Source organism: Chenopodium album, chromosome 5 (assembly GCF_948465745.1).
Source record: "Chenopodium album chromosome 5, dcCheAlbu1.1, whole genome shotgun sequence".
Lineage (NCBI taxonomy): Eukaryota > Viridiplantae > Streptophyta > Magnoliopsida > Caryophyllales > Amaranthaceae > Chenopodium > Chenopodium album.
In genome coordinates, this window is record NC_137838.1 from 3,010,910 (window position 1) to 3,133,067 (window position 122,158).

The window sequence follows — 122,158 nt, forward strand, 5'->3', positions numbered from 1 at the left end:
TTAAAAGTCTCCTAAGAAATAATCACTTCCTAGAAAACAAGCAACAATAATAAATTAATACTTAACCAAATTTCCAGCAATATAATTTAGATTAAAACTCCTTAAAACTTCATTAAAAACATGTTTTTATGGTTAATTATGCATTAGAAATACAATAGGAACAAAAGCCCCAATTTAATTAGTCATAAGAACCCTAAAATCCCAATTTAAATAAATTGAAACCCTAGGTTTTTAAAATTATAAAATCTGAAAATTATAACAACAATTATAATCTGAAATTATTAGTTTAAAACATAAAAACATGTTTTTGATACTAAAAATATAAACTTTATACTATAAAATCAAAACCCAAAACCAATTATAAACATTAAGCATAAAAAAAAACTTCGTTAAAAATCAAAAACTGCCCGAAAATCATATTTAGAGGCTGAATTTGGCCACGACAGGGTGGTGCTCACTACGAAAGGTAGTGAGTCTTTCTTAAAACATTGTTTCCACATGGAAAACACTACTTTTTGTCAAAATCGGATGAGTTCAGAACCTGATCGGGATTAAAACGGGATTAATATTAACGAACCAAAATCTAAACATTAAAACACGAATTTACGTGTTCAAAATAATCTGGAATTAAGTTAAACTAATTAGTAGTATAATCACCAAAATTTCAAAACATCATTACTATAAAAGCCCTAAATCGGTTGTTCATAAAAACCCTAAAATCATGATTTTCAATGATTTAAAACCCTAGGTTATTAAATTTACAAAATCTGAAAATTATAACATTTATAAAATCTGAAATTATAAAGTTTAATCATCAAAATACAATTTGATACTAATTAAATTAATTTCAAACAATAAAATCAAAACTCATAATCAATAATTATAATTACACAAATTAATAAAACAAAGGAGAAAGAAAATAAGAGTAACATTTGTGTGAGGAAATTTTTGGGGATGTATGGGGTATTTATAGGAGAGAGGGTAGTAGGGTAAGTAGGGATATTGGGCCTCATTAAATTAATGGGTCAATTAAGAAAGTAAACTGGGTTTGGTTTGTTTGTTGGACATAAATTATAGAAGGAAGGTTCATAAAAAGTTCTTTGTAATAAAATCGTTTATCAACCCCAAAAATAATTTGAAACTTTTGAAATTAAATTCCGGAAAAATACAAGTAAATATTATAAATAATATATAATTTCATTTATAATATATTTTAAAATATGGGGGATTACATTGGAATATTTTATATTTCACAAATAATACTCCAAAGTTGCACATAAAAAAAAAATCAGAGGTAGTATAATATTTGCATATTAGAAGTTGTATGGTATGATTATATTTTTATGTTAATATTTGACATATCACAATTATTTTACAATAATTATTTTAATATTAAAGGGTCAAAATAGTTTTCTCAAGTTTTATTTTTTTTATCTAAAATTAATTTTTATTCACCCACCCGTTTACCACCCGGCCCATCCGTTTCACCCACGAATGATGGATGGATGGATTTCGGGTGATGTATTATGCGAGTGACGGATGGATCGAGAGAAACGGATGGATGCGGGTGGAGCTCCACCCGATTCATTTCCATCCCTAGTATCACTAAGCTTGACTCGAGCTCGAAAACTTGCGAGCTCATATATAATAAAATCGAACTTGACTCGAAGATACAAAAACAATGCTCGGCTCGAACTCGAGCTCGACTTAAGCTTGACTCAGAACTCGGCTTGATACTCGACTCAAACTCGTTTCGAGCTAGATTCATTGCTAATTGTATCATATTTTAGGTTAATTATTAATAAATAAATAAAAAATCAAGTTTCAAGTCTCGTAAAACAGTACATCACAATGCTTGAACAAACCAACAAACTAACAATACATCGGTTTACATTGTGTGTGTATATACCGAGCTTTGACCAAGTCGGTCTTGAGTAGCTCGCGAGTAGTGTTGTATCATAATCACCCCTATCACTTTAAAAAATAATATTAAGTAAAAATAATTTCAGTTCAGTAAAAATAAGTTTAGTTAAGTAAAAATAATTTCAGTTAAGTAAAAATAATTTCAGTTCAGTAAAAATAAGTTAAATTCTATAAAATTCAGTTTTCTTAAAGAAGAATTATAAAAGAAAATCAGTAAAAATAATTTCAGTTCAGCAAATATAATTTCAGTTGAATAAAATTAATTTAAATTCAGTAAAAATAATTTCAGTTCAGTAAAAATAATGTCAGATCAGCAAAAATAAAGTGAAGAGAACGGACCTTAATTTATATTTTATTTCAATACGGAGTACAATTTTGATTTATTTAATTTTGTATATACCCCTGGCCCTGGTGATGTTTGGCAAAACTAACAAGTTGGGAATCCCTCTCCCTCTCCCTCTCCCTCTCCCTCTCCCTCCGTCCAAACCAGAAAAAGAGAAAGAAAAACCCAACTCTCTCTCTCTCTCTCTCTTCTCTAGTCCTCGCTCAAATCACAATTCGGATCGAAGAAAATTAACAATGGAATTAGACTGTATCACGGACTTTTGTTGGGTTCCCGTATCTTCTCTCCCTGAAGATCAAGTTTATGATTCCCCGTAAGTAATTTAAATTTCAGTCTGTTTTGTTTGTTGTTGTTAGAATTAATTGTCTCTTTTGTGGTTGATTGAAGATTAATTGTCTCTTTCTTCTTCTTTTATCAATGATTTTTGTAGAGTTATTGGTTGATTATTTTGCTCATCTACTTGTTTTGAAACAACTGTATGTATGTATGTATGTATGATATTGATTAAAATATTGCCTTTAGATTATTATCATACACATATTAATTAATTGATAAATAAATAAATACTTGTTTGTTATTTGTGCCTGATTTAGGGTTAAGTACTAACAGACTCTATAATTAATTAATTAATGTTTGTTTAGCCAACAAGGGACAAGGAGGCTGGTTCGCTCCACCAAAGCTGACGACATTTACAAGCTGACGAGCCGGTAATCTGTCTCTTATCTGCTCTTGTTTCTTCTCCTCTCTTTGATTGATTGTATTGATTTGTGGTTCAGTTATATATATATAGTATGCTTTCTGGCCGAAACCACCACGGTCTCATTAATGCTAGTAGTAGTATGCAGGGAGAATTTTGAGGAGTTGGGGTGAGTTGGTATGAGATTTTTTACCCCATCCATGAGCAATTTTAAAAAAATCTCATCCACCTCTTCTATACATTTTTCTCACTCTTACAATAATATATGAATTGTGTAATAATATGTCAATGTGGTTGTCTATGTAAAGCTTTTAAAAAAAAATATGAATATTGATGTAATTTATATATATTTTTCAATGTATAATTTATTCTAAAAAGTGTTATTTAATATATAAATAATGATTTGGAATAAAGACTAGACCCACTTTTTTTCATTGTTGTGGGGCATGAGATAAAAAAAAACTCATGACTTTCTCACACCATGAGACAAAAAAATCTCATGGTTGGAGATGCTCTTAAGGACATTAAAATTCAAATGGTGAAAATGTGAAATATTGACAAAATCAATCTACAATATTAATAAAATATTAATTAAGGGCTTAAAATAGAGGCACACCTAAGAAGGTGCAATAAGTCTGAATATAAAAGGTTTCCAAAAAGGAGTAAATTTCCTCTCATGTTTTTTTTTTTTTTTTTTTTTTTTTGACAAGTATTTCCTCTCATGTTATCTGTCACCTAAAGATATTTAATAACAAACAAAAAAAAATATTTTTTTTATAAAATACTCATGATAAAAGGGGAAAAAAAGATAAAATAAATTGGCAAAATAGGAGGAGCATACAAAAGAGGATTTCTTGGTCTCTAGCTACTTAAGACCAAAATGGTCTCAACCAAATAAAAAAAAAACATGATTGCTAAACGCAACCTCTAGTTACTACTATACACCCCTCCTAAATACCATAAATACCCTTCTAAGCTAAAATCATCTTCACGACATTTTTGCCTGCTTTCCTTTCCACCTTCTTCCACACCTAATTTCCAGAAATTTATATTTTTGTTTATTCGAATTACTTACATAATCAATTAGCGAACAATATTCCGAGATCTAATGAATATGAACACGAATCGAATGAAGTTGGGTGACACACGAAATAGGCTCAATCATTTCATACAAGTTGAACGAAATATAAAAAAAGTGGTTTTATTATTATTTTTTTTTTTTTGAAGGATGAAAAGTGGTTTTATTGATTCTACACAGAATAGATTCGTATGATTCTTATCAAATTCGAAGAGGCTAATGTAAAAATCATTACCCATTGCAAATTCAATGTATTTTAAGTTAAATTAATGCACTCTTGTTATCAGAGATTACTTGAGAGGAAAAAATATAAAATGGTTATTTTTTCCCTACATCTAATAAATGAGTGGAATAGAGGTTGCGCTAAGTAAAGTCAGGTTGCGTTTAGCACTCCCAAAAAAAAAAATAGCTGGAATTGAAAAAGCTGTAATGCAAACAAAATAGCTGAATGAAAGAAAAGAAAAGGACAACTCTCTCTCTCTCTCTCTCTCTTCGAAAATCAACAATGGAAATAGACTGTATCACGGACTTTTGTTGGGTTCCCGTATCTTCTCTCCCTAAAGATCAAGTTTATGATTCCCCGTCAGTAATTTAAATTTCAGTCTCTTTTGTTTGTTGTTGTTAGAATTATTTATCTCTTTTGTGGTTGATTGAAGATTAATTGTCTCTTTCTTCTTCTTTTATCATTGATTTTTGTAGAGTTATTGGTTGATTATTTTGCTCATCTACTTGTTTTGAAACAACTGTATGTATGTATGATATTGATTAAAATATTGCCTTTAGATTATTATCATACACATATTAATTAATTAATTAATTAATAAATACTTGTTTATTATTTGTGCCTGATTTAGGGTTAAGTACTAACAGACTCAATAATTAATTAATTAATTAATGTTTACTAATACTTCCCCCATCATATTATCCGCTTGTCTCCCTCGGTCCCTCCCCTTCCCTTCAATAGAGAGATTAAATTGTAGGAAAATGATCCCTCCAACAATGGAAGGAAAACTCACCAATCTTCTCTCCCCTCCTCTTCTCCTCCCTCCCCTTCTTTTCCTTCCTCTAATGTTATCCAAACACACTGTTAGTTTACTAATACTTCCCCCATCATATTATCCGCTTGTCTCCCTCGGTCCCTCCCCTTCCCTTCCCTTCCCCCTCATTTTATGCTATCCAAACAAAGTGTAATACTCAAGTTTAGTCATCCTTACTGTCATGTCAATTGTCATTCCAGCTTGGGAGTCAATGACAATCCAGATGTTGATGATGAGGAGGAATCTGAGGATAGCTTCAAAAACTATGCAGCCTTGGCCTTAAATAGGTATGGTGAAAACCATGAGCTTGTGGAGATTGGCCCTGTAGCTGTTGGAGAAATCGCACAAGGCCGTGTTTTGCATTTCAACATCAAGGCTAAGGCTCAGAACCAGGATGAACCACCTAATGCTGTAGAGAAGACTTTTTTCTGTGAACTGATCAAAACTAACGCGAAAGATGTCAATCTTGTTTCTTTGAGGTGCTTGGGAGAAAGCAGCCAACTACCAGGTTACTTTTTCTACATTTAAAAATTGATTTCTTAATTATCTTTTCCACTTCGCAGTATTATCTTTATGTAGGTGTTCTTATTTAGACTTTTGCACTCTCCATTATTATTGTGGTAATCCTTTTGGTGCTTATTTTCAGAGAAAGCCAAGACTTTTGGATGCATTTATTGTTCTGACAAGAATATTCATCATCCGGATGAGAACTATTCGCACTCTTACCATACTGGTAGGGAAAAACATCGAGAATTCGTGTTCTCCAAAATCATATCGTTGCGTAAACAAATACGGGATTGGTATGTTGAGGCTTCTTGTTTTTGTTGTTGTTGTTGTTGTTGTTACCAATTCTCTAGTATCACTCATTTTCATTTTGACGGACTTAATTGTGCTGTTCATACTCTGTTGTTCTACATTCTATTGAGTTTGATTATAAAGTATGGCAATGGCCCTTTTATGTAGCAGTAGGCACTTGCTATCATGTTTACTTAGCACAATTCTTGATTTGTATTTATTTTTCATATTGCTATTCTTATTGTGATTACTACCTTTGTCCGGAATAATTAAACAGTGAAGAAAGCCAGGTGAAGCCTAGTTTTACACATCCTGGAGTTATGTACTTTGGGTCACCCTTCTCAAACTCACCATCGCAATATGCAACTGCTGCCTTACGCCTGTTTAATAGCAACAAGGTGTGTTTTCTTTACACTGGTTCCTCTTCTTTCTAATAATGACTATGTGAATGCTATTGTGCAGTAATGTCTTTTTTCTAGTCATATGGTCATTCCTTTTTGTCTTCATTGGTTGCAAATTACAGAATGCAAACTGGGAGTTTGTGAAGCATCGCTGCTGGGGACACTCAGCTCCAATATTTATAGGTTTGATTACACACATAAACTTCGATGCTAAAAACTTAGATGACCCTGATGCTGGAGTGTCCACATTTTTTGCTGAAGTTATCCGTAATCGGACTTTTCTCTTTGCTGCTTCTTGTGAACGCTTGGAACCAGGTATATTTCTATAACGTGTTTTCTTTCCTACAATTAGTTTGTTGGTACGAGTGTGTCTTTTGACGATCGTGATGCCTACATATATTTCAGAGAAAGCTGAGCATCATGGTTGCAGTCATTGCCCACATCGTGTTCTTCATCCTCCTGGTCCAGGGTATATGAATGGCCGGGGATATGTTGATTACAAGGCCTAATACCATTATCCTGATTCTAATCTACTTTCATTTGTGTATGCGCCCTCTTAAAACCTCTATGAAGCTTATGTGGGAGTGTATTGACTTAGCATATCTGTGTATACAGTTGCTCCATACGTTGCAATTTCGGGTTTCCATTTTCTTGCAGCTTTGTCTGTGATTAGGCTCTCTGGCCTTTTCTTGTTAAGGAAAAGTTAATAGTAATAGTGAACTGCTAAACCCTTAAGGCCTTAACTCTGTTGCCTTTAGTAAGAGTAGTCTCTCCTAGGTAAACATTTTTTTTATGAATGTTGTTAATGTTATATGTTTATCATCTATCTATCTATGCAAATCCATTTCTGCCAAAGTTACAAGGCTCTGGGGAAAGGTATCCATACAAACACGTTCATAATTTAAATTGACCTAATTGTTATTTAATCTGACCTAACTTAAAGCCGAGATATAACATGACCATCTTTTTATTTATTTTTTCATATAACTTGGATTCAAATTTATGTATTTGTATGTTAAGAGTAGTTGTTACTAGTATTTATCCAAATTCTTAATTTACCATCAACCAATTTCTCTCATGTATTTCTGCAAACATAAATCAAGAATACTTATTTTTAACTTCACTTGTTTTCGTATACTACTTATAATCATTTTTTGTTATTGCTTAGGTGAACTTATGTTTATGAACTTGATAAAAACTTTGACTAAACGAAATGTCAATTTTTGAATAATTTTAAACTTGAATAAGATTATTTTTACTAAAACAAAAGGATTGAAATTCCCAAATACTGAATATGAGATATTAAGGGTTCGTTTGGCATCGTTGTGGTTTTCTGTTTTTTGGTTTTTTGTTTTTTAAAAGTGTATTAAATATGTCACATAATGAAACAAAAATTATATAGAATTATTAAAATCATGATAATTTTGAAAACTGACAACAGAAAAGTGGAAACACCATTTGGTTTTTTTTAAATAATAATAATAATAATAATGATAAGCTAAAAATCAATGGTCTAACTAGTAACAGTTGCAAGATTAATAGAGGCCTAATAATTGGTTACAACTTACAATTGTCGAAAAAAGATTAAAAAAAAAAAAACAGTGAAATTTGGATAAAATAAATTTAGTGCAGATTACAAACAAACTCGGCTATACAAATTAAATTTTGCTATATATACTCAATCTCATATTAATAAACTATCCACAGACCCACTAGGTAACTATAGCAAGGTTTAAAGATAAGTAAAAGGTGAACCCTACACCCTGGTCTAAATTACAATTTAAGTCACAGAAGATGTAAGCTCCATTTCCTTCCCCTGCTCCAAGCTGGTGCAGAAATAGTGTTCACAACAATCATCACTTTGATCTTCTCAGTAAAGGCCAACTTCTGTAAAACTTCAAATATCCACTTAGTCTCAGCACAACCAAAAATGCAACAGAATGATTGAGCTAACATTCATTGAATTTCAAGTGCCTGTGTAAGCAACTTAGCAACCTCATGTCACTGCAGGAGGGATTATTTTGCAGACTTCTGCAGTGAAACCACAATCCATCAATGTAAGCAACCATGCTCGCTGTTGTTCAGAGAGTCGATCTCTAGGGCCTTTGACTTCAACAAGTTTCGCTTCACCCTTGTACTCTCCATGAAAGCGCCATAACAGTAGATCAGGCATTCCACTAGTCCAACTATGGTAATCCTGAGCCAAAAGCCGGCAAAGATTTGCTAGGCAAGGCCCACCAATGCATGTAACAGCTGCACGAAGCTCGGAAAGTGAATTCCTTTCCCAATTAACACCCCTGCAAAGAGTTCCAAAATGCAACTCCCACGACATTATGAGGATACCCTCAGCCATACCCTCATGAATCTTTTGCAAGTGAAGTTCAATAATACTCTTTCTGGCAACATAGAAATTGTCACTGTCCATATCTAAAGGTGCATTCTGCAAACAAATAAAACTTATTTAATCAAGCACCTTTATACTTTCAAAATGTGGCAGATCAAGGGAAAAAAAAATGTTGTAAAGCGGTCAATTTTTGTAAGAAAAAATTTAAAATTTCCAGATTTCATAAGATATTAAGATGTAATTCCAAAACTCAAATTTATGCCCCATAACTCGCAATTTGGCTCTACTCCTTTCAATTACAACTAAAAACAAGAGTATGAATTTGTTATACCTGAAATTTAGTGCGGAAGGTATTTGGTACATCTGAAAAAATTACATCCCACATAAGAAGACCATAAATAGTCAGCCAAATGCCACTCTCTGTATGGACACCCTGCCAGCCACCACCTTCTCCAGCATAGAACTGTAAAGCAAGCTCTTCTACTCCACATTGCTCACCATCTTTGCCATAAAATCTGCTCTTCATTCCTACTTTTCCAGTCAGTGGTCTTCCTTGGATATGGACCTATGTAGATAGATAATGCTTCAAGTTCAAATTCTTTTAATTTCAAGCTCTTAAAATAACAACTATTAAAATCTCTATACAGCTACCTCAGTGATCTTTCTTTTGACAGAAGCAGCATAGCCGGGGACTTTCCACCACCTTGGTGGCTTACTCAAGCGTATGACCCGCCTCTGCAATGCCATTCTTGAGCCAGCACGAACCCAAGGGTCCAGTATCCCATCTTCTGCAACACAGAGACTCTCTTCAATACAGCCCATGTGCTCTAAATCAACTGACAATCTTAACGTCCAGTATCCCCTTCTTCCATCAGAAGCACAACTGTTGAGCAACAGCTTCAATAATTTGATGGCGTCTTGGTACCTATAAATAAAATTCAATTCAGCTATATCACCTTCTAAAAGCATCACAAAACATCACAACTGGCATACAACTGTCTACCTTGGACATTATGTCATACAGATATATCATAGAAGAGCTGATTGCAGCACTAAATTTCTACTCAGCAAATTAAGAAAGTACAACATGCAGAAAAAATCCAAAGGACTTGCATATAACTGAATGAGTAAAATTAAACGGAAAAAAATAAAGGAAAAATTGACATTTGCTACCAGCAAAAGAAATGTGTGTCACATTTGCTACCTGTTAATTTTTTTTTATTTTATTTTGCTACCACCCAAATCTCTAAAATATTTACTACCTCCGGTTCAATTTAGTCGCAACAAAGGACATGTTTGCGGAAACCAAGGCAAAAGATTGAAAACATGATTATGGAAAAATAAGGGTATATGCTTAACTATTAATCCAACCCAAAAAAAAGAAAAAACAAATTTAACCTTAATTAAATTAAATAACCCACCACCATCAACACCACCAAGCATCACCCAAACCACCCACCACCACCACCCAGCATCACCGAAACTACCCACCACCACCCAGTACCGAACCCTGCACCGCCGACGCAACACCACCACCCCACTCACCCATCAACCCGTCGACCCACCACCATCACCCCACGCACCCAGCAACCCACGAACCCAGCCACCCCACACTACCACCACCCCACGAACCAAACCGCCAATCTGCAACCCACGAATCAAACCCACGAAACCAAACCCACTTTTGTCGCTGATCTGAAACCCACGAAACCAAACCACCGATTGCAACCCACGAATCAAACCACCGATCTGCAACCCACGAAACCAAACCACCGATCTGCAACCCACGAATCAAACCCACTACCGCCACCCGATCTAAAACCCGCAAATCAAACCCACGAAACCAAACCGCCGATCTGCAACCCACGAATCAAACCGACGAAACCAAACCCACGACGCCGCCGATCTACAACCCTCGCTGCTCGTAACACCATGAAGCCACCATGAAAATGGGGTTGGAGGAGGAGAGAGAAAATTAAATGGGATGAGAGTTTAATTAATTAAGATTGGTGTTTAATCTAATAAAATCAGATTTATAATTTGATAAGGGTGTTAAAAAAAAAAGTAAGGGTATGTTGGTCATTTACCATCCAAAAATATACTAAAAAAATGAAAGAAACAAGTTTGTTGCGAGTAAATTGAACCACCCAAAAAAGGAAATTGTTGCGAGTAAATTGAACCGGAGGTAGTATTTCACTACCAAATGACTTACGCCGTTACTATTTTCGTTAATTGGGTTTAGCAACCGTTCAACCACCCCTCCACCTCCATGCCACCCCCTCCCCACGCCGGCACGAACCTACCCCCTTCCTACGCAGCCAACCTCCTTCCCTTTCCCCGTTCTTGCTGCCTGACCCCCACCCCAAACCAAAACCAACCCATTTTCCCCACCGGGATCGCCCCCCAGCCCCGTTCCCCCCCCCCCCGAAATCAACCCCCCTCCCCTTCCCTTACCCTTTTCGGCCATCCCTAACTAAACCACCACCACAAAATGAATTTTAGGGTTTCGCTTATGGTGGTTTTGGGGTGGTGGTTTAGGGTTAGGGATGGCCGAAAAGGGTAGGGGAAAGGGAGAGGGTCGATTTCGGTGAGGGGAACGGGGCTGGGGTGCTGATTCCGGTGGGGGGAAGGAGAAAAGGGGGTGGTTTTGGTTCGGGGTAGGGGTCGGGAACGCAAGAACGGGGAAAAGGAAGGGGGTTGGCTGCGTAGGGTGGGGGAAAGGGAGGGCGGTGAGTTCGCGTTGGCGCCGGCCGAAGCTCTGGGCGTCAGCCGCCGGTAGGGGGGAGGGGATGCAGTGAGGTGGAGGGGTGGTTGGGTTACTTTTTTTTTGGAATAAACTTAACGGAACCTTAATGGATTCCGTTAAGTGGTAGTGAAATTTTAATTATTTGATTTTAGGTGATAACAAAATAAAATAAAAAATTAAACGGGTAGCAAATGTAACACAAGGTACTTCCGCTGGTAGTAAATGTCAATTTTTCCAAAAATAAAATAAAATCTGAATCTTAAGTTCATGAATGGAAGTCTTCTTCACCCTTCAACAATTTAAATAAATATTCCCTACACACTATGTTACCCGGACTCTTCATTTCACCTCACGTACCAGTGTCGGACCCTCGGCACTCGGACATGGGTATGACACCCAGACACTTCACTTTTAGTTCAAAATCATGGAATTTTTTCACAAAATAGCCGAGTTGGACGCTTAGACACGTACCCATGTTGGACATGGGTACCCGAGTCCAAGTAAAAGAGACAGTATCATCACAATTTACATAAATACTGTAAAATCCTCATGATCTGAAACAGCTAAGGGTTTGGTCTAGATATCTAGCTTAAGTCTTCAGTTGAATGCCAAAGCATTCCTTGTCAGGATTTTCATCTTCATGTTGAAATTAAAAATAATAAATCAATGGTTAGGTTCTCTCTGAACACCAACCAACCACTAATTAATTATCTTTCGTTTTACTTGGGTGTAAAATACAACAAATATAAAATCGACTTTGCTCTAGGAAATTCTAGCTTAATAATACAAATACTCACCAGCCAATTACTACAGCTCACAGGGGTAGGAAGGGTCTTCCAAATCATGACATGAAGTAGCCACCTTTTTCTTTCTTGAATGGAAGCTCAAAATGCTAGAAATACTATATTAAGAAACTACCCTTGCAACACATCAAGAGGATGCAATAATAGATCTAGGTCAACCAAAAAATTATTAAATCTAGTCTTTGAATGTTTGGCTCGTATCTGTCCACACAGCATATCTCTTACAATGTAGTCATCAGAAGTCAAATAGCTTTAGGAGCATTCATCGGGAAATCATCCAATCTTTAGAAAGATTCATCAATCATGCTCCAACATCTATACCTTGCCTCTACACTTGAGGAGAGTATTAACATAATGAACATTTATGGAGCACACATCTATGCATTTACATGATAGTAATATAATAACACAATTCATCAGACAATATAGTGTAATAGACTAACTTGGAGGGGTAGTATAGGTATTCTAGTTTCATTAGTTTATTAGGGTTAATAGTCCTTAGTATAAATAGAAAGGTAAGAGAAAGAAATAGATAGGCAGAATGTTATTATTTTAGAGAGTTCTTGGAGAGTGATGGCCTAAAGCCATTAATGAGTGTACGCAAGCTTTAAGCTTTTCTATCCAAAACAACCTTCCGTCCATTTTATTTAATCGCACCACACTAGTTCGTTGCAGATAGCAGGCCAAAAATAACACTGGACTATCATCACAGGCCTAGAATAATTTTGCATTGAAATGACAAAAATAGAACCCACCTTATTTTATCCAGATAACAAAGGAAGCTATTCTTCTTGTAATTCTTTTTCATAAGCAATGACAGAATAGAATATAGAAAAAATTGTGATTATGACAATGTGAATGTTAATGATAAGTATCATCCACTAAAACTATGGGATTAACCAGGATAAGGAGAATAACTATTAAATCAGCAGGCATCAAAGCAAATATTTTCAAAAAATTTTAATAAATAGAAGGAAACAATGAGTACCTTTTTGAGTATTTTCAAGATCTCACACAGCTCATTCACTGTAAGAATGTGCAAAAGTTCTTCCAGAACATTGTCAATAACTTCACTCTTATAGCCAAAAGAACAAACATAGGATGCTTCTGTTGGACAATATCATACAACAGATCCACCATTCAATCTTGATAGCCAGAAATACACATCTCACAAGCACATGCTGACACGAAAATTTACCTGACAACTCATTAACTGCTTGTTGGTAATCCAATATTTCTGGATATGTAAGACTAGATATGCGAAACCATGGTCCTGAAAGAAAAATTATATTAAAAATTCCATATAGGAATAACTAGTTTGCACTTTGCAGAATGTCATTTATTCATGCATCACAACTGCATCTCCCAATGTCAATTAAGTATTCTTTTGAAGCATTAAAAGTAAGCCAAGGGAGTGATGCGGAAAAAAGAAAAAAAGAAAAAAACACCTTTTATTCTTTGTATGTTTTATCATTATCTGATTATTTGAAGATAAGAAAAATAACCTAAGAGTTAGCCCCAGAACGCAGTAGAGGGAACTTTATAAAAATATGATACAAGAAAAACACCAATGCAACTGAAAACACAATATTCAACTACTTTCAGAAAATTTTTTGGCTCTGGCAATCTTCAATGCAACAGACATAAACATAACAGAAACCACAGAAGATAAAATAATATGTATACAATCAAAATAAGATGTATCAAAACATCTCCATCAAAGCACACATTGACACTATCAGTTTGTTTCACTAGGAGTCTGCTTTCCAACATGTATGTATGAACATATGGTAAAACCTGGTTTTGACAGCAACTTCCATACTATCCAAAGGTTATATGTATGTGGTGGAGAATTTCACCAAACATGCATATGCAATTATTTGTTTACATTTTGTGAATTCTATGAAATTTGAAAGATGCCAAGATGGTGACATGAATGGAACCTTTTCTTGTGTAGAGTCATACAAAAAGTCTTTGGCTGTCATCTGACATTGAGCTGAAAGAATCTGGTAACAATGAACCATTATTTCAAAACGATCAAGTGATACAAATATGAAATAGCTGTTAAATATGGAGGTTGAGCTGAGTGTAAAAGGGAATAGCCTACCTAAGAATAACTTCTCAGCATCTGTGAAAAGACAAAGGTTTCCCCTTAAAGCCTTTTCAATCATAAGCCTAAAATTCTGCTGGTACTTTATGGGGCTCTGTGGACATATCTCACCAGACTTCATCAGACGAAAAATATTTATACATGATGAATTCAACATAGGTATGTCATCCTTTGACACTTCGTTACAAGATGGTGTATTTAGGCACATCATCTCAATGGGCACAATATCCAGGGAATTTTTCGGGACTAAAGTGATGGCTCCCTGCAGCATTACATATGACAAACACAGTAGTTATCATATTGAGACCAAGAAACAATTAAAAGATACTGCCAAGTGCCAACAATGGAATTAGAAAAAACTTCAGTTTATCATAGGCATTTCTAGTACATAACAAGCTTCTAAACAGTGTTTGCACAAGACCAACAACATCTTTTGCTTAGAACTTTGGCAAAAAAAAAAATACACACTACCTAGAAAATGTCCCCATTTGCGAAATTTCCACCATTCTTATCTTCCTTCTTAAGATCATATTAATCACGGCGTTATTGATGATTTTTAAATTTGAGCAAATTTAGTGACAGAAATTGGTGTTCAGGGCAAAAGAATGCAATTTTTGTCTAGGCCAAAAACATGACCATTGAAATCAAGAACAGCACTTGGGAGCAATCTTCAATGAAGATACATTTTGAAAAGTTAGATGCTAAACTTGAAAAAAAATAAATAAATAAAAAAAAAAAGAACTTAATGTAAAAGAAAAAAGGTTTATACAGCAATAGCCAAAATGAATGAAAAATAAAAAAAGCCAACTTAGCAAGCAAGATATTAAATTCATGGTATAAGCAAAGAAGATGATTGTTTGTGTCCCTGAAAAGGAGGAGGGTAGGATTGGGAAACATAAGAAAATAAAGAAGAAAAACATTTGATAGATTAGTAACAAACTACCTTGAAATTGATCTGATACTTGTCAATCAAAGGAGACATATGCTGAGCTAATTCCCGAGGAAGAAAACCTAGGACTGTTCCACTGCCGGAATCTGGAGAAACAACCTGGCCTCAGTGGACCATACAGTCTATACCAAAATTAGCAACATAACAAGCTTAACAAAGAAGAAAACTGAGATAGTAGGTATAAACCATGATAGCATTAGGATCTTTAATGTTGGTAGGGTCTCTGAGAAAATAAATGCTAGCTCCAGAAATAATTTCTGTTGCATCTACATACTTACGACCCACAATGCATGTCTTAAAAACCATCCCAGATAGCTCACTAAGAATTCCTTCCATATCGAAGTTTGATGCTCCAGATTCAAGGTCCACAGAATAAGTATCAACCATGTCATTTATACTATCATCAACAATGTTTAAACTATCTTCCTGTTGTGAAATAGAATCTAAAGCTAACGATGACTTCAATGAGGTTCCATCATCAGGTCCACTGATTTCACATTGACTTATGGCACAAGTTGCTTTATCATTGCTAATGCTGGCCAACTGGGGAATATCATTCTTCATGGGTTCACTGTCTTGAATCACATTAGTTTCAGCAAGAACCCCCTCATCCACACACTTATTATCTTTGAGTTTCGAGCAGAAGCTGAACTGAAGAAGAGTGCTTTGACTCAGCTTTCGCTTTGTGCCTCTGACAAGACACATATCTGAAGTGATCAATGAAAAGTTAGAACGGATTGCACTATTACAAACAAGTCTAAGCCAAATGAAGTACTAGAAACTACATATCTATTAAGAAGAATTACGGTACTTTTGTGAAAAAGAAAGAAAAAAGATTTGAGCCATACTATGTATCTAATAACTCATTAGTCATGACAAAGCAATACTACCAACATATATGTTAGGAGAGCAAATGACACAACTCTATTCTTACCAGTGCATGGTGTGAATGTATTTGACTACTTCAATGAAGAACAGACAGAATAATAATTGACTTTAGTGGTTATTGTAGACAAAGAATAGCATTGAATATAATAAGTAAGATTGCACGTGTATTAGCGATAATAGCAGCAGGATCAAAATGCAAAGATGGATTCAATACAAGAAGTAGAGCTCATTAAGGATGTCATCCTCTTAATCACAGTGACATTGGGTATTTGGATTATAGATATTATCATTTGACTTCTTTATCATGCCCATACATTGATCTTCACTACTAGCATTCAAATTTGAAGGAAAAGACAAGCGAAAAAGCTTGTTTCCACTTGTAATCTTTCAACCTTTTAGGAAACCGCCGCTCCAAGACCTTACACTAATCAATTGTCAAGATGAATTCGGCAACCTCAACAAAAGTTGCATCTTTGCCAATGCCAACTAAAACTAGTAAACATATCAACCAACTCAACAACAGCTCAATTGTATTAAGTTTGTAACTATATTCCATCAAATTCAAATCTGACAACACCAATTAGTTGCAACAAAATCCTATAAACAACATTTTCTAACCAATAACAAATCAAATAAACCAAACTTTCAGCCAAATTACAAATCATAAACTTCAATGTTCAACAAATAATGAGATAATTAAGTAAAAATTGAAACTCAAATTAGACTAACCAAGATGTGAATTAACAGAGCGATCGTCGCCGCGAATCTGAATGCTACAAACTGGACAAGTAACGAATTCATTACCAGAAGTTACGGCTTCTGAATCATCGTCGATTTTCTTCAATTCCGCCTTTGTTATTGCAGAATCATTAATTATGAACTTTTCATCATTTTCAACTTTCAGAGAATTCGACGATGATGAGGAAGAAGAAGAGAGGATGCGAGAGAGGTTAGGGAGGAATTTCCTTCGTTTTCCGATGATTCTTTTCAGGCTTTCTCTTCCTCTTAGCATTTTTTTCCCAGAAATTTGGGGAAATGTGATTAGCGTAGGATTAGGGTTTTAGAAAATTTGCCCAAATTTTGAAATGGGAATAAATATTGGGGACGAATCGCACCGTACCTTTGGATATTCACCCTCTTCCCGCCATTTTTTGAGGGGATTTAAGTATTTAACTCCTCATTTCCAATAATAGCCTCCTCTTCTCCCAAATAAACCCTTTCATCTTTCCTCAATTTCACTACTTGTATTTTTTCAAAAAAAAAAAAAAAAATTCACTACTTGTAAGTTGTAACAAACTTATAAACTTATAATTTTACAAATTTGATTAGGATTGTTATTTGATGATTGGATAATGGGAGGAAAAGAAAAAGGTTGCACCCTGCTATTCCGGTATAATATTACACCCGAATGTATAATAGAAATTGTATGAGACAAGTTTTGTCAATTGTAATTAGTATTGCACAAAAAACTTGTTTGTAGAAGTTTAAATAAAGTAAGTTGATACCGAAATATTAGTCAAAGATTCATAACTATGTTGAGATGAGTGAAATACGTATGAGTCATGGGTTAAAAGTGCCAAGAAGGTGGGTATTGGGGACATGGGCATTGGTGATATGGATGTAGGCAAGCCATACTCTAGTATAGGCTCTAAAATTCCGGTATCTTGTCTTCTTTGGAAGAGGTGGTAGGTTTATCCACCAGTACAAGGAATCCAAGGAGGGCTATTAGCATCTTGCCTAAGGGCTTGTTCTCATTGACTGAACTGAATTGAACTGAACTGAACTGAGCTGAACTGAACTGAGCTGAGCTAAACTAAACTGAATATTTTATAAGAGAAGGAAATTAGGAGCTGAACTGAACTGAACTGAATTTCAACGTATGAGAACAGGCCCTAACTCACTTCTCTAGGTTGCTCAAGGGAAAGGAAGAAGCACAGCCGCAAAGGAAGGCACCTCTGGAAGAGACGTGGACCTTGAGTACCACAAATGTGGCTATGTTGCTAATTTGCTATTTACACATACTCAAGTCCTAAAATGTAGTCACCCATTTGTGTATATTATATATTGTCTACATTTCATACTCCTTCCCGTTAAAGAAAAAGGCCAACATCACAGCCTCTGAATTTAGTCATTACAAATTTACAGTTAGATCTTAAGGTGGATATGATGTCGCCTGTCGGCCTTGTGACGGCTTTGGCTGCTGGAAATTTGTCTCATTCACCGCAGCCAGCACTTTTGCACCTGGTAAGGTTACTTTCATACAAGTGGAATATATGAAAAATGGTTCCATTAGTGCATCATTAATATGCTTGATGTGATTGTACTTATTAGAAAGAGATGTTTATCTGGCTGGTAACTTGTTATTATAGGTTTATTGATTCATGTTTCTGATTATGTGATGTTTTATTTAGCTTATTATATTAATTAATTATGGAGTTCCTATACGTTACAATATTACATTACGTCATTACATCACTGTATCAAAAATATTCTATTTGCTGATTTGGTATGCTTAAGGGTGATATATGTATGGTTGCGAACTTGCACATTGTAGTCTCTCTATAGGAATTAGAAAATTTGATAAGTAGTTTGGCATTCATTAGAAATTAAAATAATCATCTTCTCCCGAAGAGAGAAGGCTGTGGGTGTGGGGAGAGGTTCCTCAACCTTATAATGTCAAAATGAGGCTGCGATGGATTGAAATATTTCTTGACATTATGCTGTCAAAGTATGAAACTGCTCTTTTGCATATTTCCTCTTTACCTAGGAATATACAGATGTGGTAGTTATCACAATTCAGTGAAATCACTTTTGAAGATTCAAGAGTGTAGTAGTAGTGGTTGTTGCTGACGCTAAGTTGAAAACTTTTCAACTTTAGGGTATATACTTCAAGGCAACTTATACGATGTATGTGCCTTTTTACTAGCACTCGATTCTGATTTGAAATTCTCTTTTTTTGTTGATGCAGGTCCCTTCAACATTAGGTCCTATAATTGTAATCTCTTGGCTCAGAAATGAGCTGCTAGAGCTGTGGGAAGGTTCACTACCAAATTTGAATGAAAAACTTCATTCAGTTGAAGTATGATTACGAGTACTTGAATCCATTTCAGAGTATATACGATTATTCAGATTAAGGGCTTGGTAAATGTAAAGATACTTTTGGCACTGAGTAATGCTTCTGTTTTAGCTTCTTAGAAACACCGCCTGTTGTATGGAAAGAGATAGATTACCTCTTATCAATGAAATTGTTGAATTAATTCTTCATTAAGTCCACTATTATCCTTGTAATTCATGGTTTCTGAAATTCTGCATAATGTTTGATTATTAAACACTTAAGAACATTGACTTTTATTTATTTATTTTTTTAATTTATGGGTCATTTGGGTCGTGCCATATGTTGATGTTGAACCCAATCCCCGCTCTTCAAATTATCCCTTCCATCTATCAAAGATTAAGATCCCCATATACTCCTCCATGAGGACTGAAGAGCTACAATTAGGTGACTGAGAAGCATCAAGGAAATCACGGTTATATTTGGCCTTCATTACCTTCCTCAACATAGACTCCTTTGCACGAACAAGGTGCCACGCTTGGGGATGGATGGAGGAAAAACAAAAACCAAAATGTAAAGTTTTCTTTACTTGGGGAAGGAGGGAATACATAAATGGTACAATAGGAATCAAGGAATTATAAAATACTTATTTAAAAAAAATCCATTGGAATAAACTGAATTCCCAGCATTTAACTTTTGAGAAGACATTAGAGATCATAAACATTACGTCAGAATATGCAACCAATGTCTACATAATTTTAGAACATGACAGTTGAATCAGATTTACATAAGCCAATTACAAGCAGCAATTGTTGAGACTGCAGAATTCAGCGAGCACGACCCGGGCGAGGACGTAAAGAGCTGAGACGAAAGATACGTTCAGAAAGAAATCCATGGGATGGATGCTTAATGGTTTCGCATGACGAACATCCAGCGAATTCACTACCTGTTTGAGGAGCAAAAACAGGCTGTAAATAATTGAGGGTAGAAATTCTGAAGTTGTGATTGTCAATAAATTATTTGCGAGGCTTACTTAAAAGAGCACACATACTAGAAACAACTTACAAGAAGCAATGTAGCAGGAGGCTAGGGTCTTTTTATACCTTTTAAGATTCGACAATTAGTTACTAAATTATACGGTGGATCTTTGATACCACGAAGCTCGGCAAAGAAGAGCTTGGTTGGAGAATCCTCATCGCCATCAGAAGTCCTTAATTCCTTAGCAGTGAAGTTGCAGTGGATCCAAATTCTATCGTATAACATGGCATTGCTAGCCAAGGCATCTACAAGCTGATAGTTTTTCCGCTGCAGATTACAAAATGCAAGTGCAGAAATTAAAGAGTGTACGTACAGTAACATGACTTGAAGCAGAAAAGAAAGAGAAAGAATATACTTCTGGTAAATAAAGTATACAAGTACATACGTATTTCTTATTGTAGAATTCCAAAGCATGTTCAGCAGCCTCAACATTTTGACGTTTAAGCTCCTCTGTGAAGTCTCTTTTTGGATAACTTTTTTTTTTTTGAAAGAACACAAAGGAGCAGAAGTATTAATATGTGGCATCCAACTCCGCAAGTTAAACATTAGTTTCCAAAATTATTAAAAAAAAAAAGTTAAACAATAAATCTTCTTCATTATATCTAATTTTATATGGGAAAAGGGAGCTATTTACAAGTTACAAGGTCGATTGAGTATTTGTGTTATTGAAAAAAAAGGTACAAGTCCAAAAAAAACCCACATATTGTACTTGCACATCAATGCTTGTGACAAGGCAGAATGGTGAAATGAATAGCCAAACAACTACAATGGTCGGGGGGTGTGTTCGTGTATAAAAAAGATTGAGGATAGCTAATTACAAGTTATAAGGTCGGTTCTTGCTCTTGGTAAGGCGGAATGGTGAAATGCAAAAAAACACAACTAGAATGCTAGCAAAATTATTATGAAGAGCTGGATAACATAACCAATAAGGATAACTAATTGTCTGTGTTACAGTCAATAATGAATTCAGTCTAAACTAAACAATTTGCAAGATTTCTCATAACAAAGAGGGTTAGATGTTAAAATAGAGACAAGTATGGCGCACTATGAATTCCCAAAATTACTGCAGCACAGAAGATGAATACATCAATTGATACCATATTAATTGCTCAATTTGTTAATAAATTCTCTCTAAATTCATAAACATCCAAACCCTAAATTCTCTCTATCTCAATTGAAATTCTTCAAAATCAAACAACAACAAAACAAATAAGGAGTTGCGGGTCAGAAAACCTACGTGTATTCAATTTCCCCTCTAATTGGAGACTGGGGACCTTCCCACGCATCGTAGTCGTCCTCAGAATTTCTGACAATTGTAACCAATTTCAATGTGTTAATCATCTAATTGACAAATTCATATATATATATATATGGTTCTAAATTTTTCCAAAATTAAAAAGCAGGAAAATAAATTACTCTTGTTCATTCAAAGATTTGAATTTCTTAGTTGTTTCCTGCAAATCAGAAAGTGCAGAAGCTCTCTTCATTCTCAGCGTCTCCTTGATTATGTTGTAGGAAGAGAGAGATTGATCAACAGTTAATTCAAAATCAAAAACCCTAAAACGTAAATCAAAATAACACACACCATTCAATTGAGATACTGAAAATTGAAGAGAATTCAAAGAAACAATTTGAAGAAAATCGACATACCCAAAATTCCTTTCCAAGTTCTAACCCTAACTAATCTTCCAGATTTCCCTCAATAAAAAAAAAAAAACCTTCCAGATATCCTGAATAATACAATACATACGGTAAATAACTAAATATAATGTCCGTAAGTCGGTTCGTGGTGCCTTGTACGGTTGTACCAGTATTTCTTAGTTCTTACAATATGGGCTCCGAAATTGGGCTGGACTATTTGTCAACCTTTCATTATGCCATCAAATGTACACAAACTTTTAAATAAAATGGATGTTCAATAAATTACTGAACATTCGTTATAAAGTGACAATAAAAGGCGCAAAAGTTACACTAAAACGCACAAAAGTTACTCTGACATATATAAGAGTTATATATGCTTCATTGATAAATTTGACAAAAGTGATACTAAAATTGACAAAAGTGACACTAAATTTGACAAAAGTGAATTCGATGTACAGTAAGGCCCTGTTCTGAAATTCAGTTCAGTATAGTTCAGTTCAGTTCAATTCAGCTCAACTCCTAATTTCCTTCTCTTATAAAATATTCAGTTCAGTTCAGTTTAGTTCAGCTAAGTTCAGTCAATGAGAACGAACCCTAAATTACTGAAAACCGGGTGTATACAAAAGTGATTGTAATCTATAACCACGGAGTACGGAGTATATATACTTCGTACTCCGTATTTTTTATTGGCAATAACTTACGAGTGTCACGAGACGTTGTATAAGCTAACAAAAATTAAAAATAAATATTAATTACACCGATCGATGAGTGATTTGGGCATACATTTCAAGTTTCTTTTTAGTTAATACGTTTCTTTAGTCACGTTTGTCAATGCACAACTTCAATCCTTAATATCTTTAATTACCGAAAAACAAAAGTTATAAAAAGTTGACATTTTGAAAATGTATCCCACGACAAATCTAACAAGATCCCACATGATTATATTTTTCATTACGTATAAATCACAAAGCACGATCAAAGAGAGGTGTGTGAATAGTGATAAGGAACTGTACACTCTATTCATTATTTCATTAGAAGCACCAGTATCTGAAACCCAACAATGATACATGGACTTCAAATTTCAATTGAATTACAATCAATTACAAGACCAAGCTCTATAATTGTGCATCACTCCAATAGTCCAATATAAGCAATGTTTCATGATCGACATAAATTAAAGCATTTAAACAGAGGTTGGAAACTCAAAATACAATTACTCCAATTTCATAATCACTATTTGAATCATCAATTCATATACTAATCCAATAAATCATCTGAAAACTTTAAAGGAGTGATTCACGACTGTGAACCCTCCATCAACCACAAGATTATCCCCACTTATATACTTTGCCTCGTCGCTTGCCAAAAATAGCACGCAATTAGCAACATCATCAACTGTTAGCTCCACCCCATGCAGATTGGCGTTTTTTGCACTGAAGGCACGGACACCAGCAAAAACATCTTCAGTCCTCTCATCCTCAGGCAAATGAGCCACGGACAAGTTTGTAGGAATCGCATAGGGAGAAACACAGTTAACACGTATCCCATGCAGTCCTAGTTCAGCTGCCACACTCTTTGTTAGTCCCAAAACAGCATGTTTAGACCCTGTGTATGCATGTGGACCACAACCTGCCAAAACGCTTGAAACACTAGAGATTGAAATAATGGACCCTTTTTTAGATGGGATCATTACTCGAGCAGCATGCTTCATCCCTAGAAAGACACCCTTCACATTTATGTCGAATGTCCTCTCAAAATCAGATAGGTCTACATTACGAATGTCACTGCTAGGAGGACCTGAAATCCCTGCATTGTTCACTATAATATCAAGAGCGCCAAACTTTTCAACTGTAAAGTCAACAGCATGCCGGACATCATCTTCTTTACTAACATCACAGTGGGTAAAACAGATGTTCGAGTCACCACCAAGGGAATTAAAGAGGCGTTGGCCATCATCATCATTTATATCTACAAAACATACTTTTGCACCATTATTGTGGAATAAACGCACAATGCTCTCTCCTATTCCATTGGCTCCTCCGGTTACCAAGGCCACTTTTCCTGATAACCTGGAGATCAAACACAAGAGTGACATAGTATGAAACAGTTAAAATATACTAGTATTATACAACCATGTCAAGATCAGATTTTCTAAGGTACTATATCTTTTCTGTTTCACATACTTTAAACTCGAGTAATAACCAATATTTGGTAAGCAAATAAAAAGTCCTACACATTATGACATGCTACGTGTTACAAGAATATTATACTCGTCATTACCAAGGCTTGCTGCTAGTTGGTGGAAACAATGATCGTCATTCTTACTCTAATACGAGTATGCTGCTTCACTTTGTAGCTACCACTACATAAATGCTAAAATGTTATAACACATCACAAGCAGTAGCAGGACATGAAGCACATCTAACTGACCCCTGCAACATGTTAGTGAAACTAATGGATATAATACGGAGTATCATCTAAAAGTCATCTGCAGCCTGCATAGCCGAAATATATAAACAGCCCTGTCACTGAAGACTATTCACAGTTAACTCATCAGAATGTAGATCTCATGTAAAATCCTGAAAATGTAGAATTAAATCACACTAGACAGCTTCTCAACGATTATTTACTACAAAGTCTACAATATTACCCCGAATACTTCTAAAGAAGTTCCAGTCCTGGCTGAGTTAAAGGGGACCAGATGTACGTACGTAGCCTTTCCCTTGCAATATTATAAGGAGGGTGTTTCCCATAAAACCTCAATCCAATATTCGAATAATGTAAGTCACTTCTCATAAATCATTTCACATGGCTTAATAGACAGGATCCACAATTAACTAAAGCTGAGGATAGTTACTTATTACAAGTCATTTCTCTATCATGTAGCTAACTAGTTATAATAACCATTAAAAATGACTTAGGGCAAGTTCTAATAGACTGAAATCAGTTGAACTGAACTGAAAATAAACGTATGAGAACAGGCCCTTACTTGTACGGGTATATATTTATATACTTCCTGTGGATATATCACATTACTACTCGTGGATCAAATTACACTATGAACATGACTATTAATTTTGGAAGGAAGGAGCAGAATATCTTAGTATATGTTTTCAATTATATGATCATAAACCCAATTTGATACAATTTAGTTAACACTAACAAGAACAAACAAGAATACAAGAATCATCCAATCCTTTAAACACTGATTACAAAGCCCGAATTTGGTCCAACCCGGCCTATTTTTATTTTGGATTGAATTCTAGTTTAAATTAAAGATTAATCAAAAGCATACTATTATCCGATGATGTTACTTTTTAGCAAACATCACTCCACCTAACATTGTGAATTATCTGGCCCACTATTCCAACTGCAAATATATTCCACCTTAATTAATATAGTAACTTTATTAATTAAAGTGAAATTCTTCTAACAATCAAAACCAGCATAAAAGGAATCAAATGAATTAAGATTAAGAACCCAGAAAAAATTGAGCATTAGAAACAAGTAGATATAACATTCAAAATCCAATCAACAAACCCAGATCAAATCAAGCAAATTAGCAAAATAAATAAACAGAAAAAGTGATAAAATAAAGGTAACAAAAACTATATATATAAAAAAAAAAAAAAAAAAAAAAAAAAAGCATAGTAATTGATAAAGAACAAACCTTTGAAATGGAGATTGAGAAGTGACAGAGTTGGTGTTTGAAGTTTCCATTGATTATTCTGTAAATTGTGTGTTTTGAGTTGGAATATGCAAGTGTTTAGAGTTTGGAGCAGAGTAAGCAGCATTTATTACACGAAAAAACAAAAAGATAAAACACATGACAGCATGTTGTACATGTGGCCGATGTGGGTGGGTTATTTGGTGTTTTTATTTATCTTCATTCATTTTTTTTTTTTAATTGAAAGCTACTTTTCTGGATGCATATTGCAAATTGTACTCAATTGTTAGTTAACTGTTCAACAAAACTTAGTAAGAGTTGTTATTGTGTACAAAGACTGGATGGTACTTACATCTTTGGGCCTGTGGTAGTGTGTTACCCGTTTAATTGTCACATAGTACTCCATATTATTTTTGAAATAAGTGGCTTATTTTGACTGCTAAATATGTTAATGTGGAGATTCTTGTTTGATTACTATTATTAAGAGTCTGTTTTAATAACTATACTGATTGGAGTTGAACTAAACTGAATGTTTTATAAAAGAATTAAGAATTAAAATGAACAGATTGGAGTCGAACTAAACTGAAATTAAGCTGAAGAGAACAAATTTAATATAACAAGTTGATGGTCGAAAACTATGTTGAGACAATGAGACGAACTCACCTGTTGTAGCGAAAGAAGTACTCTGTATCTTGTATGAAGTTTCTCCTTTCATTTTAATTTACTTGTTTTATGTGGGTTCTCATATACTAGCTACAAAAACCCTATTTACAACTAAAATATACATTTGTCAATAAGCTCTAATAAAAATGTAAATAAGGTGAATAGAAAGAACCATGAGTTAGACTAAAGTGAAAGTTTGAATCCAGGTTATAGTGAAAGTTTGCTCAATGAAAGGTTTTAACTTTCACTATTGAGATAGACTTGATCCATTTGTTTAACCGACGTGCGACCATTAAGAGTCTCATTAGTTTAACTATAAGTGATCTTAGGCCCCATTTTATTCACCTTATTTTGCTCGAACTTAACTTATTTTTATTAAAATGAAATTATTTTTGTTGAACTGAAATTATTTTTACTAAACTGAAATTATTTTCTATACTAATAATCTATTACTAGATTAGTACCCGTGCGATGCACGGTTAAACATTTTATATCTAACATGTAATTAAATTAATTGTGAGAGTGAGGCGTGATTAAAACTTCATTTTCGATTTAAGGGATCATAACATTGTTTTTTTTTTTTTTTTAATCACCGGTTCTTATATATCTCTAAACATTAATAATAAAAAAAAAAAATTGTTGGTTAATAAATTACTATAAAAATATTACTAAAAGAATTAAGATGCAACCTCTAAGTAAAATAAAGGAAAAAAAATCAAGATGTAACTCTAGGTAGTAAAATAAAGGAAAAAGAATTAAGATGCAACTCCCACCAAGTAAATTAGGAAAAGCAAACCCATTTACCATTATTCTGAGTTCTGACATATCTTCTACCAAATAAAATAAAAAATAAACACTTAAAAAAAAAAAAAAAAGACCCCAAACAAAATAAAACCAACTTCCTAAAAGTTTATCCTTCTTGAGTCAAATGATATGATCATGGTAGAACAATAAACAATCTTAATTCAAAATTAGATATAGTGATACGAACAATGAAATTTCAGATATATCATCAATTACTCGGATTTGAACTTTGAACCTGGTTTAAAATTTGTATGAGGTTATTATTATATCAAATTCCATCATTGATAAATTGAAATGAATAATTATATTGTGTAATATATCTATATACATATATACCAACCTTGGAATTACATCTTCAGCAACAATCGATTTGTTGCATTTTTTGCAGAAGAAAGTAGTGGCTGACTTTTCACCATCATTGTCTAATATTTTTTCATCGTCTTCAGTTACTTTCTTGTTGCATTTTTTGCATGCTAAATAACACCATCCATGTTCCAATTGGAGACTTACAATTGTGGCCAATGCAATACAGTATATTGGTTTGTCAATTTCAGGTATCTCATCTAATGTTTTTCTGTCATGCAATTGAAGAAATTCATCACTCATAGAGATTGAGCTTTGGGTAGGTTGTGTGAGCCTACGAACAGAAGCATTCTCTGCATTTTGGCCAAGTCTGAAAGAATACAAATTACATTAACGAAAGCCAATATTGGACTATATCTAATTAAAAATAGTAAAGGGAAGCATCATATGATAACTTTATGCATGAACTAACCTTTGTTTGAATAAAGCAACATCATCAATGTCATCCGCGTTTAAAAATATTCGTGTAGAAAATAATGTGTTTGACAACATCATTTCACCTATGAATTACCACATGACATAAGTTTATTTAGATAATTATATATGTAATCATTTTGTGAATAATAATTGAATATTTTTTCGATACCTCTCCATTCCTTAATTTTTCCAAATTGGAGGATAAGAATAGCAAGCATTGGATCATTATTTTCAAAAAAGTTGAAGACATCTTCTGCATATTGATCCCATAAAGTGCATGTCAGTTTTGTAGCCCTGCAATATTCATGAAATCATACATGTTATATAAATCGTCAAAAAATGTAGTTTGATAGAATATATTAAGTGTCAAAGTCAAGAAAATATACCTTATATCATTCAATTCTATAGTAAGCCTCTTAGTTTCCTTTCCATTTCGTTCAATAGTTTCAATGGAACCAACTACCACAACTTGAGCAATAATGTCTATCAATAAAAAAATCCCATGATTATAAAATTGATTTTATAATACTAGTATATTCATAGTATATAGAATATTTTAAATATTAGTAAATAGATTGAGTTATATATATAGCTGAGTAGCTTACCTATCAGGAACTTATCATCCAATTTTTTTGATAATATATCATCAAATGATACTAAGTTAAACACATGTATAGGGATGGATAAGTTTTCTTCACAAACATTAACAATTGTTGAGTAGAAAAAATTAATCTTGTAGAGATGATGTGTTGCCCTAAAATCTCCAGTATTTTCCCCAACACCAAAATTACTAATGATACGTAACTGGCCTTCTGCAAGCATTTCTGAAAATTTTCTAATCAAAGACTTCTTAACTGTAGCTTGAATTCTACCACCCTATACATGCAAACAAAAAATCGGATAAGATGATTAGAGTATATTAAAAACATGATGTATGAGTTATTTAGTATTAGATATTTGGTTACCTTTTCATCTAAAAACACCATTTCAATACTGCCATCTTTATTTGGATTTTCAAAACTTGAAGGTTTCCACAACCGTACAATTCTTATTTTAATAGTCATGATCCCCATCAGTGGTGTAATTTCTTCCACGTAATTGGTTACTTCTGCCATGTTAATACTTGATTGTCAACCTTGCAAAATCAAATGTAAACAATGTAAGTAATGGTAGATACTCCGTAAAAGTTTTTTTTTTTTTTTTTTTTTTTTTTTTTTTTTTTTTTTTTTTTTTAAAAAAAATCAAGTGTATGATAAAAGGAATTTATTTTCATTTAATTAAGAAAATAAAGAATAGAAGAGATGCATACTTATGTTTGCGAAACAGAGGTAATACGTATTTTCATTAAATGGATAAGTTATGATTTCGTAAGATGCCCATCTATTTATAGTAAAAATTAATTGATTTAAATTTTAAATTATGATGTTGATAAAATTAATTGATTTAAGTTTTAAATTTTAAATTATGATGTTGAGAACTATACTCAATCTGATAAGATTAGTACCTGTGCTCAGGATAAAGAATATCATGTGCACCTCAATTTTAGGAAAAGTAGCTTATTATTATAGATTAAGTTTTTATTTTTTATTTTTTTTATAGGTATAAAAATAATAATGATAATTAATGTGTATCAAGATAAAGAACATCATGTACCCCTCAATTTTAGGAAAAGTAGTTTATTATTAATAATCTGTATCAAGAGTTATCAAGTGATAATAATTTCTTTTATTTTTTATTATATAATATTTTCATAGCATGCAAGACAGTTTTGGGCGGGAAAACTTTTTATAATAAGTTGCCACGTGTCCAGGTTTGGGGAAAAATGACGTCAGCGGTTTCTACTTTAGTTATAGTTATAGATATAATATTTATTCTTTAAAATTACTGATTTAATTTCAATTGTCATATTTTTCGGGGAATAAAAAAAAGGGTTTTTCTAAGTTATGCTCCCAAACTTCTTCGGTTTCTAAACTGTGCCCATCCTTTTTCAAACGTCTCAACTTCGCTAATTTTTATTAACAATAACCTTTAACGTTAACAATAACCTTTTTTTTTTATTATCTTATTTTCAAATTTTCAATTTTTTTTTAAAGTGTTAAACTAATTAGAACGGGACATGTGTTACATTAATAACGCCACAATACCATTGTTGATAAAATAACTTAACTTTCGTTAACGGATATGGATTTTAAAAGGTATTATTGATAAAATATCGTGAGCTGGAGGGTACAACTTATACTGTAATTTTGATAAAGCATGGGTACAAGTGTACAACTTAGAAACCGAAAAACTTGGAGGACATAGCTTAGAAAAACCCAAAAAAAAAAAAAAAAAAAAAAATCAAAACGACGTCGTTGGAAGTTCTCTTGCTAAAACCCTCTGAAATCCCCTTGTTCCCTTGTTCTGAATTCTGAAAACGCAAAAACTTCCCTCGCTCCTCTCTCCAATTCTTCTCCCTTTAAACACAAACACAGTCTTCTTCACCAAAGAGGAGAGAGAATAATGGGGACATCTGTTCAGGTAACACCTTTGTGCGGTGTTTACAACGAGAACCCACTTTCGTATTTGGTCTCCATTGATGGCTTCAACTTCCTCATTGATTGCGGTTGGAATGACCATTTTGACCCCTCCCTACTTCTACCCCTCTCTAGGTTTTGTATCCCTCTTCTTTCCTTTCAATTTTGCTTCATTTTATATTGTAATTTCTATCTATGTCAATTTTGTAGTCAAGAAATAGTTACATGATACTGTATTGTGTTTTTGTTTTTAAATGATTGGTTTCTGTATCCTTAATTAGTTTCAGAAATTAATTTTGCTTGTGAATTGAGTTGAATTTACTTAACCCATGTAAAAATGGTTTAATTTAGGGTATTTAAAACGGTTTTAATGCTGTTTTGCTTGCTGTAAGGTCTTGGTGTTAGTGGGGTTGAGCTAGATGGAGAAATTTAATTTGTGCTATAATTTGGAGTGAGAAAATGGATTAATGTAATTCTCGTATTCGATCAGGAAATCGATTCGATAAAGGGTCATTCTTTCGTCTAAATGTATAAAAGGTTTATGTTTTGTGGGTTCTGGGGTTTATATGTTAATATTGTTCCTTTGAAATGTATATGTTATATTGAATCGCGGGTAGTTTTTATGTTTGGTATTTGGAGATGACCTTGGTGATTATGAAACGTTGGGTATTGACATTTTTGTTTGGAGCACATTGGTATGAACTATGAAGCTATGAGTCCCTCTACACAGATAAAAGCACTTGGTATAATTTATTTTGGGATGCTAAATGAAGTGATTGCTTTCGATCAATAATTTTAGAGACTGTGATTGGGCAATTAAGATGCTTAAGGATTTAATTATGGAGTATAGAGTACTTTGGGGATTTACACTTAGCCTTAATTGTGAGGGGGTAGATATGGCTATAATGTAGCGGATTGTTTTTCAGCAAAGCCTCTTGACCATGCTCTTATTGTTTACAAGCTTATAACCCTCCTTTTACTAGGCTTGAGCTTGATAATAGCTCTGGATTTAACTTAAAAGACGTAGTTGAGCATCCGGGCATTAATAATTATTATGGATCTGATTTAAGCATGAGTAAAATATATTCAGCCGAGTTGAGATCTGCCAAGGGATTAACTTAGCATCTGCAGGATTGTGTGAATGAATGAATGATACTTGTTGTGGCTAAATGCATCATCATGTCATTATGGATGCTTTTCTTTTCCTACTATACATCTGTTGCAATTCTTGCAAAATACGAGTAATTATTTTTTCCTCCTTTTTTTTGGGTGTGAGATCTTGGGTTGAGGGAAGGGGGAGAATCTGGTTAGTAGAGGCTCATAACTAGGCAAAATAATTATTTTCGTCACGTGATATTGATCACAGACAGAACAGTAGAGCATCCATTCACCAAATTTATTATTCCTGTGTGTAATGCAGGGTAGCTTCTACTGTAGATGCTGTTCTTCTATCATACCCTGATACACTTCATCTTGGTGCTTTGCCATATGCAATGAAGCAGTTTGGGCTCTCCGCACCAGTTTATGCAACAGAGCCAGTCTACAGACTAGGTCTTCTGACTATGTATGATCACTATCTTTCACGCAAGGTAATTTAACTCTTTGAGATTTGTATGCTCTATATCTCTCATTCGCTCTTTCAATCTCTTAAAAGCTGTACATATTTGATCAATGTTAAGGCTGAGCAAATTGAGCTTGTGTGTTCTAAGGAACCGCTGTTATGAGTTTCCATACTATTGACTGATCTAATTTTATGCGATTGAATGATGAAAAAAATTCGGCATTATGACCAAACTTTAGCAAATACTGTTTTTTTTTTTTTTTTTTTTTTTTTTTTTTTTTTTTTAATTAATTTATTTATTTATTTTATTTATTTATTTATTTATTTATTTATTTTTTTTTTTTTAAAATGACTTCCTAGAGCTAGCATCCATCTTTGCCTATGCTTCAGATTTACTTGGTGTTGATAGAAGGCTGTAGGTGATAAGTGGAGTAAGAGAATGATTAGTGTTTTTGATGAAACTACAATAGTACACCTTAGGTTTCTTGTTGAAACTTTGACTAAAAACAGATCAACGTGCTGTTAGTGTGATATCTGCTTTCTAGATTTTGCAATCTTTATCCAATGTGAAATTGCTATTTTTTCTTGATCTATTTGCAGCAAGTGTCAGATTTTGACTTGTTTACACTGGATGACATTGATGCTGCTTTCCAGAATGTGACACGACTGACTTATTCCCAGAATCATCATCTGTCTGGTTAGTGCCATATCATTGCATCTTTTTACATCACAAAGGAGAGAAATTTATGATAATAAATTAGTGAAGTTGGAGATAATTTCCTGAGAATGTACTAGTGAACTTGGCATATGTGAATATGATGTTGGTGGCAAACTGGTTATGAAAATCTGATTCACCTATATTTCCTCGGTTAAATTTTCTTTTTGATAAACTATTATAGCTTTTGGCTCATTGTTGGCTTTCTACTTGTTATTATATATGGGTTCAAACTATCTAGTTGTCCAAGTCAATGATGAATCAGAATGAATGAGTTGGAAATGATCTATATATATTTTTTAGATGTAATCTTGTATGGCTCATTTGGTTTTGATTTTGATATCGCTATTCATTATAGACAAAGGCGAAGGAATTGTTATTGCTCCACATGTGTCTGGACATCTACTTGGAGGTACCGTGTGGAAGATAACCAAGGATGGGGAGGATGTTATATATGCTGTAGACTTTAATCATCGCAAGGAAAGGTTTGCTGTCTACCGCTGAGCTTCATCTGAATATGTTTTACTGTGTGATTGTGGAATCTTCTTATAATTAGACTATTGACTTATTTAACTGGATATCAGGCATTTAAATGGAACAGTTCTTGAATCATTTGTCCGGCCAGCTGTGCTGATAACAGATGCTTACAATGCATTGAACAATCAACCTCCAAGACGCCAAAGGGATCATGAATTCTTAGGTCGATTTCTTTCTTTCTCCCCCTTTTGCCCCCTTTACTTCTTTTTGCATATATGTGATATAATGTACATGCATACAAATAGAAGTTTATATATATTTCTGCCATATTGAATTGCACTGCCATAGACAAGGCTAGTGAATCAAATTACTAAGCTTCCACATATTTCCTCATTAACTAGTTGCAAACTCCTAACCATACAAAGAACAGTGTATTTTGATTTTTTTGGCATTACTGAATGTTATATCATATATACGCTCTTCCTTCCTCTGCATGTTGTTAAGTTTCATTGAGACTTTTTATTAAACAATGCAGTCTTTATACATCCCCTCATGCATGTAACGAAATCATAATTCTAATATGGCATACAGCTGAAACAATTTCTTACTTATCCCACTTCACTTGTGTAGATGCTATAGTGAAAACACTCAGAGCTGATGGAAAGGTATTACTTCCTGTCGATACTGCCGGACGAGTACTGGAACTTCTTTTGATACTGGAACAGGTATGTCCAAGTGTTGTAGTCTTTTCCTATATTGATTGATGTCATCCGTAAAGCAACTGATGCCTATGATCATATTGGAAATTGCAGCACTGGGCACAGCACCATTTGACTTTTCCAATCTTCTTTCTCACATATGTTTCCTCAAGTACAATAGACTATGTGAAAAGTTTTTTAGAGTGGATGAATGATTCAATAGCAAAGTCCTTTGAACACACACGTGATAATGCTTTTCTTCTGAGGTATATAGTTTTGCTTTCCTTTATGCTACTCATATTTGTATATTCTTATGGACATCATCAATATAATTCTTTTGTATATGATCTTGCTAATGAAGCATAACAATTTTTTTCAAGGATGTACTGATTTTCTTTAACTGCTATATGCCTATATCTGATTTCTTTTATTTTCAAAATCAAGTCTGTAGTTGGCCTGTGTTAAAATAAAAATTATTTATGTATGGATAATCGCTTACTAGGCATTTCTACAAACACTTGAAGGCACGTCTCGCTTTTGATCAATAAGAGTGAACTGGAGAAAGTTCCTGAAGGTCCAAAGGTAGGTTATATGAAAAGTTTTTATATGTTCGTTTATCACTTTTCTTACTTTGTATCTAATATATTGTTCCCATTGTGCAGATTGTTTTGGCATCAATGGCCAGTCTTGAAGCAGGTTTCTCTCATGACATATTTGCTGAGTGGGCTACTGATCCCAAGAATCTTGTTCTTTTCACAGAAAGAGGGCAGGTAATCTTTTGTTTTGTCTGATATTATGACACTGCTAAACAATAAAGCTGAAGTTGCTTGAAATTTCTTGCTGAGCATTTTTAACCAACAAATACCCTTGTATTCTTACTTTTTTTCTTAATTTTTGCAAGCTCTAGGTTGAGCTCTTTTACCTTGCGAGTTTGGTGATGATGAACCAATATAAGGGGCCGTTTGGTTCACACGGGGTAAATGGAATGGAATGAATAAAGGGATTAAAAGAGAATGGAATAAAAAACCATTCCATGTAATATGTTGTTTGTTTTAAAATAACAACAAAGGGAATCACCACTACCTCAGCACCACCACCACACAACCCCTTTTCATTCACTTTCCCACTCCTCCAGCCATCCCACCGTCCATTCACCACCTTGTCGGAATCCTCCCGATCCCGTCGCACCTCCCCCATCCCTCCCCTCCCTGGAATACCTTCTCCTAATCCCTTTCAATTCGAACCCCAGAAAACCCATATAAGAACCCTAAACCCCAGAAAACCCCTATTAAGAAATCCAACAATTTCACGTTTTTCTTTCAATTCTAACTTCGCTGAATCGAACAAAAAAAAAAAATTCGCTTGTTTTTCTTCAATCGAACTTTGCTCGTTTTTCTTCAATTCAAACTTCGCTTGTTGATGGGGGACGGTTTTCCGGGGAGTGGAGATATTTTTCGGGGAAGGGGAGGGATGGGGGAGGTGCGATGACCTCCGGCGAGGGGTAGGAGAGGTGCAAACAAGGGCAACGAGTTCCGACGAGGGGTCGGGGAAGGTTTTCGAGGGAGCTGCGAGATTTCCGGGGGTCGGCGAGTGGCGGGGGAGGGGTGACGAGGTTGATGGGGGTCGGCGATGGCCGGTGGAGGGACGTCGAGGTTGCTGAGTGGTGGCTGTGCGTTGTGGGTAGGGTAGAAGGGTGGTGGCTGATGTGGGCATGGTGGTGGCTAAGGAAAGGGAATGGAAAAGTCTTGGGGGGGGGGTGGGTGGGGAATCAATTTAGAGTGATTTTGGGTAAACTCAAAAATAAAAATGGGTAAAGAGAATGATTAAAAGTGATAAACAAACAGCAACAAAGGGAATGAGGCTGGTTCATTCCCTTTCCCTTTGTTTATTAACCCCTACCAAACGGCCCCTAAAATATTTGATTCCCTTTAATGTTCTAGATCAAGAATTTAGATATAAATATAAATATTGATTTGTGACTTGTTTTTGTTTGGCATTCGGAATAGTTTCAGACATACGGAGTAACAATATCTATCTGATGACTGCCCCTGCATGCTGATATATTTTTTTTTTGTATGCAGTTCGGCACATTAGCTCGAATGCTGCAGGCAGACCCCCCTCCAAAAGCTGTTAAAGTCACATTATCGAATAGAGTGCCTTTGGTAGGAGAGGAGTTAGCAGCATATGAAGAAGAGCAAAACCGGAAAAAGGAAGAAGCTTTAAAAGCCAGTCAAATCAAAGAGGAAGAAGTGAAAATATCACATGGATCTGATCCTAATTTGGGTGATCCAATGGTGACTGATTCTCGTGAGATACATGCCCCATCAGAAGGTATGTCAATTTTTTTTGTGATGACATCTGATACACTATCAATTTCCTCAGAGAGGATACAATAAGGAAATTTTGATGGTGAATCTGTGAACATGTTCTGTGATGTTGTGGAACTTCTACTAAAGCACTTTATTTCAATGAGGTCACTGACTATGTCATTGAAATTGCCAGGCCTTTTCAATCAACTATTTTGGCGAACTTATTGATTCATGCTCTTGGGGAAGGTTATGCATGTTTTATCTGTTATGCACTTACGCTTGCAGTCATCTGTTGGACTCACATGTGTTGTTGACATGCTCGCTGCATTAATATATTATTTTAATACTTGTTTCCTTAAGATTGTGTTTCTATTTTTAATTTTGACGTTGTTTGAAGAATTGAAGGTAATAGCACTACGACATATTTAAAGATATGAAAGGACATAATTCTATACCTAAAGCCATTTTCATTTTTTCCTTTCCTTGAAAAATGAAGCCTTTTGTCCCTCACTCCTCCTTTTGAGATTTACTATGTTCATTAGTACATTTGCCGTGACAAAATATGCACAGTGTATGTTTCTCAGCCTAATTGTTGGGGGGAGAGAGAGGGAGGGGGGGGGGGGGTGTTCACAATATGCAATTGCTAAATGTTGGTTTGGTTCTATCTTGTACCTTTTCTCAGGTGGAACATCTGTTGGTGGGCATAAGGACATTTTGATCGATGGATTTGTTTCACCTTCAACTAGTGTAGCCCCAATGTTTCCCTTCTTTGAAAATTCTGCTCCATGGGATGATTTTGGTGAAGTCATCAACCCTGATGATTATATGATCAAGGAAGATAATATGGATTTCTTACAGGTTGAGTTTTCTAATCAAAGTACTGTAATTGGATCTATTTGTTGTATCAAATGGTTGCTGATTTGTTCTAAATTTGTTTGTGGCATCGTTGTTCTTATAGAAATTCATAGCTGATGACCAATTACCTTTTTGTCTTTCTGTGAGCTGCAAGAATCTTATCATATTAAGTTGATAATAAATTTGCCACACTGCTTGTATTTTGTGCAGGGTGGTGGAGATCTCAATGGAAAACTTGACGAAGGCTCCGCTGGCCTAATGCTTGATACTACTCCTTCCAAAGTTGTATCCACTGAATTGACCGTAAGTTTCTTTTATTTTTCCTCCCTTACTCTCTAATGTTTTTTGTATATTCATTCAATGTGGACAACACCTAACTTTTGTACATTTTCTTTTCCGCCTACTGGTGCATAATTTTTAATCTTGTTAGCTTTATAATAATTGTTGTAAGACCTTGATAAGGTGCTTATATTCAGGATACTTTTTACCCAATCACTTTTGAACAAAGTATTCAAGGTTGAATTAATTATGTATCTAATTTGATATCAGTGCAAACTCTTATGTTTGTTTCAGTTGTGCTTGTGCATTTCACCTTTTGGCCTATGTTTCCATAATTGGGACATTTTGTTGCTATAGTTACTGGTATATGTTTTGGCTTTCTTTGAAGAAGTTTGGGGCCATATAGAGGCAAATTTATTGGCCTACTCTTGACCCTCAACCTGAGTCAGAACGGAGAGGAAAGTGGACATTGCATGCAAACGTAACCATAGCAGAAGTTACTTGTACTTTGTGAATGGCTGTGTATATTTCACTGATCTCTGTGCTGTGAGAATTGTAGTTAATGTTGATATTATTTGTAATGTTTCAGGTGCAAGTAAAGTGTTCATTGGTCTACATGGATTTTGAGGGCCGCTCTGATGGCCGATCAATTAAGTCAATTCTTGCTCATGTGGCTCCTTTAAAGCTTGTAAGAATGATTTTTATTACCTTTTCTTATAAATCTCCATTCTAATTATGTCTCAAACTATACATATGTGATGTGTATGTTAGAATGATGGCACATAGCTTGCATTACTTGTTCCTCCTCCCCCCTCCCTCCTCCAGATTCCTCTGTTTTGGAAATTGAAATAAACCCTTTTATTTTTTTTTTCTTTCAGGTTTTGGTGCATGGATCAGCTGAGGCTACCGAGCACTTGAAGCAACATTGCTCTAAGAATGTTTGTCCACATGTTTATGCACCTCAAATTGAAGAAACAATTGATGTCACTTCTGATCTTTGCGCTTACAAGGTATAGACTGCAGGACGTAGTTTTTTAAAGATTTTTATGTTTTAGGTTTGCATTTTTATCTGAGCATCTGGTCTCTCTGCAGGTGCAACTCTCGGAAAAGTTGATGAGCAATGTTCTGTTCAAGAAAGTAAGTCATTGAAGTATCACGTGATTGATGTTAAACTGTGAGATGGGCATGAACTGCTTTTACTTTACTTTGACCACTAATAATCTTTTCACCAAATCTCAAGATATGATGCATAACTCAATTATCTATCCTCTCTATTTTGGTATGTTCAGAATGTAGGGCTTGGTGTCTTGAAGTAGTGTCAGACCCAATCAAGTTGTCTAGCTATAGCAAATATCTATTATTGCCTCTGTTTCTGAATAGTAGGCCATTATTTGTTGTCATTGTTTAAGAATAGAGCTGGAATATCATAAGTTTTGATTTCCATCAGAGTTGTACATCCCCATCTCATGTACAACATGATCTTCTTGAAGATTTTACTAGGTATCATTAGGGGTAGTATCTAAAATGGGCAAGTAGCAAGTTGGAAGTTTACATTACTATATTTAGAAAGTAGCATATATGCCAGTATGTGAATTAAGTAGGAGCTCAATGGTTGATCTCGTCCATGGGAGTTTCAACTTCATGGTTGAATATTGAGATCGTTATTGCCTGGGGTGAGATTTGCCTCAATGTATATTTTCCATTAATAAACTTTAATATTTTCTTCTTATTGATTGTTGAACATGTTGATGTTTGAAATTATGTGTTGGCATTCTTGGCAACCTAAAAACAAATTGTCAACTAAAGTTTAACGGAAAAGTATACTACTAATACTAGCATCAACATTGATTTTTCTAATTCATCTATATGTCCTTTTGCTCTTGTTATGTGCCTAAACCAAATCTGGCAGCTTGGAGATTATGAAATTGCTTGGATTGATTCTGAAGTTGGCCAAACTGAAGGTGGGACGCTTTCATTGCTCCCTCTGTCAAATCAAGCTCCAACTCACAAATCAGTTCTGGTTGGTGACATTAAAATGGCAGATTTCAAACAGTTTTTAGCTAGTAAAGGCATCCAGGTAATGATCTCTCATGACTAACTTCGTGGATGTTGATCGACATGTAAGTCTTACAAGAGTCTACTCAATTTTCAGGCAGAATTTTCTGGGGGAGCCTTGCGGTGTGGAGAGTTTGTCACCTTGCGTAAAGTTGGAGACCCTACCCAAAAGGTTAGTACTCATTTTCCAATCAAATATGGCTTTAGTATCATCTGGGTGTATAATTAAACCATGTGAGCTGATTCTTTTCATTTAATCTATGATGTAGGGTGGTGTAGCCGGGAGTCAGCAAATTGTCATTGAAGGCCCTCTATCAGAGGAATACTATAAGATTAGGGATTATCTTTATTCTCAATTCTATTTGCTCTAAATTTACCAATGTACACTTAGTCGGAACTTCTACTCTAGTTATTTTTATTTCCTTACCTTTGGCGGAACAAATTTCTTTTACTGTGTACTATAACTAATATCATTTTGTATCAGAGCATTACAGAGCAAGCTGTTAAATTTCAGATTCCTTGCTCTAAGAGTCTAAGGTGTGTTTGACATGTAATTACAGCTAGTTTAACGAATTTGTTGGTCAATTTTGGCATCTATATAGACTACTAAAAGTATATTACTTTAAAAAGGTGTTGAAATTATTTAGGTTATTGAAATTGAGTTGATTGATCAAGGTTTCAAGTAAATCTTAGTTAAGCTTGTATAGTTTCTACAAGTACACAGGAACCTTTTAATTTATACCCATCCTTTTAAAGCTGCACTTTTTTCTACACACAGCATATGTGTTTGCTTGATAATCTTAATTTTCAGAGTATTATAGCTCAGTATGTACTATTGGATCCAATTAAAGCTTAAGCTTTACTCAATATAATTTTAGATTAGGTGATTAAGTATATATTTTTAATAGGTAAAAACTAAAAAGTTTGTAATCCATGTCAAAGTTACGCATGGTATGGTGTCATATATTTCTTTTGTTTCGCTATAAATCACTTTATTTACTTGTTTCACTATAAAGTACAGGTAGTTCATTTACTTGTTTCACTCTTAAACATATTTGACAATGGTATTTAATTATTAAAAAAATTTAATTATCAACACATGTAAAAATTGTAAAAGTTGATGTTTAATAAATATACATTGAAATGATTTTGACAGTCTTACACAAGATTTTGTTGATCACTAATAATTGTAAAACCATGAGAAGTGATATCTATTAGAATTTTCTTCTCCTTATCATAAATTTTCTAAAAAAATTATGTGATTAGTTAATAAGTCATATTGGTCATCTAAAAGAAAAACCAGATAATCAAATTGTTAATTTGGTACCATTCTTACTTGAGTCACCTAAGTAGAAAAAATTTCGAGAACCTCTATCATACACCCAGGTATACCTAGAGTTAGGTGTATATATATGTATATGTATATGTAAGAATTTTACTTCGTATACTAATACGATTAATTGATTTTTTTGCTACATAATCTTCACCTATGCAAAAATAACCATTTTGAATTTTGATGTATGTTAGTTTTTATTTTCAAATGTAGTCTTATTATTATCTTCCATAAGATTAAAAAAAAAAAAAAACCAATTCACCTTAGATAAATATAGAAAGTAGAAGTAGATAACATTGTAGGATGATCACATCACCATTTTCGTCCTCTCTTCAGTACTCAACTTTCTAACAACAACCCCTCAATTTTCAGAATATCACTATACTTCTTCTATCACTTTCGAACATCTTCTTCTTTTTCAAGTGCCAAAATAAAGTCTTCCACCAAACAATCCCTCAACAAATTTACACAAATTTCCCCTTTTCATTTTCTGGGTAATTTTCTTTTTTATTTTATTTTCTGGGTTTAATTTTCTGGGATTTCTGAAATGAGTTTACTAACAACACCATCACCAAGAACAACATGGTGTTATCAGCTTCAATTCAATTTCAAGTTCAGGAAATCTCAGACGCCATTGTTGTTAATCAAAGCTCGGGGCTCGAACCCTGGTAATTTCCGCCGCCATAATCTTCGAGTTCATTGTGTTGCACAAGATGAAGCTAAGAGTGGTAGTGATGAATCAGAACGGCGTCGTTCTGGGGATTCTTGGATTAATTTGAATGCTTCTTCTGTTGATGCTGCTTTGTCTGATTGGTTTGGAAATTCTGACCCTGATGATTCTGGCCAGAAAAATGGAATTGGAGGTGAAATTTTTGTTCTTTCTACTTTTAGATTATGGGGTTTATTGGGTTTAAGGGTTTTTTTTGTTATTGTGAGTTTTATTGGTTCTTTTTAATTATTAATTGTTCTTAAGCTCTTTGGGTTTAATTGGATTATAAAGGTTATTTGGGTGTTGTAAATTTGGTTGATTGAATTATACTTAGTAAGAATTGGTGTTTAGTAAAATGTTGAAAACATTGAATTATAATAATTGTACTTAATTTAATCTGTGATTGTGCATGATATGTGTTTCAGAACTTGGTATAGCTTAATTGTTATAGTCTGTTAGTTTTGGTTCTAATTGAGAATATGTAGCTACATATGTAGGAATTTTGGAGGAAATGGTAGGTTTACACGATTATCAATTATGCTGTTTTGTTTAGAAATGTGATAATTTATTCTTTTGCTTGATAAGAACTTGTAACAAATGTCAAATGTATCCACATATATATAAATATATATGTGTATATATATATATATATATATATATATATATATATATATATATATATATATATATATATATATATATATATATATATATATATATATATATTTTGAACTATTGGCAATTGAGTTAATTCTATATTTCTATAAGAAGGAGAGAAGGGTTTAGGATCAGTGTTAATATAGTGGCTTCAGAGAACTTCGTTTACTTATCTTTGAAAAAGGATCGATTTAAAGCAGTTTGGGGATTCAAAGGGAATGTTTTGTTAAGTTAGTGGAACCTTTTCATTTTGGAAACAATTTGTGAGTTTCTAACTGGGATTTTGACCATTAAAATAAGGATGTTGATTCACTAAAGAAATGTCTGAAGCTGCATCTCATTATAGGAATTGTCATTTCCTTTTCAGTTATTGGCTGCTCTATCTTGTTTTTATTGATTCTTTTTTCAAGTCACTGTAATGATCTTGAAGTAGCTGAATTTCAGGAATTCTGGGAGTAGGGCTTGCTGGTGTTTTACTTTTTGCTGGAATCACCTCTGCTGCAATATCAATGGGCAAGAGGAGCAGCTCAAGTGAGTAGCACTGTCCTTTGTTATAGTAGTGTTTAAGTTATGTATCTATTAAAACTAGCTATTGAGTAACAAAACCCTTATATTGCTCCATCAGTGTTCCAAAATTTCCAATGATGCCCCACTACATATTCTTTTTGAGTTTATATGTTGGTTTGAAATTACATTTTTAAAAAAAAAAACCTAGGTCATTATACCGCTGTACTTGTTTTTTCAGGGTCAGTGCAAGAGATGAAGCCGTTGGTGGAACAGCAAGAAGTATTGTTGTCTTCTGAAGAGGAGGTTTACGGGGACAAAGAGAATGTATATCAATCAATCAATCAATCAATCAAAGCCTTAATCCCAAAAGTGGGGTCGGCTAACATGAACCAAATTTGATTATTCCGTGTAGTCATCAACATAAATCTTTCTCCTCCATCCCTTACGATCCAAAACTTCATCCTCACGTAAATCCATGCACTTCATATCCTTCCTCACTCCTTCCAACCAAGTCATCTTTGGTCTCCCTCTTCCTCGTTTAACCCCTCCATGGTCCCACTCTTCCACTCTTCGCACCGGTGCACCCTCGGGTCTCCGTCTTACATGTCCAAACCAACGCAGACGATTTTCCCTTAATTTATCTACAATGCCCGCCACACCTACTTTCTTGCGAATAACCTCATTTCTGATTCTATCTCTTAAAGTGTTTCCACACATCCACCTTAACATGCGCATTTCCGTAACCTCCATCTTTTTAATATGCTCTTTCTTAGAAGCCCAACATTCTGTACCATAGAGCAACACTGGTCTTATGGCAGTCCTGTAGAATTTTCCCTTCAACTTTAAGGGAATGCTGCGGTCGCATAACACTCCCGTGGCCGCTCTCCATTTAAGCCACCCTGACTTAATCCTGTGGGTCACGTCTTGATCAATGTCACCATTCTTCTGGATGATCGACCCTAGGTACTTAAAACATTCACTCATGGTCAAATCCTTTCCATCCAAACTCACCACTTCATTGCTTGTCCCCCTCTGAGTGCCAAAACGACATACCAAATATTCAGTCTTACTCCGACTTAGCTTAAACCCTCTAGATTCCAACCTTTGCCTCCATTGCTCCAACTTGACATTAACCCCATCCTTAGTCTCATCCACCAAAACGATATCATCTGCGAACAGCATACACCATGGAACCTCATCTTGAATTGGTCTAGTTAATTCGTCTAGAACCGTTGCAAAAAGAAAAGGGCTTAATGCAGACCCTTGATGCAATCCGATTGTAATAGGGAAATCTTTTGTCAACCCTCCGCATGTCCTCACATTTGTTGACACATCCCGATACATATCCTTAACTAGGTCTACATACCTTCGTGGGATACCTTTCTTCAACATTGCCCACCAAAGTATCTCTCTTGGCACCTTGTCATATGCCTTCTCTAAATCAATAAAGACCATATGAAGATCTTTCTTCTTTACCCTATAAAACTCCATCATTTGTCTTATCAAATGGATTGCCTCCATAGTAGATCTCCCAGGCATAAAACCAAATTGGTTATCTGAAATGCTTGTGCATGCCCTCAACCTTTGTTCAATCACCCTTTCCCACAACTTCATAGTATGGCTCATAAGCTTAATTCCTCGATAGTTAGAACAATCTTGAGCGTCTCCTTTGTTTTTATAAACCGGGACCAAGGTGCTCTTCCTCCAATCTTGTGGGATCCTTGTAGCCGTCCATATCTTGTTGAAAAGGTTTGTTAACCAATCAATACCAATCTTACCCAAACACCTCCACACCTCTATCGGTACCCCATCAGGGCCAACCGCCTTCTTAGGTTTCATCTTCCTCAGTGCAATCTCCACCTCTACTCTCCTAATCCTTCGCACATACTCCATGTTGATTTCTTCATCACTCATAGAGGTATCTCCTATCACAACTCCATTACTTCCATTAAATAATTCATCAAAGTACCCCTTCCACCTGTCCTTGATGCCCTCCTCTTGCACTAGGACCATTTGGTTCTTATCTTTGACACACTTCACCATGCCAATATCCTTCCTTGCCTCTTGTCTTCTCTTTGCCATCTTATAAATGATCCTTTCTCCCTCCTTGGAATCAAGCTTTTCATAAACCTCCTGATATGCCTTTTCTTTTGCTTGGCGAACAGCTGCCTTTGCCTTACTCTTAGCCTCCTTATACGCTGCAAAGGTTTCATCACTCCTACATTTTCCTAAGGCTTGATAGCATTCCCTTTTTTGCTTAATTACTGCTTTCACCTCTTCATTCCACCACGAAGTATCTCTCTGTACCGAAGTTCTTCCCCTTACTTCCCCTAAGACCTCTTTGGCCACTCTTAGGAAACAGTTCTTCATTCGTAACCAGGTCATGTCCGGATCCACCTCTCCATCCCAATCCGCTTCTTCAATTACCTTTTCTGTAAAAACCTTAGCTTTTGCATCCCTTAGGGTCCACCATCTTATCCTTGGTTCTTCTTGTCTAACTTTTTTCTTCGCCTTCTCTTTCAGACGAATAGTCATTACCAATAGCCGGTGTTGGGTGACCACACTCTCCCCTGGGATAACCTTACAGTTTATGCAACTTTGTCTATCTATGCTCCTTGTGAGCAGGAAGTCTATTTGAGTTGCATTTGCTCCATTCCGAAAAGTTATCAAGTGTGAATCCCTCTTCATAAACCAAGTATTAGCCAAAATTAAATCATATGATTGGGCAAAATCCATAATAGCTTCACCACCGGCGTCCCTCTGCCCATACCCAAAGCCTCCATGGACACTCTCATAGCCATCTCGGCTCGCCCCAACGTGCCCATTTAGATCCCCTCCAATATATAACTTCTCTGAGTGGTGGACAAAGAGAATGTAAATGATGATAAATTTAATGTGCAGGGTGAAAGTAACGGACCTACTGAATTTGTTGATCAAGGGGAACTTGTTGATGATACCAATGTAGAGTCATTATTTGTTAGTGAAAATCCCACATTGAATGACCTTGATGCTTCTGCTGAAGATAATTTACAAACTGGTTCCACATTATCTGATGTAAACAGTCCTGATATGGTTCCAAACTCAGCCGAAATTTCTCAATTAGAAAGTGGAGATGGCTCCTACATGACATCTACTTCCATAGATAGGCAGAACACCATTGTGGTGAGTGAAACAGAAGATCGCCTTGATGCTGGGTTAAATGATGCTCAAGCTGGTGCTGTGCTCCTTGGCACATATGAGCAGCAAGAAACCTTCACAGCAATCCAGACCGATGCTTCCAATGCTGCAGTTGAACCATCGACTAGTGTAGTTGTGCCTATCGATATTCAAAATGTAGATCATTCAGCCACTGCTAATGCAGCGCTAGGAACTGACAGTGTTCCTGGTGGTGATAAGCCAGTAATTGCATCAGTTACAAGCAAGGAAGACAACGAGGTGAAGAAACCATCTATCTTTGATTCACAATCTTTGAGAAACGTCTCTGCCTCTCGTGGAATCCCTGCACCATCATTACTTTCTGCTGCACTTATGGCGCCTCCTGGAAAGGTTTTGGTTCCTGCAGTCGCTGATCAAACTCAATCGCAAGCTTTGACGGCATTGCAAGTATTGAAGGTATTCTTCTATTATATTTTTTTTGAGTTGTGATCTTCATATGTCTGCTGACCTCTTCTATGGTATCAGATACTGTTATGGCCTAGACCGTCCTATGAAATACTCAGTAACTTGTTTTAACAACAAAGAAAGTGTTGGGTTGCTGTTACTCTGTAAGCATTGCTATCATTTAGTGTGTGACTATTTAGGATGTTTGTGATCTGAGGAGACTTAGAAGTGTGGATCTCTTATATTTAGGCATTTACAATTAAACAAATATCGGAATAATATCTAAAGTACTGCCTAGTAAAAAGTGCCATAAGCCCATAGAGGTGGTTTCAATTGTTCATTGATCATTTCAGTTCCATTTAACCTCTAGCCGTTCAACGATAGCATTATTCCATCATATGTGAGGCTGTGAGAAAGTAGTTTTGCAATCTTAAGATAAGCCTCCTGCCATCTAATAATAGCATTACCTGTGAGAAATCTTAACAATAAATTATAAACCTGTGGGACTTTGGCTATCGACAATCTTATTTGTCAATATCCCTAAAGTGGACAATTGTATATGAATATACGCGGGGCACTTAAATTATATATTTTGTTCATTTGTTGTCTCTTAGGATGATTGCTTCCATTACTGACTAGACATCATAAGAATAAAAAGTGCACCGGAAGTGCTGTCGTTTATTTTGGGCAATTTATGTAACAGAATTACATATAGATAAGACCACCTTACTGGCCATGATTGCCATTTTGCAGACTTGCTTGACTTACATTTGATGGAATGCAAACATCAATTCCAAAACTTAATTAAGGATACCAAGAAGTATAGATCTAGTTTCCATCGTGGTATGATAAGGATTTTTCAACCCCTGTTCAGAGTTACCCACTATCATTATTTTTCTATAGACATTGTCCCTCGCTGTCCGTAGGCCATTATACCATTCATAGAATTGTGCATGAAAAGATCACCAATAAATTCTTATCTCCTTCTCCAACATGCTGCCATTGTCATTCAGCCTGGCCATTACTGCCGTTCTTCCTCCTTTCTATACATATTTCTGTTTCATCAACCATTTAACAAGCCTATTCTCCTGGGCTACCCTTTACTTGACATGTCACCTTTGCTTTCTGGACGTCCCACTCATAAGAATTGCATTAGGAGTGCCATTTTATTGTACTTCCAAACACTTGACATGACACCTATGCTCTCAAGATGCCCCACTCATAAAAATTGCACTAGGAGTGCCATGTAATTGTACTTCCAAAACAATGTATGAAGTTTAAGTTGGGACCTGTGTCACATTTGACTACTTGAGGCAACAAAGGGTCATTTGTTATGCGAATTTAGCATGTGGTTGTTTTGAGTACGTAGGTTTCATAGTGGGAATGTGTCAATATCTGCCTCACAAGGCTGAATTTGACGCACTAAGTTTATCTACCATCCTCCCCCCCCCCCCCCCCCCAACTCTTTCAAACTAAAGCTGGCAGCAGCGTAGTATAGTCAATATTCTCGACATATGAGCTCTATATTTGGCATAAAACACTAGAAACATCATTAAAAGACAATAGGCTAGTTACGGTAAATTATTATAGATGGTTGAAAAGAATGTACGTCCTGATTTAAAAATTTTATTTATAGACTGGAGTAAGGTTCGTTACTTTTTTATTTATTTATTTTTCATTTTGGCCTGTGCATTTTGTACTTCATCTAGTTTTAAATCTACTCACAAACTTTTGTATCCTAATTGACAATATAGCTTTGACCGCTGTGCATTTCTATCTTGTCTGGTTTTTTCCCTTAAATCCCTGAGTAGATGAATTTATGCTTTGAAATCTAGAATTTGATGTAAATCAAAGTAGAGCTGTCAATTCTGGTAAACGGGTCGGGTAAGAGTGGGTCGGGTCAATTCGGATTAATTCCATAACTTATACGGGTCAGGTTTGGGTTGGGTCATGCTTGAGTCAGGTCACGTCGGGTCATACTTCTTATCGGGTTTGGGTCGGGTTAATAACAGGTCGGGTTACATTCGGGTCGGGAGAACAATAGGTCGGGTTTAATTCAGGCTTTCACGCGTTAAAATTGGTTAGGGTAATTCTCGGATTCGAGTCGGGTTCGGTTCAAAGTCAATAATTTGCAAGTTAGAATCAGGTCAGGTCATCCCAGGTTTGAGTCGGGTTCGGTTCAAGTCAATAATTTGCGGATTATAATCAGGTCGGGTCATTCTCGGGTTCATGTCGGGTTCGATTCAAGTCAATAATTTGCGGGTTATAATCAGGTTGGGTCATTTCCAAGTCGGGTCATTTTCGGGTTCAAGTCGGGTTATGTTCAAGTCCATAATTTGCGGGTTACAATCAAGTCGGGTCATTTCCAAGTCAGGTCATATTCGGGTTCAACTAACTATAAATAGATAATTATCATTTTTATTAAGCTAATTATTTCCTTTGTCTAATACATATGGCAATATACTAGGGAACTATAGTCTATAATTTAGGAAGATAATTATATCTTTCACCCTACAACAAATATATACTATATTTAACTCTTAAATTTGAGGATGATACTCCTTTCTTTTGCTGGCGTGGACCGACTTGGTCTCCCTAGACAAAATGCTTTGATCAACAATAATAAGGTGGTCTGAATTGCATTTAAGGTGCTTTGAAATCGGGTCAGGAATAATTTGGGTTGAATTTAGGTCGGGTCAATAACAACTTGTTAATTTCGAGTCGAGTTAGTAACAGATTTGGTTGAATTTTTTGGTCAGGTTAGTAATAGGTATAGGTCTGGTAAAATTTGGGTAGGGTATATAAAAAGTCGAGTTTAATTTGGGTCAGGTGAATAACAAGTTGGGTTGATTTCGGGTAGGGTTTGTAATAGGTTGGGTTAAATTCGGGTCAGGTTAGGAACGTGTCGGGTTGAATTCAGGTCAGGTTAGTAACAAGTCGGGTTAAATACGAGTTTTGACGAGTTAAAACGAGTTTGGATCAACTTCGGTTCAAGTCGGGTTCGGTGCAAGTTAATTAAATTGGCCGTTGTAATTCGATAAATTGGTCATTTAAAGGCAAATTGGATGGTTTCACCCATCCAATTGGACTCTCAGAGCGTGTTAAGGATCATGATAAACATTTCGGCAATTTTTATTATGGGCGAAAAAAAGTAAAAAATTTACAAAATTGAAGGCTAATGTCCACGCTTTTTGAGAAATTTTGGAGGTTTCGGCCCGGTGTCGCAAAGTCTTTAGATTTTAGGGAATACATCTGGGGTCATATAATACCAATTGGAAACATATATGATCATTATATGTTGTCATTGATGTTCGTGGTAGGCTTGAGTTAATGACATCAGTGCAAGTTGTAAACCGGTAAATTGGCTGTTTAAAGGCAAATTGTATGGTTCCACCCACCCAATTGGGCTCCCGGAGGATATAAGGGACCGTGGTAAATATTTCGGCAATTTTTATTTTCGGGTGATAAAAAGTCAAAAAATACCAAAATTAGAGGCTAAGATCTACGCTATTTGAGAAATTTTGGAGGTTTCGGAGCCTGGTGTCGAAAAGTATTGAAATTCTAGGGGATATATCTCGGGGTCATATAATGCCGTTTGGAACCATTATGGTCATTATTTGTTGTCATAAATTTTCGTGGTAGGCTTGAGTTAATGAAAGCGGTGCAAGTTGTAAACGGTAAATTGGCCGTTTAAAGGAAAATTGGATGGTTCCACCCACCCAATTGGACTTCCGGAGAGTATTAGGAACCATGGTAAACATTTCGGCAATTTTAATTTCCGGGTTAAAAAAAGTAAAAAATTTCCAAAATTGAATGTTAATATCCTTGCTTTTTATGAAAATTTTGGAGGTTTCGAGGCCCGTTTTTGAAAAGCCATGAGATTTTAGGGGACACATCTCGGGGTAATATAATGTAGTTTGGAATCATATATGATCATCATATGTTATCGTAAGTGTTCGTAGTAGGCTTGAGTTAATTAAATCGGTGCAAGTTGTAAACCGATAAATTGGTCGTTTAAAGGCAATAGGATGGTTCCACCCACCCAATTAGACTCTCGGAGTGTATTAAGGATCATGGTAAACATTTCGGTAATTTTTATTTTCGGGCGACAAAAAGTAAAAAAAAATCCGAAATTGAAGCCTAATATCCACGCTTTTTGAAAATTAATGGAGGTTTCAGAGCCTGGAGTCGAAAAGCCTTTAGATTTTAGGGGATACATCTCGGGTTCATATAATGCCTTTTGGAACCATACATTACCATTATTTGTTGTCATAAATGTTTGTGGTAGGTTTGATTTAATAAAATTAGCGCTAGTTGTAAACTTGTAAATTGGCCGTTTATTCAATTTGCATGGTTCCACCCACCCAATTGGACTCCGATAGGGTATTAGAAACCATGGTAAACATTTCAGCAAATTTTATTTTATTTTCGGGCGAAAAAAAGTCAAAAAATTCAAAAATTAAAAGCTATATCCACGTTTTTTGAGAATTTTTGGAGTATTCGGGGCCCAATGTCGAAAAATCTTGAAATTCTAGGGAATACCTCTCGGGGTCATATAATGTCGTTTGGAACCATATATGATCATTATTTGTTGTCATAAATGTTCGTGGTAGGCTTGAATTAATGAAATCAGTGCAAGTTGTAAACCGGTAATTGGTCGCTTAATGGCAAATTGGATGGTTTCACCCACCCAATTGGACTCCCGGAGGGTAATAGGGACCACAGTAAACGTTTCGGCAATTTTTATATTCAGGCGAAAAAAAGTACAAAAATTCAAAAATTAAAGGCTAATATCCACGCTTTTTGAGAAATTTTTGAATGTTTCAGGGCCCGGTGTCGAAAATCATTGAGATTTTTGGGGATAAATCTCAGGGTCATATAATGCCGTTTGAAACCATATATGATCATTATATGTTGTCATAAATGTTCGTGGTATGCTTGAGTTAATGAAATTGGTGCAAGTTGTAAATCAGTAAATTGGCGGTTTAAAGGATAATTGGATGGTTCCACCCACCCAATTTGACTCCCGGATACCAGTGACCATGGTAAACATTTTGAACTCCAATATCCACGCTTTTTAAGACATTTTTGAGGTTTTGGGGCCCCGGTGTCGAAAAGATTTGTAATTTTATGGAATATATTTCGGGGTCATTAAATGTCGTTTGGAACCATATATGATCATTATTTGATGTCATAAATGTCCGTGGTAGACTTGAATTAATGAAATCGCGTCGGTGCAAGTTGTAAATTGATAAATCGGCTGTTTAAAGGTAAATTGGATGGTTGCACCCAGGTTGACTCCAAATGGTTTTAGGGACCATTGGAAACATTACGACAATTTTTATTTGCGGGCTAAAAAAGTCGAAAAAAATCGCAAAATTGAAGTGTAATATCCACGCATTTTGCGAAATTTTGAAGGTTTCAGGGACTGATGTCGAAAATTCATGAAATGCTAGGTAATACATCTTGGGGTCATATAATGCCGTTTGGAACCTTATATGATCATTATATGTTGTCATAAATGTTCGTGGTAGCCTTGAGTTAATGAAATCAGTGCAAGTTATAAACCGGTAAATTTGTCGTTTAAAGGCAAGGTGGATGGTTTCACCCACCCAATGGAACTCTTAGAGGGTATAAGGGACCATGGTTAACATTTCGGCAATTTTTATTTCCGGGCGAAAAAAGTCGAAAAAATTCAAAAATTGAATGTAATATCCATGCTTTTTGAGAAATTTTGGAGGTTTCGAGGCCCGTTGTCTAAAAGTTATGAGATTTTAGGGGATACATCTCGGGGTCATATAATGCCGTTTGGAACCATATATGATCATTATAAGTTGTCATAAATGTTCGTGGTAGGCTTGAGTTATGAAATCGGTGCAAGCTGTAAACTGGTAAATTGGCCATTTAAAGGCAAATTGGATGGTTCCACCCTCCAATGGGACTCCCGGAAGGTATTAGGTATCATTGTAAACATTTCGGCAATTTATATTTACGGGCAAAAAAAAGTAAAAAAATTCCAAAATTAAAGGCTATATCCATGCTTTTTGAGAAATTTTAGAGGTTTCAGGGCCCGTTGTTGAAAAGTCTTGAAATTTTTGGGGATACATCAGTCATATAATGCCGTTTGGAATCATATATTATCATTATATGTTTTCATAAATGTTCGTGGTAGGCTAGAATTAATGAAATCGGTGAGAGTTGTAAATTGATAAATTGGCCATTTAAAGGCAACTTGGATGGTTCCACCTATCCAATTGGACTCCCGGGGGGTATTAGAGACCATAGTAAACATTTCGACAATTTTTGTATCTGGGCGAAAAAAATTCAAAAATTGAAGCCTAATATCCACGAGGTAGTCTTTGGGGACCGGTGTTTAAAAGTCTTTAAATTCTAAAGGAATACATCTCGGGGTTATATAATGTCGTTTGAAACCATATATGATAATTATTTGTTGTTATAAATGTTCGTAGTATGCTTAAGTTAATGAAATCGGTGCAAGTTGTAAACGATAAATTGGTCGTTTAAAAGCAAATTGGATGGTTTCTCCCACCCAATTGGACTCCGTGGGGGTATTAGAGAACATGGTAAACATTTCGGCAATTTTTATTTCCGTACAAAAAAAGTCAAAAAAAATTCCAAAAATGAAGGCTAATTATTCATGTTTTTTTGAGAAATTTCAAAGGTTTCGGGGCCCGGTGTCAACAAGAAATGAGATTTTAGGGGATTCATCTCGGGGTTCATATAATGTCATTTGGAACTATTAATGATATTATATGTTGTCATAAATGTTCGTGGTAGGTTTGTGTTAATGAAATTAGTGCAAGTTGTAAACCGATAAATTGGCCGTTTAAAGGCAAATTGGATGGTTCCAACAACCCAATCGGACACCCGGAGGGTAATAGTGACCATGGTAAACATTTCGGCAATTTTTATTTTCAGGCGAAAAAAAAAAGGCTAAAAATTCCAAAATTGAAGGCTAATATCCACGCTTTTTTGAGAAATTTTTGAGGTTTCGGACCCTGGTGTCGAAAAGGTTTGAGATTTTAGGTCATACATCTCGGGGTCATATAATGTCGTTTGGAACCATATTTGATCATTAGATGTTGTCATAAATTTTCGTGATAGGCTTGAATTAGTGAAATCGATGCAAGTTGCAAATCGGTAAATTGGTTGTTTAAAGAGAAATTGAATGGTTCCACCCACCCAATTGGACTCTCAAAGGGTATTAAGGACCATGGTAAACATTTCGACAATTTTTATTTTGGGCGAAGTAAAGTAAAAAAAATCCAAAATTGAAGGCTAATATCCATTTTTTTTTTTTGTAATTTTGGAGGTTTCAGGCCTGGTGTCGAAAAGTATTGAAATTATAGGGGATATATATCGGGGTCATATAATGTCGTTTGGAACCATATATGGTCATTATTTGTTGTCATAAATGTTCGTGGTAGGCTTGAGTTAATGAAAGCAATGGAAGTTGTAAACCGGTAAATTGGTCGTTTAAAGGCAAATTGGATGGTTCTACCCACCTAATTGGACTTCCGGAAGGTAGTAGGAAACATGTTAAACATTTCTGCCATTTTTTATTTCCGGGTAAAAAAAAAAGTCAAAAAATTTCAAAAGGCTTATATTCATGATTTTTATGAAATTTTGGAGGTTTCGGGGCCCATTGTCGAAAAGCCTTGAGATTTTAGGGGATACATCTCTTGGTCATATAATGTCTTTTAGAACCATATATGATCATTATATGTTGTCGTAAATGTTCGTAATAGGCTTGAGTTTATTAAATCGGTGCAGGTTATAATCCGGTAAATCGGCCGTTTAAAGGCAAATAGGATGGTTTCACCCACCCAAATAGACTCTCGGAGGGTATTAGGGATCGTAGTAAACATTTCGGCAATTTTTATTACCGGGCGAAACAAAGTAAAAAATTCCAAAATTGAAAACTAATATCCTTGTTTTTTTGAGAAATTTTATAGGTTTCAGAGCCCTAGGTCGAAAAACCTTCAGATTTTTAAGGATACATCTCGGGTTCATATCATGCTTTTTGGAACCATATATGATCATTATTTGTTGTCATTAATGTTTGTGGTAGGCTTGAGTTAATGTAATCGACGCTAGTTATAAACCGGTAAATTGGCCGTTTAAAGGCAAATTGGATGGTTTAACCCAATTGGACTACCAGAGGGTATTAGAGACCATGGTAAACATTTCAGCAATTTTTATTTCCGGGCGAAAAGGAGTAAAAAAATTCAAAAATTAAAGACTATATCCACGCTTTTTTAGAATTTTTGGACTATTCGGGCCCGTTGTCGAAAAGTCTTGAACTTCTAGGTAATACATTTCGGGGTCATATAATGTCGTTTGGAACCATATATTATCATTATTTGTTATCATAAATGTTCTTAGTAGAATTGAGTTAATGAAATCCATGCAAGTTGTAAACCGGTAATTAAATTGGCCGTTTAAAGGCAAATTGGATGGTTCTTCCCACCCAATTGGTTTCCCGGAGGGTATTAGGGACCATGATAAATATTTCGGCAATTTTTATATCCGGGCAAAAAAAAGTCAAAAAATTCCAAAATTAAAGGTTAATATCCACGCTTTTTGAGAAATTTCGAATGTTCAGGGCCTGGTGGCGAAAAGCATTGATATTTTAGGGGATACATCTCGAGGTCATATAATGTTGTTTAGAACCATATATGATCATTATATGTTGTTACAAATGTTCGTGGTAGGCTTGAGTTAAAGAAATCGGTGCAAGTTTTAAAGCGGTAAATTGGCCGTTTAAAAGCAAATTGGATGGTTCCACACACCGAATTGGACTCCCAAAGGGTATTAGTGACCATGGTAAACATTTCGGCAATTTTTATTTCCAAGCGAAAAAAAGTTAAAAAATTCAAAAATTAAAGGCTAATATCCTCGCTTTTTAAGGGCCCCGGTTTTGACAAGTCTTGTAATTTTATGGAATACATTTCGGGGTCATATAATGTCATTTAGAACCATATGTGATCATTATTTGTTGTCATAAATGTTCATGGTGGGCTTGAGTTGAAATCGATGCAAGTTGTAAACTAGTAAGTTGGTAGTATAAAGGCAAATTGGATGGTTGCACCCAGGTGGACTCCCGGAGGGTATTTTGGGTCATGGTAAACATTTCGGCAATTTTTATTTTCGGATGAAAAATTGTCAAAAAAATAAAGGCTTTCAATTCGGGTAAACGGGTCGGGTTTGGGTCAGTAAGAGTGGGTCAGGTTAATTCGGATTAATTCCATAACCAATGCTGGTCGGGTTTGGGTTGGGGCATGTTTGAGTCGGTTACGTCGGGTCATACTTTTTATCGGGTTTTGGTTGGTTTAATAATAGGTTGAGTTACATTTGGGTTGTGTGAACAATAGGTCGGGTTTAATTTGAGTTTTCACGGGTTAAAACGGGTTAGGCTAATTCTCGGTTTCGAGTCGGGTTCCGTTCAATTCAATAATTTGCGGGTTAGAATCAGGTGGGGTCATCTTTGCATTTGAGTCGGGTCCGATTCAAGTCAATAATTTGCAGGTTATAATCAATTCGGGTCATTCTTGGGTTCAAGTCAAGTTCAAATCGGGTTCGGTTCAAGTCAATAATTTGCGGGTTATAATCAGGTAAGTCATTTCCAAGTCGGGTCATTCTCGAAATCAAGTTGAGTTATGTTCTAGCCAATAATTTGCAGGTTACAATCAGGTCGGGTCATTTCCAAGTCAGGTTATGTTCGGGTTTAACTAATTATAAATAGATAATTATCATTTTTATCTAGCTAATTATTTCCTTTGACTATAATATATATGGTAATATATTAAGGTACTATAGTCTATAATTTAGGAAGATAATTATCTCCTTTGACCATACAACAAATATAAACTATATTTAACTCTTAAATTTGAGGATGTACTCCTTTTGCTGGCGTAGACCGACTTGGTCTCCCTAGACAAAATGCTTTGATCAACAATAGGTGGTCTAAATTGCATTTAAGCTGGTTTGAAATCGAGTTAGGAACAATTTGGGTTGAATTTAGGACGGGTCAATAACAAGTCGTGTTAATTTTGAGTCGGGTTAGTAACAGATGGGGCTATATTTTTTGGTCGGGTTAGTAATAGGTCTGGTAAAATTCGGGTCGGGTCAATAACAAGTCGGGCTGAATTTGGGTCAGGTTAATAACAAGTTGGGCTGATTTCGGGTCGGGTTTGTAACAGGTTGGGTTAAATTCGGGTCGGGTTAGGAACGAGTCGGGTTGAATTCAGGTCGAGTTAGTAACCAGTCGGGTTAAATTCGGGTTTTGAAGGGTTAAAACGGGTTTGGGTCAATTTATGTTTCAATCGGGTTTGGTTCAGGTCAATAATTTAAGGGTTACATTCCGGTCGGGTCATCTCCAGGTCAGTCATGTTTGGGTCTGGGTCTCACATACTCGGGTCTAGGGTTGGTTTCAGGTCGGGTTTGGGTCACCATTTTTTCGGGTTAAGATTGTTCGGTTAATAATCGGGTTTGAGTCGGTATTTCGGGTCGGGTCAACTTTTGACAGCTCTAGATCAAAGTCTTCAACACTTGAACAGTGTACATTTTTGTGACATTGATGCTCTTGCGGGGAAGACTCTCATTTATGAAGCCTTATATTTTAAGAAGGTTTTTAAATTTAATTTTTGTTTACTCCTACCTATGAAATATTGTTTAACATAATGCTTTCTTCTTTCTTTTCTGCTTTTTCGTTTGTTATTATCTGTTGGTTGTACTAACCTCTATCATGTTCTGAAGTTTTCTGTCTCTTGATATATTCCTTCGTTAATCTCAGGTGATTGAGAGTGATGCTCAACCTGGTGATCTATGCACTCGTCGTGAGTATGCCCGTTGGTTAGTTTCTGCAAGTAGTGCTCTTTCACGGTATGTGTGGGTATATAAATTCATTACTTTGTTTTACACTAATGTGCTTATGTGTGGTAATTGAGTTTTGGTTTTCCATTTTCAGAAACTTGATCTTGAAGGTCTATCCAGCTATGTATATAGAAAATGTTACCGAGCTTGCATTTGATGACATCACACCTGAAGATCCCGACTTCTCATTTATCCAAGGTATAATACTGTTTTGTCAGTAAAAGATTTGAGCTATTGGGTTAATGTGCCATATTAGAGATTACTAATAAATCCTGTGTTCCAGGTTTGGCAGAAGCTGGACTTATATCGAGCAAGCTTTCTAGACATGATATGCTTTCTTCTCCTGATGAAGATATAGGTTCCTTCTACTTCCATCCTGATAGGTGAATCTTCCATTTTCTACTAATAGGCAAGCTTTTGAGAGTCAAATGTGGTTTGCTCATTGTTAATACATGATTGATTAAGTCCTTGAACCTTTGCTATTAATAGAGCCTATAGTGGTAGAGGTGGACCTACAAAGCATTTGAGGGCAGTGATTAGGCAAGAGTGGACACATCTAGAACTTGGTGAGAATAGATACCTTGACAGAAATCTGTGTTTGTGACTTTACTATTGATGTACTTATTAAGCTTTTAGAGCTGTGTGTGGTATCTAGAATGATGTTAACATTCTGTGCAAAGGGGTACGGCAATTTAAGGACTAATGTATATCTTTCTCTAATTCACTAGGCCAACTTTTTGGCACTTTTAATTCCTTAGAATGTTTGACAGCTTTTAAGTATATTTTACTTGTGCTGACAGGTTAGAATGGGATATTATGCTGGGTAGTAGTGGTGTATCATGTGGACATTCTACCTCTGTTCTGTTTGGCCATAGTTGCTTTGAACTTAATGTGCATGATGTCAAAGCATAGTATACTTCAAATGACTTAAATGGCATGTTTCTCGATTTCTTTCTACAGCCCTTTATCTCGTCAGGATCTTGTGACTTGGAAGATGGCCTTGGAAAAGAGGCAGCTACCAGAAGCTGATAGAAAGGTTAGGATTTAAGATAACTATGTACTCCGTATATCTAATCATTTGCAAAATATTAATTCTAACGAAACAACTAATGCCTTGTGCATTTTTCAATAGGACCTGCACCAACTTTCTGGTTTCATAGACATTGACAGAATTGACCCAGATGCATGTCCTGCACTTGTGGCTGACTTATCTGCATCAGAGCAGGGGATTGTGGCACTTGCATTTGGTCGGTCTAATTCCTGTATTAATAGCGTAGTTGTTTATGTTTCTCCCAATGTTCCCTTAGCTTGGTGTTTTATGGACCACTAACGTTAAATTGCAGGCTACACGAGACTTTTCCAGCCAGATAAGCCAGTCACAAAAGGCCAAGCTGCAATTGCTCTTGCAAATGGAGAGGCGGCTGATTTAGTCAGTGAAGAGCTCGCTCGTATTGAAGCAGAATCTATTGCTGACAAAGCAGTTGCTACCCATAATGCATTGATGGCAGAAGTGGAAAAGGATATAAATGCGAATTTTGAGATGGAGCTTCTGATGGAAAAAGAAAAAATAGATGCTGTGCAGAAAATGGCTGAAGAAGCAATGCAAGAAGTGGAAAGGCTAAGAGAAGAGAGAGAAGAAAAAAATATTGCCCTAATGAAGGAACGGGCTACTGTGGATTCAGAGATGGAAGTTCTTTCAAAATTGAGACATGAGCTAGAGGAGCAATTGCAAAGTGTCATGAGTAACAAGGTTGAGATATCTTTTGAGAAGGAACGGATTGAAAAACTCAAGAAAGAGACTGAAGATGAAAACCAAGCAATTGTTCGATTGCAATATGAGCTGGAAGTCGAGCGAAAGGCACTTTCCATGGCCCGGTAAGTATGTTTTGCTTGAATTGCTGCTGTTGATGCTGTCATCTTCATTATCTAACCGTCTTTGTTGCCCCTTTCCATCACCACCCCCCACCCCCCAAAAAAAAAAAAACAAAAAACAAAAAACAAAACAAAACAATAAAACTAAAATATAAGAAATCCTTTAGCTCTGTGGTTAAATTTCCCATAAACACGTTTTCTACATCTCTGGCTAATGACATTCTATTTTCATTTCAGGACTTGGGCAGAGGATGAAGCTAGAAGAGTGCAAGAACATGCTAAAGCACTGGAGGAGGCTAGAGACCGCTGGGAGAGAAAAGGCCTCAAAATTATGGTTGATGAGGATCTTCGTGAGGAGGCCTCAGCTGATATTACATGGACCAATGTGGGGAAAAAGCTATCAGTAGAGGAAACCACCGAGAGGGCTGATAATTTATTAGACAAACTCAAGGTAATGGCAGGTGAAGTTGGTGGAAAATCTAAAGAGATTATTAACAGCATTATCCAAAGGATTCAGTCACTAATCTCAGCCATCAAGGAATGGATTGCCGGGGCAGGCAAGCAAACGACAGAATTCAGAGATGTTGCTGTTGCCAAAGTAGGTGGATCTGTACAAGAATTGCAACAAAATGCAGCAGGATTTGGTACAACTGTGAAGGAAGGAGCTAAGCGCGTTGTTGGAGACTGTAGAGAAGGTGTTGAGAAACTAACACAAAGGTTTAAGACCTGATGTCTCCCCTCTATATTTGCTTAGAGACCAACTGATTTTTGGCAAGCTTGGAGTTTTTTGTAATGCTCATATAATTATTTCTACACTGGAATTTCACCGGAATTTTCACATTAACGTATGTACACCCCAAATTGTACATGAAAGAGACTATATTTGTAATAATGACAGAGATCAGGATACTCGAATAGCAAGATTAACAACATAGCTGATACCAGCATATGTGCTGAATTTGAATAAAAGAAGCTATTCGTAGTATGATCTAGTTTTGTAACTACAAAAGGTCATTAAATTAGATCAGACGCAGAACCATGCATAACAGCATAAGAGACTTCTACAAATTTCCGACTTATAGAATAAAATTTCACTTTTATTGATTCACAAGTTGTGTCCGGATAGTTAAATTTGGAATTTTAGGACACTTTTTTACCTTTAAGACAAATATTAACCTGTATAGTGATACAATCATATTTTACAAGGCACAAAGTAAGATATTTCAACATACTATAGTATCTTTTACGTAGTAACATTTCTATAGAAATATAATCCGTATTTGATGACATCCACATTATTTTCAATTCATCCGCTACTCAAGAATTAATTACAGCATATTACATGTTAATGATATAATTATTATACTTCGTACTAAATTTAATTTCCCAGATGTGTATGTGCACTCATGCATTAATCACCTACAATGTAATATCACAAATACTTCTTTGTTGCTCAGCGGAGTCCTACAAAAATTGAAGTGTTTTACTAAATGAAAATGGATGATGTATATTGCTACCTAAATTTCAAGCAGTTAAGCACTAGAGCTATAAAGAGAAGATACAAAATGAGAGACAATAAGGCACAGTAATAATTTAATATCAAACCTACATTGACCAATGTTACTGTCTCACTGATTACAACTTACAAGCATAAGAAAAAAGTTTAGACTAGTTTCCCAATACTGCGATGCAGCATTGCCAAGCAAAATTGGATGCAAGTAAAACATTTTAAACAGAAGTTACTTCAACTTTTAAGTAATCAAAACATCTTAAGAGTTCCTACAAGATATGGATCACAGAACGTCCGAGCATCACTTCTTCTTCTCTGTTCCTCCAGCAGATCTGTCCAAAAGCAGTCCACCAGTTAGAAACATGAAAAGTGAAACTAGAAATCAACTAAAGATCATAGCCTACAAAATTCAGAGATAAAAAGATTAACAGATAACAAACCTCATCTTCCTCAGCACATTGGACATCTCCTCACGCTTCCTCTTTGCCCTCTTGTGGGTACCCAACTTTCTCTTAGCCAATTTCAAAGCACGCTTGTCTTTCCCAACCTTCAAGAGCTCAGTGATTCTCTTTTCATAGGGAGCAAATCCAGCAACTTCCCTAATAATACTCCTCACAAAGAGAACCCTCTTGCTGGTTTTCTGTCAATTGTCATAAACAAAATATAAATGGTATGCAGAATCAAAACCACTTACTTCCACTTATTAATACTTTCAATGTTTAGACTTTTAACAATAAAAAAACACAATTGCATTCATTAATCACTAATAACACAGAAAAATCTACTTTTCAACATAATGAACAGCCTACATTGTCAGCATCAGAATGCAATACGATATCCAAGGTACAATACATACATCTCATTTTGAATTGATTTTAATCAGTCCAATGTTCCAATGAATATGGATAATAATAAATAAAAAAATTAAAAAAAAAAGAAAAGAAAAAGAGATCAATGCACACCATCACATAACAATACAGGTCCACTTGTCTCAGAAGCAAAAGAACGATAAATTTCCACATATGAGTAAACATTGTTTCATGGTGTCAAGAGACTCAACACTATCAACTCATACACTACTATTCATTCAAACAAACAGGAACTATTATCATCAAATAAACATGAACTTTTATTATTAAATTTGAACTTAACATGGAGATCAACAAAATCCACTTCCTTTCACACACAAAAGTTTTATCACCTAAACCATCTTAAGTTATAAACAACATAGAAAATTAACACATATTTAAGCCATATAGTATATTACTTTTTGCAATGATATCATATGCAATCAGCAAATGAGTCCAGCATTCCAAAATAAATCCATCAAAAGCACAAATGAAACTTCAATAGATAGCATTTATCAGCAACTACTCATTTCATGCAGCTTAAATCAATCAATGGTGTGCATATCCTTTCATACGTTCAAATCAAACGATACGGAATTCAAACACATGGTAAGTTGTGTGAATAACTAAGCGCCTAAGCCATAGAATTCAAACAAAGTGTAACATCCTTTCATACGTTCAAAGTAAACGATACACATTCACATATTTCATTAACATTGCCATAAACAACTCAGAGAACTTCATATTCATTTTAACAGAAATATGATCCTGGGGTAAGTAATCAGACTCGAATCATCAGAAAATAGTAAGAATAAACAATTTACCCCTGTGCGGTCGGAGGGTCGTGGTGCCAACTCCTTCTTGGTTACAATGTGACCCTTGTTCAAACCCACGAAAAGACCAGTACTTGGCTGTTTTGGAGCCATCTTCTGCTTTCAAATTAACCAAACAAGTAACAATTAAATTCTAGGTACTATACCTTAAACTTAGTATGAGCAACTAATAGTGTAATTAAAAAAAAAAAAAAAAAAAGGGAACTTTCAAAATCAATGCATTCAACAATTAGCCTTTTTCTGGGAATAATTTAAATATACAAAATTAAGAGCATGATGAAACATACCCAGCATAAAGTTCATGATTACAAAACCCTAAGATCAATTTTAATCAATTTCAAGCAACCAACATTTGGGATTTTTAGTACGAATTAATGGGTTTATTGTAAAAACCTAGAAAAAAAATTGCAATATCCCCATTGACGAAAATTAAACAACCCTAATTCGAGCTCCTTAAACCCTAAACTAGCATTACAGAGTTCAATCATATGGTACAGAGCTAAAACAACATAAAGACAGATCGATTGAGTAAAATCAAATGCGAATCAAAACGGGTTTAGCTTCATTTCTCAAATCAAACAAAAATGGAAGACGAATCAAAGAAGGAAGAGAAGAGGGGCTTACGATTTATGCGACTGAATGAGAAACCCTAAAAACCTTGAATAGCTTCTCGGCTCACTAATGTAAAAAATGGGATTTTTATAGCGTTTATTTTGGTGATATGATTGATTGGGCCTTCATTTAAAAGAGTTCAGGCCCGTATTATGTAAACTACACCAAATAGCCTTAAGGGCCTAAGTTGGTCAATTCAATTTCTCAAATTGACTTGCTAATTAAACTCAAGTTGATTAATTTAAAAAAATTTAGGTTGTTAAAAAAAATTTGCACTGAACTTCTCAATAAGGGTATGTTCACATTTACTGAACTAAACTGATTAGAGCTGAACTGAAATTAACTGAACTGAACTGAGCTGAAATGAATACTTTATGAGAGAGGAAAATTAAAAGCTGAACAAAACTGAAATTAAGTAAATGTCAACAGGCCCTTAATGCCTCAATCTTAAGTTGTAGATTGCTTAATGGTATGCAAAAATTGCTCTTTTTCATCCCGTTAAAAAAAATGCTCTTTTTCATAAAAGATTAGTCTTAAGTCTTAGAGCACTCACATCAGTGAGCATTTTTTTGCTCATGAGCAAAAATGGTGAGCAAATTTGTTAAAAATGGTTCCCCATCAATGAGAATATTGAAAAATGCTCATGAGCAATTCCGATTTTGCTCATCCTATGAGCAAATTTGAGGATGAACAGTAACTACGTGGGGCCCAGCAACTCTCCAATGTCCCTGTCAGCTTCTTCCTCCAATAAGCAAATATTACCGTTTTTAAACGGTAATTAATTTAAAACGGCTATTTTGGCTGATTTATAATTAAAAAAAAAAATCATCAACGGTTATAACTTTTTTTTCCCTACAAATAGAGATCCATTTTGACATATTTTGGTATAATTTCAAAAATCATAAAAACACTCTATATTATTCTTACTCCCATTTCTAGTGAGATTTATAATTTATAATTGTTTAACGATTAAAATTTCAATATTATTTATTAATATTTAATAATTGTAATAAGTTAAATAATAGTATAATTGTAATTAGTAGCACTAAAACTTTGTTTAACCAAAACATAATTAATAATAATATGGTGATGTGTAAGAGAGAGAAATGTTGGTGAGGTATGAGAAAAAGTAAAAGAGAGATTGATGAGCATTTTTTTTTTGCTCACTAGTGGGATAAAATTTGCTCACAAAAAATGCTCATGGTTGGAAAGAGAGAGAAAGTGGCTAGAGAGAGAATGAGCAAATTTTTTTTTGCTCACTAGTGTGAGTGCTCTTAGAAGTCACTACACTAGTATTGTGCACTTTTACATTATATATACTTGAATATGTTGAAAGGAAGTATAGTGTAAGACTGTAAATTATGGTGCATGTGTGTGTATGACGTGTTCCTGTAAGGACAGTCAATTATTGAGTCACGTTTCACGTATGTGAAACGCGAGTAGTGATAGACCACTACCAGGTGTGGACTCATTGGGTCCATACCAGGGGCAAATATGTAATTTTGCGCAATATTTCCATGGCAAGTCATCAGATTGTACTATGGTGTAAAAAAAATACTCTCTCCTCTTACAATTCTACAATAACAGTATTCAACTCTATGATAACTGTATTAAAATTAACCATAACAGTATACAATTCAATAATAACAGTATACAAGTCAATAATAATGGAGCACCGACAACCAACCTCTACCCCCTCATATCCAAAATCTTTCGATCTGAACCCACCGTTTTTCATGGCTGCAATTGTAAGTATAGACCTTGAACATTCTTCGTCAACCTTCGACTATCATCTTTCATCAACCAACCTTGGAATAACTCCTTTAATTTGAATCAGCCACAAAATTCTCACTTTCAGTACATCGAGCACCGCTCCTTGAAGGGAAGATTCCTGCAACTTTGATGGGGTTTTTGTGGGACTGATTTTCCGACCATCGGAGCTTTTTCTCGTGAGTAGTAGTTTTTTGAGTTCCTGTTTTTTTCACCCTCTAATCCTTCTTCCTTTTCCATTTTGTTTTAGCTTTTTAAATTTTACAATTTTTTTTACATATTTTTTTATTGTGGTATGGACTCCAACTATCCATACCTGGTAGTGGTCTATACTTACTCGTGAAACGCAAAGGATGTAATGTGCCATTCAATTGTATGTGCACTTGAGAGTTGAGACACACTCCTTTGAGAAATAAGATTTAAATTGGAGCATATAAATATAATGAGTTAAAAATTTAAAATTATGAGAAAACCTATTAAAAGTAGTATCACATTAATTGGAAACCTCCAATATGTTTCTCATATTCAACACATATAAGTAGGGCTGTCAATTCGGGTAAACGGATCGGGTTTGGGTCAGGTAAGAGTAGGTCGGGTCAATTCAGATTAATTCCATAACCTATGCGGGTCGGGTTTGAATTGGGTCATGCTTGAGTCGGGTCACGTCGGGCCATAGTTCTTATCAGGTTTGGGCCGGGTTAATAACAGGTCGGGTTACATTTGGGTCGGGTGAACAATAGGTCGAGTTTAATTCGGGTTTTCACGGGTTAGGGTAATTTTTGGGTTCGAGTCGGGTTCGGTTCAAGTCAATAATTTGCGGGTTAGAACCAGGTCGGGTCATTCTCGGGTTTGAGTCGGGTTCGGCTCAAGTCAATAACTTGCAGATTATAATCAGATCGGGTCATTTTCAAGTTGGGTCATTCTCGGGTTCAAGTTGGGTTCGATTCAAGTCAATAATTTGCGGGTAATAATCAGGTTGGGTCATTTCCAAGTCGGGTCATTCTCAAATTCAAGTCGGGTTATGTTCAAGTAAATAATAAGCAGGTTACAATCAGGTCGGGTCATTCCAAGTTAGGTTATATTCGGGTTTAACTGATTATAAATACATAATTATCATTCTTATCAAGCTAATTATTTCCTTTGACTATAACATATATGACAATATACTAAAAAAATATAGTCTATAATTTAGGAAGATAATTAACTCATTTGATCATACAACAAATATATACTATATTTAACTCTTAAATTTGAGGATGATGCTCCTTTCTTTTGTTGGCCTGGACCGACTTGGTCTCCCTAGACAAAATGCTTTGATCAACAATAATTGCGTGGTCTAAATTGCATTTAAGGTGATTTGAAATCGGGTAAGGAACAATTTGGGTTGAATTTACGTCGGGTCAATAACAAGTCTTGTTAATTTCAAGTCGGGTTAGTAATTGATCGGGTTCAATTTTTGGGTCGGGTTAGTAATAGGTCTGGTAAAATTCGGGTCGGGTCAATAAATAGTCGGGTTGAATTTGGGTCAGGTCAATAACAAGTCGGATTGATTTTGGGTCAGGTTTGTAACAAGTGAGGTTAAATTTGGGTCGATTAAGGAACAAGTCGGGTTGATTTTGGGTCGGGTTTGTAACAGGTAGGGTTAAATTTGGGTCGAGTAAGGAAAGAGTCAGGTTGAATTCAGGTTAGGTTAGTAACAAGTCGGGTTAAATTCAGGTTTTGACGGGTTAAAACGGGTTTGGGTCAATTTAGTTCAAATCGGGTTCGGTGCAAGTTAATTAAATTGGCTATTGTAAACCGGTAAATCGGTGCAAGTTGTAAACCGATAAATTGGCCGTTTAAAAGCAAATTGGATGGTTCCACACACCCAATTGGACTCCCATAGGGTATTAGAGACCATGGTAAACATTTCGGCAATTTTTATTTCCGGGCGAAATAAATTCAAAAAATTCCAAAATTGAAGACTAATATCCACTCTTTTTGAGAAATTTTAAAGGTTTGAGGGCTCGGTGTCGAAAAGTCTTGAAATTCTATGGGATACATCTCGGGGTCATATAATGTCATTCGGAACCATATATGATCATTATTTGTTGTCATAAATGTTCGTGGTAGGCTTGAATTAATGAAATCAGTACAAATTGTAAACTGGTAAATTGGTCATTTAAAGGCAAACTGGATGGTTCCACCCACCCAATTAAACTCTCGGAAGGTATTAGGGACCATGGTAAACGTATCGGCAATTTTTATTTCCAGGCGAAAAAAAGTCAAAAAATTTCAAAATCGAAGGCTAATATCCACGTTTTTTGAAAATTTTTGGAGATTTCAGGGCCCAGTGTAGAAAAATCTTGATATTTTAGGGAATAAATCTCGAGGTTATATAATGCCGTTTGGAACAATATATGATCATTATATGTTGTCATAAATGTTCGCAGTATGCTTGATTTAATGAAATACGTGCAAGTTGTAAACCGGTAAATTGGCCGTTTAAAGGCAAATTGGATGGTTCCACCAACCCAATTGGACTCCCAAAGGGTATTAGAGACCATGGTAAACATTTCGGCCATTTTTATATCGGGACGAAAAAAAATCAAAAATTCCAAAATTGAAGACTAATATCCATGTTTTTTGAGAAATTTAGGAGGTTTCGGGGCCCAATGTCGAAAAGTCTTGAAATTCTAGGGGATACATCTCGGGGTCATATAATGCCGTTTGGAACCATTTATGATCATTATTTGTTGTCATAAATGTTCGGGGTAGGCTTGAGTTAATGAAATCGATGCAAGTTGTAAATCGATAAATTGGTCATTTAAAGGCAAATTGGATGTTTTCCACCCACCCAATGGAACTCCTGGACAGTATAAGGGATCATGGTAAACATTTCAGCAGCGAAAAAAATTCAAAATTTCAAAATTGAAAGCTAATATCCGCGCTTCTTGAGAAATTTAGGAGGATTCAGGGCCGGTGTCGAAAAGTCTTGAAATTCTAGGGGATGCATCTCGGGGTCACATAATGCCGTTTGGAACCATATTTGATCATTATTTTTTGTCATAAATGTTCGTGGTAGGCTTGATTTAATGAAATCAGTGCAAGTTATAAACCGGTAAATAGGTCGTTTAAAGGCAAATTGGATGGTTCCACCCACCCAAATGGACTCCCAAAGGGTATTAGAGACCATATTAAATATTTCGTCAATTATTATTTATGGGAGAAAAAAGTTTAAAAATTCCAAAAATAAAGGCTAATATCCACGCTTTTTGAGAATTTTTGGAGGCTTTTGGACCCGGTATCGAAAAGCCTTGAGATTCTAGAGCATACATCTCGAGGTCATATAATGTCGTTTGGAACCATATATGATCATTATTTGTTGTCATAAATGTTCGTGGTAGGCTTCAGTTAATGAAATCGGTGCAAGTTGTAAACCGATAAATTGGTCGTTTAAAGGAAAATTGGATGGTTCCACCCACCCAATTGGACTATCGGAGGGTATAACCGTATAAGGGACCATGGTAAACATTTCGGCAATTTTTATTTTGGAACCCAAAAAAAGTTAAAAAAAATTCTAAAATTGTATGCTAATGTCCACGTTTTTTGAGAAATTTTGGAGGTTTCGGGGCCCAGTGTCGCAAAGTCTTGAGATTTTAAGAAATACATATGGGGGTCATATAATGCCGTTTGGAACTATATATGACTATTATATGTTGTCATGGATGTTCGTGGTAGGCTTGGGTTAATGAAATCGGTGCAAGTTGTAAACCGGTAAATTGGCCGTTTAAAGGCAAATTGGATAGTTCCACCCACCCAATTGGACGCCCGGAGGGTATTTGGGACTATGGTAAACATTTCGGAAATTTTTATTTCCTGGCTAAAATAAGTCAAAAAATTCCAAAATTGAAGGCTAATATCCACGTTTTTTGTGAAATTTTGGAGGTTTCGTGTTCCGGTGTCGAAAAGTCTTGAAATTCTAGGGGATACATCTCTGGGTCATATAATGCTGTTTGGAACCATATATTTTCATTATTTGTTGTCTTAAATGTTCGTGGTAAGTTTGAGTTAATAAAATCAGTACAAGTTGTAAATTGGTAAATTGGTCGTTTACAGGCAAATTGGATGGTTCCACCCACCTAATTGGACCCCCGGAGGGTATTAGGGACCATGGTAAACATTTCGGCAATTTTTATTTTTGGGCGAAAAAAAATCAAAAAGTTTCAAAATTGAAGTCTAATATCCACGCTTTTTGAGAAGTTTTGGAGGTTTTGGGGCCCGGTGTTGAAAAGTCTTGAAATTTTAGGGAATACTTATCGGGGTCATATAATGTTGTTGGAACCATATATGATCATTATATGTTGTCATAAATGTTTGCGGTAGACTTGAGTTAATGAAATCAGTACAAGTTGTAAATTGGTGAATTGGTCGTTTACAGGCAAATTGGATTGTTCCACCCACCTAAATGGACTCTCGGAGGGTATTAAGGACCATGGTAAACGTTTCGGCAATTTTTATATTCGGGCGAAAAAAAGTCAAAAAGTTCCAAAATTGAAGTCTATTCACGCTTTTTGTGAAATTTTGGAGGTTTCGGGGCCCGTTGTAGGAAAGTCTTGAAATTTTAGGGAATACATCTCGGGGTCATATAATGTCGTTTGGAACCATATATGATCATTATTTGTTGTTATAAATGTTCTTGGTAAGCTTGAATTAATGAAATCTGTGAAAGTTGTACATCGGTAAATTGACCGTTTAAAGGCAAATTGGATGGTTCCACTTACCCATTTGGACTCCCGAAGGGTATTAGGGACAATGGTAAATATTTCGGCATTTATTTTTTTCAGGCGAAAAAATGTCAAAAAATTCAAAAATTAAAGGCTAATATCCACGCTTTTTGAGAAATTTTGAATTCTTAGGGGTCCGGTGTCTAAAAGTCTTGAAATTCTAGGGAATACAACACAACATCATATAATGACGTATGGTCCCATATATGATAATTATTTGTTGCCATAAATGTTCGTGGTAGGCTTGAAATCTTGAATTAATGAAATCGGTGCAACTTGTAAACCGGTAAATTGGCCTTTTAAAGGCTAATATTTGATGGTTTCACCCAGCCAATTGGACTCCCGGAGGGTATTAGGGACCATGGTAAATCTTTCAGCAATTTTTATTTCCGGGTTTCACCCAGCCAATTGGACTCCCGGAGGGTATTAGAGACCATGGTAAATCTTTCAGCAATTTTTATTTCCGGGTGAAAAAAGTCAAAAAATTCCAAAAAGGCTAATATCTACGTTTTTTTGAGAAATTTTGGAGGTTTCCGCCATATAAGTTTAAGTAGAGTCTTATTAGAGTTTTGTTGGACAAATCTCCAATAATTCTTATAATTATACCAGTATTTAAAAAATAGATGTTGAGACGAATTTAACAAGACGCAAAATGACTATTTTTCTCAACACGAAATCACAAAACAAACTCAAAGCAAGTTATGTTAATAGTGAACAAATTTAAACCGTGTCATGACTGTCATCTAATTTAGAACGGTAGAAGTACTTGTATTACTGGCTAAACCCCAAGAAACGTGAAAAATGTAGATGTCACGTGTTTTTATGGTTGAAAAAGAAACAACCAACAGCCAGCTCTCGGAATCGTCTTACAACGGAGCCGCCGTGCCACCGGAATGCCAATCAAATCACAAAAATTACACCAACCCATCTAATCTTAAGCCTTGATTTTTAACATTTAAACTCATTTTTTGACAATTTTCCAAAATCTTCGCTGACTCCAGGTACCTCTACCACTCTACCTTATCTTGATTTAGTTGTACATTCATATTTTCTCTCACCTTAGATTACAAGTTTTCAAGCTTTTTATAAGTACCATTTTTATTTTCAAAGTGGGTAATTATCTAGAAAAAGCACCTACATTTCCCATAATTTTGTATATTGGGGTTTAATTGTTGATTTTTTACACTTTTGTGGATGATCATATCAATCTTATAGATCAAAATCATCAAATTCCCTTTTTGCAGTTTTTTTTTGCAGATTCCCACTTTTTAACTTGCTTATTCTTTTGGCAATAATTTGCTTTTGGTACCTTTTTGCTTGGTGGGGTTCTCTGTTTGAAGTTAGGATGCTATAAAATTGTACCCTTTTGAACTTTGATCTTGCTTATTTAGTTTGATTTGTAATCTTTTCCAGTTATCCCATTTTGTTGAAGATTCCAATTAGCTCAAAGTTGAGTTCCTGTACTTGCTCATAAAACCCATGTTCAAAAATTCATGTTTGATGAATGATGATGCATATAACGTTATGGATGCTGCAAATTCCCTAGCCAAAACCATCTGACTTATTGATATATGCTAAGTATTAGAGGAACAACCTTGGACTGTAGAGGACGATGTCGATCCTCTGTGGTTTACCTCTTATTGAGTGTGTATACTGCCTAGGCTGTGCTCGTTGGGCGTGGAAGCGGTGTCTTCACACGGCTGGCCATGATAGTGAGGATTGGGGGATTGCTACTGCTGAGGAATTTGAGCCTGTACCTCGATTGTGTCGGTACATTCTTTCTGTTTACGAGGATGATCTACGAAACCCTCTCTTTGCACCACCTGGAGGTTATGGAATGGACTCGGATTGTTTGGTAACTAAAAGGACATACAAAGATACACAAAAACATGCGCCTCCGTATATAGTGTACCTTGATCATGATCATGCTGATATAGTTCTTGCCTTTAGGGGGTTAAATATGGCTAAGGAGAGTGATTATAAAGTCCTTTTGGATAATAAGTTGGGAAAAAAGAAATTCGATGGAGGTTATGTGCATAATGGTCTATTTAGAGCTGCTGTTTGGGTTTTGGAGAAAGAAGGTGATTTGTTGAGGGAGCTGATTGAAAAGAATCCAGATTATACATTGACTTTTGCTGGTCACTCCCTTGGGTCGGGTGTTGCAACACTTCTGACAATGGTGGCTGTGCATAACCTAGAAAAATTGGGAAATATTGACAGGAAAAAGGTTAGAGGCTATGCTATTGCACCTGCTAGGAGCGTTTCACTAAATCTTGCTGTAAGATATGCAGATGTCATCAACTCCGTTGTGCTTCAGGTAAGGAATCTATGTGATCTTTCTGTTGTCAAAATGTTGGAGGATTTCTTATTGAGTAGTTTATGTTTACCATAACCTATACATTTTTATCATGCAATCAATTAGCTTAATTTAGTGAATTAGAGAGTGAGCTTTCTTATAGGTATTTTGTATTTATGGCAGGTATCACGTTAGAATAATTCTCAACATGTTATTGTATTTGCCTAATTGACTTTGTGTGAGAAAAATCTCATGATAACTACTCCTTGGCTCAACAGCGTAATTATAATAGGTGATAGGCACACTATAAGTGGAAATATTATTCAGTACTTTTCTGAGCTCTTTTAAAGCATGTTCTAATTGCTGTGTAAAAGTTCCTTGAAATTGATCCTAAATGTATGTGAAATAGTGTCATACTTTCACGTAGGTGAATTGAGTTTTGGCTTTTCTTAATCTTTATGCTTTTAAGACTCTCAAAAGTATAGAACTAGTTTTATCTTATTTTTAACTTTTATAAGTTTGGGTTTGTGGAGAAGAGTAAGAGGGTCTGTTTTTGTGCTTTTGTTTCACCATAGTCCATAGACCTTTTTGGGGTCTATTCATGGTAATCAACTCAGGAGTCTTATGGATTACGTGTTGTGCTGTGTCAACTTCCTTGAATATGAGCCAACATGGTTGTTAGATTTGTTGATTGTTTTTGAGTGATATAATTATAGCAATTATGTCAACTAACATGTTTGAGAGGTCAGAAGAAAGAGCTAGCTTTCTATAGACTATCATAGTTAATATTACAAATAATCTGAATATATGCTACCGGGTAGAACAAGATGAAGCATCAACATGACTGTAGAAATATACTTGTGAGTTGTGACTTAGAGAGGACATAATGTGCTTGATGGGTATCCTATTCCAAAAAATTAGGAGATATTGAGCACGAGAAAGATTGCCCTTGGACTCTTGGAGGCTCAAGTAATTCATTCAGAAGAAAGGTCAACGTATTGAGTCTGAAAAAAAAATGTTCCTGATCTAATTGGATACCTACACCGATCTTTGATCTTTAAGATGGCTGACAAAGGATAAATGATGAATCTTTGATATTTCTGTTCACTGCATACTATTCTATGGCAGATATATTGATAGACTACCTTCTTTCTCTTATCTAGCTTATTTGTGGAGGAAGTCCTTACAAGTTAATCCCCCATTCCCTCTTATTTACAATAGGCTTTTTTTTTCTTTTTTTTTTCTTCATTTTATTCAAACAGAGATGTTGAAACATGTTGTGCATATTCTACTTCTTTCCTCTCAATTTTCCACATCCCTTTCTTTTCCTTGCATACTACAGACCTCTAACATGCATTTCTGTATAAACCAGGATGACTTTTTGCCAAGGACAGCAACGCCTCTAGAAGACATATTCAAATCACTTTTTTGGTAATTTTTTTCTTATATAAAAATTTTATAGGCTTAAGTAGCATGATACATATGTTTACTAGGTAATGTTATTTTCATGCTAGCATACACCTACTAGGCTACAAGAGCAAACATCCTATGTTTCATTTGTTTGATTCTATGAATGACAATTTACTTAATGATATCCTGTCACCTTTGTCTCATTCTATCACCTTTTTTCTGTCATTCTTGTTCCACAGTTTACCGTGCTTACTATGCTTAAGGTGTATGAGGGATACATGCATATCAGAGGAAAAGAAGCTCAGAGATCCAAGAAGGTTGTATGCACCTGGTCGTCTTTATCACATTGTTGAGAGAAAATTATTCAGGTAGATATCAGAGGCTCCTTATGGACTCATTACAAGACTGCAATTACTATGAATCTTTCACCAAACTAGTCATCACATTCAAATATTTAATACAAGTACTCCCTAATTAATGTGGTGAGGATTGAGAAAATAGTGGAGAACCTTTATCATTTCTCATTGACGAAGTATAACTTTGATTGTGCTGATATCTAGTGGGATTCTATTCACTTTCTTAATTGTATGGCAGATGTGGAAGGTTCCCTCCAGTTGTTAGGACAGCAGTTCCTGTAGATGGAAGGTTTGAGCATATTGTTCTTTCTTGTAATGCAACTTCTGACCATGCTATCATTTGGATAGAAAGGGAAGCCAAAAGGGCATTGGAGGTCAGTCACAATTTCCTTACAGCTTCTGTAGATAAATTTTGGTAAAATAGTCCACTCTATGATCCATCAGTGAGGAAAGGGTCAAAGTGTTTTTTTAAACATTGTAATGATCCAAAGTGGTCTAATTCTTGTTCCCAATGACATATGTTTACAACAACTCGGTTTGCACATTCATTCCACTTGCCTTCAAAAGAATATTTTTGGGTAGCTAATAGCTATACTGATATAGATCATAAACCATGATTTGGGAGCCTGTACTCACTGTCTGAAATTCTTTGGCACTCTCTAGTCTCTACAACTGAATTAGCTAAGATTTTCATTACTTTATCTTGGTTGTTCTACAGTCCATGCGTGCATGTCAATTTGATCTCTAGAAATTATTCTAAGTGAAGATGAACAATCAGCTTAAAAGACACCACAATCAATGCTTACTTTTCCTTGACAATTGAAATAGATCTTCTGCAGTAGCTGTGTTTCCTATTGGGTGTATTCTGTTATTTTTGTTCTAGGTCATTTTAAAATTTTAAATTTATATGGCTTTTCGAGAATCATAACGTTAGTCTTAATTCATTTAACCTTAAACCACTTTCTGAACTTAGTAGCCATAATGAATTTTATAACTTATGTTCTTATTAACCCTTAGACTTGTCTGAACCTATTTGCCCTTCTCTAAATTTTCTGAACTGATTGGCTCTTGTCTGAAAATATGTATTTTTTTCCCCAAATCTTACTGTTTTATGGGTGAAATGACATAATGCCTTATTCTTGATTTCTTTTTTCTTTTTTGATAAACTTATTCTTGATATCTTATATCAAATGCTCTTAAAAAATAGATTAAAAAAACTCCTTTGTGGGTAGGCAAGATTCATTTTGGGACTAATTCTATATTATAGTTCGATTCCTTCAGAGTCACTGCAGTTTATTAATTTATTACAGTAATGAGTTTCTAAGTTCTAACTATTGATTTACCTCACTTCCCCTGAATACAGCTGGTGCAAGAGAAAGATGATGTAATGGAAATTCCAGTTAAACAAAAGATGGAGAGGCAGGAGACTTTGGCCAGAGAACATAGTCAAGAACACAAAGCAGCGTTGCAGAGAGCTGTCACGTTATCTGTACCTCATGCAATTCTTCCTTCCCAATATGGAACTTTTGAGGATCTTGATGACGAAAGTGAGCATTCAGATGGATCTTTCCAAGGGACACCTTCTGAGGAATCATCTAAGGGAAGCAAAAAGAAGGAAAGCTGGGATGAATTAGTTGCACGTCTTTTCGACAAGGATGAAACTGGTCATCTCATCCCCAAAAAAGGCTCTTAGTATTTAGAACTATCATGTGTATGTTGTGTTATGAGTTATTCTTTCTATTCTTTACCAATTGTTTTCCCGGATTTGGCATTTGTTTCTCGAACATAATTAAAAGAGTTGTTCCACTTTGTTAGAGGCATTAAACTTAGTAGATGATATGACAATGGCTGCAACATTCCTCTATTATAATCTATGTCAGGAGTTGCTCTGGTCAAATTTCAGTAATTGTATAAGATTGAGCAGGTACATTTGCAAAGGAGTGACGAAAATGAAGTTAATCTTCGATGTCGATTGCGTCTCTGAAAGTTGGCAATTAGACAGTTGACATGTTATCAAGATCGAAGCTTGATGCAAGTGTTGTGATAGGGAAGATAGAACTGAGCCCTGAGTACCATGTTTGATTGTAGATTTGCAGTACTGCTCAGCTTTCAAAGTGATTTTAACATCCTGTATTCTTTTGTTAAGTAGGATATTGCCTTTAATATTGTCTTAGGGAGTACAATGCTCTAATTAAAGCCATGAACCGAGATTATGTACGGAGTAATTTTAATTTTGAAACATTTATGACAATTATGAGTGGATACTACATTTATTGATTTATGCATTTATGAGTACATTTTAGGGGTAGTCATGTAATAAGCTTCAAAACTATATATTGACTCAAGGTTGGTTGAGTGAACAAGTAGGAACAATGATTTTCTTTAACTACCAATAAGTGCTTAGATCAGCTGGTAAAAGAGTTGTTCTAGCTTAACCAAGATCTCGAGTTTGAGACTTGAGAACACAACAACACTTGTTGAGAAAGCTTTTCCTTCAATTGGTTCTAATCTGGATTAGCCGGAATTCAATTGGCTTTGGATTACCAAATACACTTATATTGAAAAAAAAAAAAAAAAAATTAAAAATTTCAAAAAATAACACCTTTTTTTTCAATTGCTTAAAAAAACCTGTTTCATTTCATGACAGCTAAATCGGTTGATAAACTTATTTCATTTCAATTTTTCAGTGGCACAACATCCATACTCTCCGAAGTTTCAATTCCAATTTTTTTTCCTTTTCATTTTTAATTCCTCTATTAATATTGTTTCCCTTTTTTGTCCTCTCTAAATCTTTCTCAAAGATAATGGCATCGTTGCTTCAAATTCTTCTCTTTTTTGCTTTCATGAATTTTTTCTCGAGTTCCTCAGCTGAAATGTAAGTTAATTTGGTTAATTCGATTACTGGGTATCAGTTAATTTGGTTTGATTTTGTCTTGATTTACTATATTTGATCTGGGTGCTCATTTATTTGAAATTATATGCATCTTTTTGCACTGTATAATTTCAATAGTTACTTCAATTCTTGTTTATTGTGAAAGTTTGATTATGTTCTTTGATTTTTGGGGTTTTTTTTAGAAGTGCACTGATTTTGGATTGATTTGTTTATTCATTTTCTGTAAATACATCATGTTAACTCACTGATTTAGTATAAATCATTACTTGATTGATGCTCAGCTGATAATGCTATCAAAAATTTTACTGATGTGTAATTAGATTGGAGAATTTTTTAGAAGGTTAATGTTGATTTCTGTGCTTAATTATGTGGGGAAGAATCTATTATGGAGTAATTGATGTTCAAATTTAGGATTGATTGATAAATTGATCTTTCAAGATATTTGTTACTCCTAGTTTTGTTAATAGAATATGCTACTCAGTACTTGATTTTGTTTTCGGTAGTTTCGAGTAGTTTCAGATGTAAAAGTTTCTGAATGGTCAATGCACTGTGCTTTTGTTGTTCTGTAGTAGCAGAAAGGAAGTAAGAAGTAAAGAAACAATCCAGGAAAATCTTGTAAAGTCGAGCAGGATAGATCCATCAAGGGTTGTTCAGCTGTCTTGGCAACCAAGGTCAGGTATTTTGACACGAATTGCTGTCGAATAGCTTTAGATCTTCCCTTAACCGAATTGTAGTATTTTCTCTACTGCAAGGCAAGAAAAGATCTGCTATTCTTTATGTGTTGTTTGTGAAGAATTAGAAGTTACTATATATACTAGTTACTAGCATAGTGTATGTATGGAATTTTCGTATTGCGTATCACCTTTTCTCTACTCGAAAATTGATTGAAAATTTTTAAATGGGACAGGGTCTTTGTTTATAGAGATTTTATCTCTGAAGAGGATTGTGACCATCTCATCTCTCTGGTAAGTCTCTTTGCATCACCGAGTCAAAATTGCCAATTTGTGCCTGAATTGGTCTTGATGCCGTTCCTTACTAATTTACTAGGCACATGGACAGAGCGAAGGAGCCAACTCTGTGGTCAGTGACACCCAAGGACTGAGTACAAGATCACTAGTCACTCTTGATGTGAAAGTAAGCTCCCATGTTTGGTATGAAGTGATTTATTATTTTATTGCCTAATAAGTGCTTGCAGCTGTTTGGGCTAGTTTTATGAAATGTATGTAAAATATTTTACCATGTTCATTCTTCTCTAGGATGAAGTAGTTGCAAGAATAGAGGAAAAAATTTCAGCATGGACTCTTCTTCCTCTAGGTATTCTCTCTTATTCGAGGGTATCATCTGAACTTTGAAACTAATAATATAAGGTAACTTACCCTTATAGTCTTCTCTACTTTGTTGTGTTAACAGAGAATAGTAGGGCTTTAGAAGTTCAGCATTATGGGAATGAAGAAGCCAAACAGAAAAATGACTATTTTGGGAATCAGTCTGCCTGGCAAGTTAGTGAACCTTTGATGGCAACTGTTATCTTGTTTCTTTCAGACGTGTCTCGAGGTGGTGAGATTTCCTTCCCTGAGTCACAGGTAACAATGACCTCATGATCACTTTTCTTTTGTTTTTGACCTAGATGGAATTTTTAGTGCAATTCTAATGTTCTTTTCCCCTCCACTGCAAAGAAAATCTGTTTATACGATCTTCGAATATGTGATGAACATTTTCAGACAAAGGAAGTATATCTGATGACTGCTCAAACTTGTAAATTTTACTGAACATTTGCTTTTTGTAGTTCTTAATGTATGATTCTCTTCAGTCTTCTACTCGACTGAACAATGATTCTTTAGGCAAAGGGAATTCTCTACTAATTTTCAATTCAGTACCCTGTTTGATAACAAATGATCTTAGCAATGAGGCTGGGCATTGTCATATGCAAGCCGCTGAACTGTTTGCTGCTTTTATTTATTTATTTATTTTTTCTAAGAACATTACACGAATTAGATGGTATTTTATCATTAATATATAGCTGGTTAATCAACTTGTGATTAAATTTGCAGCTCAAAGCCTCTCGATTGAGGACCAGAGTGTGGTCTACTAACCATGACAAGCTGCTAAGGCCTATCAAAGGGAACGCTATTCTGTTTTTCAGTGTCCGCCCCAACGCATCTCCTGACAAAAGCAGTCGCCATGAGAGAAATCCTGTTCTTGAGGGTGAATTGTGGTGTGCCACCAAATTCTTTCACATACGATCAATAGTAAGTAAGAGAAACATTCCATCTGAGTCAGACAACAGTGACTGCAGCGATGAAGATGAAAATTGCCCACAATGGGCTGCACTTGGTGAATGTCAAAAGAATCCAACATTCATGGTTGGTTCTCCTGATTATTATGGGACGTGTAGGAAGAGCTGTCATGTTTGCTGATTCATTGAATTACAGTCAAGAAGCTTTTAGCAGGATTTAGTGGTAGCCGGTTAGGTTTAATATTTTTTCTTCTTTGAAATCCATATCCATGTGCATCTCTATAACTCGATTGGCAGAAATCATGAATGAAACTGCTAATCTTACGAGCTTGTAACTGCACTGCAGCAAATTCTTATGTTTGAAGTTATTAACACGATACTTGATTGAGCTAACTTTTGGAGCCAGGTTTTCATACTCCGTTAGTACATCTTAAAGAAAATCAGCTGATTGATGATATCAGAGAAACACAGAATTCCAAATTTCCAATCAAAATCTGTGAACTATACAGAAACAAGTAGAACAAACTATTGTAAATATTATTGCCATGAAAGGTGATTTAGAATTTCAACCACCAATAATATTGGTCAAAAAGACAAAGAATTACAAAATTTTGCACCTACTCTTCAGGTGGAAACAGTAGTACTATTTCTTACATACAAGATTAGTTTAGCATCTGAAAGCAAGAATGTTTCAGTTTAGTTCGAGACACTATTGTTACTACTCATAATCGACGAAGAATCTTGTTTACTGATAGAACACGAAGACTTGATAGCTCCTCAACAGGATCTTGAACACTTCATAAAAATTGATAAACGGGCTTGGGCCACACTCAACACAACTGTCCATTTTATACGACCAAGGAGGTTCCACCTCAAAACCATATGACAATAAGGGGAGGAGCCCCAAGAGCAAGTTTAGCATTTTCCCCATTTTTCTTCTTAAGTCTCAAGCAAGTCTCTTAAGACTTAAAATTGAGACCCACCTCAATATTTTTTTTATTTTTTTATTTTTTATTACACTTTTCTACATATATGTCATATATTTGAGTCTAAAGGCTAAAGTGATAAATTTGGGCAAGTGTTAGTGAGTCTTAACAAGAATTTGATGACATTATTTTCAATGGGGACCACAAAAAATGATGTCACATTCAAATCTAAAGACTTGGGGTTAAACTTACTCTTAGCATTATAAAGTGGACACAACTTTCTTATTTCTTCAATGTGGGATACACTTTCCAACACTTTCTACACTCTTCAATGTGGGACAACACACCACTCACACGTGGATTTTCTCATGGGCATAACAAAAATCAACCAAAAATTAATTTTGAGGGTACAAGCACAATTGATTTAGCTAATGCTACTACCATAGATATTGCCTGGATTTTCATGGCCCAAATTGTAATTACAGAAATACACTAGAAATTAATTGATTCCATCATTAGTTTATTTTTTCGTTTATTCAGAGAAAGCCCCAGTTTATCAATTTGATAAACAAAATTTGTTTATCAAATAGCAAAATGGTAAATAAAACAACGTAAATGCCCAATCATCATGACATTTACGTAAATATATCAACAACATTGGGACCCATATTTACTAAAAAGTTGTTGATTTATCTACAATTTTGCCATTTGATAAACAAATTTTGTTTATCATATTGATAAACTCCCTAAAATTAAGAATTCCTTAGGAAAATTTATGAAATCTATATTTCTACGATAATCAATACTTCGTATTTATTGTTCACTTGAGAGACGGTACAATATTATAACAATGTAGAAAAGAGGAAGACTAATAGCCATAGGATTGTTATATTGATACATTGTTTCCTTTAGGATGTAAGGAGTACTATAACCTTTTTTTTTTTGGCAGCTAAGTAACTGTGAAGAAGACTTTGACTGTGAAGAAGACTTTGACTGTAAAGAAGACTTAAAATTTTCCACATCACACGGTGACATAATCTTCTTCGAAGCTACACTCCCAATGTTTTGATCCATTGTGCACAATCCTCAACAGGATCTTAAACACTTCATAAAAACCAACCATAAATTGGTTTTGAGGGTACAAGTACAATTGAATTAGCTAATGTTACTACCACAGAATTGCCTGGATTTTCATGGCTCAAAATGTAATTGCAGAAATACACTAGAAATTAATTATTGATTCCATCATTAGTTTATTCAGTCCCTAAAATTAAGAATTCTTTAGGAAAATTCTTGAAATCTATATTTCTATGATAATTTATACTTAATTGTTCACTTGAGAGACGGTACAATTTACTACGGAAGTGCGAAGTACAAAATTATTGCTGGTCATTATAACAATGTTAAATAGCTTAGTGTAGAAAAAAGTTAAAAAAAAAAAAAGTATACTTGCTACAATTCTACAAACCATATCAAATTCTCAATGTAATGAGTGGTCTCAGTTTTTAGTACCATCTCCGATCCACAAAATCATTATCCTATATTCCTATCCCCTCCATCCACAAATTTACTAATAAAACTCAGCAATAATATTATTTTTGGCCTATCGAAAAATGAAAGCTAGTGTTCTTGGCCCATGATATCTTGACCTGGTTGACTTCAAAGAAAACCCTTAATAATAATGAAAATTTTACATTAGTCATTTTTAAAATGACTACCACAATACTTATGGTTGGCCACACCATATATTCGCTTGTAAAAAAACAAAATAACCCCTATAACACTGACTGAGTAACCTTAAAACACTTGAGCAAGTAACGTCTACAATATTGACGAAGTAATGAACCCTTGTAACACTAACATAATAACTCGTATAAAAGAATGTGGCCAGTCATATAAAAGAATTTTGTGCATTAAAAATGATTTTTCTTTTTTAAAAACTCACTACTTGCAAAAGTTTGGAGAAATAATCGAGACTCTTCTTTTTCACTACTTGCACCACATTAGTTGCGTCACAATCCGATCAATTTCTTGTTGGCTTACCTGAAATGGAAATTACCAAGCAGTGTGTTTGTAAGTTTGACTAAGAGTTGGTTTTGTCTATAAAAGTGTGATGAGAAGAGCTTTCATTTTGCATCTATCACTCTAAAACACTTGTCCACTTTACTTTTATAATACAACTTTTCCATAAAAATCACCAAAAACAAAATCTGATCAAAATGAATTGTTATCTTATTACAATTCTGTTGTTTATGAAGGCTATAATATTGTGTAATTGTAGTGGGTACTCCAACAACAGCCAGTTAATTGGGGTGTATACCTTCTGAAAGGAAGGCACTGCTCCAATTCAAGGACAGTGTTACTTTCAACGACGAAGATGTTTCGTCTTCATGGGAAAGTGATGAGGATTGTTGCAGTTGGCGTAGGGTTAAGTGTGATCCTACTACCGGCCATGTCGTCCAGCTTCATCTCCATGGCGGCGATTGCGATAAGACTGGATGCATGTCATTGTTTTGGGCTAGAAAGATGGAGTCATCTTTGCTACATTTGGTAAAGTTGAATCATCTTATGCATTTGGATGTAAGCATCAACGGTTTTAGTGACAGCAAGATCCCAAAATTCGTGGGTTACATGAAGCAACTCAGGTACCTTAATCTTTCAAACACTTTCACTTATGGAAAAGTTCCACATGAGGTTGCTAATCTCACTAACTTGCAAGTCCTCGATCTATCAAATAACGGTAATTTATTAGTGCATAGTTTGAAATGGGCTTCTAGTCTTGAGCAATTGCGTCACCTTGATTTAAGTGGCTTGAATCTAAGTCTTGCCCATGACTGGATAAGCTCACTTATTGGGCCACTTCCTTTTTTAAGTGTTTTGGGTTTGTCTGGGTGTAGCCTACAAAACAGTCACCAAATTCATTTGAATTCATCATCTTTTCTTGTTTCACATCCATTGTCTGTCAGTCATTTAAATCTCAGGTACAATGATTTCGAGGGAGACATTCCACCTTTTATTCGAAACCTGACTTCTCTTGAATACCTTGACCTTTCATATAATAAATTTGGATCCCAAATCCCACTTTGGTTAGGTGAACTTGAAAGTCTCATACACCTCGACTTCGCTGGGTCTACTGTCACTGGCATTGAAGGAGGATGTATTTGGAGCCTTATACACAACCTATGCAATTTAAAGTACCTAGATATGAGCTATAATCAGCTACAAGGCCATTTGTTGGAACCTCGTGAAAACATATCCACTAGTTGTACCCATTTTGACTTAGAGCTGCTTAATTTGTCTGGAAATTCATTCATTAGTGGAAGTATAGGTGCTTGGTTAGGAGAAGAGCTTCGAAGCCTAAAGTCTCTATTACTTAATTATAACAACATATCAGGTCCTATCTCAAATTCTCTGGGCATGTTGTCAGCCTTAGAGAATTTAGACATATCCCACAATCCTTTGGAAGCAGTAGTTTTGTCTGAAACTCACTTTGCTAATCTTTCAAGCTTGACAATTGTGGATATGAGTCAAACCTTCTTATCGATTAAGTTGCCTTCTGATTGGGTGTCTCCCTTCCAACTTGATCAATTGCATGCTAGCACCTGCAAACTCAATAGTCAATTCCCTAAATGGCTTAAAACACACAAGAATCTCACATGGTTGGAGTTATCTAACTCTAAAATTCAAGGGGTGTTGCCAAAATGGTTTTATAACATGCAATCTCTTTCTTGGGTTGATCTCTCTAATAACAATATCATTGGTTGTCCTATCTTTCCCATTAACTTTAATTATGCGTCTCTTTCTAATAACTCAATATCTTGCCTATTTTTGACCCCTGGAAGCCATAGAAATTACATGTATTATCAAGCTAATGAAATTGATTTGTCTCATAATTCCATCTCAGGGCAACTTCCAGAACATTTGTATCATATAATGCCTAATTTGACTTTACTCATCCTATCCAATAACTTGATAAATGGTTCAATCCCAAAGTTTATATGCGATTATACGCTCTTGAGTGTATTAGATCTTCAAAAGAATAAGCTTTCTGGGACAATTCCTGATTGTTTGGGTAATTTGTCAAGTCTTCAATTTTTAAGCCTGTCATTCAATACATTCTCGAGAGACATCCCATGTTTCAACAACACAAGGTTGACTTACCTGCATTTAAACGACAATATGTTAAGTGGAGAAATTCCTTCTTGCTTAAATAACCTCTCATTTTTGAGGGTTTTGGATGTTGGTGAGAATAATCTATCAGGCGAAGTGCCAACACAAATTTTTCCATGGTTACAAATTCTTCGGTTGAGAAATAATAAACTCAAAGGCAGTATTCCTCATCAGTTGTGCTCATTGTCTAACCTCCAAATCTTAGACCTTGGCCATAATTCTTTAACTGGAACCATCCCTTACTGTCTCAATAACCTTACGTCCATGAATTCTAAGTTGGCTGATTTCAATATATATCTTGATGGGGACAACAACATCAATGAGATCCTCCATGGAATTGAGCGTGAATACACATCCAACTTAGGGTTGTTAGTGAACATCGACCTTTCATGTAATAAACTGGTCGGCAGCATTCCAGATGGGATTACAAATCTCTCCTACTTGCTTGGTTTGAACATATCCTACAATAAGTTGTCAGGACAAATCCCAAGAAACATAGGTGGTTTGAAATCGTTGATCTCTCTTGATTTATCAAGAAACAAACTCTCAGGATCAATCCCAAGTAGCTTGGGTGCAATAACTTCCTTGGAGTCCCTAGACTTATCCTACAACAATCTCTCTGGACAAATCCCAACTGGATACCAGTTGCAAACCCTCAACGACCCCTCAATTTACGCCGGCAATCCTTATCTTTGTGGAGACTCACTTCCCAAGAAATGCAGGAATGACGACTCACCAAACAATGGTTCAGGAGGTGAAGATGAAGACAATGAGGACGAGCGTGAGACAATGTGGTTCTACCTGGTGGTAATGTCGGGGGTTGCAACTGGATTTTGGGGAGTTGTAGGTAGTTTGTTTCTGAAAAAGAGTTGGAGGCATGCTTTCTTTAGGCGTATTGAAGATTTGCATGACTGGTTGTATGTGGCTATTGCTGTTAGGATGGCTAAGTTGAGAAATAATAATTAAGATAGTTATTGTATTACATCCACCATATATAAGTGGTTGTAGCATAGTTGTAGTAAGTCCAAGTTCGTACGACAAATGCATCAGCTGTGTTATTGTTGTATTAACTTGTAAAATAAGATGGTTGTGTGTAGGATCTTTTTAAGCAACTTGGTTTTCCTTTGCAGCTATTGTACACCAAGTATGGTACCTTTGTATTTTCTAATTTCTCTACTCTACTCTCTACTCAATCAAAGCCTTAATCCCAAAAGTGGGGTCGGCTAACATGAACCAAATTTGATTATTCCGTGTAGTCATCAACATAAATCTTTCTCCTCCATCCCTTACGATCCAAAACTTCATCCTCACGTAAATCCATGCACTTCATATCCTTCCTCACTCCTTCCAACCAAGTCATCTTTGGTCTCCCTCTTCCTCGTTTAATCCCTCCATGGTCCCACTCTTCCACTCTTCGCACCGGTGCACCCTCGGGTCTCCGTCTTACATGTCCAAACCAACGCAGACGATTTTCCCTTAATTTATCTACAATGCCCGCCACACCTACTTTCTTGCGAATAACCTCATTTCTGATTCTATCTCTTAAAGTGTTTCCACACATCCACCTTAACATGCGCATTTCCGTAACCTCCATCTTTTTAATATGCTCTTTCTTAGAAGCCCAACATTCTGTACCATAGAGCAACACTGGTCTTATGGCAGTCCTGTAGAATTTTCCCTTCAACTTTAAGGGAATGCTGCGGTCGCAACTGTAAATTTACGGGGATGCAGCACTCCGACATAAATTTGCTACCAACTCTTTTCTTTGCAACTGTAAGTTGCAATTCCTCTGTTAATAACTTAGTATGACACTAGCCAAAGCTACTATTATTTTTCCTGCAGCTATCAAATGTCATTGTGCATGCTTCAGTGGATTCACAAAGTTGGACCATATTTATTTTTTCAGAAATTTCAGATGAAATAGTTGGGAAAAAAAAAGGATAGAATTTTTCTTTTGCTTTTGACCTAGATGGAGTTATATACTAATGTAATTTCAACATTGTTTTCCCCTCTTCTGCAAAGAAAATCTGTTTTTCAATCTCCAAATATGCAGGGATCACTTTCAGACAATGGAATTATATCTGATGACTGCTTATTTAAACTGACAAAGTTTTGCAACTGCACTGCAGCAAATTCTCATGTTTGAAGTTATATGAACACGATACTTGAATGAGCTAACTATTGGAGCCAGGTTTTCATACTCCTGTCAGTCCGTGTTAAAAAAAATCAGCTGATCGATGAGATCAGAGCAATACAGAATTCTAAAATTCCAATCAAAATCTGTGAACAATACAGCAACAAGTAGAACTATCTATTGTAAATTTTATTGCCCTGAAACGTGATTCAGAATGTAAACCTCCAACATTTGTATTAAAGACCATAAGTAACAAAATTTTGCACCCATTCTTGAGGTGAAAACAGTAGTACAATTTCTCACATACAGAATTAGTTTAGCATGTGAAAGCAAGAATGTTTCAGTTTATCTGGAGACACTATTGTTACTAGTTGCAATCGACAAAGAATCTTGTTTATTGATAGAACACGAAGACTTAAAAGCTTCGATTTGTGCTTGGCACTTGACATAATCACCTTTGTTTTCCTCTAAGCATTTCTTGAGAGCCTCGACATCACACGGTGACATAATCTTCTTCGAAGCTACATTCCCGGTGTTTTGATCCATTGTGCACAATCCCTACTACATGAAAAACTCACATCATCATTAAAAACTCATCAACAACAGTATCTTAAACACTTCATAAAAATCAACCATTAAATCCAAAACTCTTAATTTTTAAGGTACAATTACAATTGAATTAGCTAATGTGATTACTTTCTTACCATAATGAAAGATATACCCTGGTAACTAAACAGTCGACAGTTAAATTTTCATGGCTTAAAATGTAATTACATAAATTGATTAAGCACTACATTAGAAATTAATTGATTTAATTCAATAGTTTATTCAGTTCCCAAAATTAAGAATTCTTTAGGAAACATCTTAAAATCATTATTACAATTGATTGTTCACTTGAGATTGAATGAGACGAGAATATATAATACGAAAATGGATGGCAATGAAAATAAATATGAATTTGAATTAAAACAGTTGTGAAATTGAAATCAACATACCGAATCAGAGCAACAACGACTTCGCCTCCACCGCCGGTGAATGAGCTGCTGGTGGCAGTTCTAAGTTTTTGAAGATCGGAAAAATAAAAGAAAAAAAAAAAAACACGGTCTCCAAATTTCAGTGAAGTTTACAGGAAAATTAAAGTGGGTTATTAAAATTTTCAGCCTGGGCTTTATGCTTTTATTTAATGGGCCCGTGTAGAATTATTGAACATTTCTTAATATTATAGTAAGGCTAGTTTGGTTCACTTATTTTTACTTATCTAAACTTATCTGGTCTGATCTGATTTGATTTGTTTTTTTTTTATTTGATTTGAAAGTCAGATTTGACCAAATTTTTTACCATAATTATACGATAATCTATATGGTAAAATATATCAAACTAGATTATCCCCGTGCATTGCTCGGTTGGAGTTAATCTTTCTTGTAATTTATATTTTTAAAATTGATATACAAATAATTTACATTTAAGGAAAGTAAAAATTTGAAATCACCATCAAATATCAAACAACTTAGGTATGTGAAATTATAATTTAGGAGAAAAACTTGCTTAATTGAAATTTATATAGACAAATTTTGCATTGAAGTCAAAATTGTAGATTAAAAAAAATCATTAATAATTGATGACATCACACATAGAATTGGAGGGAAAATTTTTAATGTGAGAATGACACGTAAAACAGTTTGAGGGTTGATGATGTCAGCAACGTTTTGTTTTAGTAATAGCTAATAGATGGGGTCTTGTTAGATTCTTTATGATGTGTGATTTTTCATTTTTTTTCCTTACAAAATTAAAGATATTTAGCTATAAAAAAACTACACCTAAAACGATATCTGATCTGAATTATCAAGGCCTTAGAGCCAAAATTAGAGGTATTTATTAGGTTCTTCAAAAAAAAAAAAAAAAGAGGGTATTTATGGGTTTTCACTAATTGATTAGGCTAATGATTTGATAAGTTTTCAATTTTTTTTTATTTTTTTTTTGTTTTTTTTTTATTATACTTTTATCATTCTAGGTTTCAAACACATACATACATTATATATATCATACATGCCATTGTTTGATGAGCCAAGAAAAACCACTTCTCCAACAAAAAAAAAATATGGAAGAGATAGAAGTAGCGTCTCTTAAGATGGAGCAGATGAATCTAACAACCAACCCTATTATACCTTTTGATCTCTTGACGATTGAAATCCTCACTAGGCTACCTCCAAAATCGCTAATTCGATTCAAAACTGTTTCGAAACAATGGCTATCAACAATCTCAAGCCGCAAATTTGTCAATTTACATGCCAAAAGAACAAACACCAATGACCACAATCACGGGGTTCTCATCGAAACAAGACGGTCACCAATCTTTAACAAAGGAAGTGTAGTTTTACGCCACGATAATTTGTTAGGTGTCACCTTTCAACATTATAAATTTCCTCCCTCAATAACTGACGAGGGTTTCAGCATATTGGGCTCGTGTAACGGGTTGGTTTGCTTATATGTTTGTTGTAATGGGGTCATAATTTGGAATCCTGTCACGCAGGAGCATCGATTCGTTTCGAAACCATCAATAATGATGGAACCTTATGTATATGATGTGAATCCGGGTTTATGGGGATTAGCCTACCTTCCGTCAATAGATGATCACAAACTAGTCAATCTAAATCTGTGTTCGTCACATGATCGAATTAGATTTCAGGTAAGCATATATACATTAAGGACTAATAAATGGGTTCAATACATGTCAGATTCATTATCTGCTGATATCGTTAAAAATCTACGGTTGAACACGCATTACGTTCTTGGGATTGTGTTGTTGAATAATGTATCACATTGGTTGATATATAAATGGAATGAGATTACGTTTGGAGTGCCGTTCATATTAGCGTTCGATATGGTGACGGAGACCTTCAATGAGGTACAACTTCCCCAAGACATTATATTATGTGAGTATGTTTCTTATAATTTGAGTAGGGTTAAGGACAATCTGTGTTTTGAAGCCGAATATAGGTCCGACGACGGAAGTGGCCGGGTGTGTTATCGAGTAGTTTGGGAGCTAAAACGATATGGAGAATGGGGATCATGGAAGAAGATTGTTGAGCTTTGTCCTAAACAAGATGGTTTTGAAATTAGAGATATACAGGAGTTGGATGGTTTTGCTTCTAATATTTATAAGGAGAGTTATCAATTTTTGATGTGTATGTTGCAGTCTTTTGGTTGGTTTATCTACCGAAGCAATAATGGGAGACACAAATGTATTCAACTAGATAAACTTCATTGTTCCCGCCTCGTGTGCTCACATGTTGAAACTCTTGTTTCACCTCTCATGGGATCGGAGAATAGATTAGAAATATAGATTATTCTTATAATTGTATATATGTAACTTTTAATTCCTTTTATCAATTTTATAATTTGATTCTTTGTTCATCAACAAACTAAAGATAATTTTTTGTTTAAAAAAAAAAAAAAAAAAAAAACTAAAGATATTAACATAGTATAATTATCTTTCACATTATGTTATATATTTTGTACTTCATATATGTGTTAGTGTGTAGTTGTTCTTGCCTAAAAAGATTTATTTAAAAATAATATGTGAGTTCTAATCGGCAATTCTTCCCTTGAGACAAATCCCCAACTAGTCCCTATGCTCCCTAGTCCCTAATCCAGTAATCATGCAATGTTTGGTACCTTATTGTTTATTTCAGATCATAAGAGGATATTTAATAGTTGGGCAATACTCTTTTTTTTTTTTTTTTTTTTTTTGAAACCTACTCATTATTAATTCACTTTAGCTTATATAGTACGGAGTACCTGTTAAAAAAAAAAAAAATACACCATACGTTGCCGTTTTACATGTGGAATTAAACTGCAGCATTGCACGGTTCTAGTAAATATTTTTATTAATTTAAGATTTTTTTTATATGAAGATCATTCATTAGATATTTGGATAAAATTCCTAATATCATAAGATAATTTTTTTAAAAAAAATTTTAACACTAAAGTTATCTTTTGTAGGTTTATTTATTTTACGTGCCGCTTGAATTTAAAATTCCAAACCTTATTCTTTATTGCTTAGGTGACAATTAAATTTTTTAATAAAAAATAAATGACAAATCATTTTATTTATTGGTTAAAATAAGTCCTTTGCAAATGCGTTTTTTTATATAATCGTTCTCTTTTAAAATGTTAGTCTCATGTAGAATATTTTAACTATTAAAAAAATTAGGGGAATCTTCTAATTAAATTTCTCTCTCTATATATATAAGAAAAACATAGTGATATGAGATTTAATTTTATTCGTTTCGATGAGTACATTATTAATATCTAATTTTTATAATACTGGATAGGGAGAGATTAAAGATATTTACGATCAAAGATTTACATCCATATATGTAAAAAAAGATAATTATTAGTTTTTTAAATAATTTAAATTTTAATTGTTCATTATTCGTTATTTTTAACTAGATGGAAAAATTTTTAAATCTTATTCGTCACTTTTTCTTAGGTGGAGAGTGAATTTTTAAATTCTAAAATAAATTATTAATCTAAAGTTTCATTTGGTCAATATAATACCTTTTCTTATGTGGCGCACCGAATGCTCCCGAAAAATCATTTATATGTTACCTAGATGGCAAAATTCTTAAATCTTATTCGTCACTTTTTCTTAGGTGGCGAGTGAATTTTTTAATTCTAAAATAAATTATTAATCTAAAATTTCATTGGTCAAAATAATACCTTTTCTTGTGTGGCGCACCGAATGCTCCTGAAAAATCCAAAATTTCATTGGTCAAAATAATATCTTTTCTTATGTGGCGCACCGAATGCTCCCGAAAAATGCTTACTTTATTTATATATATTAGATAGATTAGATTAGATTTGGTTTAGGTTGAGTTCAGGTTTGTCTCAATAGCTTTTGGTAGGGTTCGGGTTGGATTATTGGGTCGAGTCAGGAATTGCCAGCCAATTATTGTATACTCTCTTTACCCCAAGATAATTGACACATATAGCTTATTTTCATTGTTTCTATTAAATTTGACCATAGTTGTTTCTATTAACTTTGACCATAGTTCTTTTTATAAGATAATAAAGCACAAATATTATCATATACTCCGTACATTGTTAAATATTTACCTAATATATTTATTTATGTCAAGTTTGACCGTGTCAATAATTCTAAAAGGAATTGGAGTATAAGCCCGTTAGTTTTGGGGAGTTTTCCAAATTCCAATAGTCTCCATAAATCCCAATTCCGAAACTTTATCTCACTGCCTGAGCAATCACTCTTCAATTCTAAGGTACGGAGTATTTTTCTTCTAATTTTAATTTCCTGGGTTTCAAATCTTGTTTTTGTTATTTGTTTCTGCTGTAATTAGAAATTCCTCACTTGTTTATTAATTCTTTTGAACGTATGTTCTATTGCTAAAGTTTTGATCTTTCTTATGCATTTTTTTCGAATTAATTCAATCAGCTTGGGATTTACGCTTTAATTAGGTTAAATTCCCAATAATCCCTTTACCCAGATTCTTACGCTGGATTCTGAATTGCTTTACAAAGATTTTTATTTGCCTATTTGTTCTGAAATTGATATATGTACGCTTTTGTGGGATTATAATTGAGAAAATTTGCTGTTATTCTGTAGAATTGATGCAATTTACCCTCATACCATAGTTAAACGTTGATTGTAGTTAATTTAGTGAGTGATTTTGCGGAATTTAGGAGGGTTTGGATTGAAGAATTTGTGTTTGATACCCAAAACTATTTCGCATTATAAAAGTTTGTTTTATCTTTCTTATTGTAATAACTTATTCACCTTTCAATTATGATATTGGTGTACCCAGTTCGAGTAGAGGGGAAAAGCAGATTATGAATTTATGATATCGGTGTACCGAGTCCAAGTAGAGGGGGAAAGCAGATGGAGGCTAGTTAATTCATGAGAAGTATTTGTGGGGTTTAGGAGTTCGTTTTGTGTTTGAAAGGTTAGGGTTTGCAAATCCGACACGAGTTGGGAGATGTTATTTTATGATAATTGCTTTACTTATCATCCTCTTTTGAACATTGTCTGGTGAATAGTAACAGGACAATGCACCCCTTTAGCTTGTTTCTTTCCTTTTAATGATTACATGTTATTGGTGAATGCATCCTCTTAGTAATGTGAAGATGGAATCAGCATTGTGTTTAGTTTTCCAGCTAATTTGTTCTGTCTGTTTTTAATGACTGTGACTGTGAGGATCTTTTTATTTATTTTTTATTTTAATGTCGTGAATTGAATTGTTGTTAGTGATATCTGATTTTCTGTAATTTGCATCATCTGGTGTTCCTTTGTTACTTGATTTTGAAGAATTTCTGCTCATAGTTGTTTATTTGACTGCTAAAGATATGAGTTTCTATACCTTGCTTTGCAGATTGATTAAACTAGAAGTTGGTGAAATATTTACAAGGAAGAAATATGAGTTCGCGGTTTTGGGATCAGGTATGCCATTATTTAACCAATCTTACTCGATCTTTATTCAATTTGCTCTCCATCCAGTGAAAAATTGTTTTTCCTTTTCCCTTTCTGTAGGGTAACAGTGATACTGAGGATGAGGAGGAGAGTAATTATGATGAGGAAGAGGAGGTTGATGCAGATGAAACTGGTGGAAGTAAGTATTATGTTGATAATAATAATGACAGTGAGGATTCAGATGACCATAAGCGAGTAGTTGTTTCTACTAAGGATAAGCGCTTCCAGGAGATGTCTGCTACTGTTGAGCAGATGAAGAATGCCATTAAGATCAATGACTGGGTGAGCCTACAAGAGAGCTTTGATAAGATTAATAAACAACTCGAAAAAGTTATGCGTGTTGTGGAGACGGGTATTGTTCCCAACGTCTATATAAAGGCCCTTGTACTGTTGGAGGATTTTCTGAATGAAACTTTGTCAAATAAGGAGGCTAAGAAAAAGATGAGCACCAGCAATGCGAAAGCATTAAATAAAATGAAGCAGAATCTGAAGAAGAACAACAAGCAATATGAAGATCTGATTAACAAATTCAGGGAAAATCCTGAGTCTGAAGATGAAAGGGATGAAGAGGATGAGGCGGACGATGTATCAGAATTTTCTGACGAACCTGAGTCAGAAACTGAAGAGACTGATAAGGAGGATGACACCAGGGAGGATGATGTTGAGGATGGCGATTGGCAGAAGCCAGGGAAGAACAATAAGCTTATAGATTCCAAGTTACTGAAAAATCCAAATGAGATCACGTGGGATACAGTGAACAAGAAAGTCAAAGAAATTGTTGCTGGACGTGGTAGGAAGGGAACTGGGAAAATTGAGCTAGTTGAGCGGCTCACCTTCTTGACTAGGGTTGCAAAGACACCAGCTCAGAAGCTGGAGATCCTTTTCAGTGTTGTTTCTGCCCAATTTGATATTAATCCTAGTCTCAGTGGTCATTTGCCAATAAATGTGTGGAAGAAATGCGTGCAGAATATGTTTGTTATACTTGATATTCTCACTCAGTATCCTAACATATTGGTGGATGATTCAGTAGAACCTGAAGAAAACGAAACCCAGAAGGGTCCAGACCATAAGGGTACCATCCGAGTATGGGGAAACTTGGTAGCCTTCCTTGAGAGAATAGATATTGAGTTCTTCAAGAGCTTGCAAGTTATAGATCCTTATACACGTGAATTTGTTGAAAGACTCAGAGATGAGCCTTTATTTTTGGTCCTGGCACAAAACGTCCAAGAGTACTTGGAGAAAAGTGGTAATCTGAAGGCAGCTGCGAAAGTAGCCCTGAGACGTGCTGAGTTTGTGTACTATAAGCCTCAAGAAGTTTATGAGGCAATGAGGAAATTGGCTGAACAATCAGAAGAAGAAAATGATGAAGCAGTAGGTGAGGAATCCAAGGGGGCTGATCTAGGTAGGGGCCCCCCTTTGTTTGTAGTTACTCCTGAGCTTGTGCCACGGAAATCTACATTTCCAGAGCGCAGTAGGGCCTTGATGGATAGCTTAGTTTCTCTCATTTATCAATTTGGAGATGAGCGAACAAAGGCCCGTGCAATGCTTTGCGATATATACCACCATGCTCTTATGGATGAATTTTCAGTTGCTCGTGATTTGTTGCTTATGAGTCATTTGCAAGACACAATTCAACACATGGATATTTCAACCCAGATATTGTTCAATAGAGCTATGGCTCAGCTCGGTCTATGTGCTTTTAGGAGTGGTCTGATTGCAGAAGGACATGGTTGCCTTTCTGAAATATATTCCACTGGTAGAGTGAGAGAATTGCTTGCACAAGGTTTCTCTCAAAGCCGTTACCATGAGAAAACCCCTGAACAGGTATGACTGCTCATATTTGAGACTGTTATCTGTAATGCTATTGTATACAGTGGTTGTTCTGGTCTTCTGGTTGGAATTTTAAGCAAATTTTGCAGGGTATAGTTGTCACTAGTCAGATCATGATAGTTGCAGATTTGCAGTGGCTTCTTTTCTGATGAATTTTAGGAAGAATTTAATAGGACTACGTCATTAGAATATTCTCTGCGTTTACTGATCAATTTAATTCCTAGATTTCCCTCTTATGTGATTTGGTATATTCATTCTTGTTGCGTTGAAAGTAGGTATTGATTTTTAGTAACCAATTTTAGTGTCCTGTTACTGTAATAATCAAGGCCCTTCTATGATGATTTTATTCATGAAATTTTTAGAATGCACTTTGAGTTTATGTCATCTGTAAAGAAAACATTGTTTGCAAAAGAGTCAAATTTAAGAGTTGTGGATATCTTACTTCCAATGTAGTGTGCAGAACTGTCAATTTGATAGAAAAAATGGATGTAAATCTACACCAGGCTGTGGCCAAGTGCTGTAGTGGGGATCTGCATATGAGGGGGAATTAGCTATGCTTTAAGGAACAAAGAGACATCCCATAAATTTAGTGTTTTAAATTAACTTTATACTAAAAACTTTTTTTATGTTTTCAAGAATGCAATATCACGTTAATGCTTGCCTTCTTTTATTGTTTTTTAAAGCTCACTCGTGATTTTTCAATATACCAGGAGATGAGAGAAAAAAGACAGCAGATGCCATACCACATGCACATCAATTTGGAACTCTTGGAGGCAGTTCATTTGACTTGTGCCATGCTGTTGGAGGTCCCTTACATGGCTGCCAACACCTTTGAGTCACAGCGCAGGATTATAAGCAAGACTTTCCGGAGATTGCTCGATGCTAGTGAGAGACAAACATTGCGGGGCCCACCTGAAAATGTCCGGGATCATGCTATGGCTGCTACTAGAGGCCTCACTCAAGGAGACTTTCAAAAGGCCTTTGATGTCATCACATCTCTGGATGTGTGGAAGCTCCTGAAAAACAAAGAGAGTGTCTTTGAGATGCTGAAATCCAAGATCAAAGAAGCAGCCCTAAAGACTTACCTATTTACTTATGCTGTTTCTTACAGTTCTCTGAGCCTTGACCAGCTGTCTAAGATGTTTGAACTGTCAGAGCCTCAGATACACAGCGTTGTGAGCAAGATGATGGTTAATGAGGAGTTGCGTGCTTCATGGGACCAGCCTACGCGGTGCATCATCTTCCATGAGGTTGAGCACACTAGATTGCAGGCTCTTGCTTTCCAACTGACTGAGAAGCTAAATTACTTCGCAGAAAATAATGAGCGAGCTATGGAGGCCAAGCTGGGTGGTGGTACTTTGGATGGTTTGCCTCCCAGGAGAAGAGATGGACCAGATTATTCTGCAGTTGCCTCTTCTGGTGGTGGTAGGTGGCATGACAACTCGTACCAGCAAGGAAGACCTGGTGGGCGTTCAGGATATGGAGGAAAGACGATGAATCCAGGACAGTTTTCTGCAGGTGGATATTCAAAAGATTATGGTGGTCATGCAAGAGGGGCAGGCTCTTATGGGCGTGCATCCATGCGAGGACAACACACTGATTCTTCAGCCCGTATGGTCAGCCTTAATCGCGGAGTTCGTTAATTTGTTTTGATCATCTGAAAAATTTTGCCCCAAGGTTCTAAAACTAAATAGTCTAAATTGTTTCCGTCTTATCATTATTCTTTTATTTCTTGGTAGAAGTTCTGGTTTCAATTAAACTAACTGAACTGATTAGTTGTAAGCTTGTAACTTTCGTAAGCTTTTTTTTTACCAGTTTTTGTGTTTTGAAGCGCAGGAAGCTCCTATTTTATTCTACCTTTAGTTTCTGAAAATTGTCATTGTTCTGTGCTAAATTTTAACTGAAACTTTCAGAGCTTGTGGTTTTCGTTTGACCTATCTACGTTTTTGTGACCGCAAATGAGGTGTATATTTCCATCTCCTTCTCAGGGTACAGCTTGAAAGTGGCATTGCATGTAACCTTAGATGTTTCTGATAAAAGGGGCTGTGGGGAGGACATTGACGGAGATGTCTTTACGTGTTTTTCACACGTTGAGCTTGATCATCGTGCACCCCCCCCCCCCCCTCCCCGGCAGTTGATGATAATTACTTCGTATACTTTGCCTTTCAGAGTAATGTAGTACGAGTAAATCTAAATGAGCAAAGAAAATAGCTTAACATGCACCATAGATGTTGCACTTATCAAACCCTACAATGGCATGATTTACTAATGAACCAGTAATTGATTTCGTGTACATCTAAAAGAGCGGGAATTTTTTTAATGTGAGAGCGTCGTATCTCATATGTCATTCAAGAATCTAAATGCTCAAATTATGTTTTAGTCTAGTAATCATTCAACTCATACTTGAATGGAAGAAATGATATGATTACTCTGGTCCAAACGTTACTGCATTTGACTTGTAATTTAATTGAGTCAACCCACTAATCATACTCAGCTCATACGTCAACCCATATCTTATGCTAGAAATTTATATTAGGAATTAGACGCACGGTAGCATTTCCCTCGTATCTTTCCATATATATTAGGACATTTATGTTGTTACTCATCTATATATATATATATATATATATATATATATATATATATATATATATATAGCTCATTCTAATTCATTCCTCCATCTACTAGGAGCGGATCTTGATTTGATTTAATAAAATTATACGTCCTAATAAAATTCCTCCATATACTAGAAATTTGTTTTTGTACGTACGAAAATGATGACGTTGAGGCTAAGTGTGGCTGTGCTGCTTCTGCTGACATTCGCGCTGTGGTGTGCTTACGCACAATCACCTTTGGTTGGCATAACATTGGTGAAAAATACTACTGCCAAAGATCTTGGAGCATGTAAGTCTTAACCTACAAATGAGACTTAAATTTATGTAGCTACTATAAGTCTAAAAATGGTGAAATTTGTTGGTTTTTTTTTAATTGATTTTTGTTATTTATATTAAACCTTATTTTTTTATTAAAATGGGGAAATTTAATTATGTGGTTGAAGATTGCTTGGATGGGAGTTTACCTGCATATCAGTTCAGCAAAGGATTTGGTTCTGGAGGAAGCAACTGGCTTTTGCACATTGAGGTAATTCACTAATTCATAATAATAATGCTACTATAAGTCTAAAAATAGTGAATTTTGTTAATTTTTTATTAATTACGCGTTAAAGATTTTAGTACATTAGGAGTAATTAGAACCAATTTTAATTACTTGTCTTTACATAAGTTGATAATTAATATCTTTGAATTTACAGCAATTTTTTATATACAAGTATACAACTGATTGTACTTTGTTCATGATGGTAAAGCAAAGGTTTTTTTTTTTTTATGTTCCTAACATAGACAAAAAAAATAGCCTTGATTCGGTAAAATCATTTTTTTTTTCATAAAATCATGATTTGCTGTAAATGGATTGAGAGTAATTGTGATTTGCTACTGGATAGAAAATTGTAATAATTTGCTTCCATATTGAGGTTGATATTAAACTAACAATTGAATTAGAATCATACTAAAAAGATATAAATTATCATGATTTGTAATAAACCATGATTTCTTTTTTTTTTTTTAATGATTTGCTTGCATTGTATTAGCTGTAGTACGTGCTGTATGTAATTTAAGAATAATTATAATTATACTAAAATGGTACAAAATCATAATTATTTGGTGTAATAATTTGTTCTTATCTTACTTATTGTGAATAATTAAAAATCATAGTGAAAAAAAAAAAAAAAAAGGCGGAGTGTTAGGACTTCTATAGTTTAACTTGGAGAAGGAGATTGGGATTAGTAAGACTTGTTGTAATTACTAAACAAAAAAATTTGATGAAGCTAGCTAGCTTTGACAATGGATTTCGATCACTCGATACATATGATGGTGTAAAAAATGATATTATGTTTTGGTAGGGTGGTGGATGGTGCAATGATGTAAAATCATGCTTGGAGAGGGCTACTACTCGAATTGGTTCTTCAAGCTACATGACTGAGAATGTCTTTTCTGGGATCCTAAGCAACAACCAATCCCTCAACCCAGGTTCTTATTTCATACTTGACTTATTGCTTGCTTGGTTTGTTGTAAATTTTTTGGTTAATATTTGTTCCATGAAACTTTATACTATAATTATGTACTCATTGTTGATGGCAAGTTGCTATATATGCTTCATGTAATGTTGATAACAGACTTCTACAATTGGAATCGCGTTATGCTAAGATACTGTGATGGAGCTTCCTTTGCTGGCAATTCCATGTACCAAAATGGGGTAAATATATTTCAGCCTGATCTCTTTTCAGATCAATTTTTTGTGTAGGCCAGGCTGATCTCACAATATCAGTAAATGATTTTCTGTTCTTTCTAATTTGTGTATGCTAACATTCGACAGAACTCATCGCTTTACTTTAGAGGGCAAAAAATTTGGCAGGCAATTATTTCTGATCTTCTTCCACAAGGGTTGGTACATGCAGAGAAGGTAGATTATTGAGATAAAGTTCTAATCTTAACCTTACAAAAGGCATAGGCATATGACATTTACGCGTACTCTGATCTGCACTCTGCAGGCTTTGCTTTCTGGCTGCTCGGCAGGGGGTTTAGCAGTGTTTCTGCACTGTGACAACTTCTCCAGGTTTCTACCAGGAAGTGCTACTGTCAAATGTATCAGTGATGCCGGTTTTTTCTTAGACGTGTGAGTGTCATCTTATTAACTCTTATGTCCTTCAAATTTTCGCCTTCTGTTACCCTACCCTATGTTTTCTGATTTCAGACCTTTGTCATGCTTGCAGAAAAGATGTAGCCAAGAGTGAAATGATTAGAACTTTGTACCATGATGTCGTTTCTCTTCAAGGAGTTGAACAAAATCTCAACCAAATCTGCACCAGTTCTCAAATCGATCCTAAGCAAGTATGATTATGCAAATTGCTTGAAATATTCACATAATAATTTGCTTGCTTTTGATCACATCATAATAAGGCTCTGATCTGAATTTTTCAGTGCTTTTTCCCACAATATCTCCTGAGTTACATCAAGACTCCGATTTTCATCTTAAACACTGCATATGATACATGGCAGGTAGTGTTACATCTCTTAGTTTCTGTGTATTTCTTAAATCTGTTGAACTTATCTACTGTATTAGAATTTTCTTATTGGTTTTTGATTATATGCTTTGGCAGTTTTATAACGTCTTGGTACCATCTTCGGCTGATCCGGGAGGAGTATGGAATTCTTGCAAGAAAAATTTAACAACTTGCACTGACAGTCAAATTCAGACACTACAAGGTTTAAATTAGTCACTTATTACCAATTTTCAAACCTGTTTTTAGTTAGTACTACAAGGTTTAATATATACAAAGGTTATGATGCATCTGTTATTCAGATTTTCGACTAGACATGCTCAATGCTACAAACTCTTTCTATAAATCTTCAACAAGTGGAGGAATGTTCATTAATTCATGTTTTGCACATTGCCAAACTCAGCATCAGGAAACTTGGTTCGCCGCTAACTCCCCTAGAATGCAAAATAAGGTACTGTATTATTCTTTTCTTCATCGTTTTTCTAATATATGAATCCTAGTAGTAAGTCATTTTTCACTCTTACAGCAGCATCGATCATGCTATATGTATCTTAGTATATACACCCTTTTGTTACGGCGTAAATATTTACATACTAACGTTGCTGCTTAGTATATTAGTTTGCATATATAATTTGTGTTATCTCTTGGGATTTCTGAAGTATACATACTAACTAGTAATTGTACTCTGTATGTCCTGCAGACCATTGCAGAGGCTGTTGGCGATTGGTATTTTGAACGAAACGAGACAAAGCTGATCGATTGTCCATATCCTTGTGACTCTACTTGTCAATATTAGAGACTAAGATAAAACTAAGGGAATTATCATAGGATTAGGAGAATTTTTTGGAGGTGAAGATAGATTATAATGCACAGATTTTGCTGATGCAAAAAGATGAAGTGATATTCAGTGAACAAATTCCTATAAGAAAAATAAACTTTTACCCGGATTATATATATGTTATTCAAACACAATTCTTATAATCAAATAATGTACTTCAATTTTATTGTACCTTTTACCAGATCTACTACATCTGTTTTGTTACTAAAGACATCTGAACTGATAAAAATTATTGTATTGTTTCAAAGTCATAAAGACCGTGGCTAAATATAACTCGGACTACTTCGTACAAGTATTAGATTTACAAGTTAAAGAACGTTTGATTTCCTATTTAAACATTAGACGTATAGGATTACCTTATGAATGGCTAAACTAGTCCGAATGTGGAAGAAATTCAATTTTGAGGAGACCTTTGTCTAATCCACACAACCTTTATCCGTCAAAGACATGGAAAATGCTTGTTTGATATAGGAAAGAGCAATTTATACCTTCAGTAGAGGTACATGATAGTTCAACTTTGATCAAAGGGAAGAGCACTCTAAATAATCCAACTTCTTAGACGTCTTTGAGACCATATATACCATACAATATCTTAATTGTCTCCTACCGTAACCAAAACGGACAACACTTATCTTTTACCTATCTAATAGTTTAAAAAGTATCCCTCGCTTTTGTATGTAAAAATTAAAATTAAAAAAATAAATAAAACTTAGATGAGACCGTCTCACACTAATTTATAACGACACCTTAAAACAGTTATGTCATGAAATAAACAATTCTTATGGGGATCTAACTAACACAAAAGATGATGCATACAAAGTTCAAAATCATTCATTAGCATAATTAGGTAGCATAGACTAATAATTAACCAAAGCTATAAAAAATAATGATGACACAAGGACAAAAGTAGACCAAAAGCTTTTGTTAGTGGGTAATGCTTGCTGTCCTCTGTTTTACCAATTGAATTCATGTATTTCATCAGTTTACTGTTTTTTTTTTCCAAAAGTCAAAAAGATAAGCTAAAAAAAAGCTATAATTAGCCAAATTTTAAAAGGATTTCCTGATAAGGACTAACGGTTGAAAATTGAGAGGTGGGATACGAAGGTTCACTTTTACTTTGATAAGTGCATTAAGATCTCACTAACCTACTCTATAAGCATGTGCAATTTTTGCTTTGTCCACTTCAAAATATTATTTTTTTTATTAAATTTTTGCAATTAGTCAAATTACTTCTTTATTTTGTAGTGGAAAACAACTCACAATGCACCAAGTTCAAACTTAAAAAGTTATTTTGTCTGCATTTCCTAATTTGTTTTCTCTTTCTTTTTATTTTCCCAAATCATCACCTTAGTTCTAAAATATAAATTGTATTATTTTGAAGTTTCTTGGATAATTTTGCACAAAATTTAGTATTTTCTCTTTTCTTTCATTATTGCAACATGTTATGCTAGGTAAGTATGGTGTACTAGAAGAGAGGTACGGAGGGGAAAAAAAATCATGTGCCGTGGTTGAAGTGTTGAAGGCCTTCCTTTCACTTTTGCTTGTATAATTAAAAATCATTATAGCTAAAAAAAACAAAGAAAATATGAATAAAAGGTTCATTTGCAACTTTCAAAATTAAAATAAAGTATGTTTAATCAAAATAAATTTTGTAATTTGAAAATGCATACATAACTCATACAAAGTACTTATTATCAAGTGAATTATGCGCAAACTTAATATTCCATAACTTTAATTATTGAATATACTGAATATGATAAAAAGCGCATATTATATAATTAAATAATTAATTCTACTTTTGTTGGCAACATGTCCACCGTGGGGAGTTACGATTTTTTTATTCAATTTATATAAACTTGTACAGTATACAAGTTTGTTATATACAAGTATTTGTGAAAATTCAACTTATCAACCACAATTTGTAAGGTACTCAATCCCCTAAACAACTTGATCTGAGTCAACCTAGTGGTTGTCAGATCAAAAATTGACTTCTGCCATTTTATTAGTCCAAAAGATCATGCCAGAGAATATTTTCACAAGTTTCAGTAGTGACTACTGCCACTAACCCATTAAACCCAACAACACTATTCATCTTATATCAAGACAAAACAATCTTCTAGTTAAATCATCTTGATTAATATACAAATTACTTTGTATGAAACAATCTAGACTTAGCCACTTATGTCAACCATAAAGACAATACGAGATTTATTAAGATTACTTACAAGTGTAATCTAGATATCCTATTTGTTTGTTCTTATAAAGCTAATTGATGATGTAAAGTGTTACATATAATTCATTAATCTTAAAACGGAAATGTCTGACAACCCAATTCAATTTACAGATCGATATATATAATAGACATGTAGTAATTAATCTAATTTGATATGATGTATGTTAGTAGCTTAGTATAAGTTACAATCAAGTTGCAACATATAATGATGAGAAACCTCCTTTCATCGAAATTTCATTTATCACTTGAATTATCTATCTTATGCACCAATGCACTAGAACATAATATTCCCTTATGCTTTACAATATTCCAGTGTACAACTAATAATTTATGTTACTATACATCATGGCACCTTTTCTTTGAAAGATATGTTTCTTATTTCTCTTTACAATATAGTTCTAAAAAACAATACTATAAACGTTACATATTTGATTATTTTCTATAGCATGGTCGAAGAAGACAGCTAGCAATATTATATTGCAGCAACATATACATGCATGCATCATTGCATCAACACCACACACCATAATTTGACTAGTTCCGTCTTCTGCTTCACTTTGCTCCTTTTTGCCTTCTCTATCAGGAGTTTTTTTTTTTTTTTTGCAACTTGACGACTTGTGTGATCTTTTCATGTTAGTTCAATATATTAGTAGTAAATCACAATTAAATCGCGCATATGCACGTAAGTTTAACTCGTTCGATGTTGTTCTTCCTGTTTTATTCTTGTTTTTAGAAATTTATCGGTGTTAGAGGGCTTATCAAAAGGTAGTGAAATCGATATCAAATCTAATGTATTATACCACTTGGTTAACTTTTTTGAACAATAATAAGTCCCACGAAACTTTTTATCAGGTGTACACAACTATACAAGCAACATCTTTGAATTATATATACAAAAGAATTATTCGACCTTAGGTAATGTTTTGTGATATCTTTCCTTTTTACCTTTGACGAATGTGGTTATTAATTTGTACACTTTTTAAAATAAGATAAGACTGTTTATGATACAACAAAAAATTTATTAATTATTTGAAGAGGGCAAGAAATTACATCTTACATATGCATGTATATTAATCTTAAAGCTATCTGATCGATAAGCTAAGGGCTTGCGTATCAGCTTTGAAGAAAGATGTAATATAAGAGAATATAACTTAATTATCACGTTCTTTGTACACTTTTAAGGCACGTACAAGTACAACAAGATAAAAATTAAAATTGATTATCTCAATTGAAAACATAGGCTGATATTTTATATTTATTGGCTCAAAAAAAGGCATATAGAGTTACAGACTAACATATCAACGTGACAACATCTATCTATGTACATATTTATAACCGGGGAAAAATCGAAACCTAATATCTAATATATTAGGATCGAACCTCGGTCTTAACCTTAAGATTAAGGCCTCATTGGCTACTTATTCTAATTCATTAAATAAAAAAAAATCAACTAACATCATATTTAATGATTTCAATTAGTTGAATATTGTCTCATTAAGGAAATAAACAAATTTGTTATATTCTACTCCGTATAATTAAGTACTAATCATCTCTAAATTCCCTATACATATATATATTCTACTCCGTGTAAGTACGTAGTTATGTACCTACTAATCATCTAGAGTATGCTGGCCATCCAAATTCGCCTCCACAAAGTTTCCTTGAGCTGATGAATTCGAAGTTATTAATGTTAATTCAGCAATTGTAATCACAACCTGAGGACAATCAACAGCATTAGAAACATGATTAATAACGGCTTCATCATGTTTTGTAACATTTTCGGGTTTGGATTTTTCTACAACATTTGTCTCCTTGATCTTGGCCTTCTTAAAATGTGCGAGTATTGCAAGATCATACGTAGACTCAGCAATTTTCTCCGTGCAATCAACAATGTCGATGAGTAGAGAGGCTAATGTCGCGATTGGTATGATTTGTAACAACTCGGCGTGTTGATTATATGATGAGCCGGATTTGAGGAACGTCTTGAGGCTTTTCACGGCTGCTTTTGAGCTAACAATGTGTGCATTAATTGAAGTAGAAGGATATGTCATTTTTCTTATGCATGATCCTAACTTTTTTAGTGTTTTGCTTGATTCCAAACTTATTTTGGTGCATGCTTCTCTGATTTCTTCTGGGAACTTTTGTGGTTTCTGTAACAAAATCACATAACAAAAGTTAAATATTGTTACAACTTACAACTAGTTGTATTTGTACGTACAAAAAAAAAAAAGATTTCATTAATTTAGTAAAATAAACGAGATATTTAGTTAAGTTCAGTAAAAATAAGTTGATAAGAACAAACTCTCTTTATCGTTCAGTAAAACTGTTTGAATGTAAGGTTTATAAAATTATTGATATTAAATAGATTGTACGTTTTTTTGACCATATACCTGTGTTTGAGGATCAAAATAAGCATTAAGAGCATCAATTCTGTAGGCGCATTGCCTAACAAGGCCTCCTAGTTTAAGGTATTGATTCCATGGATGATGGTATCTAAACTGCCCGTTTCCTGGCTCCCACCTCGCGAAATTTGCCTAAATTCGAATAAATATACATGTCATTTCGATGAATTCTAGCTAGGAATCATTCTCTAGGAGATCAAAACGATGAAAAGAAAGGCATAAAAACTTACCATGGTGTCTTCCACACTTTTGGAATTTAGAACACTTTTGTAGCCTTGAAAAGATGACTTATTTCCATCCTTAGATTTAACTTCACCTTCATATGATTTCAAGTATATAGCTCCAAATCCTGCAAAAATAGTATTTAATTTAGTTACGTTACTAAATTATACAACATGATGTTACATACATGTATGCATGCTGTTTCTGTCTGATCCCGACTCCACAGAGAACTTGGACTTGAGATCCTGATACTCCTATCGGCAAGCTGAGAACCTACACAATGAGAAGAAGTTAGCTAACCCCGGGGTGATCCGGGGATAACCACTCCGATGATAAAGTCAGAAAGGTGTTTAAGAAAAAGAAAGTAAGAGAGAGAGAAAGTAGAGAGAGATTAGAGAGATAAAGAGTGTAATTAATGTCCTCATTAATGAGGTCTTACCTACTATTTATAATGGTTTATCTTGACAGGTGGCTCTCATCCATGCAGAGCCTTTTGTGCCAAGTGTCGAGCTTCTGTTGCCACGTGTTACATTTCGGTGGGCCGACATGTCTTCAATCTGTGACATATCAGCATCTTCTCCATGATTACTAAAACCTGATCATGTTTTCATAAGATATCGGTCATGCCAGATATCATCCCATACAATTAGCCCCCCAAGTGAGGACGTATGATTACTCATCGTCGTGCTCAGTTTATACCAATAACAAGCTGATTCCGACGAAACAAACTTTGGGTTCCACATCTCATTCTTTAGAGTTTTCCTTGTGGTGTAAATTCTACTGTAGCAACGTTTCTTGTACTCTGTCAAGCACCACTTGTTAACAAAGTTTTACTACTGATGTTGTTGTCTTGGCTTCGTCACAATTCATCTTACTTGCTTGCTTGATTTATATTCAGATAAATTAGCTTGCACATATGTATTGTAGGTCTATATTTAAGCTCTATGTTCTTTTGCTGAGAAGTTTTATACTTGTATAAACTCCATTTCCCCCCCAAGTGACCTTGTGTGCTGATAGCAGACAAGGTCTACTTTCTGTAAACTATCTGGGAGCGAAAAACTCCGTTTTCCCCCCCAAGTGACCTTGTGTGCTGATAGCATACAAGGTCTACTTGCTGTAAACTATCTGGGAGCGAAAAACTCCGTTTTCCCCCCCAAGTGACCTTGTGTGCTGGTAGCAGACAAGGTCTACTTTCTGTAAACTATCTGGGAGCGAAAAACTCCGTTTTCCCCCCCAAGTGACCTTGTGTGCTGATAGCATACAAGGTCTACTTGCTGTAAACTATCTGGGAGCGAAAAACTCCGTTTTCCCCCCCAAGTGACCTTGTGTGCTGGTAGCAGACAAGGTCTACTTGCTGTAAACTATCTGGGAGCGAAAAACTCCGTTTTCCCCCCCAAGTGACCTTGTGTGCTGATAGCAGACAAGGTCTACTTGCAATAAAATTGAAGTGTAACCGTTCCTAAAAATATATTTTACTAATTTTTTTTTAGGCGGGAAAATATTTACACGTGTCACAAATCCTGCCGTTGCTTTTTGAAAGGGCTTGTTAATTAACAGCCGTAGGATTCCTGAACCGCCTTTCATTTCAATTGGCGATTCAGTTTTTCCTTTTTAGATCAAAAATCCACCATTTTTACCATTTCACACCTCTTCTCCTTCTTAATTTTCTCCCGAAAGAAATTCTTATCAATCTTGCGCTTAGTTTGTGCATTTCGTCTCGTCGGGCGTTCCTTCTCTTTCTTCGTCGCTTTCATCTGTAAAAGGCGTTCCTTCTTTTTGCGATTTTCTTCGAAGGTATTTTCGTACCCTAACCCTTGATTTTTATGCTGTTTTATGTGCTTATATTCAATTAAATGTCTGAGGATAGTGTTGAAGAGAACTTTCCTAACCTTAGTACTGCTAGGCGTCGTTTAATTAGGCAGTCTTTAGGTAAAGAAACTGGTAGTAATAGGGGCAATTCATCTTCCCTTTCTGACAATATCGACTATCCCTTTGAGACGTTAACTTCTGAAGAAGAAAAACGTGCTTTTATGATACATAGGACTATTGCTCACCGTGAAAGTGCCTTTCACCCCTTTAACCCTGATATTCCTGCCGATACTGAAATTCTTGACGTTGAGCCTGTTAGTGTCCGTTATCACTTACGCAACTTTACTGGGAGACGCTATTTTAACCAATACGGCACTAACGTTGGCAATATAGGTATTAACACTATGCCAAGGGTAAGGAGTACCAGTTATCAGCCTGAAGTTGCTGCTCGTGAAGCCGCCGAGGCTGCCAAAGCAGCTAAGGCAGCTGAGGCCGCTAAGGTGGCGGAATCTAGTAAAAGACCTGGTCAAGGTCAGGTTATAAGTTCTTCTTCAGAAGAACTTGGGGACGACATCCCACCAAACCCCCAGGAAGGTCAGGTATCTCCTGTGCATGATTCTGCCGTCAACTCAGTTTTAGGAGATGACGAAGCTCAGGAAGATAGTGTAAATAACGAGAGTAGGGATAACATTGTTGATTTAACGGCTGAGGTTATCCAAGAGGAGAGTTTGGACGAAGGATACAATTCCGAGACTGACAGGGCTGAATTCCGACAACCCATAGTCCTTGCCAACGATGGAAAAGTTGCGAAGGAAACAATAAGTGAAGCTTTTAGGAAAACGGCAATTACAAAAGATTACTGCCGTCGTGCGAAGAGGTTTTTTAATCTTCCTGACGGCTATGAGTTGTCTCTTCCTCCATCTGGTGCTTCAGTATTGGATTGCCCAGCCGGGTCCGTGGCCGTTTATCTGAGACATCTAGACTTCGGTCTCCGTTTTCCCCTACACCCATTTGTAGCCAAAATTTTGAAGGCCTGGAACGTTTGCTTAGTTCAGCTAACCCCTCAAACTATTCGTGCCGTTATTGCCACAGTTTGGGTTATGCTTTATCGGAACTACCCTTTGACCCTTAATGTATTTCGGCGGCTAATTACCCTGAAGAGAGATGGACAGTCTGATGGGTGGTGGTCTTTGTACACTCAACCTCACAAATATACCGTCCATCCAAAACTTTCTAGCTGCAAAAACTGGAAGGACAAGTTTTTCTTCATGTCTGTTCCAGATGATTATCCCTTGAGAAGGACTTTTTTCAAGCCTCATCCTCATTTTGACTCAATCCCCGAGAGAGATCTCGGGAAACATGAAGAGAGGGCCGTCAACCATTTTGACGTTTCCGAATTCGACGAAGGTGACGGCAAAGTCCGTCTCATTCCTGCGGTGTGGGTGCCGAATGTGAGTTACATTCTGGGCAACGCGCCGCTATCACGCGTCGGTCTCTGTTGGACTGACCAGCATGGTATAACTTACTTTTCCTTTTACTCCTATGCACTCTCTTATTTCTATGACGAAGACGGCATAGCTTACATGCTACTTTCCTCGTCCTTTCTTTATTGTCATTTGTATCTCTCTCCTTTTTTTTTTGCATTTTACCGATTTTTTTTTTATTTCTTTTTCTAGGTACCGATAAGTTGGATAATAGGCTACTCGGCCTATCTGCTGACGGGACTAGGGTTATCAGGCGGTGTCCCAAAGCTTGCGATCCGTACGACACCCTTGCTACTGTTTGCGGTCGCGCTCCAGCCATCAGTGCTAAAAGAAGAGCTGAGATCATGGCCGATGAGAATGCTAAGAAAAGAAAACTTACACCTCTTGCCAATCGGCGGGGTGGGATCGTGATCTCAAGCCCTCGGCAACCTGAAGGGCGTGCCGAGAAGAGAAGGGATCAACCGGCGCCCGAGAAAAATAAAGAGCAGTCGGTTCCTGAGAAGACCCCGACTGCCAGCCAAGTTAAAAGCCCCGAGGCCATTGTGAAGAAGGTCATTCAGGGTATTGAGATTGAAGATCTCACCTCTGCCGAGTCTCCCCCTCAGCCTCAGGTTACAACCGTAATCGCTCCTATGACAGTTGGGTCGGACTCCAGCATTCCGGCCTTGACTTATCGATCCAATCAGTGGATCGAACGAGTGTCTGGACGGTTTCCAGAGGAAGTTTTAAGGGGGTTTTCTGTCCCTCCTGGCCATTCCGGCGACCGCTGGCAACCAGCCATGGATGTCGGCCGGAATGAATCCATGATAACCGACGACCCTATGCAAGGTGGGAATCTCGGTTACCGGCTGCTGAGTAACCTGACGCTGCCAATGGACAGACCCGCTGGTCCAATCGGCCCCCTTGCTGCGTCTCATATGCATAATTTGATGAAGGTTAGTGTATTACTTACGCGTATATACTTATCGTCTTTATCTCTTATTACTATTGGTATTTCTATATATATATTTCAAGTACTGATATCGGTTTTTTTTTTTTTTTTTTTTTGTATGTATCGTACAGGCCGTCATGTCTGGCACAGAATTGGTTGAGATGTACCGCTATTACCAGGAAAAACATCATCAAGCATCTGCCAACGAAAGCGCCATGCAGGAGGCCATCAAGAATGCTGAAAAGGCCCTCAGTGATCTGAGGAAGATAAAAGAAAATAACGACAAGGAGATGTCGGCCTTGAAGATCAAGGCTGAGAAAGTTGCTGGGTTAGAGTCGGAAGTGCAGAGTCTGAAGACTCAAATTGCCAAAAAAGATGAAGCCATCCAACGTCTTCCTTCCGTCGAGAAGAACCTCGAAGATGCCAAAACCAAAATTAAGAGCCTTGAAGAGAAGGTTCAAAAAATGGAGGCTGACAAACCTGGTATTCGTCAGCGTGCGGTTGGCCGTTATCTAGCGTCCGATGAGTTCTGCTCCAAACTCCAGGACCGTTTCGATGGGGGTTGGACTGCTGCTCAGAGGTGTATTGCCCACGCCGCCGGTTGGAAGAAGGATGATTGGGCAAAAGTTGAGAAGGCTTTCAGCGAGGAAGCCTATAAGATTCCTTCCGGCTTTGAGGCGCAGCAATTCTCCGAAGAAGACTTATATAACTTGGCGCCAACTGCTGATGACGGCCCCAGCAACCCCAGTATTCTGGACTCCCCGGTGCCTGAAAACGGTCAATCTTGAAGGGGCGGGCAGTCATCACCGACATCTTCTTGTGGGTCTTGTATCATTGGGCCTTATCAGCTATAACTTTACTTGTTTTTTGTATGTATGGACATTTCTTTTGACAGTGCTGTTTTATCGGCATATACCCTTTTTTTGTGGTGATGCCTGTCGATTGTTATTTTTATCTATTATGTATTAACTGTGTATAAATTTGTACACTTTTCGCTATAACTGTATTGCTCTCTATCTGCTATTTTCTAACTTGTTTACAATTATTCCAGTATGATAACTGCATAATCTTGCAAATTAAGCATATATATAGAGAAGAACTTGTAAAAAATAAAACTTACTTGGTAGTTTGCTTGAAATCTGCCACTGAAAGCTCTCTAAAGAATGTCGGCCTCTGTAGATACCAGACTTCGAAACTTCATCCTTGGTGGACACTTTATCAAGACTGCATTTTAAAAGGTGCCGACATACTATGGATACCATTATTGTACTGAAAACTTTAAACATTTTTTGAAATTTTAAATATTCTTCAAATAACATATCATCATGCAAGCAACATACCATACAACCTCCAATAGCATATAATATATCCAAATAACATATCCAAATAACATATCATCATGCAAGCAACATAATATATCATTATGGTACTCCTTGCCCCCCTTAGTATACATAGTTCTTCTCGGAGCTATGTATACTGATTCGTAACCGGCTGTTGGTGGTTCAGATTATAACAACGGTCACCCACTGCTTTGATATTACAGTCAGTTAGGTACCCTCTCGGCGATCACATTCTGAGCTATGCCTCATGTCGGCATATACTCGAATTGATTTGGCCGGTATTTATACTTTGAACCAGCAACCTCATGAGTTAACGTATACAACTGATCAGGTTGTACAACTGTTAACTGCATGGAAGCGGTTTTGAGCTGTCCGTCCCATTTAACGATGTTTTGTTAAATGGAGGATGCCTATTGAAATGCACATTGTCTGAATACTTCTTCATTCATCACCGATATCTTTGTCCGATATCAGCTTCAAAAAGTGAGGTTTATTCTCTACACATAGTATTTTTTCAATACAGCTGAATTCCATACATTCTTTAGAGGAGTCCCATCCAAAGTTTCCAAGTAGAATGACCCTTGGACGATGATAGCTTTAATCCGATAAGGTCCTTCCCAGTTTGCAGTCAGTTTCCCGTCTTCATTTCCCTTACCGGTTGCGGCGGTTCTTCGTAGCACCAGATCCCCTATCTGTAACGGCCGATGGGATACCCTTCTATTATATGCCCTAGACATTCTTTCCTTGAATGCAGCTGACTTAACGGCTGCTTTTTCTCTTAGTTCTGGCAAGAAATCCAGTTGTTGTCGTAGGAGTAAATCATTTTGATCTTCACAGTAATGCTGAACTCTGAATGTCGGCAGTCCAACTTCTGCCGGTATGACTGCTTCTGTCCCAAAAACCAGGTTATATGGTGACTCTCCTGTGGCCTCTCTTATTGTTGTCCTATTTGCCCACAATATCTCCGGTATCAAATCTGCCCACAAACCCTTTGCATCTTCGATTTTCTTCTTTATGGCCGTTATGATCTGCTTGTTTGCTGCTTCTGCCTGGCCGTTTGATTGTGGATGGCATACTGCTGCATATGCAAACTTCACTTTATACATCATCAGAAGATCTTTGACTGGCTTGCAATCAAATTGAGTTCCATGATCAAAAACCATCGCCATCGGCAACCCAAACCTTGTAAAGATATTTTTCCATATAAACTTCTTCACTTCTGCTGCCGTGATCTTTGCTACCGGCTCTGCTTCTATCCACTTTGTGAAGTAGTCAATTCCTACTATCAGATATTTTCTGCCTCCTGTGGCTGATGGGAACGGCCCTACTATATCCATTCCCCACTGGGCAAATGGAACTGGGTTTAATATCGGCGTAAGGTCATTTGGGGGGAGGTTGATAACTGGGGCATACTTTTGGCACTTCTCACATTTTCTAACATAAGCCAAAGCATCGGCGTTCATTGTCGGCCAATAGTATCCCCTTCTCATAGCTTCTCTGGACAGGGCTCTTGCCCCAAGATGATTTCCACAACTTCCTTCATGCAATTCTTCCATTAACTTTACCGATTCAGATCCTGTTATGCATCTCTGTAACGGCAGTGAAAACCCTCTTTTATATAACTGGCCTTGATACATAACAAACCACACACTATCCTTCTGTAACTTCTTTAACTCCCCCTTGTCTGTCGGCCCTACACCATGAACAATGTATGCCAGTATTTTATCATACCACTGATCTCCTATCTCAACAGAACAGACAGTTGCCGGTATCTCATCTATGCTTCTCTGCCTGAGTATCTCAACCATTACTGTTCTCTCCAAGTCATTAAAACTTGAACTTGCCAATCTTGCCAGTGCGTCTGCTTGAGCATTTTTCAATCTGGGAACCAATTTAATCTCAAAGTATTGCAGCTGAGCCGCTAACTGCTTCATTTTCTCCAAATACTTCACCATTGCCGGCTCTCGAGTTTCATATTCCCCACTGAACTGGCTTGACACCAGCTGTGAGTCAGTTGTCAGAACTAGCCGTTTTGCCTCTGCCGCTATCGATAGCTGCATTCCAGCCACTGCAGCTTCGTACTCGGCCTCATTATTTGTTGCCTTGAACTTGAATTTCATGGCGTATTCAAATATTTTTCCGTCTGGGGCCGTTATCACAATTCCAGCGCCTGCCCCCGTTGCTGTGGCTGACCCATCAACGGATACCTGCCACGTCCCCAACTCTTCTTCTTCATCTGTGTATGTGGTTTCTACAATGAAATCTGATAGTGCTTGAGCCTTAATTGATGTTCTAGGCTTGTAACTTATCTCATACTCCGACAACTCTACTGCCCATGCAAGTAACCTTCCAGACGTATCCATTTTTCGCAATGATTTCTCCAAGGGATGGTTGGTGAGGACTTCTATCGGATGTGCGTCAAAGTAAGGTCTTAACTTCCTGGCCGCTATTAATACAGATAAAGCCATCTTCTCTATAACTGGATATCTTCGTTCTGCCGCATTCAGAACATGGCTGACAAAGTAAATCGGTTGTTGACGTCTCTTCCTTTCAACCAACAAAACGGCTGCTACCGTTTTTGGTGACGCCGAGATGTATAACTGCAATACTTCTCCCTTCTCAGGCCTGGCAATTGTGGGAAGAGATTTGAGATGATTCCTCACTACTTCCAAGGCATCACTTTGTTCTTTTCCCCACTCAAACGCCTTATTCTTTCTCAGCACCATAAAAAACGGAAGAGCCTTATCAGCTGATTTGCTGATGAATCTGGTTAACCCTGCCATCCTGCCCGTTAACCTCTGTATATCACGAATGGTTTGTGGTTGTTTCATTTGAAGCACTGCATTCACCTTATCTGGATTCGCATCTATCCCTCGTTCACTGACCATAAAGCCCAGAAACTTCCCTGATCTCACTCCAAAAACACACTTCTCCGGATTCAGCTTCATTTGATACTTTCTCAAGGTTTCAAATGTTTCCTTCAAATCGGCTACATGGTCTTCTGTGCTCTTGCTCTTAACTATCGTATCATCTACATATACCTCAACATTCCGCCCTTTCTGTTTCTCAAAAATCTTATCTACCAACTTCTGATAAGTTGCCCCAGCATTTTTCAGTCCGAACGGCATTGCCTTATAACAATACACACCTGCATCCGTTATGAAGGCCGTTTTATTCCTGTCGGCTCTATGCATGCTGACCTGATGATACCCTGAAAAAGCGTCTAGAAAACTAAGCATTGCATGACCGGAGGTTGAATCAACCAGTCTATCAATCCGAGGTAGCGGATAGCAATCTTTTGGGCAAGCTTTATTCAAGTCTGTAAAATCTACGCACATCCGCCATTTCCCTGTCGGCTTTCTCACCATAACTACATTTGCCAACCATTCTGGATACGTGCAGGGCTCTATAAACCCTGCCGCCAAGAGCTTATTCACCTCGGCCTGGATCGCCTCTATTTTCTCAGTCGAGAAGTTGCGCTTCTTCTGCCTTATCGGCCTGAATTTTCTGTCAACATTCAGCTTATGTTCCATTACCTCAGGATGTATTCCTGGCATCTCACTGGCCGAGAACGCAAAGACATCAGCGTTCTCGCGCAATAAACTTATCAGATTGCACCTAGTCTCCACATCCATATCAGCCCCAACTTTCACTGTTCTACTGGGGTTGCCTGGCTGTAACTCAACTTGGATGGTTTCTCCTCCTGGCAACGGCCTTGGTGTTTCTTCGGGCCTTGCATCGAAGTTTTTCATGGCCAGATCTTGCACTGTCGGCTCACTCTCCTTTGCTGGGTTACATGGAACTGCAGTACTTCCAACTGGGTTCTTCAACGCTGTTACATAACAGGCTTTTGACATAACCTGGCCTCCATACACCTTTTCCACGGCTCCCAGGTTTGACACATAGGCTATAGCCAAATGGTATGTTGATACCACAGCCTGCATGTCATGAATTATCGGTCTGCCGATAATTGCATTATAAGCCGACTTGACATCCACCACTAAAAATTCTGCCATCACATCCCTTGCTTGTGGCCCATCACCCATCCTTACAGGCAACACAACACTCCCCTCTGGCCTCACTGTCGACCCATTAAAACCAATTACGGGATATGATACCGGCTTCAAGTATTGTCTTCCGATATTCATCTCTTTAAAGGCTTGAATGAACAGGACATTTGCCGAGCTACCCCCATCTACTAGTATTCTTTTGACATCAGCACCATTTATCCTGGTTATCAGGACTAACGGATCGTCATGCGGGAATACTACACCTCGTGCATCCTCTTCTGTAAATACAACTTGCGGTATTGATGCCGGCCGAGGACGATTGTCTATATCTAGAGCACACACCAGATGTCGGTGCTCCGCCAAATGTTTCTTTGCTCCACTAATCGTTCCCCCATGAATCGGCCCGCCCGTTATCACATCTACTCTTCCAGTAGATAACGGCGGCATTCCCGTGTCCCCTTGTCGGACTATCCTCCCTTGAGTCCTTTCGGGCCTCGCTTCTATTTGTTGCCTCTCAGCTATTTGCGCTGGTTGTTGATTTCTACCAGTATTCAACCGATACTGTGCTAAGTGCCCTTTTCTAATCAACTCCTCAATATTATCCTTCAACTGAGTACATTCCTCTGTGTAATGTCCCACATCCCTATGAAACATACAATACTTCTTTACATCTCTAGACTTCGCCTTCATCGGAGTCGGCCTTGACCAATCTTCTCTATTCTGATTCACTGAGTAGATTGCGGCCCTTGGTGCATTCAGGGGAGTGTAGGTGCTGTATCTCATTGGGAGTCTTGTCGGCCTGGTATCTTGCCGACTTCCTCCTCCCCTTCCTGGGGCAGGAGCTCTTGACCTGTTTCCTCCAGATGAAGTCCCTTCATACTGACTTGGTCCCTTTCCAGCTGCCACATGTCTACTACTTGTTTTCATCAGCTCTTCACTTTTTATGTAATCATGGGCTTTACTGAACGCCGCTGCCAATGTCGGCAGGCTTTTTCTTGTTAGATATCTTTTGAAATCCGAATCAACCAACCCATTCATCAAAGCCATCACGGCTATCTCCTGTTGCAACCTCGGAATTGTGTTTGCCTCATTATTAAATCTCCTGATATAATCCCTCAAAGATTCATCCGGTTTCTGCTCTACAGCCATCAATTCTCCAGAAGTTCTCTGCCTTACACTATTACTGACATATTGCCCTACAAACATCTCAGTCAGTCTTTCAAAGCTGTCTACTGACCCAATTTCAAGGTTGTTGAACCAATCGGCTGCAGCCCCAATCAGAGTTGTCGGAAATACCTTGCACCAAACTGCATCCGAGTTTGTGTATAGCATCATGTGTCCCTCATAGGACGTTATGAATCTTGCTGGATCCCCTCTTCCATCATACCTACAAGTCGGCATTTTCACCTTCTCCATTGGTTGATCCAAGATGTGCTGGGCAAACGGGGATGCCCTTAACTGCACCACCGTGCGCACTGCTTGCCCTTCCACTTGCGAACTCCTTTGTTGCTGAGTTCTGGTGCTCATAGCACGGCTCGAGGATTGTTCATCCTGCCGTAATGTTGTATGCGTCCTTACCGGCGACTCATGTCGGGGCCTCCTTGACGGGTTCTCCAACTGATTATACTGTTCTTCTTGGTTTCGGTGCAATACTCCTCTTTCTGCCTGAGCAGCTTCTCTTTCAGCTCGTGCTGCCTCTGCTTCCTTCCTTTTCCTACTCATTGCACTCATCACCCTGGCAGCCGTTTCCAACTCATCCGGGGTGAATGCTGCCATAGGATCCTCTGCCTCCCCTCCTCCTGCTGGGGGAGTTATCGGCATATGGAACTGGTTATCCTCTAGGGTATGGGTTTCATCTACTATCTCCACCTGGGGTTGTCCTACTGGTGTTCCATTGTTTCCAGTCATGATTGTTGTTGTTATACACGTGTTTTATTTTTGTGTGAGGTTCTTAGGCGATAGAAGTGATCAACTGCTCCCCTCCTTCTAGCGCCAAATTGTTTCTGTCTGATCCCGACTCCACAGAGAACTTGGACTTGAGATCCTGATACTCCTATCGGCAAGCTGAGAACCTACACAATGAGAAGAAGTTAGCTAACCCCGGGGTGATCCGGGGATAACCACTCCGATGATAAAGTCAGAAAGGTGTTTAAGAAAAAGAAAGTAAGAGAGAGAGAAAGTAGAGAGAGATTAGAGAGATAAAGAGTGTAATTAATGTCCTCATTAATGAGGTCTTACCTACTATTTATAATGGTTTATCTTGACAGGTGGCTCTCATCCATGCAGAGCCTTTTGTGCCAAGTGTCGAGCTTCTGTTGCCACGTGTTACATTTCGGTGGGCCGACATGTCTTCAATCTGTGACATATCAGCATCTTCTCCATGATTACTAAAACCTGATCATGTTTTCATAAGATATCGGTCATGCCAGATATCATCCCATACACATGCACTTCAATTTTTTATGTGTACCTTCTAAAAAAAGACCTAGTTTTTCCATATTAGAGGCAACTGAGTTATGTAGTTCTTCACCGGCCCAAACAGGAAAAATGAGTGAGTTTATAAGCAGGCTAACGGATCCACCTATCGCGATAGTTGACAATCTTTTGTGTGCCAATTCTACGATTTCATCTGCTCTATACCCTGATATGGATACGAAGCTGAATGTCAATATGAATATCAAGAATCCATAATCATATCGCGCCTTGATTTTTGGGAAAAATCGCATGAATGTTGATGCTGCGGCTGTATTTTTGTCAACCAAATAATTTCATATAGTTAGCATCATGTATACATCTTAATAAGCTATATATTTTATGGCTGAACAAATTTTGTTTAATGTAATGTTTTTATTACTCGTATGTACCAAATATGTAGACAAATAATCCAATAAGGACAGGTTCACCAATCTTGCCATAAAGACTAGCCAAGTGATGCGCCCCAACTCCTAGAGCACCTGCTAGTAAAGTTGCTAGAGCCCTATTTAATCCTTTTCCTAATGTCGCGCCTGAAAAAAAATTAACCGATAAGTTAAATTAATTAGTAAAAAAAAAAACAACATGCATTTACATAACATTTTATTTAAACAGGCCAAATTAGTATATACTTACCAACAGTAAATTCAAAGACAACAACTACGGTCATAACAGCCCACATGGCAGAAACACCAAAGCTATTATAAAGAGGTTGAAAATAGTAAAACAAAGACACCAAAGTTATAGCTAGTCCAACTTTGAATGAATGAATAACCCTTCTTGGATCATCCCTAGCTAAGTTTCTCATCATTGTCGCGATGCCAACAACCTTCGCGACTAACCTCTTTGGCAAGTGATGGAGCCAACACCATACTCGCGATACAAGGCTAATTTTATCATTGTGACTAATAACATGATCACTAGTAGTAAACCCCATGATTTTTGTGGTAAAATGTTATGCTTTGCATTTGCATATGTTGTATGCTAAGAGCAAATGAGTGGTGGCATGATTTATGAGAGTTAATAAACGTCAAAGTTACTTATTTATAGGGAAAATAATGAAAGATGTGATGTAAAAAGATAAACAAATTAAATAGTAATGTCTTTTTCAATGGAAATTGTACAATGCAAGTACATGGGAATTTTTGTTTATGGTTGTCACTTTCTGCGGTCTGCTTTAGTGGTATTTTCTGTATGGTTGGTTGTTAAGTAAAGCAGGATTTTTGTCTGTCACTTTTTATGTTTTTGTGTAGGCCACATACATTTGAAATCATCAATTAATATGTGTAGCAACATTAAAATAAATAAAAATAAAAATAAAAATAAAAACTAAAACAAATATAAAGAAGATTTTAGATAGTGGCAAACTTGTGTTTTATAGTGGTGTTGAACTTTCCTATGCTTTCATTTTGGTAGTAATTTTTTATTTTTTAAACAAAAAAAAACACTTTTTGAAAAAATAAATTTACTACCAAAATGAAAGCATAGGAAAGTTCAACACCACTATAAAACACAAGTTTGCCACTATCTAAAATCTTCTTTATATTTGTTTTAATTTTTTTTTTTATTTAACTGGCACACAATTTAGTAACTAATCTGTAGTACTATATCACCTCCATTCTTTTTAATTTGACACAATTTTTATCACGTGTAGCAACGCATAAGTTTAACTATTAATAACTTTAATAACATACATGCAAATATTAAAAGAAGTTATACTATAAAAATATATTTTACCACACAAGGCAATTCAAACAAGGTGTCACATAACTATGCTTATTAAAATTATAAATCACAAATGTATCAACTAGAACGAATAGAGAAGGTAAAGTATAACACTTAAAAAAAAAAAAAAAAATTAAGACAGTGCAACACTCAAAAACAATGATAAAGCATATGAATTTTTTTTATTTTTTATTTATTTATTTTTTATTATTTTTTTTGGTGGAGATAAAGCATATGAACTATGAAGTACTATATATGCTGGTGGAAAGTGATATTTGTAATAAAATCAAAATTGGCAGCTAAATAATCCCTACGCATTTCCTTAAAGAGTAGAAGATTTATGGCATTACCATAACATATTGTTTTTCCCATTGTTTCTAAATACATTGCATGTGTATGCTATTTTATTTATAATATATTAGTATACACAGTGACAATTAATTAACACTGTATGACATTAGTTAAGCCACAAAATATACAGTACAGTGCAACGTGTTAAACTCTATGAAAAAGGACGGAGTATTTTATTTGTATTTAATTATCATTGAACATCTTTAATTTTATTTTGTAATTAAAAAAAAAATTATATTCGAAAAAGTACATAATATGAATCTAATAAGAATTATTTTTAATAATTTTATTATCTTAAGAATTAGTGAACACATAGTCAAATATGATCAAAGTTTGATATGATGAACAATTGAACATATATAGCCAAAATCAAAGAAATAAACCTAACTAAGCCATATTGATCGCGTTTTTGCATTATATTATATGATCGTGGAGTAATTTAACATCATCATATCCGCAGTGCTATATGACGATAACAATAATTAATGTTGGACCAACCAATATATTTGTAATAAACCAATTAATATATAGTTTGGTGCCACTATATATATAATGAAATAATAATAAAACTTTATCAAAGTACTCCGTACTAGTGTACTACATTACTAAATCAGGCATAGAAAAATAAAGTAACTTATCGAATTAACTAATTGCTAATTCGTAGAAGAAAACGAACAAAAGAATGTTTTGTGTATTTAGTTAACTTGATGTTTAACGAAAAAAAGAAGTTATCTAACAACCTTGGTAAGTACGAGTAGCTTAAAACTCTAAAAATGCATCTCGAACTACTATCAATATCATCATATAAATAGTGCTTCTATAAATCTATACTTACATTATAGTTGCATGTGCATTTGTACTTGAAACACATCTACACATAGAACACTAATAACTACTCATAATAGGGTATTTACCTAGATAGAGTGCGTGCGTGTTTAAGAATGAAGAAGGATTGTGTACAATAGTTTACAGGTTCAAATTTTGACCCTTATTTGTAATTTATATTGTTATAGTGGCTCATTCAGAACAATAACGAAAAATCTGGTTACACTTTCAAATTTTGGTCTAATAAAGTTGATGAAAACTCTAGAAAAACCCGGTGAGACAAAAATCGCATACGTGAAAGTAACATAGTAATCATTAAAATTTATGCTATGAGACAAAGTAATTAAACTAAACGTATAAAATAATAAGAAGCAATTCTAGTGGGATGGAGAAATTCTAAAATATGCATGGTAAGCAAAGTATGTAGAAAATATAAAGATTCTCTTACTAAATTGGTAGAAACCTAATGTTAGCATGCTTAGATAAGAATCAATCCTTATCCAGAGGCCTAAATAAAAAGTAATAATAAAGCTTACATAATATTATAGTGCGAATCATATATCTTGTGAACTGTGACATTTTACCTTATATAATTCATTAAGAAATTAGGCAACATCATAGAATAATATAATTCCGTGTGAATATTATTGTTTTTATATTCTAAACACCATAAATCAATCTTTTCTGATAGATTGTAAAGGATAATGGTATATAAATGAATTTTATGTGATCCTAATTCTTAATAAATTACTATCATTCATAAATATTGTCACCAAAATTATCTCAAATATTCTATGTTGTACCTAATTTGTACATTTTATGCCTCCTGTATATTTCATCCAAAAAAATAAACAGAGCTACTATGTATATGTTTGTACACTCATACACTATATATATCTCTTTTGGTTCTCACTCTCAAATGTACATTAATTTTTAAACATTAATATATTTAGTTTCGTATTAAAAAATAAAAAAAATAATGAGGCAGGTTTAGAAAATTCGTATGTAACATACAAGGTCACATATGATAATATTCTCAACATATATACGTTATAATTTAATTAAAAATCAGTGGAAATTAGCTTGATCGATGACAGGTCCCCTCTAAATTTCAAATACCATCAAGGGGTTATTGCAAATTTTCCAAGGTTAACGGGAAGTCAGTTTGAGTAGTCCGAGCTAGTGTGTAGTCCTTTAGCTAGTGTGTAGGTTGAGCGTTACACCAAGTTACTCTTTTTAATTATTCCGTGAGATTATATGCATAGTATATGTATTTAATACTTATGGTGTTTTTTTTTTTTTTTTTTAATTAGACCTTATAATTTATAATTATATACATATATTTTCATGTTTATAACATCATAGGAATAGTTTAGAGGGTTAAATAACCACCCTTATTGACATAGACATCAATCAATATATATGTTAAAACTCATGGCTATGATTGTAATCTTGCCACGTGTTGCTAATCTTGCCATGTGTCGCCATGTCACCTATATTAATTACAAATGTTTCCTCACAAAAATCTATTATTTGTTAGTATTAAGCCGTAACCTTTATATTCATTAAAATTGAACTTTGATCCAATGACACATCTTATATGATAATAAAGTTGTATTATAAAAAGAGTTATTTATGTTCATAATTAAATTCTAAAATTATAATTGTGAACTTATATGTGGATATTTTAACAAAAATATGATTACAAATTTATTTCGTTTCTTTCAGGTACTCAACAATAATGCATATAGGTGTTAATTAAAATATGTAACGCAAAAATGCATAACAATTTTACATGTTTTTTCTTTTTACCACAAAATACATTTAATCAAAGGAATTTATTAATTATGACCGTAAAATCCTAACAGTTACAACAAATTGATACAATATACGTAGTATAATATTTAGATTACTGCATACTAAATAATTAATTTTGATGTTAAGTTACATTTACAAAATTTAACAAATGATATCTATATATATATTAAAACTAAAACTCATGGCAAGAATTGTAATCATGCCACGTGTCAAATTCTTGCCATGTGTCGTCATGACTTGATAAATAATATGGGGTCATGTCATATTAAAAACGATCATCAATGTTTCCTCACAAAAATTTTATGTTCATAAATTCTAAATTTTTAATTTAACTTATATATATATATACTTCAGTATAATCTCATTCTTTCATTTACCCATTCATAATTCACATATGTTATATGTATTTAAAATATGTAACACAAAAATGCATAGCAATTTCAAAACCACAACCTGCGTTTACCTTGAAGAAATTTTTAATGATAGATAAAAATTCCTTTAACAAATAAAACAAACTAATATGAAGTATAAAAGTTCCCTAAAAAAAAGTATAAAAGTTAGCTTACTGCATATTTCTTAATGAATTTTGATTATGTTTAATAATATTTACCAAAAAAAAAATAAATTGTTTTTTTTTTTAAATTATAAAACCACCAATAAATTTCACTTTAATTTATTATAATTTTTTATATAAAAAAAATAACCCG

At 35.5% G+C, this 122,158-nt stretch overlaps 14 protein-coding genes, 2 long non-coding RNA genes and 1 pseudogene across 20 annotated transcripts; 11 read left to right on the forward strand and 6 right to left on the reverse strand.

Annotated features, from left to right (window-relative positions):
• The first annotated feature begins 2,365 nt into the window (after window positions 1–2,365).
• LOC145630064 (uncharacterized) lies at window positions 2,366–7,129 on the forward strand. 2 transcript variants are annotated; one of them, XM_081682298.1, is made up of 7 exons: window positions 2,366–2,579; window positions 2,908–2,973; window positions 5,279–5,586; window positions 5,725–5,878; window positions 6,151–6,271; window positions 6,397–6,589; window positions 6,680–7,129. In XM_081682298.1, exons 1-7 carry the CDS (start codon window positions 2,503–2,505, stop codon window positions 6,781–6,783), a joined length of 1,023 nt encoding a protein of 340 aa, XP_081538424.1. In that variant the 5' UTR covers window positions 2,366–2,502; the 3' UTR covers window positions 6,784–7,129. The 2 variants fall into 2 exon arrangements, with proteins under 2 accessions (XP_081538424.1, XP_081538425.1); XM_081682299.1 differs by having other exon boundaries at window positions 6,160–6,271.
• Window positions 7,130–7,739: 610 nt separating this feature from the next.
• Window positions 7,740–17,126, reverse strand: LOC145631315 (fanconi-associated nuclease 1 homolog; annotated as a pseudogene). Its single transcript, XR_014112384.1, has 11 exons — window positions 16,844–17,126; window positions 15,413–15,933; window positions 15,221–15,325; window positions 14,275–14,539; window positions 14,111–14,173; window positions 13,366–13,440; window positions 13,156–13,274; window positions 10,202–10,367; window positions 9,270–9,577; window positions 8,950–9,183; window positions 7,740–8,714 (listed from the first exon to the last, which is right to left on the reverse strand). The product of XR_014112384.1 is annotated as a fanconi-associated nuclease 1 homolog (transcript).
• A 2,602-nt stretch (window positions 17,127–19,728) lies between these two features.
• Window positions 19,729–21,777, reverse strand: LOC145630065 (uncharacterized). Its single transcript, XM_081682301.1, has 5 exons — window positions 21,621–21,777; window positions 21,442–21,510; window positions 20,590–20,677; window positions 20,270–20,471; window positions 19,729–20,112 (listed from the first exon to the last, which is right to left on the reverse strand). Exons 1-5 carry the CDS (start codon window positions 21,689–21,691, stop codon window positions 19,994–19,996), a joined length of 549 nt encoding a protein of 182 aa, XP_081538427.1. The 5' UTR covers window positions 21,692–21,777; the 3' UTR covers window positions 19,729–19,993.
• A 1,215-nt stretch (window positions 21,778–22,992) lies between these two features.
• On the reverse strand, window positions 22,993–25,670 carry LOC145631515 ((+)-borneol dehydrogenase 2-like). Its single transcript, XM_081683615.1, has 2 exons — window positions 25,516–25,670; window positions 22,993–23,914 (listed from the first exon to the last, which is right to left on the reverse strand). Exons 1-2 carry the CDS (start codon window positions 25,563–25,565, stop codon window positions 23,116–23,118), a joined length of 849 nt encoding a protein of 282 aa, XP_081539741.1. The 5' UTR covers window positions 25,566–25,670; the 3' UTR covers window positions 22,993–23,115.
• A 4,435-nt stretch (window positions 25,671–30,105) lies between these two features.
• On the forward strand, window positions 30,106–39,797 carry LOC145630066 (cleavage and polyadenylation specificity factor subunit 2-like). Its single transcript, XM_081682302.1, has 18 exons — window positions 30,106–30,410; window positions 31,696–31,864; window positions 32,437–32,533; window positions 32,910–33,036; window positions 33,136–33,251; window positions 33,659–33,753; window positions 33,841–33,992; window positions 34,251–34,308; window positions 34,389–34,496; window positions 35,808–36,057; window positions 36,718–36,893; window positions 37,101–37,193; window positions 37,759–37,857; window positions 38,048–38,179; window positions 38,262–38,306; window positions 39,079–39,246; window positions 39,322–39,396; window positions 39,494–39,797. Exons 1-18 carry the CDS (start codon window positions 30,262–30,264, stop codon window positions 39,593–39,595), a joined length of 2,211 nt encoding a protein of 736 aa, XP_081538428.1. The 5' UTR covers window positions 30,106–30,261; the 3' UTR covers window positions 39,596–39,797.
• A 1,059-nt stretch (window positions 39,798–40,856) lies between these two features.
• On the forward strand, window positions 40,857–59,896 carry LOC145631516 (uncharacterized). Its single transcript, XM_081683616.1, has 11 exons — window positions 40,857–41,420; window positions 42,368–42,454; window positions 42,669–42,741; window positions 45,292–46,042; window positions 56,847–56,935; window positions 57,021–57,124; window positions 57,210–57,309; window positions 57,887–57,962; window positions 58,059–58,173; window positions 58,270–58,801; window positions 59,036–59,896. The coding sequence occupies exons 1-11, from the start codon at window positions 41,105–41,107 to the stop codon at window positions 59,526–59,528; spliced, it is 2,736 nt and encodes a 911-aa protein (XP_081539742.1). The 5' UTR covers window positions 40,857–41,104; the 3' UTR covers window positions 59,529–59,896.
• A 468-nt stretch (window positions 59,897–60,364) lies between these two features.
• LOC145631518 (large ribosomal subunit protein eL36y-like) lies at window positions 60,365–62,719 on the reverse strand. The gene is made up of 4 exons (XM_081683617.1): window positions 62,614–62,719; window positions 61,981–62,085; window positions 60,749–60,948; window positions 60,365–60,640 (listed from the first exon to the last, which is right to left on the reverse strand). Exons 2-4 carry the CDS (start codon window positions 62,080–62,082, stop codon window positions 60,610–60,612), a joined length of 333 nt encoding a protein of 110 aa, XP_081539743.1. The 5' UTR covers window positions 62,083–62,085; window positions 62,614–62,719; the 3' UTR covers window positions 60,365–60,609.
• Window positions 62,720–69,959: 7,240 nt separating this feature from the next.
• Window positions 69,960–75,437, forward strand: LOC145630067 (uncharacterized). Of its 2 annotated transcripts, XM_081682303.1 has the most exons (6): window positions 69,960–70,138; window positions 70,551–71,454; window positions 72,806–72,864; window positions 73,083–73,211; window positions 73,438–73,573; window positions 74,563–75,437. In XM_081682303.1, the coding sequence occupies exons 2-6, from the start codon at window positions 70,750–70,752 to the stop codon at window positions 74,890–74,892; spliced, it is 1,359 nt and encodes a 452-aa protein (XP_081538429.1). In that variant the 5' UTR covers window positions 69,960–70,138; window positions 70,551–70,749; the 3' UTR covers window positions 74,893–75,437. The 2 variants fall into 2 exon arrangements, with proteins under 2 accessions (XP_081538429.1, XP_081538430.1); XM_081682304.1 differs by lacking the exon at window positions 69,960–70,138 and having other exon boundaries at window positions 70,234–71,454.
• Window positions 75,438–75,843: 406 nt separating this feature from the next.
• Window positions 75,844–78,721, forward strand: LOC145630068 (putative prolyl 4-hydroxylase 12). 2 transcript variants are annotated; one of them, XM_081682305.1, is made up of 7 exons: window positions 75,844–76,074; window positions 76,662–76,763; window positions 77,000–77,057; window positions 77,140–77,226; window positions 77,349–77,406; window positions 77,503–77,675; window positions 78,144–78,721. In XM_081682305.1, the coding sequence occupies exons 1-7, from the start codon at window positions 76,004–76,006 to the stop codon at window positions 78,507–78,509; spliced, it is 915 nt and encodes a 304-aa protein (XP_081538431.1). In that variant the 5' UTR covers window positions 75,844–76,003; the 3' UTR covers window positions 78,510–78,721. The 2 variants fall into 2 exon arrangements, with proteins under 2 accessions (XP_081538431.1, XP_081538432.1); XM_081682306.1 differs by having other exon boundaries at window positions 76,668–76,763.
• A 3,059-nt stretch (window positions 78,722–81,780) lies between these two features.
• Window positions 81,781–84,390, forward strand: LOC145631317 (receptor-like protein EIX2). The gene has a single exon (XM_081683394.1). The coding sequence runs from the start codon at window positions 81,781–81,783 to the stop codon at window positions 84,388–84,390; it is 2,610 nt and encodes an 869-aa protein (XP_081539520.1).
• A 1,334-nt stretch (window positions 84,391–85,724) lies between these two features.
• On the reverse strand, window positions 85,725–86,648 carry LOC145630069 (uncharacterized). The gene is made up of 2 exons (XR_014112002.1): window positions 86,554–86,648; window positions 85,725–86,119 (listed from the first exon to the last, which is right to left on the reverse strand). It is a non-coding gene; the product is annotated as an uncharacterized LOC145630069 (long non-coding RNA).
• A 1,470-nt stretch (window positions 86,649–88,118) lies between these two features.
• Window positions 88,119–88,901, forward strand: LOC145631318 (F-box/kelch-repeat protein At3g06240-like). Its single transcript, XM_081683395.1, has one exon. The coding sequence runs from the start codon at window positions 88,119–88,121 to the stop codon at window positions 88,899–88,901; it is 783 nt and encodes a 260-aa protein (XP_081539521.1).
• A 1,813-nt stretch (window positions 88,902–90,714) lies between these two features.
• On the forward strand, window positions 90,715–95,812 carry LOC145631519 (eukaryotic translation initiation factor 3 subunit C-like). The gene is made up of 4 exons (XM_081683618.1): window positions 90,715–90,840; window positions 91,948–92,015; window positions 92,106–93,869; window positions 94,586–95,812. Exons 2-4 carry the CDS (start codon window positions 91,992–91,994, stop codon window positions 95,516–95,518), a joined length of 2,721 nt encoding a protein of 906 aa, XP_081539744.1. The 5' UTR covers window positions 90,715–90,840; window positions 91,948–91,991; the 3' UTR covers window positions 95,519–95,812.
• A 1,021-nt stretch (window positions 95,813–96,833) lies between these two features.
• Window positions 96,834–99,931, forward strand: LOC145630070 (pectin acetylesterase 9-like). The gene is made up of 10 exons (XM_081682307.1): window positions 96,834–97,016; window positions 97,834–97,960; window positions 98,107–98,186; window positions 98,307–98,393; window positions 98,482–98,606; window positions 98,704–98,821; window positions 98,912–98,989; window positions 99,091–99,196; window positions 99,294–99,442; window positions 99,692–99,931. The coding sequence occupies exons 1-10, from the start codon at window positions 96,906–96,908 to the stop codon at window positions 99,785–99,787; spliced, it is 1,077 nt and encodes a 358-aa protein (XP_081538433.1). The 5' UTR covers window positions 96,834–96,905; the 3' UTR covers window positions 99,788–99,931.
• Window positions 99,932–103,672: 3,741 nt separating this feature from the next.
• On the reverse strand, window positions 103,673–117,564 carry LOC145631319 (aluminum-activated malate transporter 2-like). Its single transcript, XM_081683396.1, has 6 exons — window positions 117,369–117,564; window positions 117,125–117,265; window positions 116,731–117,003; window positions 104,695–104,813; window positions 104,453–104,596; window positions 103,673–104,212 (listed from the first exon to the last, which is right to left on the reverse strand). The coding sequence occupies exons 1-6, from the start codon at window positions 117,541–117,543 to the stop codon at window positions 103,673–103,675; spliced, it is 1,392 nt and encodes a 463-aa protein (XP_081539522.1). The 5' UTR covers window positions 117,544–117,564.
• LOC145631520 (uncharacterized) lies at window positions 104,889–105,526 on the forward strand. The gene is made up of 2 exons (XR_014112397.1): window positions 104,889–105,050; window positions 105,155–105,526. It is a non-coding gene; the product is annotated as an uncharacterized LOC145631520 (long non-coding RNA).
• LOC145633257 (uncharacterized) lies at window positions 107,913–109,698 on the forward strand. The gene is made up of 2 exons (XM_081685520.1): window positions 107,913–108,914; window positions 109,042–109,698. Exons 1-2 carry the CDS (start codon window positions 108,324–108,326, stop codon window positions 109,696–109,698), a joined length of 1,248 nt encoding a protein of 415 aa, XP_081541646.1. The 5' UTR covers window positions 107,913–108,323.
• Window positions 117,565–122,158: the final 4,594 nt, after the last annotated feature.

What these genes read in the sequence shown, in the direction of transcription:
- LOC145630064 (XM_081682298.1), top strand. Translation starts at nt 2,503, where the DNA reads ATGGAATTAGACTGTATCACGGACTTTTGTTGGGTTCCCGTATCTTCT. An exon ending in GATCAAGTTTATGATTCCCC is followed by an intron (nt 2,580 to 2,907) that starts GTAAGTAATTTA and finishes ATGTTTGTTTAG; the next exon opens with CCAACAAGGGACAAGGAGGC. An exon ending in AGAAAGCAGCCAACTACCAG is followed by an intron (nt 5,587 to 5,724) that starts GTTACTTTTTCT and finishes GCTTATTTTCAG; the next exon opens with AGAAAGCCAAGACTTTTGGA.
- LOC145630065 (XM_081682301.1), bottom strand. Translation starts at nt 21,691, where the DNA reads ATGAAGAGAGCTTCTGCACTTTCTGATTTGCAGGAAACAACTAAGAAA. An exon ending in AAATCTTTGAATGAACAAGA is followed by an intron (nt 21,511 to 21,620) that starts GTAATTTATTTT and finishes TACAATTGTCAG; the next exon opens with AAATTCTGAGGACGACTACG. An exon ending in AATTCTACAATAAGAAATAC is followed by an intron (nt 20,472 to 20,589) that starts GTATGTACTTGT and finishes TGTAATCTGCAG; the next exon opens with CGGAAAAACTATCAGCTTGT.
- LOC145631515 (XM_081683615.1), bottom strand. Translation starts at nt 25,565, where the DNA reads ATGGAAACTTCAAACACCAACTCTGTCACTTCTCAATCTCCATTTCAA. An exon ending in TCTCAATCTCCATTTCAAAG is followed by an intron (nt 23,915 to 25,515) that starts GTTTGTTCTTTA and finishes TTTGATCTCCAG; the next exon opens with GTTATCAGGAAAAGTGGCCT.
- LOC145630066 (XM_081682302.1), top strand. Translation starts at nt 30,262, where the DNA reads ATGGGGACATCTGTTCAGGTAACACCTTTGTGCGGTGTTTACAACGAG. An exon ending in TTTAATCATCGCAAGGAAAG is followed by an intron (nt 33,037 to 33,135) that starts GTTTGCTGTCTA and finishes ACTGGATATCAG; the next exon opens with GCATTTAAATGGAACAGTTC. An exon ending in GATACATGCCCCATCAGAAG is followed by an intron (nt 36,058 to 36,717) that starts GTATGTCAATTT and finishes ACCTTTTCTCAG; the next exon opens with GTGGAACATCTGTTGGTGGG.
- LOC145631516 (XM_081683616.1), top strand. Translation starts at nt 41,105, where the DNA reads ATGAGTTTACTAACAACACCATCACCAAGAACAACATGGTGTTATCAG. An exon ending in TTCTACTTCCATCCTGATAG is followed by an intron (nt 57,310 to 57,886) that starts GTGAATCTTCCA and finishes TTCTTTCTACAG; the next exon opens with CCCTTTATCTCGTCAGGATC. An exon ending in AAGGCACTTTCCATGGCCCG is followed by an intron (nt 58,802 to 59,035) that starts GTAAGTATGTTT and finishes TTTTCATTTCAG; the next exon opens with GACTTGGGCAGAGGATGAAG.
- LOC145631518 (XM_081683617.1), bottom strand. Translation starts at nt 62,082, where the DNA reads ATGGCTCCAAAACAGCCAAGTACTGGTCTTTTCGTGGGTTTGAACAAG. An exon ending in GACCCTCCGACCGCACAGGG is followed by an intron (nt 60,949 to 61,980) that starts GTAAATTGTTTA and finishes GACAATTGACAG; the next exon opens with AAAACCAGCAAGAGGGTTCT. An exon ending in AATGTGCTGAGGAAGATGAG is followed by an intron (nt 60,641 to 60,748) that starts GTTTGTTATCTG and finishes GCTTTTGGACAG; the next exon opens with ATCTGCTGGAGGAACAGAGA.
- LOC145630067 (XM_081682303.1), top strand. Translation starts at nt 70,750, where the DNA reads ATGTCGATCCTCTGTGGTTTACCTCTTATTGAGTGTGTATACTGCCTA. An exon ending in TCAACTCCGTTGTGCTTCAG is followed by an intron (nt 71,455 to 72,805) that starts GTAAGGAATCTA and finishes TGTATAAACCAG; the next exon opens with GATGACTTTTTGCCAAGGAC. An exon ending in GTTGAGAGAAAATTATTCAG is followed by an intron (nt 73,212 to 73,437) that starts GTAGATATCAGA and finishes ATTGTATGGCAG; the next exon opens with ATGTGGAAGGTTCCCTCCAG.
- LOC145630068 (XM_081682305.1), top strand. Translation starts at nt 76,004, where the DNA reads ATGGCATCGTTGCTTCAAATTCTTCTCTTTTTTGCTTTCATGAATTTT. An exon ending in GTGACCATCTCATCTCTCTG is followed by an intron (nt 77,058 to 77,139) that starts GTAAGTCTCTTT and finishes CTAATTTACTAG; the next exon opens with GCACATGGACAGAGCGAAGG. An exon ending in TAGTCACTCTTGATGTGAAA is followed by an intron (nt 77,227 to 77,348) that starts GTAAGCTCCCAT and finishes ATTCTTCTCTAG; the next exon opens with GATGAAGTAGTTGCAAGAAT.
- LOC145631317 (XM_081683394.1), top strand. Translation starts at nt 81,781, where the DNA reads ATGGAGTCATCTTTGCTACATTTGGTAAAGTTGAATCATCTTATGCAT.
- LOC145631318 (XM_081683395.1), top strand. Translation starts at nt 88,119, where the DNA reads ATGATGGAACCTTATGTATATGATGTGAATCCGGGTTTATGGGGATTA.
- LOC145631519 (XM_081683618.1), top strand. Translation starts at nt 91,992, where the DNA reads ATGAGTTCGCGGTTTTGGGATCAG. An exon ending in GTTCGCGGTTTTGGGATCAG is followed by an intron (nt 92,016 to 92,105) that starts GTATGCCATTAT and finishes CCCTTTCTGTAG; the next exon opens with GGTAACAGTGATACTGAGGA. An exon ending in ATGAGAAAACCCCTGAACAG is followed by an intron (nt 93,870 to 94,585) that starts GTATGACTGCTC and finishes TCAATATACCAG; the next exon opens with GAGATGAGAGAAAAAAGACA.
- LOC145630070 (XM_081682307.1), top strand. Translation starts at nt 96,906, where the DNA reads ATGGGGAAATTTAATTATGTGGTTGAAGATTGCTTGGATGGGAGTTTA. An exon ending in CAACCAATCCCTCAACCCAG is followed by an intron (nt 97,961 to 98,106) that starts GTTCTTATTTCA and finishes TGTTGATAACAG; the next exon opens with ACTTCTACAATTGGAATCGC. An exon ending in GGTTGGTACATGCAGAGAAG is followed by an intron (nt 98,394 to 98,481) that starts GTAGATTATTGA and finishes TGCACTCTGCAG; the next exon opens with GCTTTGCTTTCTGGCTGCTC.
- LOC145633257 (XM_081685520.1), top strand. Translation starts at nt 108,324, where the DNA reads ATGGCCGATGAGAATGCTAAGAAAAGAAAACTTACACCTCTTGCCAAT. An exon ending in ATATGCATAATTTGATGAAG is followed by an intron (nt 108,915 to 109,041) that starts GTTAGTGTATTA and finishes TGTATCGTACAG; the next exon opens with GCCGTCATGTCTGGCACAGA.
- LOC145631319 (XM_081683396.1), bottom strand. Translation starts at nt 117,543, where the DNA reads ATGATGAGAAACTTAGCTAGGGATGATCCAAGAAGGGTTATTCATTCA. An exon ending in ATTATTTGTCTACATATTTG is followed by an intron (nt 117,004 to 117,124) that starts GTACATACGAGT and finishes ACAAAAATACAG; the next exon opens with CCGCAGCATCAACATTCATG. An exon ending in ATTTTGATCCTCAAACACAG is followed by an intron (nt 104,213 to 104,452) that starts GTATATGGTCAA and finishes ATTTTGTTACAG; the next exon opens with AAACCACAAAAGTTCCCAGA.